This window comes from Delphinapterus leucas, chromosome 1 (genome assembly GCF_059928025.1).
Source record: "Delphinapterus leucas isolate spDelLeu-1000000601 "Yukka" chromosome 1, BTC_Dleu_Yukka2, whole genome shotgun sequence".
NCBI classification, from domain to species: Eukaryota; Metazoa; Chordata; class Mammalia; order Artiodactyla; family Monodontidae; genus Delphinapterus; species Delphinapterus leucas.
In genome coordinates, this window is record NC_143129.1 from 169,750,386 (window position 1) to 169,894,564 (window position 144,179).

At 44.8% G+C, this 144,179-nt stretch overlaps 2 protein-coding genes, 1 long non-coding RNA gene and 1 other non-coding gene across 11 annotated transcripts; 1 reads left to right on the plus strand and 3 right to left on the minus strand.

Annotated features, from left to right (window-relative positions):
• Positions 1–6,658: 6,658 nt before the first annotated feature.
• On the minus strand, positions 6,659–19,362 carry PIGV (phosphatidylinositol glycan anchor biosynthesis class V). Of its 2 annotated transcripts, none has more exons than XM_022551791.2 (4): positions 18,730–19,362; positions 16,455–16,589; positions 12,188–13,309; positions 6,659–10,689 (listed from the first exon to the last, which is right to left on the minus strand). In XM_022551791.2, the coding sequence occupies exons 2-4, from the start codon at positions 16,530–16,532 to the stop codon at positions 10,408–10,410; spliced, it is 1,482 nt and encodes a 493-aa protein (XP_022407499.1). In that variant the 5' UTR covers positions 16,533–16,589; positions 18,730–19,362; the 3' UTR covers positions 6,659–10,407. The 2 variants fall into 2 exon arrangements, with proteins under 2 accessions (XP_022407499.1, XP_022407500.1); XM_022551792.2 differs by having other exon boundaries at positions 10,486–10,637.
• A 7,176-nt stretch (positions 19,363–26,538) lies between these two features.
• ARID1A (AT-rich interaction domain 1A) lies at positions 26,539–96,407 on the minus strand. Of its 6 annotated transcripts, none has more exons than XM_089898416.1 (20): positions 95,212–96,405; positions 70,334–70,546; positions 68,580–69,032; positions 67,471–67,587; positions 44,459–44,699; positions 44,056–44,148; positions 43,340–43,507; positions 42,313–42,625; positions 40,567–40,712; positions 40,370–40,479; positions 38,978–39,187; positions 36,087–36,294; positions 34,465–34,597; positions 34,115–34,287; positions 33,649–33,799; positions 33,416–33,562; positions 33,235–33,331; positions 31,874–32,759; positions 31,378–31,508; positions 26,539–29,649 (listed from the first exon to the last, which is right to left on the minus strand). In XM_089898416.1, the coding sequence occupies exons 1-20, from the start codon at positions 96,349–96,351 to the stop codon at positions 27,919–27,921; spliced, it is 6,861 nt and encodes a 2,286-aa protein (XP_089754542.1). In that variant the 5' UTR covers positions 96,352–96,405; the 3' UTR covers positions 26,539–27,918. The 6 variants fall into 6 exon arrangements, with proteins under 6 accessions (XP_089754542.1, XP_089754541.1, XP_022407496.2 ...); XM_089898415.1 differs by having other exon boundaries at positions 34,115–34,290; XM_022551788.3 differs by having other exon boundaries at positions 44,056–44,145; positions 95,212–96,404.
• A 6,571-nt stretch (positions 96,408–102,978) lies between these two features.
• LOC111163435 (uncharacterized) lies at positions 102,979–109,985 on the minus strand. 2 transcript variants are annotated; one of them, XR_002641762.2, is made up of 3 exons: positions 109,198–109,985; positions 107,303–107,547; positions 102,979–104,569 (listed from the first exon to the last, which is right to left on the minus strand). It is a non-coding gene; the product is annotated as an uncharacterized LOC111163435 (long non-coding RNA). The 2 variants fall into 2 exon arrangements; XR_016388222.1 differs by having other exon boundaries at positions 107,315–107,547; positions 109,198–109,984.
• Positions 109,986–117,228: 7,243 nt separating this feature from the next.
• Positions 117,229–117,325, plus strand: LOC115803906 (small nucleolar RNA SNORA40). Its single transcript, XR_004024705.1, has one exon. It is a non-coding gene; the product is annotated as a small nucleolar RNA SNORA40 (small nucleolar RNA).
• Positions 117,326–144,179: the final 26,854 nt, after the last annotated feature.

Consider the following 144,179-nt stretch of genomic DNA (forward strand, 5'->3'; position numbering starts at 1 on the left):
GCGCGTGGGCTTTTTCTGGTTGCAGCGAGCGGGGGCTACTCTTCGTTGTGGTGCATGGGCTTCTCATTGCGGTGGCTTCTCTTGTTGCGGAGCATGGGCTCTAGGTGCACTGGCTTCAGTAGTTGTGGCTCGCGGGCTCTAGGCGCGCTGGCTCAGTAGTTGTGGCACACGGGCTTAGTTGCTCCACAGCATGTGGGATCTTCCCAGACCAGGGATCGAAACTGTGTCCCCTGCACTGGCAGGTGGATTCTTAAAAACTGAGCCACCAGGGAAGCCCCAGCCCCAGGGTTTTTCAGGAATTCTGGGTGTATTATTTTTCTGTTGCTGTGTAACAAATTACCACAAATTTAGTGACTTAAAACAACACACGTTATATCTCACAGGTTCCAGGTCAGGAGCACTGGGACTGCTTAGCTGAGCCCTTTGCTTAGTCTCAGAAGGCTGCAATCAAGATGTCAGCAAGGCTGCATGCTCATCTGGGGACTCAACTGGGGAAGAAAATACCTGCAAACCCACTCAGGCTTTGTGGGCAGAACTTATTTCCTTGTGACTGTCTGACTGAGGGCCTGGCTGTCACCCAGAGGCCTCCCTGAGGTTTCAGAGGCCATCTGCAGTTCCTTGAGATTACCACAGTTCCTTGCCACATGGGCTTCTACAACATGGCCTCTTACTTCATCAAGCCCACAAGGAGAATCTCTAGCCCCAGTCTGCTAACACAGAGTTTTACATAACGTAACATATATGTAATGGGAGTGGCAGCCCAATACCTTCACCATATTTTATAGGTTAGAAGAAAATCACAGGTCCCACTTGAACTCAAGAGGATCACACAAAAGTGTGAATACCAGCAGGCAGGAATCACTGAGTCTCACCTTAGGGTCTGTCCACCGCACTGGGGTTACTGGAAAACCTAAGGAAAAGTATAGGAAAAGAGAGAGCTGGAGACTAGGATAGGAGAGAGTAAGAAGTCAGAATACACGATGCAGAGGGGTAGAAAGACAGCAACAATGACCTCAAGGTTCTGTAATTTTTACCCATGACAGAGGCCACAGAACTATGCCCTTGGTGCCAAAGATTCTGGATTTGATGAGCCCCACCTTGGAATGAACCATATTGTGGACTTCCCCCCTCTTGCTCTTTGGCTGTGGAACAAATTCACAAAACTGGACATACTGGTTCAAATACAGATTCCTGTCCCACCTCAACTGGATCTTCTTGCAACCCTAATTCTTGCTCCTTGTCACTTTACAGAAACCAAAACTATCCTGCTTGACTGTTAGCGACCCTCCTCTCGACCTCATAATTTCTATTTGTATCAATCCTTTCCTCTCATCTTAAAGATGTGGGCCTCATCCTGTCCATGGCCAACCCTCCACTCATGTCCTATCTCTCTTCCTGTTCTCTGAGACTACAAATGCATCTCAATTCTCCTTTATCAATTAAAATGCAAAACTAAACTAAAAAACCAACAACAGAAACTGCTTTCCGTGTTGGCTACCTCCTCACTCTAGCTTCAGGTTTATCTTTTTCTCCCTCATTAGCCACTCTTATTAAAAAGTAGCTACCACTTCTCTGTCACTTAATCATTTCTTAACTTTTTACAACTCCCCTAAGAATTCTATCTTAAATGTCACTAGTGACCCATTTAGTGTGGCATACCCTACCCATTCTCACCAAAACCCACAGTTCCCAGCCTCTCTTACAGAGAGGTACTGAATCCTGGCTAATGGAGTATGAGTGGAAGTGACAGACTGTCCCATAAAACTCTCAAGTGCTGATCTCCGCTCTCCTTTCCATCTGCTGGCAGAATGGAGGAGACTCTGAGAACCTAGAAGAGAGTCAAACCACATGTCTCCATTCCAAGTTTTAGGGTCCCACTTCTTCTCAATCACAGTAAAGGCTTAGTCAGGCTGAATTCAACTGATGAAATTCTACAACATGCACCATATTTTTGTTTTATTTGTAGCAAATAAGGCTGGTGGCTACAAGAAATAAGAGATTATTTTATGGCTATCATGGAAGCTCTGTGACTCTCTGACCATGTCTTGAGCCGAGAGTTTAAAGACCCAAGCTTGGGACTTCCATGGCAGCCCAGTGGTTAAGATTTCGCCTTCCAATGCAAGGGGTGTGGGTTTGATCCCTGGTCAGGGAGCTAAGATCCCACATGCCTCGCAGCCAAAAAAACAAAACAAAACATAAAACAGAAGCAATATTGTAACAAATTCAATAAAGACTTAAAAAAATTGTCCACATCAAAAAAATCTAAAGACTGAAGCTTGTCATTTTCTTTCTGCAAGGACTCTGATGCACTCAGAAGAATTCTTCCCATACAAAGTCCCTGTAAGTCATCATCACTGCCATAACAGTCAGGTGCAACAACCACTTGGGCCCCCAAGGCACTTGCTTTTTAGTTGGCACTTCATCACAAATAACCACAGGTGATAATTTAATTAACCATGTTGCCACGGCATGCCGTGGATTAGCGGCATCACGTTTCTCATTGACAAGCAGCTTTAGCACATTCAAACCCAATGACACAACCGGACCAGTTCCCTAATCCCATCTTTTGAGGTCTGTTTCCTGGGACCCCTCCTAGCTCCAATTTCTGTGTCAGTCAGTGTCCCGCCAATGAGACAGAAACCACACCAGTCATTGGGGAAAATCTAACATAAAGAATGGTTAGAATGGTTAATTAGGTATAAAGTTGTTAACTAGATAACTAAAAGGATGAAAAGAAAACAGATACCATGAAGGCAGCAACAGCAGGAAGCATCTATAACTCCTAGGGCTAGGAGAACAAAGGAAAGAGTTTGGAATTACTAAAACTTAGAAGATGGGCCCTGGACTTCCCTGGCGGTCCAGTGGTTAAGACTCTGCTTCCACTGCAGGGGGTGCAGGTTTGATCCCTGGTTGGGGACCTAAGATCCCGCATGCTGTGTGGCGCAGCCAAAAAAAAAAAAGAAGAAGAAGAGGGGCCCTACAGAGCTGAAACTCAGACCTCTAAGTCTAGTGCTGGTGTCTGGTGTCTCTGAACCTAGAGGAGGGACCAACACTCCTGAGAAAGAGGTGCTATCCAGATGGTGCTGGTGTCTCTGACTGGGACACCATGAAGCTGAGTTTGTAACTTTTGGGAAAAACTGCAAAGTGGATTCAGCTGTTGCTATAGGAAGGCAATGCTGCTGCTGGGGTGAAGGAGCATTGCTAGGGTGACCTCACACGAACAGGAAGCAGAAGGAAGAAAGGAGTCCTTTCTTCCTCCTGTGACCTCACTATCGCCCTCTAGTGGCCCCTATTGGCAGAGCCCAAAGTAGAGTCAGCTAACAGCAGAAAAGTGATTTGCAGAGTCCCTGCTCCACTATCTCATAGTAGAAAGTAGAAGGGTGGATTTGGAGCTGAGACAATAACTTAATAACTAGCACAAGTGTCTTTATAAAGTATTAGAAGAAAGAGGTGAAATTAGGTGAAAATTAGCTGATTTTCAAGCAGAGGTGAAAGGGAAATGGAGAAAGTCCAAAAATGATGGGCCTTTCAGGGTCAGAAAAGATGACTGCTTCTTGACTACAAATTGTATAAGATCAAAAAATGTCTTGAACAACATGAGGTGAAAGATGTGATTACCTCTAAGGCAAATATCAGGTGAAAAGTGTGGCCTTTCCACTTACTTCATATGACTTCACTATTACGCTGGGAGTGAGGCAAGGGGGTGATGAGGATATAAATATATCAGCTTGAGAATTCTATCTAGGAAAGAACTTGAGTGTGGTTAGTGTCACATGGATCTGACTAGAAGCAAATAGAGCAGAAATCTGTTGTGTTAATTTTGTGTGTCAACTTGGCTAGGCCACAGTACACAGATATTTGGTCAAATAATCTAGATGTTTCTGTGAAGGTTTTTCTTCAGATGAGAGTAACATTTAAAACAGTAGACTTGAGTAAAAGCAGATTATCCTCCATAAATTGAGTGGGTCTCATCCAATCAGTTGAAGGTCTTAACAGAAAAAGGACTGACTTTCCCTGAGAAAGAGGTAATTCTGCTAGTAGACTGCCTTCAGACTCAAATTATAACATCAGCTCTTCCACTGGGTCTCCAGCTGCTGGCCTACCCAGCAGATTGTGGACTTGCCAGCCTCCACAATCATATGAGCCAATTCATTAAAATCTCTATGTATACAGATACATACATACATATAGATACAGATACACACACACGTACATCTAATTGGTTATGTTTCTCTGGAGAATTCTGACTTATATACCAAAAATATATATATATTTTTAAAGCTTGTGACTCATTACTTCTTTTTTTTTAATGTAATGTTTATTTTTTTTTTAAATAAATTTATTTATTTTTGGCTGCGTTGGGTCTCTGTTGCTGCACATGGGCTTTCTCTTGTTGCGGCAAGTGGGGGCTACTCTTTGTTGCAGTGTGTGGGCTTCTCATTGTGGTAGTTTCTCTTGTTGCACAGCTCGGACTCTAGGTGTGTGGGCTTCAGTAGATGTGGCACTCAGGCTCAGTAGTTGTGGCTCACAGGCTCTAGAGCACAGTCTCAGTACTTGTGGCGCACGGGCTTAGCTGCTCCGTGGCATGTGGGATCTTCCTGGTTCAGGGCTTGAACCCGTATCCCCTGCACTGACAGGTGGATTCTTAACCACTGCACCACCAGGGAAGTCCCTAATGTTTATTTTTTATTGGAGTAAAGTGCATTTACAATGTTGTCTCTTTTTTTAAAATATTTTTATTATTTATTTATTTGGTTGCGCCAGGTCTTAGTTGCAGCAGGGGAGCTCCTTAGTTGTGGCTCAAGGGTTCCTTAGTTGCAGTTTGCCAGCTCCTTAGTTGCGGCATGTGGGCTCCTTAGTTGCAGCACGTGGGATCCTTAGTTGTGGCATGCGAACTCTTAGTTGTGGCATGCCTGTGGGATCTAGTGCCCTGACCAGGGATCGAACCCGAGCCCTCTGCTTTGGGAGTGCGGAGTCTGAACCACTGTGCCAAGGGAAGTCCCTCCAAAAATTTTTTTTGTTTGTTTTTTTGTTTTTTGTTTGCTTGTTTGTTTGTTTTTTGCGGTACGCGGGCCTCTCACTGTTGTGGCTTCTCCCGTTGCGGAGCACAGGCTCTGGACGCGCAGGCTCAGCAGCCATGGCTCACGGGCCCAGCCGCTCTGCGGTATGTGGGATCTTCCCAGACCGGGGCATGAACCTGTGTCCCCTGCATCGGCAGGCGGACTCTCAACCACTGTGCCACCAGGGAAGCCCACCTCCAAAAATATTTTGAGGTAACTGTATTGCCAAAGAAATTATGAGCCCAAAAGAAAAAAGAAAAAAGCTTTGACTACCTAAATTTAATATGAAACCTCAAGGGAACCTGAATAGCCAAAACAGTTTTGTACAAGAAGAATAAAATTGGAGGTCTCATACCTCCTGTTTTCAAAACTTACTACAAATCTACAGTAATCAAAGCAGTGTGGTACTGGCATAAAGAAAGGCATATAGATCAATGGAATAGAATAGAGCGCCTAGAAATAAACCCTTGCATATACGGTCAAAAGATTCTGACAAGACCTCCAAGACCTTTCAATGAGGAAAGGACAGTGTTTTCAATAAATGGTGCTGGGAAAACTGGATATTCACATGTGTAAGAATGTTAGACCTGGCCTTCCCTGGTGGCACAGTGGTTAAGAATCCACCTGCCAGTGCGGGGGACATGGGTTCGAGCCCTGGTCCGGGAAGATCCCACATGCCGCGGAGCAACTAGGCCCGTGAGCCACAACTACTGAGCCTGCACTCTAGAGCCCGCGAGCCACAACTGCTGAGCCCATGTGCCACAACTACTGAAGCCCGCGCGCCTAGAGCCCACGCTCCGCAACAAGAGAAGCCACCGCAATGAGAAGCCCGCGCACCGTAGTGAACAGTAGCCCCTGCTTACCACAACTAGAGAAAGCCTGCGTGCAGCAATGAAGACCCAAAGCAGCCAAAAAAAAAAAAAAAAGGGCAAAGGGGGACTTCCCTGGCAGTCCAGTGGTTAAGATTCCGCGCTTCCACTGCAGGGGGCGCAGGTTCATCCCCGGCCAGGGAACTAAGATCCTGCATGCCACGTGGTGAGGCCAAAAAAAATAAATAAATAAAGGGCAAAGGATCTGAATAGACATTTCTCCAAAGGTATACAAATGGCCAATAAGCACTTTATAAAAAGATGCTCAACATCACTAATCATTAGGGAAATGCAGTGAGATCGTGCAGTGAGAACTACCGTGAGATACAACTTCACACCCACTAGGATGGCTAGTATTTTAAAAAAAGAGAAGAAGAAGGAAAGAAAAAGGAAAATAAGTGTTGGTGAGGATGTAGAGAAATTTGGATCCTCGTGCACTGCTACTGGGAATACAAAATGATGCAAATGCTGTGGAAAACAGTATAGCAGTTCCTAAAAAACAACAACAACATAGAATTAACATATGATCCAGCAATATACACTTCTGGGTATATACCCCAAAGAATTGAAAACAGGGACTCGAAGAGGTATTTGTACACCAATGTTCATGCAGCATTATTCGCAATAGCCAAAAGGTGGGGCTATCCAAGTATATCCCTCAACAGATGAATGGATAAACAAAATGTGGTATATACATACAGTGGAATATTATTCAGCCTTAAAGAGAAAGGCAATTAAAATTTTTTTTATTGAAGTACAGTTGGTTTACAATGTTGTGTACAGCAGATAATATTTGTTTCTGGTTTTTTAATGACAACGACGATAACAATGATGACAATGATAATGATAAAAAATAGCTACCATTCACTAAGTTCTTACTATGTGCTACGTGCTATGCTAGTGCTTTATCTAGTGCTTTATCTCATTTAATCTTCATAACTACTCTGTGTGGTAAGTGATGTCACCCCCATTTTAGAGATGAGAAAACAGGTTTAGAGAAGTTGAGTCACTTGCTCAAGGTTTTACAGGCCCTCCTTCTCTCTCTACATTTTTTCTTTTTGACAGTCTCATCCAATATCATGGCTGCTATAATTATCATGTCCGTGTGGATGGCTCCCTGACCCCTCTCCTTGTCTCCTGGTCCACATTTCCTGGCATATGAATGTGCTGATGGCATTGTAAACTCAACATGTCCAAAATGCAGCTATTCTTTTGTTAGTACTGTTCTAAACATTCTTCATTTAACTCACGTAACTCTGAGATAGATAATATTATTATTCATATCTATGAGGTAGTGTTACCCATGTTTTACAGATGAGTGAACAGAGGCCTAGAGATTCAGTATCTGGCTCACCTTTACACAGCTAGTGCACAGCGGAGCTGGGCTTGGGGCTGATTTCAATGCTTAGAGCACAATGACAATACCTCAGTTCCACTCAAACTGAGCTCTCCCTGTCCTGTTCTATTTCCTGCTTCCTATATTCATTCTCTGCCCTTAACTTCAAATCCTACTGTCCTTCAAAGTCCAACTCAAAGGCCATTCCCTACAAAGTCTTTTCAAGTATTCCAAGCTGGGAGGGATCTCCATCTTGTGTGAATTTACAGAGAACTTACTCTGTACCACACTTACCTTTTCCCAAGCATACAAGTAAAATTTTAATTCATCCTCACCATAAAAAGTTCAAGTAGAGAATATTGAGCAAGGAGTTAAAGTATCTCTTCATTCCCCAGAATTTATTAGTTTTTTCCTTGATTAACGTTCCTGTGTTTCTGCTAGAAACTCTATCAGGCAGCTATTTGAGGACAGGAAGCAGGGTGAGTCTTCTTTAGACCCCTAAAACAGGCAATACTAAACAATTGCTGAAAGAATCAATCAGTTGCAAATCCCATGAGCCTGCACACACTACATTTTTTGGAGGAGGGTGAGAGGGTCTGTTCAAGAAAAGTGATTTTTTTTTTCAGGGGGACTGGTAAAGCCATGTCAAACGCTCCCTCTCCTCCCACCTTCATTTAAGAACAAAAAAGCATCTACTTCTAGGTACATAAAGCGTCTGGTTTCTGTTTTAGCTGGGTCTCAGAAGGAAATGACTTTTCTCTGAAATTGTAGACGCCCAACCCAGCTGCAGCATTGTTAGACCTCAGGGTAAACAGGAAGCTTCCTGCCTTGGGCCCTTCACATCCCTCTCGAAGGCTATTAAAGACTGTTAATAGGATAGTAAAAGGACAGCTGCTGGCCATAAAATCAGCCCATTCCTTAGCTCCTTAGAGAACTAGATCCCTCCAAGGTCAGAGAGAAAACTGTGTCCATCTCCAGGTCACACCAGGTACGTCCACCTAGCTGCGGTCCTCACTTAACTCCTCTATGATCGGCTGTAACCAGAATGGTCTTTGCAAAATACCAGAGTGATTTAGTTCCTTGGTATTAGTTGAGAAATGAGAGGTTCGCATTTATAGGGTTTCCGGTCCTTGAAATCACTTGTTTCTGGGGGTGATGAGGTCTAGTAACGTTAAGCTGAGACTGCCAAAGCAGTGAAATCACCCCCTACCCTGCGGAGTTTGAGTCACCTCTTCCAGTAGGGAAACAATCAGTTCTGATTATCCCCCCCAAAAGAGGCAAAGAGGTCAATCCATGAGAGCAAACAATCTAGTACTCCTACCTCTGCAATAAAGAGCTGAATCAGGCCCTCAACGCTTCCTGCACACAGGGTGGAAGTCCCCAGATTTGCAGCTGTGGGTGAGGAGGGAGGGAACAGTTTCTGCCAACTGGAGGAACACTAGGGCAGGGGGGATCATCTTTTGCCAAGAAGGGCACTCGGGTGTCTTGGCAGAAGGCAGAGGGCTGTCCCGATCTGTGTGTACATTTTCAGAAGCATTTGACTCTGGACCAAATTCTCTCAGCCGTGCTAAAGCTGGGGCGATGGATGGGAAATGCTTATTGGCCAGGCTGACTAGGAGCTCCAATAGAGGGTGCTGGGGCTCAGCCAGGAGCTTCCCTTCAGCTGGCAAGTTTAACTTTCAGTCATGGTCAGAGGGAGCGTGTCAATCCATCTATTTCGAAGTTTCTGCTTGTTGGAATTTTTGGCTCAAACGGGGAAAGAGTGGTGATGATGCAGAGCCTCTTACCTGGCTCAAAGAACGAGAAAAAATAGCTCAGCAGGGGTCAAGATTTTACTACAATTATAGAGTCAAGCCCATTACCAAATGGGGGCCAGGAAGGTACCATTTCATTCAACCCTGGACTTACCTACAATTTGTCAATTCCTGCTGCTGTGTTGGCTCATCTGACCCTTACCTACCAATCAAGAAAGCACAGGCACTCGGGCAGGGCAGGAAAACCAGTCACTACTCACACATTGAACATTTAGTTGCCCCTGGGCAGGCTTACTTACACAGGACAGGGGAGCCTTATTTGCCAAGTGTCACTGCTCTTCCTCCTTCAGAGGAAACGTCACTGAAATTACTCCTCAGAGTGCTGAAAAGAGGAGAACTGGATATTTTTTCCAGTAGGATAATGTAATTTTCCCCTAGTTTCAGAAGAGGTAACTAAGGCTCTGAAAACTCTCCCAAGGTCACACAGCTGGTAAGTGGGGCTTTACTGAGAGGACCAGAATCCAGGCCTCCTGCCTCCTCATGCAATGTTCTTCTTACCATGACTTTTTTCCCCCAAGTAACTTGTATTAATTTTTTTTGCCTCAATTGACCTTTAATATCCAAATGAAGTGTGGATGCAGAGTATGTGGCAGGGTCTCAGCCCTTAATTTGTATTATTTTTTTAAAAGGGTAATTTATGGGAATTCACTGGTGGTCCAGCTCGGTGCTTTCACTGCTGTGGACCGGGTTTAATCCCTGGTCAGGGAACTAAGCTCCCGCAAGCCGTGCAGCCAGTAAAATAAAATAAAATAATTTAAAAAGTAAAAAGGTAATTAATTGCAGATATAATCAAAAGTTGTTTAATTTGCGTATCTTTGTAAGGTTTTTCATATAAATAAGTGAACAAGTCATGAAAAAAATAATCAGAAACAATGTCCCATTTAGAAAAGATGGTCCCATTGTACTTAGGCTACACTGTCCAGGCCTCCGCCATCACTGTGTGGACTATGACCAGCTTGTCAGCTACGGCCTTTGATGAAATTCACATTTAAATAATTTACATTTAAATTTACATGTGGGTAGGTGGTAAGTTTAAGACTATCTCTGCTATGGTTGATTGACAAGACAGATCCAGGTATGCTTTAGACCTGGAATAAGATTTCTTCATTTACAGAGAAAACAGTTACTACCCTAAAATCTGCCATAGCCAGGACCAGAAGGTGCTCTCTAGAGGCTCACACTTCTCCCATTCCTAACCAACCTTCAAGGAGAGAGAGGTTCTAACCGGCAGAGTAAGGGTTCCAGGGCAGCACAGGCAGCCCCAGCATGTATTTGTACTTTCAGACCCTGGTTAAGTCTGCTTCAAGCCTGTCCCCTAAGTCTCCAAGTCATGTCCAAGGTAGGAAGTTGCAATGCAGGAGTAGTCCCAGGAGCCAGTAAGTCAGGAAGTAGCCTAGAATGCATCGTGTGACCAGAGAACAAGTTTTCCAGTTGTACAAGAGTCCCATGATGGAGTTTCTGGGGACCTTTTGTCCTGGTGGGGAGTCCCCTGAAAGAGGCTTCCAAGGCACAGTCTCTAGGGATCTCAGCAGTGGTTCTTGATCCTGAAGCAAGTGAGCTGAAAACCAGTACACAATAGGAGTGGAGGAGCATAAAAACCTGGTGAGAACCTGGAAATCACAAGAGGGGGAGAACCCACACATTTACTGGAATGCCACTGCCTCAAATTGGATGAGCCTGGGACTTCCCTGCTGCTGGGTGAGCTATAGCTCTAAGACTACAAATGTATTACACTGGAAAAGATATTCATTCAGCAGAGCTTAGGATCTGCCTTATAAAGCTGTGCATGACGCCAGCCAGGAGACTGCAATGTTACAAATAAACATGGCTACACACTAATTACCACAATAATGGGCCAACTGATACTAAAAATTCTATGGGGGGGGTGCGGCTGGTCAGGGGACTTCCCTGGCAGTCCAGTGGTTAAGATTCCGTGCTTCCAACGCAGGGGGCGTGGATTCGATCCCTGGTTGGGCAACTAAGATCCCACGTGCCACGCAGCATGGCCAAAAAAAAAAAAAAAAAGTCTGTGGGTTCCACTTTTAGCCCAGGGCCAGGACTCTGATCCCCTGCCCCCTGAAACGGTTCCCTCATCCCACGGGGATGGCAAAGCAGAGAAAGGGGGCAGGGGATCCTATGGTTCAACACTGTCCTTCTAGGGAAGTTCAGAGCCAGGTCTCCAAGCGGCCCCCCCTCATCTATCCTTGAAACTCTAAGCTTCGCTGGCACTCACTCTACTAGCTCATCCAGCTACAAACACAGAGTGCTCCTTTCTATTTCCCCTGTGCCTCTTAGTCACATAGCTCAGAGAACTTTACAAACAGCCAATGTGCGCCTCCAAGAGGCAGAAACTGCTGAGGAGTGGCCAGCATGGAGACAAAAAGACTTCCTCAGGGTTTATGGTGGACCTGGGGCCACAACCAGGAACCAAAAAAAATCGAATGTATGATCAAACCCTTCCCATCCCTCTCTATCCTCCCCACCAACCGAACATTGCACAAGAGAGCCGCTATGAAAATGGAGCACCTGCCAGAGTTCAGAGTACCTCAGAAAGTCGACATTCAAGCAGACATTCTGGGTATAGTTGTATGTTAGGGGAAGGTCCCAGAGATACCCTCTGTGCTATTCCTATAACTCAGTCAGATCAGGTCCTTTCACAACTCTCGTTGTCTTCGCACATGCCCTTCCATTTGCCCAGAATGTTCTTCCTCTGCTTCTTAAATGGAATTCCTTCTTACTCTTCAGGACCCAGCCTAAATATGATGCCCTCCTCACCTCCTTCAGCCAGTTAGCTACTTTTTCCTCTGTGCTTCCACAATACTATACCTCAAAAATATCTCCAATTCCATCCCACCATACTATAATTTAAGCCGTTAAATGTCTGTCTCTCCATTTTGACCATAGGACCTACTAGGGCAGCAATCTTATTTATGTTCTAACCTCAGTGATCTGACCCAGGGACTCACACTAAAAACACCCCCAAATAGTTGTTGAATGAATAAATTGGGTACAAGTCACTCAAATGGGAGAAGTTAAAGGTCTTCCCTGTCCCCGACTGAGGGGTTTGGCCCGTGTTCCCACCTTTTCCCACCCAGGAGTCCACCTCACCTGAACATGCATGCACAGACCGCCAAACAGCAGCAGCGCTGCAGCGTGGACCAGGTACACGAACACCCGAGGACTGAGGAACCCAGGCTCAGGCTTCTCTGGGGTCTCTCTGTTCTTGCTCCTTCGCATCCCAAGTGTAAGGCAGAGCCAAGGATGAGTGGTCACATATGTCCAAGTTGCCCAGGCAACCAGTATAGCCACTGGTGCAGCCAGTAGAAAATTGGGCACCTGCTTGAGTTCATAGTATCTCAAAAAGCCAACATTCCAATAGATATCCTGGATGTAGCTGTATATTAGGGGAAGTTCCCAGGAGCACCAAGGCGGCTCATTTCCCTCTACGATTCGGTAGCCCTTGTCCACAGCTAACTGCAGCAAGGGCTTAGGAATGGGGTAGGCTGGGCCTGGCAGACAGAACTGGGTATAGGCGTAATATTGAAAGAGGGCAAAGGGAAGGCTAAGTGTGAACACTGACAGGAACACAGAGCCCATCAGCTTCAAGAGCTGTCTCAGAGGATTCCGCACCATGAGAGAAGAGAAAAAGCCTCGGCACTGAGAATGCACGAGGAAGCCAACGTTGACCAGCCCATTGGAGCGCACACCAGTGGCAAGGGCAAAGAGGAGTCCACTAGTCCAGCTTCGGCCCCTTTCCAGCTGCCCCAGGGCGCTGAATGTCAGGAGGGCAAACAAAGCTTCTGAGTAGCCAGCCGCCAGGAAGACATTGGCGGGGCTGAGGCAGAAGAGCAGCGCTCCATAAAAAGCCTGGCGGGGACAGCGCAAAACCAGACAGCCCAGGTCATGAAGCGCAAGTGCGGCCAGCACGGAGAACAAGGAATTGAGCGATGCTACTGAGATTAGCAGGCAACTCCGTAGGCTCAGTAACCCCCACAGGGGTCTCAGCAATTCAGTCCCCACCAACAGGACCAGGGGGAAACCGGGGAAGAAGGCAAAGTTGTGCTCATACAGGTAGCCATGCTCAGCAATGAACAGGAAGTGTTCAGCATCCCAGTGAGACAGGCCGCCCAGGAGACTTTCCACAAGTTGGTCCACAGAGCTGGAGGGGGCGAGGCGAGGAGGTGAGAAGGCTTCCGCATGATGGTCTGGGATGATGGCATTGAAGAGAGCCTGTGGGATGAAGGAGAACTAGGATTTTGGTTGAGCCAGTGGAAGCATTACCATTTAATAAAATGAGGAGGAACAGACATGTTGGGGAAGAATCACAAGTTAAGTTTGAGATGGACATTCCAGTGCAGAGGTCAACGAGACAATGAGATATATGGGTCTGAGGGTCAAGAGAGCAATCACGGCTAGAGATATAAATTTGGGAGTCATAAGTGTATGGATGATATTAAAAGGTGTGAGACTGAATGAGATCACCCAGGGAAGAAGTGCAGATAGAGAAAAGAAGAGATCTGAGGACTGGGCCTCAGACATGTCAACACTTAGAGGCTCGGAAGAGAGTGAGGATCTAGCAATAAAGGTAAATCAGGAAGGTCAGCGAGGTAGGGAGGAAACCAGGAGAGCATGGTGTCATAGAACCAAGTAAAGCAAAGGAGTGATCGGCTCTTAAATGCTGCTGATAGGTCAAGTAAGATGGGGACTGAAAACTGACCACTGGCTTTAGCAATGGGAATGTCATTGGTGACTTTGACAAGAGCTACTTCAGTGGAGTGGAGGAGAGAGAAGACTGCCTGGACTGGGTTCAGCAGAGAAGGGGAGAAGTGAGACAGTAGATACAGACAACTGTTTGGAGGAGTTTTCCTGTAAAGGGAAGCAGAGAAATGGGGTAGTAGGTGAATGACATTGTGGGGTCAAGAGAAGTCTTGTTTTTTTTTCCAAACGTGGGAGGTAAGTGTTTGTTTGCCAATGGGAATATCCAGTGGAAAGGAAACCACTGAGTATGCAGGCGAGAAAGGGAAGAATTGCTGGAGCAGGCAAAAGGGGATGGAATCTGCTTTGGAGGTGGAACTGGCCTTAGAGAGGAGACAGACAGTTCAGTAGTGAAGGCACAGAGGTGCAGATGTAGGTATGCTGATGGCTGTGGTGGAAGTATTCAGAAGGTTACTTCTTATTGCTTCTACTTTTCTGAATTTTCACTCAGGAAAACAAGCTGGGGAAAAGGTGCTAGAGACTTAAGAGGAAAATGTGTAAAATAAGTCATCTATGACCCTAGTTCTCAAAATAGGCTGTGCACTGGAATCGCCCAAGGAGTTTCAAAAATACTGATGCCTGGGTTTCCCTACTGCTACAACATTGATGACTTAACCAATATGGGGTACAGCCTGGCCGTTTAGATTGTTTTTAGCTCTCCCAGCTGATTCTGATGTGCAGAAAAGTTTGAGAGAATGGGTGAGCGACTGGACCAGGGAAATACACTAAGATTGCCAGGCAGCACTAAGGACTCACTTGGGTTAATGATATTGAATACAAAGAGACTAGTTAACACAGTTGTGTGCTTTTCTCTGGGCAGAGTAGACACAGAATTGAATTTAACCATGGCTGGGCTTTTGTCTTGTGATTAAGACATAGGGGGAAGGGAGCGAGTGAGTTGTACGTGTATGCATGGTGGACCATGGAATCTAAGCTGGGTAAGAAGTGGAGCTGAAGCCATGAGGTAGGTGAGGGACAGTGAAACCGTGGTAGAATCAATGGATAAGCCCTGAGGGAGTGGAAGAACCGTTAGAACTGGGGTAGTGGAGGGAGTGAACTGGGAAGATAGGAGATAGTGGTTAGATGTATCAGCTTTACTAATATTGAAACCACCAAGAAATATACAGTAGTGCTGGAAAGAGTAACAGTGAATCAGGAGCTAAAACCTTCAAGGAATGAGGAGGAATGAGTTGTCGCTAACAGAGATGACAGCAACAACAAAGGGTAACTGGGGTATAACCTGATGGCGTGAGCTTTAAAGCTGGAAGGGGGGGAGGGGAGGATAATGAAATAGCATTATTATTAAATGTCTTTTTGCCCCGTTAGATTTGGTCAGCTACTTAAGGGAAAAGAGATCGTGACTTTTTATACTCCCACCTAGCATAGTTCTTTGACCAGGGCAGGAACTTAATAAAATTTGGTGGTTGAGCGAACAGTATAGAGGAAACATACTTGTTTCCAAATCACCATCTGAATTAGAACCCAGCTGTCCCGGTACCCTATCCCAGATGCCGAATCACAGTATTGCTCCCTTAGTTCTGTCAATCATTCAGCTGATGCTGGTTCAAAGCCATCATCAAGTCAGTTTTCCAGCCTAGCAACAGGAGTATAACCTCATTTTTAAGGCTCTTTCCTTTTTCGGTCAGTTTCTTTATCAGGCCACTTCAAACAGTGAAAACAAGTGGGACAGGAGTGACAGTCACAGGTAACAGCCCTAGTCTCCAAGTTGAAGACACTTCTAACTAAACCTGGGACCCAGCAGAGGCTGTTATGCCTCATATAGTGGGGGAGGAGAGAAAAAAGGAGTTTTCCACAAAGGAACCACCGATGAGCCTCAGAGAGAACGTGCTTGTGATGAGAGGCACATATAATATGCTAATAGAACATCCCTAGGATGTTGACATACATTCAACAATAACAGATACTGAAGACCTACTAAGCACTGGGCACTGTGCTAGGCACCATACATAGTTCATATATACCTGAAATTTGATTAAAATATGTTATCAAGGGCAGCCTTGGAGGGGACAGGGAATTGCAAAATGCATTCTGCGGGTTGTGTGTGGGTGAGACAGCAAGGGGACACAGCTGGAGGAAGAGTAGGAGACACTGCTGACTAAACAAATATACACAGAGGGTCTCATTGCCACCTCTCTCCCACTCAACTGACTGATGCAACGCTCAGTCTCCTGGTCAGGGGACCCAGGGCAACGCTTTGAGCTGTCACACCCTAAACCAGAACACACCTGTTCTGGTTACAGAACATCATGGTCTGCTGGAAAGACCACTAGCCCAAGAGTAAGGAAACCTGGGGTCTGATTCTGGTCCTTCTCTAACTTGCCTTGTGACTTTAAGGAAGCCATTTATCCTTTCTGGGCCTCAGCTACTTCATGTGTAAAATAAGAGATTAATAGATCAAAATAAATAAATAAATAAATATAAAATAAGAGATTAATAGGTCATATCTAAGCTATGTGCTCTAGGTCTCTATAGTTCTAACCACATGGTTGGGTGGGGGGGGGGGCCCATCTGGGAAAGGGAAAGAAGATGAGGCCTATTCTTAATGTCTAGCCCAGTCATGTGGCAATGGCATGTTCAGGACAAAAGATCAGAGACTGACCTGCAGCACCAGAGTCAGGACACGGCAGCTGACTGCAAACCCCAGGACCTCTTTCCGGGATGTGTCCAGGGGCCACATCCTCTCACCACCAGGAATTCAGGGGGGCTGCTGCCAGGGCTGAACTCCCTCAGGCTTCTAAATGCCAAAACCCAAGGAGGAAATGTCACACATGGGCAGAAAGTAAATTCTTGAAAGCATTCTTCATGAAAACATCACCCCTGCTTCAGGACTACTATGGCAGACTTAACCACCTTACTTTCCAGATGAGGAAAAAGCATCTCAAGGGCAGATGGGACCTCTTGGTGTCACTCTGAAGCACTGTATTCTTGTAGGGGAAGTTCCACACAGATAGGCATGGAGCTGGAAAGCTAAGCTCACAGAAAACCTTTAAAAGCCTGTTGAGTGCCCCTATCCAGGAACTAAAGACCTGGGTTCAAGTCCTGACTTTGTCATTCATAAGTTCTCATTTTGTTCTTCTAAGCCTCAGTTCTCTGTGTATAAAATGAGATCGGGGGACTTTCCTGGTGCCACAGTGGTTAAGAATCCGCCTGCCAATGCAGAGGACACGGGTTCGAACCCTGGTCCGGGAAGATCCCACATGCCGCAGAGCAACTAAGCCCACGTGCCCTAACTACTGAGCCTGTGCTCTAGAGCCCGTGAGCCACAGCTACTGAGCCTGCGTGCCACAACAACTGAAGCCTGCGTGCCACAACTACTGAAGCCCATGCGCCTAGAGCCCGTGCTCTGCAACATGAGAAGCCACCGCAATGAGAAGCCCGCGCACCACAAAGAAGAGTAGCCCCTGCTCACAGCAACTAAAGCCCACGCACAGCAACTAAAGCCCACGCACAGCAACAAAGACCAATGCAACCAAATATAAATAAATAAATTTATAATAAATTAATTAATTAATTTAAAAAAATGAGATCGGACTATTTTGCCTGTCTCATGAAATTGTCACGATGGTGAAATGGACTGAAGTGTGAAGAGGTAGTACCAAATCTACATTGTGGTTGCCATTATTTAGTGTGTGCCCTTTCTCTGTTGCCCAGAATAATAAACTAGGTCCCAAACCAGAGTCCCAAAAGTGGGGCATAGAACTGAACTGGAAGACCATAATGACTACACACTCTAGTTAAGCTCTCTGATGTGTGTTCAGCTGGTCTGTTAAATTAAGTGGAGAAGGAAAAGAAAACCACCACTCAGCAGGACTTCAGCCAGCTCACATTGCTAAAACAAATTTAGGGGGACGACAGAGTCGACTACTAGGGATGGGGAAAACTGTTATTTCCCATCTCTTTGTTGGAATGGCAGCAATGCATAAACAACTGCAAAGCCATTCTGAGGGAAGGAATGCACTTTAAGGCTTTTTTTTTTTTTTTTTTTTTTTTTTTTTAACAATTCCTTGTGCTAAAAGAAGTAGCAATGGCTCCTACGGAACCAGTCGGAAATCAGAAGGAAGGGCAAGAGCATCAGAGGCAGCTCATCAACTTGGGGTGAAGAACTAACGCTAAAGGAAAAAATACTAGAACTGAGAAATTAACAGGGAGGCCTGGAAGACTTTTCTTCCTTCTCCTATCTGGCTAACACCTATCAAACCTTTAGGTTATCACTTGTTTCTGGAATTCTCTGACTCTCACTAGGCTATGTGATATGGTCTCATTACACTCTGCCTTGTCGTCTTTATTGCTATTGCTTATTTAGGTTGTTTATGAGGGCAGGGGCTTTTGTCTATCTTGCTCCCAACTATATCCCCAGGGCCTAGCACTACAAACAAGCATTTTAAGCCTGTGTTCTAATTGAGTGGAAGTAGTAAGCACTGGATATGGCTTCACCAGTTCATTGGCTCTGGATATAAAATCCCTGCTCCGAGTACTCCTCCCACCATATCTCATGTTGAGAGCAAAACGACAAAGTCACAGAAGCCACAGGAAAATACAATTTCTCCAGAAAACTGGCCATAAGCAACAGTTCTCTTTCCTCTCAGCACAAGGGGGCGCCTGTTGCTTACTCCGTCACCAGGAGGCCTGGAGGAAGGGAGGGGCCACAAACGCCACACCGGTTTGCTCATCAAAATTCAGTTCAAAGGCAAGCTTTTGAAATCCCCCCAACACTGCCAACATCTGACTCGCCGAATCGAGAGGAATCGTAGAAAGAAGCACAGCCGACCTTACACGGCCGCTGGTTCTCCATCCGAGGGTGAATTCACTTTTTCCCTTCCTTCATTTCCCACCCACATGCAGAAGAGTTGGGAAAAGAAAAGCACAGAACCCACCTCTGCCTCTTCACCAGGCTTCCATTCTTCCTTTCCTTTCTCCAGAGTCAAGCTCTAGACCCAGCGATCACAGACGACTTGTAGCCTACACTTAGTTTACAGGTAAACCATGTGAAAACAAAAATAAAGCCAGTGAACTCTCCCTCTCAGCTAATTGCGGGCTTCACTTCCCAACAACCCGTTTACGAAATCACAGGCCCTCTGAACTGGCAGGACACTTACAGAACAACTAGTTTTACTCTATTTTCCCGTGAGATAAATATGCCCCAGAGAGGTGAGTAATAAGACTCTCCAGAGTTTTTACGTCAGAGATCTCATTAGACCCTGTGTAATTACCATCGCCATTTTATGGATGTGGAAACTGAGGCTCACTGGGGTCAAGTGGCACTCTCAAGGCTATATTTAAGGAGAATTTTTTTTTTTTTTTTTTTTTTGTCTGAAACATCAATCTTTCCACCAGCCGTCACTCCTGCCAAAGGGGATGCGCTCTTTCAAAGCCAGAATTACAACCAGGGTCTCCCAACTCCCAGCCCAGGACTTGTCCAGTGACAGCGCATGCTCTTGCTGGCTATGCTTAGGGCAGGGAGGGCCCTATCTGAGCAGATAGGAAAACCTGTTGAATCGGAGCCCAGGACTCACATCCTGGGCTGTAAGACTAACGTCCTCGGGGGCGGGCGCGGGGTGGGTGGTGGTGTTCGGACCCAGGGTCCTCAGGACCAGAGGTCTTGCTGGCCGCCGCGAGGCAGGGGTCGCCTTCTGCCAGCCTAGGCGGGTCCGAAGCCCGTTCTCGCCCTTTCCTTTCGGACACAGTCCCAAGAGGGGACTGGGCATCTCCTCTCCCCAAAGGGGCCACGGCTCAGAGGTTACTCCCGAGGGGGCCGGCGAGGCCCGGCCCGGCCTAGGGCCGGAAGGCAGGGGAGGGCGGGAGGCTGTAACGGGAGAGGCGGCCCTGGGAGGCCGCTATGGCGGAGGGGCGGGGCTCCTCGCTTCTCGGCGGCCTCCGCCTCATTTCCCTCGGCCTCCGTTTGACAACTTCCCTCCCCCCAGAACTCCTAGGCTCCGAAGCTGGCGCCGGATCCCCAGCGCCCGCCGGTCTCTACCTCCCAGGCGGGGCCCGAACCACAGTTCCTCCATCCGGGGCCCCGAGCGGCCGCGCCTGCGTACTGGCTCCGCTGATGGCGGCCCCGCCCCGCTCCTGCCGGGACTCGGAGCTGCCCCGCCCCCCCGCCGCAGCGGCCATGTTGAGTCCGGGCGAGCGGGGAGTGGATGGCGTAAGCCGGATCCTCCGCTCTCCTCCGCCTTGGCACTTTCCCGCTTTGGTGACACCAGGGGTTCCTCAGCCCCTTCCCCCCGCCTTCAGTTAGTCCGCTTGGGGCTGCTGTCTCCGAGTCGGTGCTCTTGCCCCAGTTGCACCCCACAAACATCCACTGAGTTCCCGTGTGGGCCAAGGCCCTCGGAGTTGGGGGCTGCCCCGCGGCCTCTAAACGGAAGGCAGAGCCGCACTTTCCCTGCTGTCAGGCAACAACAGCTCAGTACAGGGCCTAGCACACAATAGCTGTTCTCTGAAGGGAAAGAAAAGCCTGCTTGGGGCTTCTGTGGCCAGGAGCGGGCCCCTGCGTCCTGGGCGTGAAGAAAGTGGGGGTTCCCCCCGACTTTCCCCTCTTCCGGCTGCTCGGGACCTTCGCTCCCGCTGTAGCCCGCAGCCCCACCTCCCGTGGCTGACGAGGGCGGTGAAGGAAACTTCAGAGAACGACCCCCAGGACTCTTTTCTCCTTCCTTACTCAAGCAGTTTCTCTTTCGTAGAAAGTGGGCCCAAAAAAGCAGAAGAAAGGAAGAAGCTAACTCAACAGAACTGTCTGTTCGGGAGGAGCGGCCAGTTGGGAACCCTGTAACGGAAACTGTTAGAACAGCTTTGCACCCTCCTTAAAGGAAATAGATAATAAATCCTTCTCCGCTGGTGGATTTCTCGTTTCTCAGGATTCCAAAGCCGCCTGTGGTTTCAGTTATCTGCCCTCCAAACGAAGCTAGGGTCTGGGTTAGCCTCTGGCCACAGCCCTGGCGGAGGGAGGGCTTTATCTTCCGCAACAGCTACTACTGTGGGTGGGAACAAAAGAGGTGGTTGCTCTCGCTCCAGGCGAAGACAGCGAATCCACAGCAGTTCTCTGGGGGCCAGGGACTGTGCCTTTTGATTCTTTATAGCTCATTTCAGGCCCTGGGACCTCAACTGCCCTCAGGTATTTGTTGTGTGTAAGGTGGATGAATCACGTTTTAGTTGTGGTGTGTTGAAGGAGAAGGGGGAAAATGGAGTTTAGAACCCCAGGTTTTTCGGTGACACACCCTTGTTCTCAGCTCCGGAGGGATGTGAGTGAATCGGCAGAGCCGTGGGGCACACTCGTGCCTGGGGCCTAAGGTTGTGGCTTGAATCTCTAGAAGTCTGTGAGGCTCCAAGCAGTACTGTGTTTGCAGAGACAAAACTGAGAAATGAACTATCCTTCCTTTGTGGATTCACAAGGGAAAAAGACATGCATTCTTTAGGTTCCCTCTGTTCACACCAAATTCCCTCAAAAATCTTTTTGTAAAAAGGACAGGGGTCTCTTCTGACACATCAGAATGTTTTTTAAAAGCTCAACTGTCACCCTTTAGAGGTAGAACTTTGTCCAGCTCTTCAGCCCTACTTTCTTGCAATCTCTCCTTCCTTTCCTTCTCTACTACCCACCCCCCTTCTCTTCCGCTCTGTTTCCTGTTTCATTTTCTGGCTGCTGCTCCAACTGGAAAACAAGGAAGCTGAATCTTGTGCTCTCAAAGCTCTGGCTTGTCAGAATGGAAGAGGACTAGGTGGGGTGGGAGGGGTTCTGGGCCTTCAAGGCTGTGAGTAAGTAGTGGAGGAGGCAGCTCTCTCCAGTCTGCTTTTAGAGTCTGCAGCTAAAATGGAGCCTGCATCTACACAGGGAGCCAGCTGAGCGGCCAGCACTGTGGGAGAGCTGGAGAGACAGGGACAGGGACGTATCCCAGGGCTCCCAAAAGATTCTACACTGCCCAAACACTTCCATAAAGAAGCAAATATGCCACACCACCAAGAAACGGTTTCATAATACAAATCCCGGACCAAATTAAACAACGTAAGCAGTGCATCGCTGTTTCTAGACTCCTAGAATGTAAGAGACAGCATTTCTGTTTCTGAACTTGCCTGGCTCTGCTCTTGCTGTTTCCCCTGTTTGAAATGCTTCACTGCCGACCACTCTTTGGCCAACGCACTATATTCAGGTCTCAGCTGAAACGTCACCTCCTTGGAGAAACTTTCTCTGTCTACCCAGCCACAACTGCCACTCTGTACTATCCCATCACTGTTCTGCTTTCATCATAGCACTTATTATCACCTGGTTGTCCTGTCCATGAATTTTCCTCATTTCATTGTCTGTTTTCCTCTTAGGGAATGGAAGCTCTATGAGAGCAGGGGCCTTGTTCACCAAAGTGTTACCAGCACTTAGAACAATGCCTTGCACATTGTGTGTACTCAGTAAGGAACTAGTGAATAAATCCGTTTGTTTAACCTGATACCTGCATTTTATGGATGAGGGAACTAAGGCTCGGGAAGAAGTGACTGGCCTGAAGTTACACAGCTAGGGGCAGAGGTGGGATTTGAATTCAGGTCTTCAGCCTCCCTGGCTGTTTTGTTTTGTTTTTTACCATCCCACAGTAGCTTTCTCAGGTTTACCTGTTTCCCTCTCTTCCTTTTTTTTTCCACACAACTAAGAGTCTTTACGGGCTATGCCGAGAATTCTACATAAGGCACACCAAGTCTTAACAGCTCCTACCTACTCTTTCCTCCATTAAATTACAGTTTTATCTTTTTGATTTGTTCAACGAAATAGCAGTGCCTACTATGTGACGGGGATGAGGCTGTAACCCTAAGCAAGACAGACACAGTCCTTGTCCTCATGGAGATGATAGTATCATCTACCTTATGGATTTTATAGTGCTTGGCACAAAGTGCTTGATAAACATGAGCTGTTAGGGGCTTCCCTGGTGGTCCAGTGGTTAAGAATCCGCCTTCCAAGGCAGGGGACACGGGTTGAATCCCTGATTGGGGAACTAAGATCCCACATGCCGTGGGGCAACTATGCCCACACGCCACAACTAGAGAGCCTGAGTGCCGCAACTACAGAGCCCACACACTCTGAAGCACGCACGCCACAGCTAGAGAGAAGCCCGTGCGCCGCAATGAAACATCCGACGTGCCATAACTAAGACCCGACGCAACCAAAAATAAATAAATAAATATTTTATTTTAAAAAAAGGTGCACTGTTACAACTCCCTGAACAAAAAGGGGAGCAAGTGATTTTCCCACTGAAGATGTGAAGGAAGTTTGGGAGTTCTCATGGAGCACTCACTTCCCTGGAGCAACCTGACGACTCATTTTTCTCTGTAGCTGCTTTGCTCTGCTGCCACATCTGGAGATGGCCTTGGCCATCTCTCAGTAACTCAGCTTCCAGACACCAAACTTTCCGTGGTCCTAATCTTAGGGGAATGACGGAGTAGCTGATCCTGATCTTGGCTTTGAGGCCAGGCCATTATGGGACAAAAGTGAGCACACTGGCCTCTGATTCTGTCACTGCCAGCTGTTAGCAGGCAGGGCTAATGCCTGTGATGACAGGCAGCTGTACCTTACCGAAACTTTATGCTACTTCTTTTCGTGCGGATTCTTTTCGTGGGCATTCGTTGGCAGTTTCCAAGGATGCTGGATGACACTTAAATCCATGCTGAAACTAGGGGTGGCACCTATCAGGTCTTGGACATTTACCAGAAGCATCCTTTTTGGCTCTGGCCATACATATCACTTGAGGATGCCCATCCAACCGGGGGACAAGGACCCCACCCTTCCTCCCAATTTCAGGAGCCAAAATGCTGATCATTTAAAGGCCACGGATACTAGGTGTTTTTCACCCTTTCTTCGGTGTTTGCCTTTCGGTAGTTAGAAAACCTTGACCCCACCGAGAGGCCCAGCGGGAAGGGCCTTAGCCACTTGGGGGTGGTAGTGGCCGCAAGGCAAAAGAGCCAATGAGGTTGAGAGTATTGTTTAGGCTGGACTTGGCTGCTCTCCAGCCTTGAAAGAAGGTTACGGTCACTTGCGGGGCTGGGGAGGGAGGAGCCTGGGAAAAGAACTACTTACTGGCCACACCCCTGGGTTCTCTACTGGCGAGGTTCTATTTACTTCTCAAAAGCAAATTACTCACAGCTCAGTGGCTAGCAGCCCTTTCGGCCTGCGCCTGCGGTAACTCCAGTCAGAAACTGGACACCAGGCTAGGCTCCTCCTGCATTGCAGGAGAGCAGATGAAAAGAACCCAGGAAACCAAACTCCTAGGCAATGCTCCACACACAGCCCAGAAATGCAGTTTCTTGACTAGAAATTGGAGTTTCAGAAGCCCAGAGCAAAAATAGCCAAGAGCAGTATTACTCACCAAAATATAGATATGAAAAGCTTGCCATTTCGTTTTTTCCAGAAGAGTCCTAGGAAGGCATCTTAGTTGACAAACGTTAGCCAATTGTCTCTATTTCCCCCTCTCTCAATGGAGAAGTATGAATTAGTCATTCCTGTCCCTGACCCAAATATTAACAACCACACTTAGTTTGATGAACACTTGACTGAAATTCCTGGGACAATTTTACCTCATGCTAAACACAGCAAAAAACGAATCTTGGCCTGCTGTGCTCCACAGCTGGGTCCAGTTACTCCTGGTTGTTCTCCAACCCAGGAAGGAGGTGGAGTGTGGTGCATTAGGAAGAACTCGGGCCTTGGAGTCAGGGGGACCTTTGTATGTGAACTCAAACAAGCTGCTTTCCTCAGCTGTAAAACGGGAGCCAGAATACTGACTTCACAGGCATGGGACTGTTGTGGAATTATTTGATGTACTATGTCTGGTACACAAGTAGGTACTCGATAGAAACCTTTTGTCTTGTTTTGCTTCTAAGTGTCCACAATAATAGCATTTTCTCTGTTACTGTTTCTGGATAGAGAAGCTATATATTGCAACATTAGCCCTATAAATGTAACTGCATCTGGCCAACATCTACCATTTCATTCAGCAGCTACTTAGTAAGTGGCTACTATGTGCCAGGCTGTTCTGTAGGACAGGGATACAGCAATGAACCAAATAAACCCCCTGCCCTCAGAGAACTTACATTAATTACAGTGGAAGACGGTAGGTAAGTACAATATACAGTAAGCCAGATGGTAAAAAGTGCTATAAAGAAAAATCAAGCAGAGAAGGGAAATGAGGCAGGGGAACAGATTGCTATCTTATTATTTTTTTTGGCCACACCACGCGGCATGCAGAGCTTCCCCAACCAGGGATCAGACCTGTGCCCCCTGCAGTGGAAGCACAGAGTCTCAACCACTGGACCACCAGGGAAGTCCCAGATTGCTATTTTAAATAAGGTGGCCAGGGAAAGATTCACTGAGCTGATATTTGAGCAAAGACCTGAAGGAGATGAGGACTTGAGCCATGCCGTTTTATCTGGTGATAACAGCTCTGTATGGTGGAACAAGCAATGGGGAAGAGAGAAGACCAAAGAGGTAACAGTAAGATAGATAACTGAGGGCCACTGTAGGTCATTACAAGGATCTGGACTTTTACTCAGAGTAAGGCTGAAGCACTGAAGGATTCTGACCTTAGGTTTTAAAGGGAGCATTCTGGTTGCTATGTTGAAAATAGGTTCAAACACCAGGCAAAGCAGAAGCAGGGAGGCCAGTTTGGAGGATATTTTGAGTTCAAGAAAGATATGATGGTGTCTTGAACTACAGCGGTAGTTAGCTGGACTGAGAATTATTTTTTGAAGAGAGCTAACAGACTGGATGTGGAAATGAAAGGAGTCAAGGATGTTTTTGGCCAAGCGATGGAGTTGCCATTTCCTGAGAAAACTATGGGAGAAGCAGGTTTCTAGGGGAAGACAGGGCATCTTAGGCATATTCATATTAAACTTTCAAGCAGAGATGTCAAGAAGGCAGCTGAGGGCTACCCTGGTGGCACAGTGGTTAGGGATCCGCCTGCCAATGCAGGGGACACGAATTCAAGCCCTGGTCCGGGAAGATCCCACATGCCATGGAGCAACTCAGCCCACACGCCACAACTACTGGGCCTGCACTCTAAAGCCCATGAGCCACAACTACTGAAGCCCGTGCGCCTACAGCCCATGCTCTGCAGCAAGAGAAGCCACCGCAATGAGAAGCCCGTGCACCACGATGAATAGTGGCCCCTGCTCGCCTCAACTAGGGAAAGCCCACGCACAGCAACAGACCCAACGCAGCCATAAATAAATAAATAAATAGACAGATAAATAGATTAAACATTTTTTTAAAAAGGCAGCTGAATGCTCTAATCTGGAATCAGGGAAGAGAGCTGGTCTGGAGAAATAAATGGTTAAGTTGGAGGCTGACTCCCGATAATGGTCTTTTAAAATATTTCTAAGAAAAACGGAGATCCTCCCTTTGCCAACTATTTGCAAAAGTTTTTTCCTAGAGTATCATCAATTTCTTTGGCTACTTAAACCCACTTTACTTCAAGAGGCTAACAAGCTTTTTATGCCTAGAACAACTTCTGCAGGTAAAATCATCTCTAGAGCTTTCTTAAAGTCAGACTTACACTGTGGAAGGTCAAGTGAATATGGTGCAGAAATGACAGGGTCCAGGATGCCACCATTTAGGGAGAGAGTATACCAAGGGGGACTCGCAAGGACAGGACCAGCTCCCCAACACCCCCAAAAGGGTCAAGATTTTAAACAGTTCAAAAATAAAAAGCTTCACAAACGTCTTACCAAGATTTAATGTACATTTATTCTTAACACGTGGAACATATAGTATAAAGATTTCATACTGAATAAATGATATTCATTAAGCCAAAAAAGGAAAAAAGGAGGAATTTACATCAAGTTTTAGCTACATTGTTTGAAATACAAATATGCAGATTTTATCACTGAAAAAATCTCAATTGTGTTTCTTCATCGGGAACTTCAACTGAACCTAGAACTTTTTCACACCTCGATTAGAAAGAAAACAAAACAAAACAAAAACCCAGAAAAAAATAAACTATAAGTTGATTGGCTGCTGAGACAGCAAGGACTTTTTACAGAGACCTGTACAGCATCGCACCAAGAGGGGCGATGTCTGGCAAGAGATTAAATAGCTGTGTCTCGCTTTGTGCAGGTCACCAACTTGTTAACTCGTCATACTATAAAGGGGTAGCTGGGAGGGGGTCCAAACTGTGGGGATCCAAGGGTATGTGCAATGTACAACGTCATATATATACACACGTGGCAGCGCAGCCGCTGCAGCTAAAGGTTAAAACCAGTTCTAAGAGGTGATCTCAGGGTTATTCATACAATCAAGGAGGAGAGAAAGAGGTCAGGGTGTTGTAGGTTCACACATGATACTTTGGGGGAAAAGCCTTTTTTTTTTTTTTTCTCCTCAACGTTTAACTAAAAACATTTTTAAAAACTACAGCTTGCTGCTGACCCAGCGTTTTCTCTTGTTTCCATGTGAGACATTATTATTACAGTATGTTTACAGTATCAGGTGTACAGTACAGTACATGAAAGGGTCTACACTCTACTGCACAGGCCTCTCCAGTGAACAGGGTTTGTCCACAACTGCGAACTTCTCGGTTCCTGCAAGATTGTGAATGTACAACAATAAACCATACACAGTTCAGCAGTCACCATTTTTGTCCTTCAGGGTTTTTTTTTTGTTTTTTTTTTCCTTTTTTTTTTTTGTTTTTTTTTTTTTTGTTTTTTTTTAACCATTAAAAACATTATGAAATGTGGCATCCCCTTGATGCAAGGACTGGGAAAGCCATTTTTATTTTTATTTTTTTTTTCCCCAAACTCACTGTAAACGACAGTAACTTTGGTTAAAATAAAAAAAGTCTTCTATGTAGGCAGAGCTTTGTCTTTTCAAATAGGGCAGGGTCCTGAGGGGAGTAAAGTGAGGACAGGGAATAGAAAGATCGGGAGGAAGAAGGGGCGAGAAGGAAGAGAAAAGAGAAATAGGAGAGACTTTTTTTTCCAAGGGAGAAGCTGGACAGCACAGGGTAAACTGGATTCTGAGGTGGTTTTGCATAAATAAAGGGCAACAGTCAGTTTCTAAGTTCTCCACACACGCACACGCACACAGGGAGGGAGGTGTCCCACGGCTGTCATGACTGGCCAATCAAAAACAGTACATCGCAAATGACTTGTGAAACCAATGAGTTCATCAACGGTGATACCGAGATGTCCAACAGCCGTGACTCATACAGCGTGAACTCCGAGTGGTTCTCGTCCACCTTGGCCAGGGCCAGCAGCGCACGGGCAGCCCGTCGCATCATGTCCACACTAGTTGGCTCAAAGGGCGGGTTCTGCATGTGGAGCAGGCTGGCCTGGCTCTGCTGGAACTGTGTGGCAGCAAGGCTATCCTCCAGGAAGCCCAGGAGGTTGCCGATGCTGCCTTTCTGCACTGCAATGGCACGGGCCGCCAGGCTGTCACCCTGTGCCAGGTTGGCTAGCAGTACCACAGCCATCTCCCGGCACACCGGGTTCTTTCGGTCACTGAGGAAGCGCACCATGGTGCTGTACAACTTCTCCAAGCGGCTGAAGGGGGGTGTGGCCAGGATCAGGTCCACATTGTTGTCCTGGATGCTGAGTTTGCTGAGGGTTTCCAAGACCAGTCTCTGTGGGGAGAGGACGGCGTTGGGGCCCAGGGTGGAGAAGGGGTCCTGGGCTTCAGCTGAAGGGCAGACTGCCCAGTGTAGGAGTCCATCCAGGACAGGCAGGCAAATGCTCTCGGGGTATGGGGAGAGGTCCAACTGCCCCGAAATGTTGGCGAGCGTGACCAAGGTGTTTTCCCGAAGCATCTCCAAGCAGTCCCACCACCACTCCACTTTGTTGCAGCTCACCCCTTGGTCCTGCTCCTCCTCCTTCTCGTAAGTCAGTGGCGCCTGCTTCCGTTCCGGGTGCTTGTGGTGCAGAAGGATCAGCTTGCCCAGGATCAGCAGCAGCCCCGGGTGCTTGGACATCTCAAAGTCGTTGCCTGGCACAAATGACAGACTTCGGATGGTATTGGAGACACAGACGCAGCGTTTGGCAAGGGAATCCTGCCAGTCCAGAAGGGTACACAGTGGGGTCTCATCTTTACTGTGGGGTTCATCCTCTAGGATCTTGATGTTCCGATGGCTCTGTGCTGGGCTGATGCCAAATGGAAACTTGCTGCTTTCCTTGGTGGCCTCTACACTCTTAGCTCCCTCCTCGGTCAGTGTGCTAGACCGGGTGGACAACATGTCATCCATAGTGGCTGTGATCCGTTTTTCTGGAGGGCCATCAGTCGGGGGGCCCTCCTGCTCTGTTGTCCCTGGTGTACCCTCTACTGCTGTGACATACTTCCGAGTGACTGGTGGGCAGGGTACATGAGGCCGGGAAGGCAGCAGCTCTGTTTTGCTCTCAAAGTGGGTCTGGATATGCTCAGTGGTGTCCCCCCCACCAATCCGCCAGTGCAGCAAGCCACTGTCGAACTCCTGCACGCGCCCAAGCTTATCTGAGCAGTCCACCACGAACGGGTCATGCTTTTGCACGAGCTTGACCGGAAGCCTGTCAAACTTGCTAATCAGCTTCTCCTCACGATGCTCTGAGGCGGCTTTGTCCTTGCCCGCAACGGCCATCTCCTCATCGTTTTCAATTACGTCCTCCTCTTCTTCCTCCTCTAGTTTGGGACCTAGAAGGTCTTCCTCCTCCACCCCCTCCATAGGAGCTGGGCTAGACGCTTTGCTGAATCTCCCAGGGTCCAGTAGTGTTCTCTGTCCTGGGTCACCCACCTCATACTCCTTTAAAATGCCAAAGATCTCAATCAGGCAACGTCGGAAATATTCCACAAGGAGCTCTAGCAACCCTGGGAGCTAGAAGAGAAAGAACAGGAAGTAAATTAAGGGAGAAAAGTGGGCTAAGAAGAGAATCCTTGACTTGAGAAGCCTGCCAAGGTCTTCTATCTAATCTCCCCTCTTCCCTTCTAGGTCAGATGTCTGTATCACTGGGAGAGTCAGAGTTCTCCTTTCCCAAAGGCTCTCCACAAAGCAAGTCATTTGAACTCTCCTCTGCTTAGCACAAAATTCTTCCTTCTGCCCAAACAATCTTCACACAAGCCTGCTTCAGCAGATGGACCACTGACCAACAACCCTGCACCTCACCTACCAGTGCCAACCACCTCTCAGCCTCACCTTTCTCAACCAATTTCTGCTTCTCTTCACCAGGCCCAGTTTCCTACCCGTTGGTCACTGCCATTGTCCCTCTTAGCACTCTCTACATTCCACTGCCAAGTGAAGCCCAAGGCTAGGCATGGTGGGATAACACCTTCCAACACAATGCAGGGTGGACAGATGTTCATTTGCTCTCTTCCCCAAGCTCCCCAACTTTTCCAGGAGGCTGGACCTCTGTGCATCATGTAACATAATGAGTGGGATGAGGCTTATACTCTCTAAACACTGTTCCAAGCTGGTGCTAGACAGACCCAAATTTCAGCTTAGATTCTGTACAGGCCATTTACTACTCCCAACAGAAAACATTAATCTCCAGTCAGATTAATCTCTGGCTGAAGAGTATAGCAGAAAGGAAAAAATAGGGCTTTATACTTAAAAAAAGATCCAGGTCTGAATTCTGGCTTTTCCAGGAACTCTCTGAGCTGTAGCTTTCCTATCTTTCCACTGAAAATGATGCACATTCCTAAACTTTACAGGGTTGTTCTAACGTCTAAATGGAATATGTCAAGTGCCTGGCTTATGGAAATTGCTCAATCAATATTTGTTCCTTTTCTTTCTCATGGGAAGCAGGCTTTGGATTCAGAAAGACTGCTAACAGCTGTGTGAACCTGGGCAAAGATAAGACTCTGAGCCTATTTACTCATCTCTAAGAGGCCACATCTGCCTCAGAAGGCTGCAGTGAGGATGACACAAAAGAAAATATGAAGTACCTAGCACAAAGTGAGGGCACAGTAAATGGGAACTATTAATAACGACGCCCCCCTAGTCAGCTCCTTAGCAGAGGGGCTGGCAGGTGCTGAGAACGATCAAAAGAAAGAGCAGGACAGTGCAGCAGAAAACTCTGCCCAGCTGAGAGAACGCCAGGTGCGTGCCTATGGAGAAAAGGTCTGGAAAACCACCTCTACATTAACTGCCCCCCCCCAGCCCCGCCCAGCAGCATGCACTTCTTTACCCTTCCCATTCTACACCTTAGGAAAAATGGGATCAAGAAAGACCTCTTCTATTCGGAGTGGATGAAGAAAGAAAGGGAAAATAAAGAAACTGCTCTACTCACTGACAGACAACAGGTTCTTCTTGGTAGTCTAAAAAATATGGTGTCCTCACCGACATCAACAGAATCTGCATTTCTTACCAATACCAACAAGTTTCTCCCTTTGAAGTCAATCCTGATTGACTAAATTACACAATTATCGTTCTCAGTATTCTAGGCCCACGGCTGGTGGCAAAGTACTGGCATAGAAGGTATCAGACAGCAAGTGAGAGAAAGGAGACCATGTTGGCCAGGGATGGCTTAATTCCCTGGTCACTTAGCATCATCTCCTTCAAGAAGATCCCAGGCCCTCCCAATCTTCCCCGGGCACCTGTACTCACCTGACTGAGGTTGAAAGTCATGATGCTGTTGTCATCATACAGCAGGATGTTAATGGTGTCTAACGCCCACGTGCTCTCTGCCAGCAGCCCAGACTTGAGGGACATCATTACCCGCCATGCCTCCGGAGTTCCTGAAATAAACCTCCACGTCGTCCATCCACCAAGCCCAGGTTGGCAGGAGGCACCCCCCACCCCAGAGCTGGCTCATCAGTCAGGCTACTCTGAAGAGAACACATGGTGAGAGGCAGTTCCAATCTGGGAGATGACACACATCTGCCCCTCATGGCTTCTAGGCTCTCTTAGGACATCACTGTGTGGCAATTCCTTTAGTAAAGCCTGACATCAGCTGATTTCTTCCTTACCCAAAGTTCTTTGGCTCTACTTTAGTCAACACCGGACCAGACTTTAATTCATCCAGAACATCAGGATGGAGAGAGAACAATGAACAAGATGTAAAGAGGCAGATTAAGCAACCCAATCAAGGAGGTCTCCTTACCGATGTCTTTCATCGTGAGCCGCCTCCTCTGCTTCAACACAGGCTGTGTGGCTTCAACAGAGCCAGGTGGGAAGGTGATGTCCCGCCGAATCATAGGGGGCTGCACAGGGGCAGGTGCTATGTGTGAGGCAGGTACTGGGGGACCTGCCTTCTGCATCTTCATCCCGGAGTGCAGGAATGGAGACTTGCTAGGAGAGGTGCGGTTCTCCATTGGCCGGGGCAGGGGAGCAGGGCTGGATACCTGAGGAATGTGATTCTGCATGCTTGGTGGGGGCTGGTAGTTGGATGGAGGGGGCCTTGTCATGGGGGGCACGGGGGCAGAAGGACCATATGGGGGCTGGCGTGTGCCATGGGAAGGCCATGGGCCTTCATGGTTGGCTCTCTGATCCGTGTGCAGCATTTCATCTGTTCGGTTCACACCATGATAGGCAGCACCTTGCGGGGCAGAGCCCGTGCTCTGCCTGTTGGCGTAACTGTAGGTCATGTCATTACGGCCCTGCCACATGGTGCCTTGCTGAGCAACCTCAGCCGATGCCTGTATGGGGCCGCCCATCATCTGTGGTGGCATGTTCTGTTGGGCACTGGAGCCAGGGGGTGCTGAGACACGGTCTCGGCCAAACTGGAATGGAAACTGGTTCTGGGGGCCGCCTGCTGGTCGGCGCTCAGTAGCAGCAGTGGCAGGATAGGCATTGCCATACTGGTTGTACACATCTTGCTGAGGGGAAGGCTGAGCAGCTTGTTGCTGGCTGGCAGGCTGGGGCTGGGCTGGGGGCAACTGCTGCTGCTGGGGCTGCCCCTGCCCCGTGCTGTATGGCACACTGTACATCTCCCCTTCGTGCCTCTTGGCAGGAGGGCCATATGTGCCATCCATCGGCCGCTTGTAATTCTAAGACGGGGACAAGCACAGGAAAGGTTAATACTCTGCACTCAGGGACACAAGACCCACAGCTGCCCAGATGCTACACCAGACACCTGCTGGGCTTACTTCTGCCCCTCTAGAAGAGAGGACACAGACTCCAAGGGAACAAAGGAATCACCTTTATGAGTTATCTTTTGAAGTTGTTTCTGAAAGCAAGAATCATTCTCTATTCCCTCTGGCTCTCCCTTGCTCTAAGTAGAAAAATGTGGAAAAGTTCAAAACTCAAAATAAGGCCTGTTTCTAACCCTTTTGGAGAACTAGAGACAGGACTAGACTCCAAACAGGGAAGAGACTGAGGGCCTGGCTCTTCAGACAGAAGCGGCCGTCGGGGTGGGAGAACACCACCAAAGAATCTGAAGTGGGCTTCACAGACTGCACAACTTAGCCTTCTAACTGGCTCTCGGGGGAACCTGTGTGTCAGCTCACCCGCTACCCTCCTCACCTGCTGCTGCTGCTGATACATCGTGGTCTGCTGGCTGGGGAAGGGGCTGCTGGAAGGGGTGCCTTGAGCGGAGAACTGATTGCCATAGGAATCATGTCTGCAGGAAGGAGAGAAACAGAGGATCAGGGTGGGAAGTGGGGAAGCCTGAGCCACAGTGGCACTGAGACCAGGCTTTACTTACCGTTGCTGCTGCGGCTGCGGCTGCGGCTGCGGCTGTGCGGGGTAACGGCTAGGAGAATACATCCCCGAGTCTGGGTTGGAAGGCATGAGATTCGGCTGTGGGGCTGCAGTGCCCATGTTTCCCTCGGGTCCTATTCCGGGCTCCGTCCTAAACAGAATTGGAGAAGCAGGTTGAGTCCATGATAGCTGTGGGGTGCTGGTGTGGGACAGGGGTGGGAGGTGGGGCGTGCTTACCTCACTCTGTCATAAGGACCTCCATAGGGATAGTGCTGTCGCGGTCCCATCGCCACATTTCCCAGCCCAGGGCCGGCAGCTCGACTGTAGGGGTCCCCCATCCCGCCGTTAGGGCCCTGACCTGAGGACATGAAGGGATCACTCCCCGGAGCTAAGAGCAAAAGGGAAGACGATGAGCAAACTGGTTCGTCAGTAGGCCTAGCAGCCTATACCTTGCCTGCCCCAAAGACCCAGACCCTCTTCAGAGCTCAGGTTTGTTCCAACTACCAGGTCTTTAACAGAGATCTAAAACGGCCCCAACCAACAAAGAAGACACACTTATAAAGGGATGACAAGGTGAGGCCAGGGAGAGGGAGACAAGAAGAGAGGATGGCTCGACAAGAAACCTTAAATCACTCTCAAGTCTACCCCCCCGCCCCCGCAATTCCCCGTCCTCAAGGAGGTAAGGCAAACAGCAGTTGGTCACCTTTCCTCATGCTGCCATAAGGATCCTTATTTGGCTCGTAGGACATGCGCCCCATCATGTCAGAGGTATTCATACTGGGCTGGTACCCAGGGTTTGGAGTCATGGAATTCCGCTTTTGGAATGTGGGGTCACTTCCATCAGGAAAGGCATCCTGGATCCCGACCGAATTGCTCCTACTCCAGAGTGAGGAAAGCCAATTAGACCCCAAATAAAGGAATTCCTCCAATAATGCAAGGCACATGGGAGTCACTGGTTGGACAGGCAGAGCAGGGACCGCCCTGGGCTGCACAGGAGCTCATGCACTTCTGTCCAGGATCCCCCAAACCACCTGTCCCTGCTCCAGGCCTTACCTCATGCCTGGCAAGGGGGGGATCTGGCTGTGTGGTGTGGATGCTGGAGTTGGTGGCTTCAGGTCTCCCCCTTCTGCCATGGAACTGCTGGTTGACTGAGGTGTCTGTGGCCCCTGCATTGACCCTGATCCCGCTGTGGACAGAGATGCAGGGTGAGCAGGAAAGTGTGTAACTCTCACAGCAACACACAAATGCCCTAGGATCTCTTTGAAGCAGATCATTATAAGGCTAGAGCTAGGGTTCTTTAAGACCTAAATAACCCTTCTCAAGAGTGGATCTGCAAGGCCAGTAATAAAGAAGGAAATCTGAGAGCGCTATTGCTTTTTGCGGCTGTTCACATTTGGAGACCAGGAGTGGTGTGGCGACGCCACCAACATGCTGGTGATTCCTTGAGTCTGTCAGCTTCCCTGACTACTTTTCTTTACTTCCCCCAAGGACCCTACCTAACCTATTACACATTGTTATGCTGGTACACAAGCTCCCAGTAAGAGGCCCTGGAATGCTAGATGGGGAGGTTCCATCTTGCCCCAAACCTGCAGAACACTGCAGGAGCCTAGGAACTCCTATTCTCAAGCATCTAACCCAGTGGCACTGTGCAGTTTCAAATGTTCCCTTAAGCTGGTGAGCACAGAACTACCCCCAGTTAACGCTTCCATTAGCTGCCATTCCCAGCAGCAGATACCCCACAGATTAGGCCTCCCCAGCCGATGAGTCATCTCAGGCACTCACTATACCCTCAGAGGTCAACACCAGGGCGCATGTGTTTACACCCACCTTCTAGGAGCCCTGGCCTTCTTCCCTCCCCATGCTTGTCCAGGCCCCATCCTCCTCTCAGAAAGCAGGGTGGGCAGAGGCACTCCCAGCAGACAGCTCCATTCATGTTCCCTCCCCACCCCCTCCTTCCCATTCATTACCATCTCAGCTCCCTGGGGAATTCAGGGCTCTAGTCTGAGCTGCATTCTAAGGCGCTGACATCAGTGAGCCAAAGCTCCCAGATGGCCCTGCCTCACTGCTATTTGTCAGATTTCCCGACTCCTTTGGTGTCCCTCCCACTCACTAGTTTACAAACATTTGGCAAGATGCCAGGTGCACAATGAAAATTAAACCTTAAGGGCTGCTGCAAACTATCTCCCAAGGGAGTCACCACTGCCCACTCTTTAGTCTGCCAACCTGTTAAGCTCCGTGGTAGGACAAGGCAAAGCACACATCCCTGGTGGCAGGCACTGGTGAATAAGGAACCTGGACCCTGAATGCTACCCCTTTTATTTTTTTCATTTTTTTTAAACATCTTTATTGGAGTATAATTGCTTTACAATGTTGTGTTAGTTTCTGCTGTATAACAAAGTGAATCAGCTATATGTATACGTATATCCCCATATCTCTTCCCTCCCACCCTCCCTCTCCCACCCTTCTAGGTGGTCACAAAGCACCGAGCTGATCTCCCTGTGCTATGCGGCTGCTTCCCACTAGCTATAGCTAGCTATTTTACATTTGGTAGTGTATATATGTCCGCGCCACTCTCTCACTTCGTCCCAGCTTACCCTTCCCACTCCCCGTGTCAAGTCCATTGAATGCTACCCTTGAAGGGTGAGCCTTGGTGAGGCTGCTCACCCAATCCTTACCAGGAGAGGGAGGCTGGATCTTGGGCTGGGACTTCTTGGAATCAGCAGCTGCAAAGATGTCTGGGGGAGGGTCTTCTCCCCGTTCGATCTTGCACTCAAAGGCATAGAGACATTGGATGTACTGCTTTTTCAAGGAGCTGGCAGCACTGCTTGAGGTGCCGACATTGAGGTTGGTCGCAAGTTCCCGCCATTTTTTGTTCTTGTTGACCTGTACAACCAACCAGAAGAGTTGGGGGTACATCTTCCATCTGGTCTTCCTGCCCACATACCCCAAACCCCATCAGGCTACCAGGTACTCATCTTGTGATATCACAGTTCTGTTAACCACAAAAGTGAACCTTGCTTGGTGGAGAGTCCACAATAAACATTAAATCCATGGCTTCCCTCTACCCTCAGCAGGTTTTATCCACAGATCACTGCAACTGTCAGACAGTGCTTATTCAAAATAGGGCAAACCTTACGCCACTATTGGAGAGAACGGAATTCAGAAGGTGTGGGCTTTGCTTTACACAAGTGTACTGCTGAGAAATGATGTGCAAATCACCATCAGATCCAAAGCATACTTTAAATGAACTGATAAAAACTAACACTTTATAAAATGGACACGTGTGGCAATATCAACGACCACGCTGCTTGACTTTTACTTTGTCAAACTGGGGGTTTTCATATCTGATTTTTTTTCTCAGTGTGGGGCTCCTTCCAAATTTGATACTCTGCGTCACTGCTCCCTGCATCTCAAGGACATATAACTACAAGCCCCTTTCCCTCAGCAGTCACTGTCTTGATTGTCCGGGAGATGCTTCAGACCCTATGACTCCTTTGCCCCTTCCCAGCGGCCGGCCTACAGTTCTGCCTCCTCTCAGCTTCAGCACACACTGATCAAGACCAGTCCCCCAGTCCCTACACTTGGTCTGTCTGCTTTAGCCAGGCAGGTCTCCTTCTTCACGTATTCCTTTTTTTGGCCGCTCTGCGCAGCATGCGGGATCTTAGTTCCCCAACCAGGGAAGGATCCCATGCCCCCTGCAGTGGAAGCGCGGAGTCTGAACCACTGGACCGCCAGGGAAGTCCCCTTCATGTATTCTTATGTTTATTCATCCACCATGTGATAAGCCTGTCTCTCAAGGCTAGAAACACTGGCTTTCCAGTCCCAATCCACAGGGAGTTCAATATGTTTTGATACCTGCTGGTCTGGTACCTGTGACACCAGAGAAGAGTGATAAGGAAGCAAAGAAAGGAACAACCTAGATGAACACTTCCTAGAGCAGGCAATATCTGAGCAGAGTCTTGAAGGTTGGAGGTGGCACTGGTAGGGTATACTCCAGACTCTTTCCCATCAGCATGCCAGCTGGGCCAGTCAACTGCCTCCCCCCTCCCCCCTCCCCCGCCCTCTACCTAAACCCTACTAATCCTTCAGAAAAGCTCAGGTCTCATCTTTTGCCTTCTTGGAGCCTTCACAAACTAACTCGTAACAGCACTCTTTCTCCTCTGAACTCTGTCTTTAGAGTTCAATCACATCACTGCATCTAAAAGGTTGGCAACCTTTTGCAAACTGGAAGACAGACCCAGGCTTTGGGATTCCCTCTATACCTCATTTTAGGTCCAGCGAACCCAGAAGCCCACACAATCAACAGTGTGCCAAACCTAACCCAATGCCCCCTTTCCCTTCAGGTAGAAGAGCCCTGACTACGAGAGCTCAATACCAGGGAGAATGGCAGGAATGAACCCAGGGTCACCTCAGAAGCCTGCTGTGGCTCGGCTTCCCACGCACGTTATGTGGTGGTGTGCACGTGTCTTGTTTTATTTTGTTTTCCTTTTGTGGGGGAGGGGAACAAAGCCTGAGGGAGAAGGAATTCATAACTGACTGTTGGTTGGCTTCATTCCAATCATTTTCTTTTCTGCTGGTGACAGCTGTTTTCTCTTCTGATTTAGAAGGTTTGGAATACACCCCTCCCCACGACGCCTCCCCCTGAGCTCAGCCACACACTCAGATCCAATAGCAGGCTCCTGGTATGATGACTACAGAACATACATAGGAGGAAAGTTTGCAAGGCACAGTGGGCTGTCTGCCAGCGTTGCCTCACCTGTTTGACTCCTGGGCTGAGTGTAAAACAAAGATATAAGTTATTAGGGCAGGCGCAAGGCTCAGGGTGGTGCTCAGTTCAGAGGTTTCCAGTGGAGATTAACCCAATCACTTAAGTCTCCCATACAGAGTGACTAAACACAATTTCCCACCTACTTCTTCCTTCATAAACGATTTCTATTTAATAGCTCCTGAAATCCCATCTCCACTGGGAAGCTTCCTAGAATGAAAGGATCAGCAACCACTCTGGCTTCCCTTGTACCATACTGTAGACCAATTTATGTGACAGAAATCTTGCTGAAAGCTCTGTTTGATTATCCCCAGCTTTCGACAGTCTTAACAGGATACACACTGTCCCTACATTACAAATAAGAAAAACGAGGGCTCAGAGTAGTTATATACCTCGATTAAGGTCACATATATCGTAAGTGGCTAGGAAAGAATTCAAAACCAGACCCATCTCTTTTTTTTTTTTTCCAGACCCATCCCTGAACCTTGCCCTTGTCTACTACTCCAAACTGCCTGCCATGGAATCAGAATGCCCACAGACTTGCCCGACTTTTGCAACCCAGGGGGACTCTGGACACATGGTAAGTTAATGCTAATACTTTACACTACCCACGGAGGTCTCAGCCTCCTCCCTTTGCCTTATCTTCTGGAAGGCCCGAGCTCCCTGGTCTGTCAGTATGTGACTCAGAGAGCAGCAGGAGAGGGTGATGTGCCTGTGGGATGCATGGCACCAGTGATGCCACTGAGTACCTAGAGAGAGGCTTGTTGAAACCACAGGGGAAGCCAAGTGCCAGGCACTCACCTGAGTCAATCCACCAATTTCCTTCACAGACACATAGAGGCGGTACAGGTCCAGAGGTTTCCTACCCACAGCAGGCAGATTTGTCATGCCCATGGCCTTCTCCTCCGTGAAGGCCAGATAACGGTCCACCCACATCTTCCTCTCAGGCTCACCACCCAGCTCATACAACTTGGTGATCTTCTCATTGGTTGTAGTAGAAGAACTGGATTTCTGAAAGGGGCAGGTCAAGATTCTTAGGAACTGGTCAGATTCAAAGCCTATGCTAGGGGTCTTAGAAATCCCTTGATTAGAGCAGTGGTAAAGCTTCTCATTCTGGGGTGGTCACTAACATCTGCACTGCCTTCACAAAAACCAAAAGGGAGATAGACGTTCCTATAAAGAAAGAAAGCTAACACTGCCTACGTGTTATGTATTGAGTGCTGTGCTAGAGGCCTTTACACATTAGGTATTATAAATTATCCTTCTCTTAAAAGATAAGGTAGCAGGCACAAGGAGGCCATGCCTGAGATCTCATAGCTTTTAAGTAGCAGGACTGAGAGTCAAACCCTTGTCCACCTGACATCAATGTCACTACTCCCATACTACTACCCAGGAGCCTGGACACACTTTTACAGACTGTTTCAGAGAACTCAAGAAACACAAAACATGACCTTGAGACAACTGACTAAAATGAAAGCCAACTCTTCCTCCTCTCAAGAAAGGAAGGGTCCTGCTTGAATGGCTTTGGATATCCTATCCAAGACATGAGGATGACTAAAAGGGTCTGGAAGCCAGAGGTGAACGTCCACAAGAGGTGGCAGTTATGATTTTGATTTCCCCTACTTTATAAGATAGGGAAAATGAGGTATGACAAAGGGCCGAAATAATTTAAATGACTTAAATACTGAGCAGGTCCCCAAAATGCCACACAGCCCAACCAATAGCACACTCAGGACCAATCTAAGAGAGGCCAAGGACCCAAAACCCCACCTGCCTCGTCTCCCACTTTATAGAACGTAGGGCACCAACCATTCCTGCTGTTCTGAGTAAGGTCCAGGAAGAGAAGAACTAGTCCCCCATGGCATACACCATCTATCAATGCATAAGGACAGGGGTCACAGTTTCAGAGAGAGCAGTGCAGAGAATTCTACTCTGCAGGTCTGGCATTTCCTCCACATCAGACAGCTGTGAGAACATGTTATTTACGTTAGGACCCCTTAGGCTAACTCAAACCCAATTCAGTGAACTATTATCCTGGGACCCTTCATGGTAAGAAGAGGCGACATCACCCTTTTCCAAGATTATCTAGTTGGTGTCATAAAAGGCTGGAATCTGATCACCCTCTCTTCTTTTTCCTTCCTATCACTGAAAGGATGGGACAGAAAGTTGAGGGGTCAAGATATAAATCATTACCTTGGATTTAGATTCCGTCTTGGGTGTCCCATCTGCCTTGTTGTTCATTTTGGTGGCTGGAGTTAACTTGACATCCCCAAGACCCATCATCTCTGGGCTGGCTGCCATCCCTATAAAAGAGAAAAAAGTCCAATAGGTTTGTGACATGAAGATGACTTTGGAAGAAATCCCTGGGGTGAACAATGACTAGGACTTACCTGCTGAATTGTTAGCCATGGTTCCACCCATCGGATATGGGGGTCCCTGAGGGTTGATCATGCCAGCCATACTATTAATCCCTTGTCCATAGGGAGGTCCAGTTCCCATTATGCCCCCTTGATTCATATTGGGGTAGCCTGGTGGCCTGAGGAAGAAAATGCAAAGTGTGAGAGAGAGACAAGAGTTAGAGACACTAAGTTTTCAGATTTGGACTTGAGCTAAATAGGGCTGTGTGAGCCAAGATCATCTAGTTAGGCTTACAAGGAAAAAGTTTATGGCTCCTGCAAACCACAACCATGCACAGAAATATTCTTATCTTCTACCACCCACAAACGGTTCTAAGAGGGTGCAAGCTCCCAAAAGGAACTCATAGCTCAATTTTAAAGGATACACTCCTTGAAGAATGGAGTCTTACGGTGCCTCTTAAATACTGCCTCCTTTTAAGGCATCTCCAAAGTCAAGCTGTGTTTCCATTTAAGGGCCCTCACTATGGCAAAAGGCCTAGATTAAATGCTCAATTTTATTACTCTAGCATGGCACCTGGAGGGGCTTTGCATTCTTTTTATTTTATTTTTAAAATTATACCTCAAAAAACCCTTATTTACTTATTTTTTGGCCGTGTTGCATGGTTTGCAGGATCTCAGTTCCCTGACCAAGGACTGAACCACGGCCACGGCGGTGAAAGCCCAGAATCCTAAACACTAGGCCACCAGGGAACCAAATCCACCTCTTTATAGTCAATCACCCTATTCTACCATGGTTCATCAACATCCCAGTAAGAGTCACTTTAAGAACTGTAGGCACCAACAATGGGGTACACAGACAGAGTCTTCAAAAACAGCAGAATCATAGTCACTGAAGTCAGTGGCCAAGGAAGAAGAGATGAATCTTGAAGTCACTAAATCAAATCACACGAGCCTTCTACACTTTTGCACCAGAGTCAAATACACAGGACCACACAGAAGAGTAGGAGAAATGGCAAACCACAACCTCACCACCCTCCATTTCTTACATCGTAGATCCAAATCATGTGAATCATTAAAAATCCTTTTGGAGGGCTGCCCTGGTGGCGCAGTGGTTAAGAATCTGCCTGCCAGTGCAGGGGGCATGGGTTCGAGCCCTGGTCCAGGAAGATCCCACATGCTGCGGAGCAACTAAGCCCGTGCACCACAACTACTGAGCCTGCACTCTAGAGCCTGCAAGCCACAACTACTGAGCCCACGTGCCACAACTACTGAAGCCTGCGCGCCTAGAGCCCGTGCTCCGCAACAAGAGAAGCCACCACAATGAGAAGCCTGGGCACCGCAACGAAGAGTAGTCCCCATTCGTCGCAAACAGAGAAAGCCCGCGTGCAGCAACAGAGAGCCAACGCAGCCAAAAATAAATAAACAAATAAATAAAATTGCATTTAAAAAAAAATCCTTTTGGAAACCAAGAAGCTAGACTGGCAGAAGACATAAACTCTGAAGACTTATTTTACTAATCAAAATAATGTATACTTTATAAAGTTCTTTACATATGATATCTGGTCATGTGAAATTTGATACCAATCTAAGATGCTTACAAATCAGCATTCCTGCTATATTTTTCACTGTAAAGAAACCTGGTTTTCTAAAGAGCTCTCAATAAAATGCATATTTACCAAGATAACATGATTTAGGTCCAGAAGTATCTCAACAACCTAAATGACTCTACAATGAGCTTCCTAGCACTGATACCCTCCCTCTTCACTTCCCAGGCCTTACCTGTTCTGGATAGAGTTGGCAGCAACGTGCATGGCGACAGCAGTTTCTTGAGTTTTCCGGTTCATGCCCCCTGGTGGGGGACACATCCCTGACCCAACCTGAGGTGGCATATTGGCCATGTTAGGGCCATAAGGCCGGTTGCCCATGGAGGCATGACTCATTCTCCCTGGAGGGAGTGTGCCATAAGGTGGGATGCCAGGCTGCCCATGCATCTGACCTCCAGCACCCATAGGGTTCATGCTTCCAGCCATGCCTGCGCTGGGGTAGTTAGCATTGGGCAAGGCATTATAGTTTGGCTGCCTGGGGTAGCCTCCTGGGAGGGGAAGGAGAGAAGATGCAGAGACTTGGTTAGTGACTCACTAGCAACTCACTAATAACACTCAACTCTAAAACTCCGAAGATAACAAACAATGGGAATTGTTCAATATTTGGTCCGGAAAGAGACCAATTTCATGGTCTCTTTAAACAACAACAACAACAAAACTTCATGGTCCATTTAAAAACAAAAAAAGTGGGGGGGGGGGGGCAGGAGTATTTAAAGGCAGGCCTCAGTCATCCCCTTATCTTAAGGACAGCACAGCACAGAGCAAGGCTGTCTGGCAGGCAAGGCTGGCTATGCTGCTATCCAGGCCCTTCAACTCCCAGAATTCTTTCCTTTCTACATACTCATCTTCCATGCTCTGTTTAAGAAATTCAGCTTTAGATCCACCCAGGGATGATTTTGAGCAAAGATCTACTCTAGTAGGACTAATTTACTCAAAAAAGTTTAATAACCAATAATTACCATTTACTAAGTGTCTGTGCTCAGTCTTGGGCTAAATACCTTATCCCCATTTTAGAGATGAAACAGAGACTCAGAGATATTCAGGGACTTTCCCATGATGGCAGTCCTGCCCTACTTTAGGGCCTGGCCTTGGTGGACTTAAGGCAAAGGACAGTTCTACTCTAATAACCCAGAGAGCAGCATATCAAACAAGGAACTCTTTTCTCGTCTCACCTCCATGTACTCCTACGGTAGTATACTCACCCTGTGGGCCGTACTGACTTCCCTGGGGACCATAGCTCCCCATGGAGTTCTGCTGGTAGGAGCCCATGCCTGTGTGCATCTGTCCTCCGGAAGGCTGACGTGGAGATAAGGCCGACCCGGGCTGGGGGGAACTGTACTGGGGCATCTGGGGATTCCTCTGCATGTAACCTATTTGTGGGTAGTGTCCATAAAGTTAGTACCTCAATACAATGGGAACAAACGCTCTCCCTTACCCTAGGACTTCACCATCTACGTTTTCTTTAGCAAATACTTGCGCGGGGGCTCTTATTTGCTGTATAAATTGTGTGCTCTTTTAGGCACACTCAAAAGTGACACAGCCATTAACCAGGGCATGCCAACTGTTTCTACTAAACGGAGGTTTGAAAAAACAAACAGCAATGACCCCCCCTCTCCCCCCAAAAAGAGGCAGGATTTAAAGGGTAAAGATTCAATGCTGAGTATTTAGTATTTGCTGACCAAATTAGGCACAATGTAGGGGGGAAATCCATCAAAACACATGACCAACAAAGGATGACTGTGGGGGAACATAATTCTGGAGACACCAAGATGGCCAAGCCCATCCTAACTTCACAACCTGCTGCTGAGATTGTCCTAAGCTTCGTGGTCATACAGTTCTCCAAAAGCTGTTGCACAGATAATCAATCAAAGGTCGGCCTCTGCCCTGCTCCCCCCTCCCTTGAAGCCCAGCCTCTCACCTCGATCTTGGGCAATGCTTGATTGGTTCATAGAAGGATGCATGATGCTGTCCGACTGGCCACTGGGTGGCCGAGGTGGCATCTGGTTGCCTGCTCCAGACAGAGAAAGAAGTAAGTCAATTATGACTAATTGGAACTAGAATTCCAATTAGAATTCTGCCGCAACTAGAATTCCATAGCCTGGAAATTCTAGCCAGAAGGTCAAGTTAGAACTGGAAATGGCTTCTGAGAAGGCCAAGAACCTCCCAGTATCCCATTCACAAAAGGATCCAGCAAAGGGGCTCCCATCTCCCTTCTTCAAATGCTGAAGGGAAACTCTCTGCCAGTGGAAGGCTGGGGCTCCCTAATATTGCTGGGGGCCAGTCCTCTTTCCCTTTCCCCAAAGGTCAGCACTCGTGGGTACCTGGCACTGCAGCAGGCGAGAGTGGTCCTGAGCGAGACTGAGCAACACTGGCAGGAGAGCCAACTGGGGACGGGGAGGGGCCTCGGATGCCAGGCAGGTGAGGGGAGGTATGGGGAGAAAAAGGAGACTGAGCTGGATTACTCTGCTCCCCTTGGCTGCTTGAAATCCCTGATGTGCTCACTCCAGGGCTCAGAGCTCCTTCTGTCCCCATGGGGAGATCGTCTATTGAACCAGACAGATCCTGGAACATACACACAAGGACATGGATTAGCAGTATTAGGCAGAAAGATTCTTTTTTCAACAATCCTACTACATGATCAACATTTTTCTTAAACAACCCGAAGTAAATATACTGCACACATTTATGCAGTCGTGATACTATAGCTTACATACAGCAAGCTCTCTATTAAGGGCCAGAGAGGAAATACTTTAGACTCTAAAGGCCACATAGTCTTTGTCACAACTATTCAACTCTGCCACCAGAGTGCAGAAGCAGTCACAGACAACACATAAACAAATGGATGTGACTGTGTTCTAACAAAACATCATTTATAAAAATAAGTAACTAGGGACTTCCCTGGTGGCGCAGTAGTTAAGAATCCGCCCGCCAATGCAGGGGACACGGGTTCGAGCCCTGGTCCGGGAAGATCCCACATGCCGCGGAGCAACTGAGCCCATGCGCCACAACTACTGAGCCTGCGCTCTAGAGCCCGCGAGCCACAACTACTGAGCCCGTGAGCCACAACTACTGAGCCCATGTGCCACAACTACTGAAGCCCGCGCGCCTAGAGCCCGTGCTCCGCAACAAGAGAAGCCACCGCAACGAGAAGCCCGCACACCGCGACGAGAGTAGCCCCCACGCGCAGCAACGAAGACCCAACAGAGCCATTAATTAATTAATTTTTAAAAGTAACTAGCCCACAAGCTATAGTTTGCTGGTCTATCTGGTCTATCTTCTGGTCTATCTACCAGAAGCACATGTAGTACTTTCATCTTCTTTCCCAGCCCCAACTTCTACAGTCGTAAGAGAGCAGCTCTTTCAGCGAGCCTTTAGTTCTTTTCCAACGGGGAAACTTAACAAAACACTGCCAGGACAGCATCAGGAGCTATAAGAAAATGTTAACAAGTTTGGGCAACATTCACAGATCCCCTCTCCATCAAATTATTATAACCTACATTTACCAAGAACTCACTCCAAGTTACCATACTTTAAAACATAAGGGGTAGGAGGTAAGAAAGGGATATATTGCACAGACAATTCTTTAACTGCCAAGAGGGTCTGGGACTACATTCCTAACACCTGGCCAACAACAGGGATGAACAAATGTTTGCCAACTGAACAAACCCAGTTTTTTTTCCCTAGTTTTAAGTTTTTCGATGAGAATTTGGTATTTATTTGGAGGTTGTGCTTGTCTTGAATTAATCGGTAAAGAGTTCACTCTAGGTCAGTAAACCCCAAGATTAGCAATCAGGAGCTCAATATGAAAAATATTTAAAAATAGCAAAAGGGACTTCCCTGGCAGTCCAGTGGTTAAGATTCCACACTTCCACTGCAGGGGGCGTGGGTTCAATCCCTGGTCAGGGAACTAAGATCCCCCATGCCGCGTGGCACACGAAAAAAATAAAAATATTCACCCCAGGAAATGCACCCCCAACCCACTCCCAGCCCCAAGTTCACTCTCTAGCAATACCATGGGCTCAACATCACGCATTAACTTCAGGCTGGGAACTAACTGTACCTTGAAGAAAGAATGAAAGCTTTCGGTACACGCTCAGGTCTGTGAAAACCCTAATACTCAAATAGTTAAGAAAAGAGTTCTCTTAAAGAGACACAGCTGAAGAGGAAGGAAATCCAAAATGGCCTGATTTGAGTCTATTCCTATTCCCACAACAAGCTCACCTTGGAGAGATCAGTTCAAGGTGATTCTGACCCTGGAGTCGGCCAGTAACATTGGAGATCAAAGAGCACCTCTTAGGCTCTCCCCTAAGTATCCAGGTTGGTTGGACCTTTGCAAACCAGTTGGTTACTTCCCTAGGCTGGGAGTATTTCTGCTGAGTTCTGTGGGAACAAAGCTTGCCTTGAAGGCAAGGCAAGTAGGTAGGTGTGCATTTGTGTCTGTGTTCAGCTCTCAGTGTTAGCTGAGAAGTCAGAAAGTGCTAGCTTTCCTACAAGAAGCAGACCCAGTACACCATAGCATGCTTTCGCAAACTGCAACTAGAATTAGTCCCAGCATGGAAGAGAACTCAAGAAGCCCTCCTCTAGGTAACACCAAAGGGCCTCTTTCGTCTCAAAGGATTAAAGTACCTGGAGCTATGAAGAGCCCTAGATTCATCCCAAGAGAGGAGGATTCCTTCCCCACGTTGAGGGCTAAGCTGTACCAGGGACACCTAGCTTCTGAACCAAGGAGAGTAAACTCAAAGAGGCAGCAAGATGACAAGAGGAGCCAACTGTGTAGGCCAGAAAAGGCCTTGAAAGCCACTTGTTAAGCCCTGGTTTATAACAGAAACCACAGCCCAATGCTCTGTTTTAGGGACCAGTAGCTTTCCTCAGCATTCCCTCCTACTGTCTCCATTCCTTACCAAACCACCAGCTTCTAATAATAAGAGCTACTTGCTTAGAGGAAAAAGAAATCAGCATACTTTGGAACAGAACAGGAATTGAAGGTCTATCCATAAGACAAGAACTCTTCAAATGGCCTTGAAAAATTAAATGTTTTAAACATTTCTGTCTTTGATTAAACAAGTAAAACATGAACATTCTCATGGTAAAAACAGCTGAGACAGTATAGGTAAACTTAAAAGTCCCCTTTGCTCTCTTTCTGCTGCCTTCAATAGAGGAATCCCTATTCCATCTGGTGTATATCCTTGGAGACCTTCTGAGGAACTGAGGAGGAAAAAAAAAAAAGAGGATGTTCAACATCACTAACCATCAGGAAAATGCAATTCAAAACCACAATAAGCCTCACGTCTGTTAGGATGGCTATTAACAAAAAGACGAAAAGAAACAAGTATTGGCAAGGATGTGGGAAAAAAGGGAACCCTCGCGCACTGCTGGTGGGAATATAAATTGGTGCAGCCACTATGGAAAACAGTATGGAGGTCCCTCAAAAAACAAAAAAAGGAACTACCACATGATTCAGCAATTCCACTTCTGGGTATTTATCCAAAGAAAACCAAAACACTAACTCGAAAAGATAGATGCACCCCCATGTTCACTGTAGCATTATTTACGATAGCCAAGGCATGAAAGCAACCTAAATGTCCAATGACAGATGAATGGATAAACAAAATGTGGTGTACACACACACACACACACACACACACACACACACACACAGGAATATTAGTATTCAGTCATAAAAAAGGATGAAATCTTGCCATTTGTGACAGCATGGATGAACCTTGAGTGCACTATGCTAAGTGAAATAAGTCAAACAGAGAAAGATAAGTACTGTATGATCTCACTTACATGTGGAATCTAAAACAAAACAGAACAAAAACCAAGCTCAGAGAAGACTGGTGGTGGCCAGAGGTGGTGGGGGAGAAATCAGAGAAGGGGGTTAAAAGGTACAAACTTCCTGTTATAAAATAAATAAGCCATGGGGGTGTAATGTACACAGTATGGCGACTAAAGTTAATAAAACTGTATATCCGAAATATTTAAAAAGTTCTCATCACAAGAAAAAATATTCTGTAACTATACAGGTGACGATGTTAACTAGACTCACTGTGTTACTCATTTCACAATATATACAAATACTGAATCGTTATACTGTACACCTGAAACTAATATAATATTGTACATCAAATATATATCAATAAAAAAATAAAAAGGAAAAAACCCCACCAACCCAACAACCGCTGCTATGGGGTCAGGGCGGGGCCTACAGATGCTCTTTCAGCCACACATCTGTTAAAAACCAGGCTCTCCACAGATACACAAGCAAACGTCCTAGCCCACCCTGAGGGATCCCAGGAGCCTGAAAAAAACCACTGGCAGCCCCTGGGGTTGGGCTCTCAGGACCCTGGAGGCACCTGTGGTGGCAATGTGGTGGCTTCCTTCACAGAGGCATTCTGAGGAGAGCTGTCAGTTTTGGTAAAGTGCCCTGAGCTTCGTAGAGGAAAAGTACTAAGTAAACCACTGTCAACAGCAGTCCACGTGGGCTGGGATGCCCGGGCACAGAGTAACCGTAGGGGAAGAATCAGCATTAATCTTCTTATCTCTCTCATTTGGTTGGTTTGAAGCCAGTCTCTCAAACTGTCATTTTCATCAGAGGGCAACGGGTCAGCATGGGGGGAGTTGATTTAAAAAGGTATTAAGAACCAGAATGTTAGCATAGGAAGGAACAGCTCATTGATATTAATACTAACAGTAACTATCATTTGAGCATCTACAATGTGTCAGGCATTTTATGGAGTTAATTTTCTACAATTCTTGGAAGCAGGTACCACCACCACTAACATGTTGAAAAGGAGCAAGCGGTTGCTCAGAGACGGGGTTACATGCCCAAGCCATCCAGCCAGTAAGTGGCAGAAATCAGACTTCGAACCCAGATCTGCTGAACCCCAAAGCCTATGTTCTTTCTCTTTCCACTACGCTGTGATACTATATAGACTGAGGAAAAAGCATCATAACCTTGAGTTAGGAGACCAAAGCCCAGCTCTTGGTACTTATCAGTTGTGACCTTGGGCAAGCTAGCAACAAGATGGGCTTCAGTTTTCTCATTTATACGACGAAAAAGACTGGACAAATCTGAGTCTGTGACAAATCTGAGTCTGGGGCATCTGCAAGAAACTCTACCGGCACCATATAGTCAGGGCCATATGGAAAATGCAATACCAGCAGCAATACCCTGAATGAGAGATACAACTAACTACACACAGCAGTATAAGATGTAAGACACACCCATCAATCTGAGTGGCTAATCACAGTAAATGTTTTTATTGGGAAATGAGAGGGAGTGGTAAAAGCAGAAGACTCCAAAAGAAGTCTCCCTCCTCTATCTACATGAACAGATATTGCTCTGAACTCCACGTCCTTTTATTGCGCAGGACACACCTCTGCTTTCTACCCTACAAAAAGCCAGTTTTTCAGGTCTTTTGTTCCACAAAAAGCCGGATGTCTGGTTGTTGAGTCAGACTTCAATGTGCCTAACAAGTTCGGCTTTCTACAGCACACGTATCACACAAAGTTCAATCAATCCAAGCCCCTATTCTCTCTCCCTGGTGGGGCGACCTTTAGCATTTCAGGACTCAGGTTCTCAGTTCTCCCAAAAGAGTCCACCTAACAGGTGTCTTCTAGGAGGACTGCTGAAAGAATTGTAGCAATGCCCTGTAAGTGGAAAGATCTCTTTTCCCGGGCTTGCATTCCTCCAAGCATAATCCTGCTGAGAGATAGGAGGTGAGGATCAGCCCACTCAGTGCCCTGCCAGTTCCAAGGAAGCAGCAGGGCCAGGGAGAATTTCCTCACGTGTTTCCAACGTGTTTCATGCATTTTATTGCTCATCTACCATGCAGATCAAAAGCGCTGGAGCAGGTCCAACTATTTCACACAGAATCTCACACTCCAGGCTGGCTACAGCCCCGAAAGCCTTCGTTTCTTCACTTGAAATACTGCCCAATGTTATTTTGGGATGTGACCTGATAGAGGAAGCCCATAGGGATTCCATGACGATAACTGTTCCAGCTGTGATTGGTTGCCCAGCCCCAGCGAGTGCCAGCATGGGTCTGTCAGGCTCTGCTGACAAACAGAACTCAGCAGCTAACACCTCTTCACACCACAACAAAACCATGCCCAAAATCACACAGTCCATACCTCCCTGGGTGTGTGTGTGGGGTGGGGTGGGGTTGGGGGGTGTTTGCAGTGCTCTCACAGGAAGAGCTACAAATTCTAACATGAACTGGCTGCCTGATTAAGTACACTTTCAAGCAGGAAGATACCAGATCAGGGTTACAGAAGGGTGGGGGGGGGGGGGTTAAACAATCTTCTGACAGAGACTCACAAGGATGACATCAGCTCATTTTGCTGAACAGATTAAGCAACATCAATAAGGAAGTCTAAAGAACAAGCTCATAGCAGCAATGCTCAGATTCAGGGTTTTCTCATAAATTTGGCTGAATCCTCGAGAAATAGAGCTTTTGTTAACCCCCAGATGGAGTCCTCATATTCTTTCAGTTGTGAAGAGCTTTTGCCAAGTTGTGCTGACTACTGGCAGGGAAACCATCCGCCCCAGGTAAATTCTACACACATACTTGCCCAGCCTAACAGATCCACGGTCCCTGTGGGAGGCTGCTCCCAGGCTGGAGAATGGGAGGAAATCCTGAAGAACACAGAAGAGGTTGGGAAACTTAACTTTGATGAAAGGCAGATGGTGGGAAAGGAGGCAATAGTTTTAACAAACTTCAAGGAAAAAGACAAACTTCATTACTTCAGAACTACTTAAGGCAAATAAATTTTGGGGAGAGCTGATTTTTCATAAAGCCTTCTTTAAGCAACATATTTGTCAAGGGTCAGGGGAGGAAGAGGCTACCTCTATCATACACTCACAAAAAAATATTCAGTACAATAATTCTCTCTTTTTTCTCCTCAGTCTTTGCTAAATGGAAAGATGGGCGATCTGACCCACCCAGGCTAGAAGGTACTCCAGAGTTACAGGACTGCTGCTCTGTTGTTCTAATATGTGGTCTTAGTCCAAGAGACTAAATGCCATCCCTCCCTTGAGAGCAGGCTAGCGGTAGCGGTGCTGGTGGAAATGCCAAGAACGAATCAACACACAGAAGAGGCTGCCTCTTACTTCCAAGTCAGGATTTAAGCAGGTGGTAAGGAAGGGGAAAGAAAAGACACAGAGGCTGGCAACTATCCTTGCAGCTTAGGACCAAGCACCATCTCCTGCCTGGACTACACTCACTGTGTGGAATAGAAGAAACTGCTCTGGGAAAGGCTGAGAGAACTCTTATTTCTTAACCCCCCACCCCAAGTTCCCAAAAACCCCTCACCAAACTCCCACTTCTCTTTTTCTACAAGCTTTTATTTTGGCGATAATGAATCATTTCTTCTTGGTACCCTCTGGCTGCCTGGTGGGAAATGCACAGTAGAGAAAGGTCAGACTTTTCTTGTCTCCAGAATGCTTTTCAGGGGCCCACTTCCAAGACGAAATCCCCTAAATATACTCAACAAATTTCATAAAGAAAGCTCTGGGAGACCAAATCTCCAAATTCAAAGGATGTTGGAAAGAGGAATAAAAGCCAAGTCCCTTCGTGTCTCCCCCTTTAAGGGACTCAGAACGGACACGAATACCTGACTATCATGTGTTCAACCCTAAGGTACGTGGCTGTCTCACATTGCACTCTCACAATCTTCTGAGGTAGGTACCATCCCCATTTTAACAAAGCAGCAAGAGGCTCAGCAGTTAAATGACTTACCCAAGGAGAGAATGCTATTAAACAGAAGAACTGGGTCTAAACCCATATTTTCGATTCCACAGCCTGCACTCTTTCCACCATAAGGTGGAAGTTTGCCACTATCAAAGGCTAGGCTCCACGCTCCAAACAAGGTGAGGCAACAACAGTCTGTCTCCAGACACACCGGGTGATTAGCTACATGACTCTAAGAGGCTAACCTCACTAGGTATCACTTAGTTCTTCTGCAGAAGGAAAGAATAAAACTAGATAATCCAACTCTACAAGTCTACAATGCTATGTGTTCCTCTCTTTCCTAGCCACTCTTCCTTATAAATCACTCTTCCTTTCATGGTTATTTCAAGTCAGCCCTGTCACCTATAACTCACTTAATTTAAACCTACTTTTTCTATACTAAAGGGTATAGTACTTTTCCTCTCCTCTGGGTCCTCAGAAGGATACTTAATGTACAGGGGTGAGGAGGGAGGAGAGAGTGACTTAGAATCTAGGGAGATAAGCAGGAAGTTAAGTCCCATGAAAGTAGGTGTCTGATCTCTCTCTGCAGGTACTCCTGGGCCCTAACCCTATTATCAAGCATAAGGGTGTGGCCCAGAGAGAGAAGTCAAAACACTCCTAGCCTCTAGTCAGCCTCATCTCGGATAATTTCACACTTTCTTCCTCACCCAGCCCTGCAGCCACTGTTGCAAACTGCAGGACAACTGGGTCTTGTTTAGAAGCCCCAACTCCCAAACTACTCCTTTCTGGGGCATGTGCCAAGCAAGCTTCAACCCCCTGCCCACAGCCGCGCGCCAACAATGGGGCAACAGAGCTCTCCTCTAACACAACAGGGTAGCCCATTTCCCAGCCACCAAAGAGAACTGGGTGGGAAGAACAGTTGCTTGAAGTTGCACTATAGGTGTATCAACTACAGACTAAAATTGTTTTCTGCCTTGGGATCTTCAAAGATGAGAACAGCTTTGTGGGGGCAAAGCCTCCACAATCACAGTATAACTACCCTGACCCCTCACGCTCGCTCCGCAGGCAGAGCCCAGAGTCCCTTCAAGGTCCTCTAGACCCAGTGTTCAGGACTGGTGGTACTGTGCTGAATCTGCCTTTTTCCTCATTAGCCTTAGGAGCTATATTCTCCTATGTTATTAGTGACCAGAAAAATGCCAGGCACACAAAAGACTATAAATGCTTGATAAATATTACTCAAAAGCATCCTCTTTAGACCCAATCTCTATTAGTCTCTTTCCTTTAATAGTCATTCCCCCACCCTAACCCTGCACACCTCCACTCCAGACCTCCACAATGAAGGAGGGACTCTTGGGTGTTGTCATCAAGGGAACTGACTCTCCTGCCTAAGACTGAGAAGGGCGATCCTGAAAGGGCCTCAGCCACTTGATAAGAGAGCTCTTGATAGAACTGCAGTGCAGGGAAGGAACGTCGGGCAAGGAGGCTGTCGGGAGGTGGGGCTCCGTATCACTGGAGAAATTTCAATCTAATTACAAAAAACAAGAACCTGCTGTTCTAATCCACCTCAGCAAAATCTCTTGACGTAGGTCTGACCCTTTGGGTGGAGGCTGAGGGCGCTGCTGAGGTAAAAAGTGGGGAGAAGAAAGAGTGCTGGGCGGCCGGCACTCCTGCGGTGGGCGCCCCTCCAAACAGCAGCTCGGCCACTGCAGCAGCCATTGATTTTCCAGGGGTCGATGCGCTGCTCCCACAGATCTGCTCGGCTAGGGGTTTAATCACATTGAGTGCTTCTGCTCAACATCTCCCCTGCACTTCCCCCTCCCCAAGCCAATAAAACAAACACCAAAATCACAATAAGAGTTGGCAACGGATAGATGGTGTTTCCCACAGCTGGCCCCTAAACCCAGAAAAACTGTAAGCACCAGCTCAAGGGAACCAAAGCTACCCGGGCAATCCACAAGCTGCAGGGGCAGACCCACAGGCCCCAGAGAACCTTTTAATCCATTGCCCAACATCCCCATGAGACCTTTCTAATAATTCAGATGTTTTACATAAAAAAATCCAAGTTCCCAACTTGTGAAAAGAATAGATCCTAGAACTCCCAGAGGTGCTGATCGATTGAAACCTTGCTTTCTAGTTTGTCACAGACCCCACCACGTCTGTGTAATACCCATGTTACCTACCTGACCAGCCTTCTGACACATACCCCTCCCCTGCCAAGGTTTCTTCTCACTTAGGCATTTCTCATTAGAGAATGTCTCATCTAGCCAGAAACCACCTCTTGGCCAAAAGTGTACAGAGTGTTGTAAGGGTCACTAGCTGCTAAGACTCAAATCTGAAAAAAAATGAAACTAGGTCAGAGCTGGGCCTGAGTTAGAGCAGTCAAGATCAGTGCATATTTATGGAATAGGGCTATTCTAATCCCAGCAGGAAATGAGCACTGTAAAGCTAGAGAAGACAAAGAAGTTAAGAACCCCCTACTTTCTCCAAGCTTGCATTCCCTGTCAAGAAGGCCAACCACACAGACCGTGTTCCACCATGATCATCAGCTTGGATCCTAGAACTTGAGTAAGGAGAACAGGAACAAGGGGAGAGGAAAAGACGGCAGAATTCTAGATCTGAGAAGTGTAAGGGGGAGGGGTACTGCCTTAGGCTTCACCTCATTTGGCTGCTCCTCAGAAATACAGCAACCAGAAAGCAAGGAGGACGTAATGTGCACAAGTAGGGAAGGTAAAGTTGGCACTGTGCTTAACACAGCGTAGACCAAGGTCTAGGGGGCTGGATGGCCTCCTTGGTTTGATATTTAAAGGCCTAAATTTATATTTGCCAGTGGTCTTCCCTACCATGACCTACGGGTCTAGATAAAATCCAAAGATTTGGGGGGGAGGGGGTGGAACAAAGAAATCTGAGAGTGGGGAATGGATAGAATCCTAAACCAGAAAAGACAGCCCTGAAGGCCTTTAAAACCAAAAAAACAACAACAACTCTGCAGACGGGGAAAGACATAGTCAAGTCCTAAAAGCAAAAGACGAGGAAGGAAAAGAACGAATATTCTTGATGACAGTTCCTCTGAATACAGATGCAGTGAATTTATTTGGAACTTGGTTTCTCTCCTACTTTCCCTCAAATATCAGGAAATTACCTTCACTCACCTCAGTAAACAACCGTCAATATTCCTCCCACAACAAAGATGGCCTTAAGGGACAGATTTGCTCTCAGTCTGAACCTTCAACCTCTAGTTCCCACCTTCAACAAGGCACAGCTTCTTAGTTCCCTTGGGGAAAGGTCAATGGGAAGCAAGCTAACAGCTTGGAGATGGAGCTCCGCCTCACAGCAATCAGAGATTACATCACAATACCAGCCAATTCCATGCTGACACCAGGGAGGAGAAATAGGTTCTGGCCATGGAAGTAGATGGAGCAAGAGATCAAGCACTGGCCCCCAAAGGGGCAGCACTAGATCACATACCAGTTTCATCACAACTTTCAGGTAGAACATCAAATATCTTAGAAATATGAGAAAAAGACAACAGAGCTGATTCCATGCTTGATTTATCAGGTATGTTAACATAGTTCACACCCATGGGCCCTCCTCTCTGGACCAAGATTCTCACTCTGGTGCAGGGGGGCCCTAGTGGTTTCTGTAAATATAGCATTTCTAGGAGGACTTTGTTCAGAAAGTCCAAGCTACCCCTCACCCACCTTCCCCAGGCAGACAAGAAACAGCTTCACAATCCCAAATCTAGGGGCTAGCTTTTGGATTTTGTTTGGTCTTCTTGGAGAAGGACAATGGCAGAACCGGGGCATGTACTTCACCAAGGTAGTCTCCCAGACAGCTCTGCAGGTTATAAAAGCACCAACAAGAGAGAAGGAGAAGGGGAGATAGATGGAGGAAAGCTACTGTCACCTAGGCAACTGAGTTCATCCATATGGTGACTCAGGAATTTCAAGAAATTCTAGTTTTTGAGGTTTCTTCCTTCCAGAGTAGATGCTTCCTACATCTTCCTATGGAGGAGACCCAAATCCAGAAGCTACAGTATCACTACCTTTGCCTAGAAGTCTCAACCCCACATCTCTCCATACCTCCTCCTTCCCTTTCCTCAAAGAGAAGAGAATATGGACGACAAAGTCTGTTTTCTTTTTTTCTTTAATTAATTAATGTATTTATTCTTTTTTTTTTTGGTTGCGTTGGGTCTTCATTGCTGTGCGCGGGCTTTCTCTAGTTGCGGCGAGCGGGGGCTACCTCTTTGTTGCGGTGTGCGGGCTTCTCATTGCGGTGGCTTCTCTTTGTTGCGGAGCACAGGCTCTAGGCACGCGGGCTCAGTAGTTGTGGCTCACGGGCTCTAGAGCACAGGGTCAGTAGTTGTGGCGCACGGGCTTAGTTGCTCCGCGGCACGTGGGATCTTCCCGGACCAGGGCTCGCACCCGTGCCCCTGCATTGGCAGGCAGATTCTTAACCACTGTGCCACCAGGGAAGCCCCCAAAGTCTGTTTTCTGAATATGGCACTCTTCCTTCCCTTAAAGGAGCTTTTTTACTCACCCTTCATAGGAGTTTGTCCTAATAGTAAAAGCAATGGGTTTTCACTATTAGGGAAGCCCATGTTCTCATTTACTGAATAACCTTGGGCAAGTCCTTTAACTTTCTTGGGTCTTGGATTCCTCATACATGTAAAGAGTGGGGTGAGGGGGGATGGTGGTGTTTGTGTTAAGTGTGGTGAATATTCTGTGGAGTAGCTCATGCTAACTTCATTCTACTCTTTTCCTAATTGCAGAGGTTAAAAAGCTAAAAACTACATTTCCCAGAATCCCTGCAGATGGGTTTTGGCTATAATTCAGGTTCTGCTAATTAGAAGCAGACTCAAGATTAGATCAAAGCATGGCAGTGATCATACGTCTGTCTCCTCCACTTGTTCCTACAGGAGCGTTTTGGTTTCATCTTCCGGTTAACTGGGGGCCGGTCTGTAGCAGCAGCTGCTGCTGCTTCTTGATTCCAGCTTACTGACCCCTAGAGAGCAGATTCAGAGCGCTCAGCCTGACAGGGACTCACAAGCAGGAGTTCCCTCGGTGGGTCAGATCTAGGTCTAGATCCCAATTCCTGGAGGATGAGCCTGGAGCATGCTCCCTCAATCCTCCTAACAATTTTTAAGTCCAATTCCCTATATTAAATACTTCTCTATTAAACATACCTAGGGTTTAGCATGGCCTAGGTTCAGTGTAGAAATCACTCTATCTGACACAGTGCTGTCAGATGATCCCAAGAGAGGAGTTGTGAAGGAAAAGAAGAGAATTATTCACAAAGCATATTCCCTGAGTCAGAGTCTTCTGGGGGAAAATGGGCAAGATGGGGAAGCCTAGAACTTTAAAATACATTTGCCCAAGACAACCTCCTTCACTTCTTCCTTTTTTACAACCTTCCTGTACTTTCTCCCTCCCACCCTAAGCTCTGAGGGGTGTTGAACTGCTCACATAAGTTGGAAGGTTGAGTCAGCACATGCTTTCCTTTCCATCCCTATATTCTCTGTAAGCTTTTACTCTGCCGAGATAGCATTACCTGCCCAAGCCCAAATAAGTATTCTCCGGGCTTGGGCTAGAAAGGGTACCAACTGTCTTCCTCAGCAGCAGGAAGTATGTTTTACATACTCCAGGTGGTAAAGAGCCAGGGCACAGCAGTCCTGACAGCCCTGCACTGCTAATAAGTGAAGATACATTTGGCCTACAAGACCCCAGTTTATCTTCTTATACCAATTTCTGGTTGAAGTAACGAACCACCAGCTTCCTGTAGCAGGACTGGGGACAAACTGAAAAACAAGGTCAAATCGAAGTGATATGCTTGGTGGGGATGGGGTACTTCCCACCAGTCCTCAGTAACGCTAACTGAGCCCAGGAGCCATAACACTAGACCTAAGGCTCAGTTAGTTTTCAGAATGAAGTTGTTCCGAAGAAAACAAAAGGTTCCAGCAAGAGGAATCTGTGTGAGACACACAGGCAGGAAGCAGAGCTGAGCCACCAGCAACTAGAATAGAAACAGGAAATGGGCCCAGGAACAAGCATACAGTAATCTGCTGCAAGCAGCACAGGCTCCAGCAGGCGCCAGGCAGTATCAGGGCCAAAGCAGCGTGACTAAGATGGAGAAGCAGATTGGCTAGTCCTACCAGAGAACCGGCGTTCTAGAGAAGGGACAGCTACTTGCACAGGGTACATGCTGCTCTGAGCAGTCTGGGCAGATATGTGAGAGGGGGTGGGGATTTCCTTTATGAGACTTTCTAAGAGCACCTGGATTACAATTCAAGGGGAGCAAGCATAGATACACAGTCAGATATAAAGAAAACAGGTCACCAACCTCAGAATGGCCCAGCTTCTCTGGGTACCAAAATTGCTAGTGACATTTCTGTTATCCCTTTAAAAATAAGCCATCGAAAACCTAGGCAAAAACCGTTGGTCCTGCCTCCTTTTACCATGAAATGTGATGAAAGGAAACACTAACAGTGTAAAATTAAAATCCTTCACAAACATTCCAGTTTTTTAAGCCTTTAGAGAATTTCTGTCATTCCGCCCCCCCGCCCCTCACCAATAAACCTAGACAACAAAAAGCTGGTCCCCAAGATCAGGTAGGTAGCAAGAACCTAGGGGCTAGTCAACAAAGGTTTACTAAGTATTTGCCTTAGTAAGACACAGGTATTAGACACAGGTATTAGACACAGGCCTGAGTACTCAAGCAGAAGTACCAGCATAATGCTACGTCAACATGAAGAAAATGGGAAGAAGTCCCAGAGAAGGTATTTCACAGCTAGGTTTTGAAGCCAAAGTAGAAGTTTGCTGGGCTTCCAAAAAAAAAAAAAAAAAAAAGGTTGGGGGTGGGGGGGAAGCAGAGATCACACGCACACCTTAAGCAAAAGGACAATGGCAGGAAGGACCACGGCTTGTGAGGAGCTTAAGGCACACGCGAGTGGCCAGAGATGAGGTTGCAGAGGTATGCTGGGAGCTGTAGATGGCCCCATAATAGTGTCTGGACTGTAGGCACAGGGAGTCAGGGCCCCCAGAGCACCCACAAAACAACTGGTTTACTAGACACAGTAAAATTTATTGTATTCCAAAGTCTCTGGCATGATATTTTATTTGAAAATATTACTCTCAGCTTTCAGGGTCTAACTCCTCCTTGCTTCAGAACCATAAGACACATGAATCACCTGGAGATCTTGTTAACAGTGTTGGATTCAATAAAGCTAGTGTGGGGCCCAAGAATCTGCATTTCTTGCAAGCTCCCAGGTGATATCTGTGCTGCTAGATAATGGACCACATTTTCCCCAGTACCAAGGATCTAACTGATTAAAGTTTTAGCATTAATCAAGACACTGCTTTAAAAAAAAGGCACAGGGACTTCCCTGGTGGCGCAGTGGTTAAGAATCCACCTGCCAATGCAGGGGACACTGGTCCTATCCCTGTTCCGGGAAGATCCCACATGCCACGGAGCAACTAAGCCCGTGAACCACAACTACTGAGCCTGCGCTCTAGAGCCCGTGAACCACAACTACTGAGCCTGCGTGCCTCAACTACTTGAAGCCCACGTGCCTAGAGCCCGTGCTCCCCAACAAGAGAAGCCACCGCAATGAGAAGCCTACACACCACAACGAAGAGCAGCCCCCGCTGGCCGCAGCTAGAGAAAGCCCGTGCATAGCAACGAAGACCCAACGCAGGCAAATAAATAAATAAATAAATATTTTTAAAAAATAGACTTAAAAAATTTTTTAAAAGGCACAGAGCAGGCTCCCATACAACACGAGGAAACCAAAGAACCACTCTTGTCAACTTTTCAGTTTGAGGTGATTCCCCAGTTGGTTAGTACCTCCAGCAGGCCTGACCTATAGATTTGGCCATCTTCCCTCTTCCACTCCTCCCTGTGCCTTCAGTTCACAACTCATCTATGCCTCCATCACAGGCAGGTCTGGGCAAAAATGGGAAATGGAAATACATTTATACTCTTCTTTTAGGACAATTCTAGTAAATGTTAAATGACAAAGGGTTCAGGCTTTTGGCTAAACATTAAGAGAGAATCAGATTGTCCATGACCTTCCTCTGCTGGGTGGGATGCTAAAGGAAATATTTCATCTAAAATATCAGAGAAAACTGGATTCAAATCCCAATTCCGAGCCTTAGTTTCTTCTTATGTAAAATAGAAGTGATTATTCAACTTAATACATTTCAATTCCTGCCTTTCCAGGAAGATTCGTTTTGGCTGTAGATCCTTTCCTGGCTTCACTCCTGCCCTCTAAGATTCAGATTCTACAAGAGTTCCCTCCCATTTCCTCTTTCCAGATCACTATAGCCCAAGCTCTCAAGATTTGAGAACATCACAGTAGTAAAGCATGAGTGCTAACAGCTACTTTGTTGTTAAGTAGAAATCTAAAGAAGGGCTTGGAAACCCAAGTGATACAACAATATCTTTAGATAATTTAACAGATATTAAAAATCCTACTCCTGGGCTTCCCTGGTGGCGCAGTAGTTGAGAGTCCGCCTGCCGATGCAGGGGACACGGGTTCGTGCCCCGGTCCGGGAGGATCCCGCATGCCGCGGAGCGGCTGGGCCCGGGAGCCATGGCCGCTGAGCCTGCGCATCCGGAGCCTGTGCTCTGCAACGGGAGAGGCCACAACAGTGAGAGGCCCGCGTATCGCAAAAAAAAAAAAAAAAATCCTACTCCAGTTCACCTCACTCCTGGCATCAACAACTTCCACTCCTATCTAACCAGAGCAAACAAATATGGTTGAGATCTTCAATGGCAGTGTCTGAGACATCTTCAGTCAAGGATATATAGTGTCCCTTTTAAGCTAACCCAGTGTCCCTGATTCCCTTCTCTCGCAACTCCTGAAAGATGTGCCTGTTTATACCTTCCTAATGTTCTGCCAGCAACGTCACCATTCTGTATCTATCTGCTTTATACACGTGTGGGTCTTGAGATGAAGCTAAGGAATTCAGGCCGATTCAGCTGCCTCCCTTTCCATGCCTTTCAAGGGTGCTCGTTACCCTTACACCTTTCCCTTGCTCATTTCCTTCCCTCCAGCCCTCAGAAATTAGGTCTTCTCCCTACCTCAGAAGTATTCCAGTAACCTGCTTCATGACAAATCTAACTTTATATTCCTTGAAAATACTTCAGATGCACACCATCTTTGTCCCTTCCTTGGCTTCCAGAAATATGGAAATGTGACACGATCCTGGTCCCCCTCCAATCTCTCCAGCTACGTGTTGGGTGCTTCTACTCAGTGACCACAGGCATTGTCCAGGGCTCCATCTGGCTCCTCTCTCCATGCTGCATGGTCTGGGTGGTTTAACTTCATTCCATGGTTTAACTATTAACCACTATGCAGACAACTCTCAAGTTCTATCCAGACTCAGCTCTTACCCAAGTTTCAGTCTCCTATCTCCAACTAGTAACTAAGCATTTGTTTTTCGATATCTCACTATATGGAACTTAACTTCTCCTCAGAAATGAGTTTTCCTATTAACCTTTCTATTTCCGTCAATGAGATCCCCCACCCCCGCCCCAACCCAGTATACAACATGGTTAAATTTTCCAGCCAGTAGAATGCACTTATTCTCAGTTCTATAGATTCTTTCCTGTGCATCTCACAACTAAGACTAGGTGGTTATGTAAATGAGACAGAGGGGTAGAACTCCACTGAACACCAGAACTATTTCAACAGTTTAACTTATCCCCTTGCTTGCAGACTATCCCCTTTTCAAACTATACTACACACCAATGGATCATCTTGTAAAACATTAATTTCATCATGTTATTGCCCTAATTACATATCTGCAGGCCTATGAGATAAGGTCCAAATGGCTCCCTTATCCTACCAGGGCTCCAGCCCCTGTGATCTAGCTTTCCATCCTGTTTGTTACTCCCCACCCTGGGAAGCCTGATCCTGACCAGCCCCTCTAAGTGTCATCCCACCCCCACCGAGCCTCTGCTCAGGCTGTACTTTCCTTTCCAACCACCCCAATACATCCATACCTAGTTCATTCTAACTAAACTTCTGCCATGATGTCTTCCCTCTACTATTTAGACATAAGTGGATCACTGAGTTCACCAAGGCCTGACAGCACTCACTGTAACATTCAGGCACACATTCTTCCATCTATTTTACTAATGAAACAGAGGAGGATCCTTGAGGGTTGCAACCATGTCATACTCAGACTCACCAACTTAAGAGCTCAGATTACCTCAGAAGTCATCAAAGTTCAACCCTTGTCTAATGCGTATTCTGCCTCCTATATGACAACCACAGCAAACAGGGTGCCAGGTTTTACAGGTAAGACAGGGAACTTACCTACTTTTCTTTTTCTTTTTAAAATATCCTCAATCCTCCAGATCACAAAGGAACTTGTATGTCACACTTGGGCTTAAACCTATAGACAACAAGTACCCAGAGGTTTTAGAACAATAGTGTTAACTTGCCAAGTTTGATTTTTTAAGATGATCACTCTGGTGATTATGTTGAGGACAGACTTGGAAGGAAAAGAAACAGGTCAGGACTCTGTAGCAAAACACCTGGTGAGAGATAATGGGGGCCTGAAAGAAAGGCAACGAGGAAGGACAAGGGATTTAAAAGCCATTTCTGAGGTAGACTAGGATTTGGTGAACAACTTATACAAGGGATCCAGCAATCAGTGCCACAGAGCTGAGAGCTCCCAGGGTGTGCTGGCAACGCAAGGGCTGCCCTAACCTCGGAATAAACTGCAGGGGGCACAGCTGCAGGCAGTCTGTCTCTCCCAAGGTCTCCCCTCCTTCATTTTCAACCCGCAGTCTTCCCTCCAGATCATCAAGAGTCAAACGACAGTGTAAGTCACCACCACTATTATTCAAGTTGCCACTGTGGCTTCCTAGTCTAGTCATTTTTTTCTTCCCTTTTCAAAGGACTACCAAAGCTCATTGTTATTCAAGTATAGTCTTTAGAACTACAGCACCACCTGAGAGCTTCTTAGAAATGCAAATGCTTGGGTCCTACCCCACAACTACTGAATCAGAATCTCTCTGGGTAGAGGTCAGTAATCTTGTTCTAATTGATCTCCAGATGATTCCTAATGCATGCTGAAGTTTGAGAAGCAGTGATATAGCTAACCTCTACCAGATCAAGGCTTTTAATCCTATATCCATTTTGCACCACTGAATGGAAACTCTATCCCAGGTACACTTTCAAGACTAACATGTACATTTACAAATGTGCTGCAGTAAGAAAAATTTGGGAAGCAGTCATTACTCCAAGGAAACCACATACACTTGAATGAATCACTTAAATAGAAGCTTTTCAAGATGCAACTCCAAGTCATTCTCAAAAATGACTATAATCAAAAGTCAGAAACCAATTTACAGATGACTCCCTTACAGATTTTGACCCAAAATAAAGAAAACTGAAGACTTAATGAAACACCTAGAGATCTGCTCACCCACCCCTTACAAGAACCTTCTTTCTTTCTTTTATTGTTTTTGGCTGCACCGTGTGGCATGCAGGATCTTACTTCCCCTGACCAGGGATTGAACCGTGCCCCCTGCAATGGAAGCACTGAGTCTTGACCACTGGACCGCCAGCAGGGAAGTCCCAAGAACCTTCTTAACATAAGGTGAAGTGGTAGCTATAAGATAATGACAAACCCCAACCCCATTTCTTCCTAAGGCCACTGTCAGGAAGCACAAATAAATTAATCTATCCTCTAAAATGAAGTTTGGGCATTCCCATATCAGTCTGTGATAACCGCTTTGCACTAGCAGTGAAAACAACAATCTGGTAATATGGTCACGCTGTCCCCTGTCAGCCATACACTTTTTGGATGATCAGTGAACCTGCTCAGGTTTATTTGTTCAATGAGTTGGAACCTACTATATGCCAGGCACTATGATGGCATTGAGCAAGACAAAGCAAGTCTACCCTCACTAAGCTTGGAATAAGTAACTGAAATTACCCTTGAGATAAGCACTGACAAGAAGCATGGGCACTAAGATGGTCTATTACAGTAAAGGAACCTGACATAGTTTGGACTAGTGGATCTCTACAGGGGCTGTAAATCAGCATCACCTAGGACAGCTTCTAAGCATACCAAAGCCCAAGCCTCACCCCATATCAAACAAATCAGAACTCTGTGAACCCTGGCCCTTGGTTTTAAAGATCATTTGCTTCCCAGGTAATTCTAACATGCAGCCAAGGTAGAGAACCACTGGTTTTGGGTATAATGCGATACGTGTTATGGGCACAGAGGTCAATAATACAATGCCTACCCTCCAAGAGCTTTCTGTCTAGTGGAAAAGACCCAACAACGTAGAAGTATCAGCAAAATACTCTAGCAAGACGGAGCAAAAAACCCTCAGATACAGGATAGTGCTTCTCTGGGCACAAGGGTAGGGAAGTGATCCCATTGGGCTATATAAGGTGCTTTTACCTGTTCCAGCAAGGTTTGGTTTCTAAAGATGGGTACTCAGGCAACTAATTATTTTTTATACCTTTTCATATATCTTAAATATTGCAGGCTTTTAAAATAATAAAATAAAAACTACCTTTAGGGACTTCGCTGGTGGCACAGTGCAGGGGGTCCAGATTCGATCCCTGGTCAGGGAACTAGATCTCACATGCATGCTGCAACTAAGAGTTCACCTGCCACAACGAAGGAGCCTGCCTGCCGCAACTAAGACCCAGCACAACCTAATTAATTAATTAATTTAAAAAACTGTCTTAAGTCAGTGAAGGCATCATAGAAGTTATTTACGCTGAGATTTTTTTTTTTTTTTGCCGTACGCGGGCCTCTCACTGTCGTGGCCTCTCCCGTTGTGGAGCACAGGCTCCAGACGCGCAGGCTCCGCGGCCATGGCTCACGGGCCCAGCTGCTCCGCGGCACATGGGATCCTCCCGGACCGGGGCACGAACCCGCGTCCCCTGCACTGGCAGGCGGACTCTCAACCACTGCGCCACCAGGGAAGCCCCTTAAGCTGAGTTTTGAAGCTTGATTAGGAAGGAGTTTTCTGAGGAAATGATCTTGAAGATGTAGTCTGAAATACGAACGGGAAAAGTTAGGAGGAAAAGTGTATTAGGCAAAGGGAAGATTGTGTGCAAGGGGCTGGAAGCAGAAAAGGCATGGGGCCTTACAGAAACTGAGAGGGCAGAGAGCAAAAAAGGATGAAGCAGAGGTTCTCAAAGTGCCATCCTTGGTCTAGCAGCATCAAGAATTTGTTAGAAATGCAAATTCTGAGACCTCACTCCAGACCTACTAAATCAGAAAGGGAGGGCGGGGAGGGGGGCGGAGAATAGCCTTTGTAATAAGGATTTTGGATTTTATTCTAAGATTAATGAAAAATAATTGAGAGGTTTTAATAGAGGGATAACATAATCAGGATAATAGTAGCTAAATGGTTTGGCATTAATAGCTGAGCAAAAACTCCTCAAAATCTAATTTTTGTAATAATCAGGATCAGAAACCATACTGAGCCTTTAAGTCAAGGGTCACAATCGTAATGCCTTTAGGGCTAAGCCAGAAAGGCGAATGATTGCAAAGAGGGATGTGGAACACTGATGGGGCTGCCCTCCAGTCAGCACAGCACCTGCTCTGGAGCCAAACAAACACGTGCTGAGTGGAGGGATTCACTGGCGAACTTAGGGCTCCCTTAACACACCTGCTGAAGAAAGGAGTGGGCCCCTCGCAGGGAATCCAGCCTTCTCCCTTCTTCAGATGTGACTATTTCCCCAGCCTGGCTAGGCAAATCTGGCATCAAACCAAAATTTCGAAGAGTAAACCACCTTTTGTTTCTTTGTCCAAGTAGCAGAGGGATAAAAAGCAATTCAACAAACAAGATGCCAATAACCCAGCCTGCTCACCTCTCACACAGAGTTTCTACTACAAAGCAAATGACCCATTTGTATGAATCTACAGTAGAAGCCTGAACTTGGGAATGCTCCTTGTGATAGGCTAACCCAGGGACAACCCTCTCCTGGGCCCAAGAGGCTACCAGTGTCTTCACTTCAGAAGGTCAAATCAAGCTCTTGGATTCAACAGTATAAGGCCCGCAACCCTCAAAAGACACACAACATGTTTGTGTGCTAGGTTTCTCAGGACTAAAAACTATCAAATACAGTCCAATCAAAAGGTCACTAGAAACAAGCAGAAACTTTTTGATGAGGAACAACTTACAGCACTGGTAGAAATCCACCGATTTGGATTCTTGCCACAATATTGTGTACCTCACCCAGATTTAGCTACAGACCATAGATGATGAGGGAGTGGTTACACAGTTCTGACTGAATCAGGTTAAAAAGCACATTCCAGTGAAGTTCAGGATGCAGAAAAGGATTGCAACAGGCATTAATGAGAAGGGAACAAAGAGTGATTGCCTTATTCAGACACTTCCTCCCCCAATTCCTCAGCTGAGAAAGTCAACAGTCTCCGAAGTCCCATCTGACAATAGCTATTCATCCTGGCCTGGGAAGCCTGAATTACAGGTGCTGAGGGACTCCACAGACCTTGCCCTACTAAGGTTATGGCTCAGAGATCTTCAAGGGAAGCCATGGAGGCTTCACGATGAAGTGAGTTCCCGCCTCCCACCTATTCCTTAAAGATCCCCAAACCATTTTCTCCAAAGTCAGAATAAATGAAGAGACAAGCTTCAAATCCAAGTAGAATCAAAATTTCAAAAGAATCTTATTTGTACCTGTGGCTGAATTTCCATTTCCTAAACTGAAGCCAGGTTTGTAATGGAAGGTTTGCTACCTGCAGTCTTACTAGATTTCAGAACATTCCATTTTATTCCTGTGCCCAGCCTAAGTGACTTGCCTACGTGTGCTGGCAGAGCTAAGACGAAAGGTCAATGTTCCCAGAACCAGCCTACTGTTTAATAGTCGGTGTTAACTGCCTTAGAGCGTCAAGTGTAGTCCCTCTAAGATGATGATGGTAACAGCTGACATTTATGGAGCACCTACAAGCACCAGTACTCTCTTTATATAAACTTATTTAATATTAACCTCTCCATGAAGTGGGTACTTAAGAGTTTCATTTTACGGATGCAAAAACTAAGGCACGGAGAGGTTAAGTGACTTGCTCAAGGCTCCAGAGTTAGCGGCAGAGTCAAAATGCAGACCCAGGAACTCTGAGTGTAGAGCCCAAGCTCTTAATCAGCAAACCACACTGTCTTTCTCAGGATACTGTCGGTCCATTCTATAAACACTAACCAAGCATCTGGGCACCAAAAACTCTACTAGACAAAAGCACCTATTCACACAAAACAACAACTAGAAAATCTGCTTTTACTCCGCCATGCTCAATGTGACAATCCATGCTGAATGCACCCCAGATCCTACCTCCTAGCTTACCGCTCAGACAAACACCTAAAAATTAAGCCCTCAAAAGTAAGATGAACAAACAAAAAAACTTTAAAACAGCGTTTAGAGCTCTAAACAGAGATCACACACATATTCCTCCCTGGGCAGGCAACCAAAACAGACATTCTATAAGGTCAGTCCATAAATTCCTATTCAGAATTTTGAGCCTGAATTCAAGGAATAGCTCATCATTCATTTAGCTCAATACCACCAAAACATCCAATCAGAAACTGGTCTTCTTTGCTTTTCTCTCTGCCCCCATCATCTTTTAGAGGGTGGCAGAAATACTCACAGGCAAGCTTGAAGGTCTTGACTGAAGACTCAGGTTCATATCTTCTTGCCCTCCCTTACTGGAGGTCATTGAGGGGGCTGAGGACGCCTGAGACCCAAATGAATCTTGAGATAACTCCTAAAACAAGAAAAACAAAAGCTGTGAGAGCTTGGTACTGATAAACCAGGCAAGCTTGCTTCATGATGAAAGGCCTATGGGGCTCTCTTCAACAGGGGAAGCTAGGTGTGAGAGACCGCCCAATCACACACAATATTACCCAAAGGCAGAAAAAAACAAGTTGTGGCTCTTAAGAATGTCAACAGTGGACATAAGACTCTCTGATGGCACTCTTGACCATTTATCACCACCCACAGAAAGCTGTTACTTGGGGATAAATGCTAAAGTCTAGCTAACTACAAGTTATATCTATCAAGGAATGAGACCACCTGATTCAAAAAACTCACGCTAGGACCTCTACATTAAAATGAGTACTGCTTCCTTTAAAGATATTTATTCCAACAATGCCATCAATGCACAAAATCTTTAATGGACCTGTCATCACTCAGTCATTCTCCTCTTTCTGCTCCTTAAAGAATAAAGCCCAAGTTGTTATTTAGACTTTATCACCTACCTTGTTCATAGACATGGCTACAGATGAATTTTAGCTATTTCCCAAAATCAAATCCACTCTCAAAAAAATAAGAGATTTGCTACCACTGAGACTATTCTAAAGAATGTGATGTCAGCTCTGACAGCAGTTTCAAATGAAGGGCTCCAAAATATTTTGAGCAATAGCAGAATGGAATGGCAGTTGGATGAATGTACAATACAGCCTCCCAAAGCGACTGTTTTAAAAAAGACCAAACTAACTTGGATGCTCAAGTTCTGAATTCTGAGTTAAAAAAAAGAAAAAAAAAAAAAAAATCAGTCCCATTATCTTTATTTCTTTTCTGCCTATGCAACTTTCCATTGCCCTATTTCATGAGGATGGAGAGCTACAGGTTTTTATGCAGTTATATCTTTATTAGTTTCAATTAGAGAACCAATTTTGTAAGGCAAAGTTCTCATGACACCAGCCCCCAAAGTCTGCGGTCACACGTAGGGAAGGGCATGAGGAAGGGGCCTCTTACCTGTGGTGGAGGGAAGCGCTGCTGAGAATAGGCAGTTTGCTGTGACTGCTGAGACTGGGGCTGAGGGTACGCAGCCTGCTGGGAAAGCGTCGAGGATGCTGGCTGCTGAGGTGGCGGCTGCTGGTAAGGAGACTGTGCCTGCGGCTGTGAGTAGGGGGGCTGGCTCTGGGGGTGCTGCTGGGTGGTGGACTGCTGGGTGGGGTACGGGGCTGGGGACTGCTGATGGGGGGGCTGGGATGGCTGCTGGGAATACGGAGGCTGAGAGGACTGGAGCTGCGGTGGCTGAGACTGAGGCTGCTGCTGATATGAAGGCTGGGCGTGAGGGGTCTGGGATGGTGGCTGCTGGGAGTAGGGCTGCTGCTGCTGCTGGGGGTGAGGGCTTTGCTGGTTGTAATATGGAGCCTGGCCCTGCTGACCATACCCGCTGGGGCCTGGCTGTCCATAAGGTGGAATCTGTAAAAGGAAAGGATACTTTTAGCACTGACCCTTCTGGATGAAGAAAGGTGATTATGTCAGAAGCCATGCCCTGAAGATGGGTATACGAAGCCGGCAAGCCAAGCCTCACATTTAGAAAGCCCAGGGTTTTTCTACCAACCCTGTTAAACTGAGCCAGGAAGGACAGCCAGGCTGGGTTCCTAGTTGGTTTGTTCTTAAGTGGATTACATTCATTCGCAGAAAATTTACACTATTTAATAAAAATCTGGTCAACTTACTAAGAGTTCAAGAACAGCTGTTTTCACCAATGAGTCTACTCTTTTTATCATGGCCTAGACTGTTTTTATAAGCGCTAGGAATCTGTATCCTAGCCACAACGAAGAGTCAAGAGCAGCCTGGCTCAGCCGACTGAAAACCTAGGGTTTAGTAAGCCAGATGGTATGCCAATCACTAAACTACCCTGGTTCTCTTTTTCATTTAGTCTTCATTCAAAAAGTATCTGACAGCCTACCTGCTTACTTGTTACCAGGCACTACTCTAGGCACCAGGGATATATCTGGCAAGGAGGGGGGAAAAAAAGACCAATAATATCCTTCCCAACTCTCCTCCATTTTCTCATTGAAAAAAAAAGTGATTTTATATAAGGGCATACTTTGCTTTCAAGTCTTAGAAGTAAAGTTACGTCTTATATTCTATCCCTCACCATTTTCAGTATGAATATCACTCACATATAAGTGGTAGAAAATGCTGTCAAAACAAAAAATGGCAATAAAAAGATGATGGTGCGGATGGTCAGATAAAAGGAGATGAGTAAAATCTTAGCATCTGCAATAGCACTGTTAGCATCTTTACTGCTCAATCTTCCCTTTTCCTGCTAATCCCAGTCCCTTCTAAACATTCACTTTAAACCAGACAGCTGTATGTTGAAGGCCTTGAGAACATGAAGGGCCTCTTCTCTCCCCGGGGCACATGGTATGAGCGGTTTTTCTTGGTAGCAGTGGATTGATTGGTGCTCAGCCACTGCCTTTTTCTTTCTTCCCACTTCCTTCAGAGATCGCCATTCAGTGGGTACAAGCAGGCCAGCCAGGTCAAAGAAGACAGATACGTATAGCAGGTGGCCAGGGAGCAGTTTTCCTTCAAGCACACATGCGATGGTGACCACAACCTTGGCCTTGTACATAGCACAGTGAAACTAACTGAGTCAGTTGGCCTATGTTCCTTTCAAGAGGTTTAGAAGCCAAAGACACATTCTGATTCTATAGCTGAAGACCAGATCTTGGACAGCAACAAGGATTGAGGTAATCGGAGTCAACATCTACCTGCTGTGCATAAGAGAGGCCGCCCATGGTACTCTGCGCTCGGCCCTGCATGGTCATCGGGTACCGCTGCGGGGTCTGGGACCCATATGGCTGCCCTGGGTACCCATGTCCTTGCTGCGGTCCTGATGGAGGTCCCTGTTGTTGCGAGTATGGGTTAGTCCCGCCATATGGCTGAGGTCTCATCTTGCCCATCTGATCCATTGGACTGGATGGCTACAAAATAAAGAGCAATTCATTAACCTGAAGCTTTGATGTCCTCTAGCCAATATGAACACAAACCTTGGCATACAGGTCTGTATACCACAAAGGAAAACAGTTACTATGAAATAAAGTAATGGTATAGACCCAATAACCCTTGAGCAAGTCATTTAACCTTCCTCAGAACCTTGATTTTGTCATATGTAAAATGGAAACACCACCGGTTTGTGAAAGCATCTTCTAAGCTATATACTACTTTATAAGTGTGGTACTACTTGAGATCCAAGGAACGGGCCAGGTGTGGAGCAATGAATACACGTACTCTATGGTACAGAAAAATGAGAACAAAGGCCCTTCAGTTGGGAGGGGATGGTGCGGCTATACTCTGCCATGATGCTGTTCAATAACACCAGAACTGATGCTTTAATACTGTGGTAGGGAATTCAAATACACAAGCCTCTAGATGTTTTTATTCTTTAAACAGTGGAAACTTATTTCCTTGCACATCCAGAGCCCATTTGTGCTATGGCACGAGGACTTAAATTTATGCTTTCTTCCAACTGGGTTATCACAGCTAAGTTACAGTTGTTGAGGGAATTGTGACCCTGAATTTATTTAGAGCCTTGTGCAACTCAACTGAAAAGTTCACCTCCTTTAATATTCAAGAGCTTGAGGGTGTAAGGCAGGTAGAGATTATGTCTCTCTAAAGAACAAGATGCAGAGGTACCAATAATGGAACCTCAAAGCTCATAGGTATTTGGCTACAAACATAACTTCCAGCTCTTTGTGGTGCAACAGGATCAGTCAACTCATTCACTTTCTGACATAATTTTATCTTACTGGAGCTACGTAGAACAGAGGCCCAGCACACTTTCCCCTCCCAGAGATGCCTACCTATATCTATTCGTGGTGAGAAGGGAAGGAGTATCTCTAAGCACTTAAATAGATACACCCAAGTTGCCAAGTAGGGCTGCACCTGACGTAAAACTTGAAAACTGAATCTTAAATTAAATTGGGGATGGGGAGTAGGTATTAAGGAATTCAGTGGTTCTCAAACTTCAGAATGCATCAGAATCACCCGGAGGGCTTGTTAAAACGCACACTGCTGGGACCCATCCCCAGGGTACGATTCTGTAGGTTGAGGGGTGGGCCTAAGATATGCATTTATAGCAGTTCCCAGGTGATACTGATGCTGCTGGTCCAGGGACCACCATACTTTAAGAACCACTGGCCTAGATTACACCTAGGCTCCCTTCTGGTTCTATTATTCTATAATTAATAAATTATTCTAATATTTTTTTTTTGCAGCACACTACCTAAGTGTTTTATAATAATGAAGAAGTCAAGCTGTCATGAGGAAAATGGATAAGATAAAAAGCCACAGAGACTATTCTTCTAAATACTAACCGAAAAAAAGCAGAAACGAAGTTCTCTTTTAGGCTGCAGCTGAAATCTCACCTTAAAAGGTTAACACTGAAACCTCCCAAGTTTCCAAACTACGAGAATCATAGTAAAACCGTGTCCCAAATCACTACTACATGTCAATATTATTAAAGTGCTATTTCCAACAATCATAACTAAACAATTTTTGCCCAGACCTGCCTCTGTATCAGAAGCTCCAATAACATTCCCGATCATAACTTTGGAGCCACGTGGATTCTTTTGGGCCTGTTTAGGAAGTTCAAATTCAACAACCAAACTAGTGAGTAATAAATAGCATGTGGTTTTCCCCAGATACACCTGGCAATGGAGCCAAAACATCACCATTCTCTCCTACAAAGAGCTCAGGGGCTTACACAGCCACATCATGCCGCAAATAACAAGGAGATCCTCATCTTATCCTAGACTGCAGCTGCTGTCCATGTGGCCCCCAGGTGAAGAGACTACATTTGCTGAACAGAGACCAGCCCACTCTGGGTATCTCTGTCAGTCTAGATCTCCTCAACACACAAGGGGCAGTCATTACCATGGTTACTACGGAGCTTCTAGAGCAGGAGCTATTAACCACAGCTACCGATCAGATGTGAGAAGCTGCACAAATGCCTGGGCCTCTCCCTAGAGATTCCAATTTAGCGAGTCTAGAAAGGCTTGGGCTCCCTCCCCCTAAACCCCTTAAGATCCTTGGATGATTCGTGTGGGGGTGGGGGGCGGGCAATGCATGGCTTGTGGGATCTTAGTTCTTAGTTCCCCAACCAGGGATTGAACCCAGGCCACGGCAGTGAAAGCGCCAAGTCCTAACCACTGGACTGCCAGGAAGTTCCCTAGTTCTAATATATATTACTAGCTGAGAACCAGTGATCTAGAGAAACACTGCCCCATAAAATTTTCTGTGTTGTGTGACTATTAAGTACTTGAAATATGCCTCGTGTGATTGAGGAACTGAATTCTTTTTATATACTTTAAATTCAAATAACCACATGTAGCTGGTGGTTATATTGGATTGCACAGTTCTAGAGCAATACTCACAAATCATTTTCACCTCTCCCTGCTCAACAACAGCCCCAAACTTCCTACCTACTACATCATGTACAGTATCAAATAGAAAGAGCAAAGAAAGTAATAAATCGACAGACTTGGGTTCAAATCCTAACTCTTGTCACTGACCTTGAGCACATCAATTCTTTAACTAAAATGCACATAACTGGGGCTTCCTAGGTGACGCAGTGGTTAAGAATCCACCTGCCAATGCAGGGGACACGGGTTCGAGCCCTGGTCCAGGAAGATCCCACATGCTGCGGAGCAACTAAGCCCGTGCGTCACAACTACTGAGCCTGTGCTCTAGAGCCCATGTACCACAACTACTGAAGCCCGCGCGCCTAGAGCCCGTGCTCCGCAACAAGAGAAGCCTGCGCACCGCGACGAAGAGTAGCTCCCACTCACCGCAACCAGAGAAGGCCCACGTGCACCATCAAAGACCCAACACAGCCAAAAAACATAAAATGCACATAACACACTTCACACAGTGCCTGGTACTTAAACACCCAATGAATAGTAGCTATTATCAATAATGATAAATAGTGCTTCTGCCTGGCTCTAAAATGTGCCACATGCTCCAGTTCTCCGCATTTTTCAGCCTCATGCCAGACTTCCCACATGTCCAGCTCTACGCAATAGTACCCTGCCATGCCCTCCTGTCCACAATGGCTTCCACCAGCAGAAACCCAACCCTTCAACATGAAGCCACTTCCCACTTCTTTAGCACATTCTGTTCTTTCACACTTCTAAATGTCCTATTGTAAAATCAGTCAGAATCATAGGTTTAGCACTTAGTTGTCCAGCTAACTGACTGCATCTCTCGAGACTAAGTTCTCAGGAATCGGAGATCAGGTATTTTATCTTCAAAGTCCCCCGAAAGACCCCAAGTGCAGAACTAGGGCTCAGGAACTTCACTGTGCCAGGCTGCCCTACTTTAAGAAGTGGGTAGGGGATACTATGGGAAGAAAGCCTAGATTAAACCACCTAGCCAAAGGGCCAGGGACACCCCTAAACCCTAAACCAGGTTATGACTTTGAGGGCAGAAAAAAATGGGGACTGAACTGAAAAAGCAAAGGGGAGGGTAGAACAAACAGTCAAGGAAGAATGAGCACACCTCTGAGGAGACTCTTAAGTGCCATCCTTAAGTGCCTCTCTCCTATAACCAGAGAGGTCTTCAAACCACACAGGCATCCACAAACACACTGCTTAAAAACAAAAGGCTAAAGGCAAGTTACTCCCCCCTACCCACCACCCCCGCCCCATGTCTCACATCAGGGTGCCTGCACTCCCAATAGAGGACAGCTACTAAAGGGTTCAAGGATTCTTCCATTACTTTAGAAATTCCTTGCAGACTAAAAATAAACGCAAGTTCAAAGAATTCTTATTCTAAAAAATGAAATTAAGACATTTCCCTTTCCTGCACATCAGATTTCTGACCCCTTCCCTTCACTAAAGGGTTATAATAAACGGAATACACAGCTTAGCAACCAAAATATATTCAGTTCAACCAGATTACTCTGGTCTCATGTCAAAGGTAAACACCTGCTCATATCAGAGGGGGAGGTAGGCAGGGACTGAACTCACACTTCTGACATTTAAAACCGTTGTGAAAGATCTGTGATTTGCAGTTATAGATGAAACGTCATCTTCCAATCTTTCATAACAGAGAAGGGGCCTTCAATCTTCACTAATCAGTTTTTTTGGAAAGTAGCAATTTCAGCCGAGAAAAATCCCTACTACATACAAGATAGAAAAACCAGTATCAGCAGTCTGCAGGCACCAAGGAAGAGGCAGAGGATGGGAAACACCAAAGAGCCAGAGATTCCTCTCTGGGAAAGACAGAGAGGAAATCCCTTCAATGGGAAACCACAGGAGTAGATTACTGTGATTACACTTCAAAAGCAAAGGCTCTGCCACAAAGACACATAATTGAGAGGAAAATGCTGCCCCCTTGATCAGGGAAGTCGGGCCCCCTGCTATATACTCTCCTGCATTCATAAAAAATAAAAATAAAAAAGAGGAAAAGAGCCATAAGAAAACCCCCATCTCTATTCACCACTTATCTCTTTCCAGATCACTGGACGTGTTACAAACTGCCTGCCAAATGAAATGCATCAAAAGTTGCAGTTTCCCTAGGCATCAAAGGCAAGGATGCCTAGCAGGCTGGTCCCTTTGAATATATTCAGAACAAACAGCTTACAGACTAACCACTTGCACAGAGATCCCCTGCTCTAAGCAAATGGAATTAAAAGCCCCTCCAGATCAGAGGGCTAATGGAATCCCTTACAACTTCTTATTGCACCAAGGAAAGCCATAACGACCTAAGGGGTTGCTGAGATATAACACACTGGACTTCAAATTCTCCAACTTCTGATCACAACTGATTGAGAAGAGAGCAGAGAAGGCGGGGCCAGGGACTCCAACTTCAAAGTGAGAGATACTGTTCACCAAAATGCACCACACCACATGCAGTGGCACCAGGAAAGAGAAACTTCTTAATTTTCTTGAAATAAAAGTCCAACTGAGGAAAGTTCCAGGCTTCAGTCCCAATCCAAAGATGCAGAAAGGAAGTGACCGTGTAGCAAACCAAAGGAGCCAGATTTGGTACCCAAGGACCAGCAAGAACATGACTGGAGAGAGATGGACCGGGCTGCCAAAAATGTGTCCATCAGAAAGCAGAAGTCTTGACTACCACTTGTCCTGTCACCCTAAATGCCAACTAGTTGAGGCTAGTAGAAACCTAGAATATTATTTCTTACTCACTGCGCTTTCAATTTATTCCTGGCCAGATTTGTTGTATGACTTTTAATAACAACAATAAAAAAAAGCATCCCTGGCTCTTTAACCAAAAGAACCACCTAATTGATTCCCACAGTAATTAACCTGCATTTTACCTCAGAGAGCGGTAGTTAAGGAAGTCGGCACTGCTATTTATAACTCATCTCAAATTGAGGGCAGACTGCCTAAAATCTAACACATCCCAGCTGTACTCCTGTTTGAACTGGGGCCAAGGGAATTTTTTAAAGCAATCTTGGCACCGAATGAATGACACCAACAGTCTGAGAGCTCGAGCGGTTGTGTTGCGGTGACGTAGCACTGGAGGTGGAATGGGAGGGGCCCGTGTACTGTGATCCCTCTCGTGCTCGCCTGCTGCTCGTTGAGTCCCAGTACAGTAAGCTGGGAACCGCCCACTGAGAGCCAAACACAGGAAAAGGCTTTTCCTGTGGAACGCCTTGAAGTGAGAAACACATGGCTAATCTGCATAAACGCGAAGCCACACCACCCCTGCCAGGAAGGTTAGTGCTCGTAATCTCTGGCCATGAAGCTGGCTGCCTGGGAGGACTTGGACTGGCGCCTGATAACCCAGAAAGAGCCGAAAGAACAGATGGGTAAGGACCCCGGCAGAAAACAGCCCCAGGTCACGTGACTCGCCACATGGCCCCGCCAGCACAAACTATTGTCTGGCTGTGGAGCTCCCATACAAAGGCACCCAGCCTTGGCTTCCTGTGATTACAGGGACAGGCGGCAGCTGTTGATCCAGTTTCCCTATGGGACGCTCCCCTACTGAGGAGCATTCCAGGCAGGGATAAATACAAAAGTTAAGGCCTCTCCCAACCAACGTGCTCTCAGCTTCCCGCAAGCTCCACGTGGCCCCACACTCAGATCTGAGGAAGGACAGAGTAGATTCCATAGAGAGAACCACCCTTTGCACCCCGATACACGTGAGCTGACCAGCATAACTCATTCTCACAGTGCCCCCCTCCCCAGCCACACAGACATCTGTATCCTCGTCCTGTTTTTTTCTCACTCCTCCAGTACACTTCATGGCTTTGAAGACTGGTCTAGGGGCCCAACCCCAATCAAGGAAAAACTGCCCAGAAACCTGCATTTAGTTCTATCCCCAGACCCTGCCTCCTAAAATAAGGAGATTCCTTCCCTTCATTTTGTTTTGCATTTAAACAGTCATGTGCCCACTGTTTATGTGACCCAGGATAACAAGAGATTCTTCACTTCCTATTTGACCTCACCGGAGACATCACTGATTTCCTGAAGCTATACTGATGATAAGAAAATAAAAATCTCTCATCAGATATACCAACACCTGACCCAGGAGATCAACCCACTCAGCCTATGTTTCTTATCATTCATAACCTGAGAATCACACCCCATTTTTCTACTTCACAAGAGACTGAAAACAATTCTTTCATTTTAGTTCTAGTTCATTCCAGTTCTCAACAAGCTGGCCATATGCCTATGGTGAGAGAGGAATTACCAACAACTAGTTTACAACTACCACCTGAAAGAGACAGTTTTTTAAAAAATTCTTTCAACGTTCCGTAAGTGTCCAAGTTGAATATAAATAAAAAAACCCAAAGTCAATTAAAAGTTCTATCTACCCCATTCTGTTTACAGAAACGGTTCTTGAAGATCAGGGCACATTCCCCTTTGCAGCCTTAAGTAAGAGCCCATTTCAAAGACATGACCTGAAGCATCAAGCTGACGGAACTCCTAGGAGGGGCTGCAACCTGACAACAGACTCAGGACCTTCCAACCCACACTGTCTCTAATGTGATAGAGAACAAGACAAGATGCCTGGCTCTCTCCCTGGCTCAGAGGTATTTAGGCTACTGTGCTCCATCTTTCCAGACCAGAAAATCAGAAAAACACTCACTAAGGGTAGAAAAAAGAGACCAAAGGGCGAAAAGTCACTGAATCTTCCACAAAACTCAAACAAATTATGAGAGCCAACCGTAATAACCACCTCGCAGCTGTCCCCCAGAAGAGGCGTGACAGAAAAACCACAACCAGGTGGCTGGCATTTCTTTATTTCTTCGCTGGGTCCTGAAAGAGCTCTTCAAATAAAGCAAGTAGAGCATTAAAGTAATAAATTCCCCAACAAATGATAAAGTTCTTCTCATCCAGAGCACTTTCATTAGCCACCTTTCAAAGAGAAAGTGCTCTTCCAAAAATGATGATCCCTTTTTCGGAAGACCAAACTTAGCTAACCAATTTCTCCCAATTTCCAATGAATTACAAAAGCCTCTAAGAAAGACACATACTTTCTTGAGAAAGAATTCTTCAGGTACTACTTAAAACCCAGGTATATAATATATAAAACAGTAAGGCCCCAAGACAATGATTAAACAAGAATGAAATGCCATTTGATAAAATTAAACATCCCCTTGTTTACAACTTTTTAATCTCAAGAGTAAGACAGCATTACAACACGGTGAAAAGAGTACACTAGACTAAGAGAATGCCTGAGTTTCAATCCCAGTTCTCTGATCAACTGGGGAGAGAGGGGTAGGCACTAATCAGGCTGTACCTAACCTCTTCAGCTACACACTTGAATCCCGCCCTCTAGATTCTGAATCAGCAGCTCTGGGATGGGGCCAGGAATCTCCTCAGGCAATTCTCATGTCCAGTCTGGGAGCATTTGGGCTGCATGGCCTCCCTCCAAATCTCCTCCCATCTCCAGCACAGAATGACCCTAGAACTCAGATGCACTTTCAGCTTCCTTAGCCAACCTATGGTCTGAAGAGGGCAGTGCCTGGCCAATAGAGAAAAACTAGGAACGGACCTCAGATTCCCAAATAAGCAGCATTCTCAAAGCCAAGATTTCCCAAATTCTTATACTTAATCCCCAACTGCCTTGTTCACCTGACCACCTATTACTAACAATACTATATGCTTTACTTATTTACCTTGTTCACCGTCTGTATCCTAGATTAGAACATAAACTCCGGGAAGGTAGACATCCGTGTGTAAAACAAACTTTCCTACTTTAAAAGAGGAAAAGAAAGGGGACTGTGAAAGAGAAAGTGGAATTCTAGAGGTCTTGGCAATTCCTAACCTCTTTCATGCTGAGAGGAAACGCTTTGGTTCAACACAGTAAGTCCTAAGAGCTCTGCCTCCACAATGCCTTCAACTTCTCTGTCCCTCAGTTTCTACATCAACAGAATAGAGACGGCAGTAGTAGCACCCTCAGGGTTGAATAAGTTAATACATTAAAACGAAACAAAACATTGTTCTTCAAACCAGCTGGACATGCTCCAGCCTCAGAGTCTTTGTATTCACTGATCTCTCCACCTGGAATACTCTTTCTTCTCTCAGGTATTAGTATAGCTCTCTCACATCAAATATCACTTCATTTTGGCCTCCCCTGGTGTACCCATTTAAGATTTCAATCCTGCACACTTCTTATAGTTGATCCCTGATTAACTTTGCTCCTGAGCACATATCACTAAGCATACTATATACTAAAGTTTACTTATTTATCTTGTTTAAAGTCTATATCCTAGACTAGTATAAGCTACAAGGCTAGAATACAAGGTATGTGTCTGTGTTTGATTGCTATAACCTCCAGCACCCAAAATGTTAGCTATTATCATCCTACACAAGTCCCAAATTTCTAAGCAATAAAGCTTAGAAACCAGACCCAGGTCTGGTCCCACACACTCAAGACCAGAAACCCAAAGTGGTCAACTAGAAGTTAACTAACAATCAAATAAATTACTTCCCTCTCTCCATACTCAATAGGAGAAAAAGCAGAATGGAGCTGAAAGCAGTTTCAAAATACCTACTTAAAAAACAAGAATACTACAGGACTTCCCTGGTGGTGCAGTGGTTAAGAATCCGCCTGCCGGGCTTCCCTGGTGGCGCAGTGGTTGAGAGTCCGCCTGCCAATGCAGGGGACACGGGTTCGTGCCCCGGTCCGGGAAGATCCCACATGCCGAGGAGCGGCTAGGCCCGTGAGCCATGGCCGCTGAGCCTGCGCGTCCGGAGCCTGTGCTCCGCAACGGGAGAAGCCACAACAGTGAGAGGCCCGCGTACCGCAAAAAAGAAAAAAAAAAGAATTCACCTGCCAATGCAGGGGACATGGGTTCGAGCCCTGATCCAGGAAGATCCCACATGCCGCAGAGCAACTAAGCCTGTGTGCCACAACTACTGAGCCCACGTGCCTAGAGCCTGTGCTCTGCAACAAAGAGAAGCCACCGCAATAAGACGACTTCGGTGCACTGCAACGAAGAGTAGCCCCCATGTACAGCAACGAAGACCCAATGCAGCCAAAAATAAATATTTTTTAAAAATAAAGAAAATTTAAACACAAACACACACAAGTTAGACACCAAAAGGGTTGACCAGTCCAGTTCTCAAGCTCTACCTACTTTCAGTCTGTTCTCCCAAAGGAATTTGTTCAATAGCTCCTTCCAAGAATCCTGACAGTAAAGCCCAACGGTTTTCAACCAGGGCAATACTAGCCCCTGAGAAGTGTTTGGAAACCAATGTATGAAAGTGCCTTTTAGGTTATCACAGCGATTCTGTGGTATTACCGGCATTTGTTACCTGGGGAGCAGGATGCCAAATGTCCTGCAATGCATCTCCACACAAAGAAGAGCCTCACTGAGAAATAATGGACTCTAGCCCATTACAAGTCCAGTCTGAGATGGAGAATTTCCTGTAACAATTGACCCTGGAGCAGTGATGGGAAAGGGAATCAGAACTGACTGGTACCTATCCCAAGAGCTCAACAGTACAAAGTCACCCACTAGCCAAGGTAATCATAAATAAAAATTTACTTTATGAAATAGTTGGAAAATAATTTACTGAAGGCGGTACTTCCCCAGTGCATTAATACAATTATAATTATATAGTTATTTGTGATTATTTATTTATATCTTTCCCTACTAGAAAGTACTCCATGGCATTATGAACCCTGTTGCCTGATACACTGTAGAAGCTCCTTAAGTAGCTGTTACATTACTGTAAGCAACTGCCAGTGGTAGGTAGGTACTCACAGGTTTTTCAAAAGAAGTTTTGCCACAAGATTTCTTACACTGGCAAGTCCCAACTATTGTATGCTTTAAATTAGACAATATTTCAGTAACAGGACCGGACAATTAAGTGAGCTAAAAAAAAAGTTCTTATCCTGAAAATTCTTGAGAAATGGGGCATATGATCAAAGTCCAAGAAAACCTGATGGTATACAAGGAAAACAGGTTGGTATACTGCCTTCCAGTATATGCTTAATAATTAAAAACTTAACAATATACAGACCTGACTACCCACACGAGGTGTTATGGGTTGACATCAGAAAAAAGTATTTCCTCCCACAAACCATCCTTTGGTGCTTCTACTAGGGAAAGGACCTTATTGTGGATGGACCGCAGCCCAACTGAGTAGGTTAAGAATGAAGCACTAAGTAGGTTTAGACATTTTCTTCCCTACCTATTTGTCATTTATCAGGAATTGATATGGTACACTTAAGGGATACATGGAGAGGCAAGGGGCACATAGCCTTTCAAACAGAGCTTTACCCAGGAGAGTATATATCAACTTTTCAGTAAAGACAACACTTCTAAATCACACCTAGTTCTTTTGACCTAGTTTCTAAAATACTACTCCCTCTTCCATATGTTAAATTGCTTTACAGATAACTGCTCAAAAATAGACAAAAAAGGCAAAGGCAAAACCTGCTTCTAGCCAAAAAACTTGAAGGCCTCCTTGCCTTCTCCTTTAAAAAGCTCTCTTTTCCCCCGTTCCTTTTACTTTATCTGTAACTCCAAACTTGGTCTGGCATGGGTCATATAAAAAGGTTCTAAATTTCTCTAAGTGCACAGTTTTACATTCTGCCCAAGTTTTTCCTTCTATACTAAAAAAGGTATCTGTGACATCACTTAGCTGTAGGAACTTGATTCACATGCAGTAGGGGAATCTGTTTGCCATCATGCTTTGATTGTAATCAATCCAATCAAGTACTATATTTTGATAAAGACACTGAGAAGCAGCAGCCATGGCACTTTCATTAATTCCTAGGGCTGCCCTGGACCACTTTCCAAAAATGCCAGCCTTTCCCTTGGTCCCCCTATGTCCACTATAACAGGCACAATAAAATAAGTTAAAGAACGGCCAAGGGCACAGCCTACCTTATTAAGATTATAGATGCTTCCAAATCCTCAGGCTTTTTTAAGGTCAGCAGTTCCCTGAATGAAAAGCCATAGAGTACTATAGATTCTCCTATTCTTTTCAGAGCTCCAAAAGTACATTGGTACTGACCTCCCCTCCTCTACACCACTGTCCACACAAATGTGTACTGAAGACCCTGGCTTCATCATTTATACGAGAAATGCATGAGACTAGACCAAAGTTACCAGCTGTCTTTCCTGCTATCTGTGGCCAGTATAATCAAATTGGGATGAATACTTGGCACGCTAAGCTATGGAAATCTAGCTAATATTTATCCGTACCACCCCCCAAGTCTGTTTTGGCTCATACACTCTTTTGAGATTGCTGTGTTCACTCACCCAGACACATTTACCAAAGGGAAATTCTGTGTGCCTTGAATAAGGCAATCTCAATCTCATTTTATTTTAACCCAAAATACCATAATGAGACCACATATTGGTCACTTGAGGTTTTATGTAGGGGTTTTAAAGAAGCCAATTCAAAGCTGCACTGGGAAAGCAGAAGATTCAAATCACAGACTAGAAAGAAAAACAAGAACGTTACAAATCTGTCTTAGACCAACAGAACCCCCAAAACAGATTAAGGAGGGCTAAGAAAGTCTCCAGACCAAAGGCAATAAGGTGAGAAAAGAGAAGAGGGAGAGATCATCTAGGAAACTTCTGTTTCTTAGTTTATTAGACAAAGACACGTCCTGCCTCTAGTTAGCCAGGCCATTCCAACAGAGGTAAGCAGATACCAGGAATCTTCACTGAAACGATGTTGATCTGAAAGTGGTATAAATTGCCTCTCCGGTTCTCTTAAGACATTTTGTCAGCTCTGGTGTGTTAAAGCTACTGAAGTCTCCATGTGCTTTGCATTCTACTAACAGAGTTAGAAACCAAAAGAAAGAATGAAAAAGGAAAAGAACAAGAACAGAGAGAAAATAAAGCTGAATGGCAGAGGGATGATAAAGTGAGTCTAGAACACAAAAACACACACACGGAACATATGACTACCAGAGTATTGTCTGTACAAATATCAAATCACAGATCAAACTGTCAGCATACTGCCTCCTGGAAGCCTCTGCCTTCATCGCAGCCAGGTCACAGTGATCACAGCTTCCCTTCTCAGGCAGGAGGGAAAAGAGGTCTGGTACAGGAAACATGTTTTTAATGGGAAGGATTCAGAAACCACATCAGGTTTTCAGAAAGCCCCCATGAACTGGTTCTCCACTTGGTCTTTGCATTATTAATGTTTATTATCTGACCATTTCTGTAACTTCCATCTCTGTGCCAAGCACAATCCTTATTAAGTCATACAACTAGGGACAGGTTTTGGCTCAAATGTCCATTCCTCAAAGAGACCTCATCCACTTCAGAGATGGGGCAACTTGTCAGGAGTCTTCTTAGAGGGTTTATTTACTAGGACTTCACAACAAGGGACACAAGGAAAGGAATCACAGCAAAACTCAAGGTGGCCACTGGGGCACTGAGGGGTGGAGGATGAGAGACAGAGGGAAGTCATTAAGAATGGTCTACTCAGAGACCACCAAATTCCCAGATCAGCTGGCCATCAACGAGCAGAAAGGATATCATGGCATTTAATTAAGGTTTCAAATACTAGCCTCTGAGGAGCATTTTCAAGAACGACTTTTTTGGGCAGTTTTATCAACTGGTCATACTTGGAGGCCACCACCCTAAAATGAGCTTTTCCACCTTCATCAAACCAGAACCATCCTCATGCTACGCCACCAAAGAGCTAAAAGAGAAACGGAGGGCAGGGAGTCCCCAGGCCCTACAAACAAACAGAGTGTGTCATTACTGTATAGAAGCTCCATCTCAAAAGTATTTTCTTTCTTCTCCCCCAACCCCTAGCACTTTTAACCTTTTCTCCAACCAATAACACACTTTCAACATCATGGGAAGGGCAGATACATCTGAAACATTAGCCTTTGGTATAATTTGGAAGAAGCCCCTCAGGTATTTCAGATATATTCTGTAGCCTAGCTGAGCATAAATCCAGTAGTTCTCAAACTTGAGTGTGCATTATAGTGGCCTGGAGGTCTTGTTAAAACATACTGCCAGAGTTTTGGATTCAGTACCTCTGGATGAGTATCTGCATTTCTAAACAGGGCCCAGGTAAAAATGCTATGGGCCCAGGTAAAAACTATGGGATAGCTTTTAATTCAGCACAGACTAATGCTGTCTGTCTTTAACCATTCAATTCTATCCCCCTCTCAAGCAGGGGCCTCTACCAACTAGGAGCTGTGTTCGAATTTTATTGGATAACAAGTAATACTTACATATATGTTATTTAACGTTTACTACAGCTGCAAGTAGATATTTTTCCTTATCATACAGTTGAGGATACAGATTCAGAGAAGTGACCTGCCTCAAGTCACACAGCCTAAGGGAACTTTAAACCTCGCTTTTAGAGCTGACTCTGACATGAAACTGTGTGAGGCACTTAACCTTTACGTGTTCACTTCCCTGAAGTGGAAAATTAAGACAATAATCCTCATCTCTCCAGTGAGTACTCCAAGTTCTAGAAAGTAAAATCACTCTGCAAATATTTTCATAATGCAAGTTACTCTCATTTAGGTCAAAGTGAAGGGCTCTATCTTTGAGCCTGAATCCTACCTCTATCCCCACTCTCAAAGAGAAAAGGGCCTAAGCACCAAATCCTGCCAATTCTTACCATCGGGATCATACAGACATTCATCAAAAACCTAAATAAAATTCTAAATGGAAGAGATGGATGGGACAGAAATCTAGGCATAATGTCAAACTGTAACTAAAGGCTTTTCAGTCTTTCACCCCATTTAAGAGTTCTAGGGACTTCCTTCGTGGTCCAGTGGCTAAGAATCTGAGCTCCCAATGCAGGGGGCCCAGGTTCCATCCCTGGTCGGGGAACTAGATCCCACATGCACACTGCAACTAAAGGTCTCGCATGCCGCAATGAAGACCTGGCACAGCCTAAATAACTAAATAGTTTTTTTAAAAAAAGAGTTCTAGATTAGTGCAAAAAATAATGTCCCGACAAGGTCTAGTGCTTGAATAATTTATTTTGGAGAAGCAAACTTAGTATTTTATGATGTTACACAGCTCTGGAGAATCAGACAAACCTTGATTCAAACCTAAACTCTACCTTTTACTAGTTTTTTGTCCTAGGGCGAATTTCTCATTCTTACTCTACTTCCTCATCTGTAAAGTGGGAGGAATAACTCTAGAACCCACCTCTCATGATTGTGAAGATTAAATAAAGAAATTCATGGAGAGACCCAAGCATAGTGCTTGGCACATAGCAAGTACTCAACTACATGGTTAATTATCATTAATATTCACCCCCAACACACCATCACTTGAAAACAGGGAACTCAGTGAGGTCCCTGGCCTACCCCTGGCCCAGGACAAAGTTGTGGACAAACTACCTACAGAATTGATCCCCAAATCCTTATTAATATCTTTGGCAGCCCAGATTCCTAAACAGGTAAAAAGTTAGAAGTCTGGAAACGAAAGGCAGGTTATCCGAATGTGAATCAAGAGTTTCACACTCCTAAACTAATGCCATGAAACTCCATCACCTTCCAACCAGAACAGAATCTTGTCCAAAAGGCAAGAGAGAAAGCCATCTGTGTTCACCAGAAAAGATGTAGTAACAAAGAGCAACCAATTCCCAGCATTCTGCTCAGGTGATTTGTTCTCTAAGAACAACAGAAAGCTGTAATAAGGTCTACCCAAGAGAGAGGGGAAATCACTGGGCAAGAAGAGCCCAAAGACATATCTGTTTCCTCTTAAAGGAAGCACCCAGCACGATGTAGCCTTTAATCCTCTACCACGTGGCTGAACTCACACTCTTCTTAAAGTCAAAGTACACCAGGCACCAGTCAGTTGAGAATAAACAGCTGGACCCAGATGCACTCATGCAAGTTGTGACCTCAAGGAAAACAGGAGGCAAAATAAAGACACTAAGCACACAGCAAATGGGTTTTCAAATATCACACCAATCCCTAAACTCCCCTGCTGCCGTCATGCTGGTGCTAGATCTTGAGGGGGGAGTTCCTTTTAACAGAGACATCTATAAACAAGCAAGCTGAAAGCTAACAAGTTTAAGAGGGAAAAGCATACAAAAATCTTGGCTGCTGGTGATGAGCCACAAAAAAATCATGAACGTGCCAGTGCCAAGGGAGGAGGAAGTCTAATACCTAACATTGCAGACTTACGAACCCAGAAGCAATGAAGCCATAAGGAAGCCCAAATGCAAAAGAGAAAAAAAAAAGCACATGGCACATTTCCTCTTCATATTCAAGCAGCACTCTGGGCCTGCAGAGCGCATAGCCCAGTGCCCAAAGCCCCTTAGTATTTCATACCAACATTAACTTCCTGGAGGACGACAAAAATCTGTCCTGGATTACTGAGTGATTTCTAATATGTACCATAACCAACACTAAGTCAACATTTTAGGGATCAAATTTCCTACTCTGCAGCATGTTGGAATGCATTCTTGGCATTAGACTTCTTCCCACTGCAGTCCACCCTTAGAAAATGCAGAAGCCACTGGGAAATACAGACTCAACCTGTCCCAAGACCATCTTCTAGTATGCACAAATGACTAACAAAAATAAAAGTTCACTCAGATGTCCCTTCAAATTCAATAAATACTAATGCCATCCATTTAAACAGGGGGAAGAGCAAGTTCAGGGAAGAATACTCAAGGCAGTTAAGTCAACATTCACCCCAACTTGGATTCTTAAAACCTGAACTGACTAAGGAGTTCATCTCAAGCCCCTACACACTTGCTGGAACCACTGTGCCCAATTCTGAGTTACTGGAAACTCACTTTCGCAAAATGCCAGAATGGCAAGGTAAAGATGGTGGAAGAGATATTTCCAAACTAGAATCTGTATTCAAGACTCCATATCTTTATACTGGAACAGTGTAACCTACCCTCCTCTTCCAGGTGGAAGCACTGTAGTAGCCTGGTACTGGACCCTCCATGCATCTTCAGTTGTTAAGCATCCACTTACCATTTGAAAAGTTCCAGAAATCACATGGGATCCAATCACACATGGACTAGCAGGTAAAGAGAAACCAAAATCACTACATTTCAGAGGCTCCCATAAGGAATGAGCATGTGTTTGCAGCATTTATGAGCTTCTTGGCCACAGCCAACCTAATCAAAAACAATATTAAAGACCATTTCTGTGAACAGATGGGCAAACTGCATATGTGCAGGCTTACCCACCCAACAACCCTCAATATAAGGTCTGATCCAAGCAACTCAGCTTGAGCACAGCTCCCAAACCTTCAGAAACAGCAGCAGCCTGAGTCCAGACAGGTACCTCATGGCTCCTGTTTTAAGAAAGGTCAATTAACTTTGCCGAAAAAGAAAAAACTCAGGCTCTCTAACCAAAGTTGAACGACTATCACTGTAGAGTTGTCCAGGGCACACAACTCTGAAGGTGACACAACCTTCCAAACCCAAAATTACTACAAAAGAGCCTCTGAACTAGCCAAGAACTTGGCAGGTTGTACTAAAGGCCCCACATAACCACAGGAACCACTAAGACCCTGAAACCACTCTCTTTCATGGAACTGGTTACAGTCCAAATTCTCAAAGTCACCAGAATGAGACAACTACAGGTCTGGGGATGGATGTGTAACTTGAATTCTATAAAGCCCATGAAACTCAGAGTAGCATTATGAAAAAGCAAATTAATATTTTAACTTTCCCCTTCTTGGACATTTAACTTCACAAATCACTGCCTCTGGAAAGCTGTCCCAGGTTTACTCTGCCCAAATGTGATTGCTCCTTATTCTCAGATTCCTTCAGCCCATACACTTATAGTTTGGTCTGTATCCATTTGTAAAACCCTGCTTTGCAAGTTTTCCAAATGTGTACACGTAAGCATGCTTCCCAAGAAAACGAAATTCCTCTGAAGCAGATACTGCCTCTATCTTTTAAGTCCCTCCCTAGTATCTAGTAGGTATGTTCACAAAGAGCTACATCCCACCCCCATTTGAATCTCCAGAGCCCCCTGAGCTAGAAATCATGCTCTCAGCAACAAGCCTGAAGTTCTAATACCCTCCCTACCACCATACTGGGGAAAGGCCTGGGCAATCAATGTCAGCGTCAACCCAAGTTTTTGTATCTTGTTTTAAAACAAGCTGATAGCCTTTGGTAAGTTAGCTGAACCTAACTAAAAATTATGGTCAGGGCCATAATTACATTCATACTCCCTACTACTATGCTGAGTCAAAAAGGCACTTCCAGGACTCTGGCCTAAAAAACACTTCTTGTGAAGAACAATGGTGTCAGAGTCAGTGGATTACGTTTAAAAAGAGACTTTGAGAAAGTAAATCCGGTCATCTCACAAGGCTACCAAGGGAGAGTACGATAGGCAGACAGATAAAACACTTCTAAAATACCTCCTCCTCCATAAAAAGAATGTTTCACCAGAAGAACCAGAAACGTTTTTAATCCTAAAATGGCAATTTTAAAAACAAAGATTGAATCTACTCACATAACCCTTCAGGCAGGACTTAGCGAGTCCGCAAACACTGTAATGACCCAGGAACCTGGGGCATTAATTTTAACATAAAAATAAGTGATGGGGCTTCCCTGGTGGCGCAGTGGTTGAGAGTCCGCCTGCCGATGCAGGGGACACGGGTTCATGCCCCGGTCCGGGAGGATCCCGCATGCCGCGGAGCGGCTGGGTCCGTGAGCCCGGAGCCTGGGCTCCGCAGCGGGAGAGGCCACAGCGGTGTGAGAGGCCCGCGTACCGCAAACAAAAACAAAAACAAACAAACAAAAAATAAGTGATGCACAGGAGTCCAGTAAAAGTTACATAAATTAAACCCAGCCCGGGCTTCCCTGGTGGCGCAGTGGTTAAAAAGCACCTGCCAATGCAGGAGGGGACACGGATTCGAGCCCTGGTCCAGGAAGATCCCACTAAGCCTGGTGCAACTAAGCCCGTGAGCCACAACTACTGAGCCCACGTGCCACAACTACTGAAGCCCGTGCGCCTAGAGCCCGTGCTCCCTAACAAGAGAAGCCACCACAGTGAGGAGCCCGCGCACCACAATGAAGAGTAGCCCCCTCTCACCACAACTAGAGAAAGCCCGCACGCAGCAACGGAGACCCAATGCAGCCAAAAATAAATTAATTAATTAAGTAAAAAAATTAAACCTGGCCCTTGGAGGAGTGGGCTTATAATCCTGCGAGCCAAAGCAGAACAGAGGCTGAGGACAGCACTGAAGTACTAGTATCTTTTTTTTCCTTTTTGGTATTCCAAAAATGCAAACCCAACCCTAAAAACATCTCACCAAACTACAGAAACGTTCTGAAAGAACAATGCTTTAAATTTAAAACTCACAGTCTCATAAAGCAAGCTTTAGGAGCACACTTAGTTCACTAACTGAAACTTAGGACCTTCTTTCCAAACTTCTGTTTATTTTCACTCTGAAACTGCAACCGATTTTAAACAGGGCTCCACGTGCCCTGAACTCAGCATGGAGCCAGAACCAGGGAGGTTTCTCTTCCAGGGCATCATCTTTTCACTTCAAACCTCTTTTAGGTCATTTCTTCTCATCTCCATGCTCTCCATCCCCACCTCTACCCCCCAGCATTACCCTCTCTTCCCTACCCCCAAGTCTTTTTCTCCAATGTTATTTTATTCCACCACGTGAGAAGAAACTAGCATTATCTTTGCTTGAAAACTGTTTATTAATTTCCCTGTCAAACATTCTATAGAGCCGTTTACATCTTACTATAGAAACCTCCTGGGTACATATTGACAGCTCAGCAAGTATTTACACAAAGCTCTGAAACACTTGGCTCCTTCAGAGAGAAGAAGCTGCTGTGTCAAGCAAAGAATTATCAAACACCTTTCCCTCTACCTTTTTCCCTCTTTCATAAAGGGAAGCTTCCTTCTAGCACACCTCTAAGATGCCTAAATTACACTTTTTAACTACTAAACCAGGAGGAGAAAAATTGGAAATTCTGGTATACTGGAGAACAGCCGAAAGAACAGCATTTCCAGGACCAACTGCAAACCACACAACATAGTTTTAAAAAAACAACAGGGGTATGAGAAATGGCAATACACCTATGAAGCTGACCCTGAGACGCTTAGCTTTTCCTGTTCCTGTTCCAGTCTCAGGAACTTTTGCTCCTCTCTCAGCAAAACTTACAGGGCAAGTTCAGGCACTCAGATTACAACCAACTGCCCAAACCAGACCTAGACCTGCCCAAACACCAGAAGAGTCTGGAGAGCTTAATACTACCTCCCCCCACCTTCCTATCCACCCCCCACCAAAGAAACAGTGTTAATGCTGAATTTATGAATATCCACTCCTCACCCCCTCCCTAATCTAGCCAAAATCCCCTCATGGAGATTCTGAAGGAACTATTTTTCAAGTCTTGCTCTAATGAAGTCTAATTTTTCAATTACTGTTTAGTGTATTAATACCACCAGCCAGGTGGAATGACTAATGACAACCAGATTAACAGTCTCAAAGCAAAACAATCTGGTAGGGCTTTTTCTGTGAAGGGCCACAGACCACAGTGGCACCCAACTATTTAGAGCTTGTTCCTGTAAGTCCTCAAGAGAAAACAGACTTGAGTTCCTTGAGCCCAGGGAAAGAAAGATGGTCTCAGGATCCCTGTTGAAAAAGGTACAGGAAGAAGCTGCCCTCCTAACAAGCCAGGTATGGAAGCACAGACAGATGTGTAGCATCAGAGAAGGTTATGCAGTTCACCAGCTTCGCTTTACCAGTGAAGAGAAAATGAAACAGAGAAGGCAAATGCCCTGCCCAAAGTCACACAGCTTAATCCAGAGCTGCATGTGGAACCAAAGCTCCTCTTCCTTCTGAGTCCTGCACTCTTTACTGCTCACTACTATACCACACACAACTCGATGCACATCAGTAATGATAATGACCTATCTAAACAGGGAAAAACCCAGAAATGAAAGCCAAGGGAATCAGGACTCCATTTCAGAGACCAAGGTATCATCCCATCTCACTGGCAGGAAAGAACTATTTAGTGCCAATTCATTTTGAATGCCATATTTTAGCCATATTTGCATGCTTCAGTTGCTTCTAGAATTTTGGGATTTGACGCCAATCAATACAAACTTTTGGGGGATGGGAATGGGAAAAGACCCTGACCATTACTTTGTTAGCTTATTTCCACGTTTTAAAAAAGGTTCACTGGGACTTCCCTGGGGCGCAGTGGTTAAGAATCCGCCTGCCGATGCAGGAGACATAGCTTCAATCCCTGGTCCAGGAAGATCCCACATGCCATGGGGCAACTAAGCCTGTGAGCCAGAACTACCGAGCCTGCGCTCTAGAGCCCGCGTGCTGCAACTACTGAAGCCCGAGCACCTAGAGCGTGTGCTCCACAGCAAGAGAAGCCACCGAAATGAGAAGCCCACACACCACAAGGAAGTGCAGCCCCTGCTTGCCGCAACTAGAGAAAGCCCGTACGCAGACCAACGCAGCCATAAATATATACACACATACGTACATACACACAATAAGGTTCGCTAACTTTGCAAAAGGGTGACTGTAGACTTCACACCCTACAGGAGTCAATCTAACATATGAATATTTAATGCAATCCAAATCATCTTGTTACAGCAGGTGCCACTTGTCATGGTTACTCTGTGCCACACACAAGGGAAGGAACCTTAAAAAATCCCCACAGGGACCAATACAAAGAAGCCAGCCTTGGTCCTGACTGCTTTCTCTCTTCTCTCACCATCATCCCAACCTTCATCAGCCCAGTTCTCTCATGGAAAGCAGAGAAACATGAAGCCCTCACAACTAAGTGCCGTCTCAGTGTGGTTTTCCTGATCCCTCCTACTTGAGAGAGCTCCAAGAGTCCTGTGTTTCAGCCAGCCCAGAATTTCTGCCAGTAGGCATTCCCATAAGCCCAGGATTCCTGTATTTGTTTCCCAGGAGTCGGAAATATCATTTGATATTTCCATAGCAGGAACTAACAGCCAAGCTTCTACAATCAAATCCACCTTGATCCTGGACTACATATTCTATTGGATTTTTTACTTTGATGAGCATAGTCTACCAGCTCAAGGTACTGCAGCTAAAAAAAAAAAAGCTTTACACGAGGTTCAAGAACATAGGTGACTGAAAAGTATTTCATCAGTAGCAGGATTCAACACCTTGAGATACAATACTACTTATGGAAAGGCATAAAGGAAAAGTTTGTTTGATGGGATCCAACCAGCTCCTGTGAAAAAGACAGAGCCACAATACACACACATACCTAATCTTTATTCCATAAATATTCAGAGTCAAATGAACATTACCACCCTAGCTGTATTAATCAAGTCCCTGCAAAAAACTTTTTTTTTCAACATCTTTATTAGAGTATAATTGCTTTACAATGGTGTGTTAGTTTCTGCCTTATAACAAAGTGAAACACTTGCAAAAAACTCTTAATTCAAGACTGAGTTAGGGAAAGAAGAGAACAAACCAAGATCTTATTATTTAAGAATGCTTAAGAATAGGGCATCGTGGTCTGACAAGTAGTTTAACCTTAAGTAGCAAAAAGGAATTCAGAACGAAATCTACCCACCTACAACCTTCATCTAGATGACACACCTGAAGCAACCCAAAAAACTGGAAGTTGCACTGTCTCTTCTACAAGTGAATGGTCACCAGCCCATGCTCTGGGTCTCAGGAGAACAGGCAACTGAACTGAAATCCTACAGGAATCTATGTTGTGTGAAGTGCTAGGCCTGTTAATGTTAAAAGGGAATAAGAAAATTTGCACAAAGGCAGCACAGACAAGCTTCCAAACAGGGACTGTATCTACTTTCCTACCATTTATCCAGCACAGAACATAGTGCCTAGTACATAGAAAGTGCTCAAATATTTAATGACTGAAAAACAGAAATTACTATACGGCAAAAATTGGTTTTACCAAAAAAAAAGAATTTGCTTGAATATCCCCAAGCTGAAAGAATTCAAATTAATTTTTGTTTTTAAATGAGCCTTGACTTACCCCAAATTATTTCATCTAATGGTTTAAGAATAGTAAATTTCTTAGCCTCCTTTCCGCCTCACCCCCAAAAGGGAAAAAATGAGGGAAAAAAGATAAACTATAGAATGACCCAGAGAGAAGATGTTCTAAGACAAAATTTCTCCTCCAGACACTAGGAATCTAATTTAAAATTCCCCTATTTCTTGCCCAGATGTAGAACATCATGGAAGACACGGAGTCAAGGCACAGACCTCTAAACCTGCTACCTGACATAAATATTTTCAAAATTCCCAGCTCAACGTAAGAGTAGAAAAGCAGTTCTAAGATGGGGAGGGAATACATCTAATTAGGCCGCCGAAGTGAACAAAATGTGACCAAAATCTCATAGGACAAAGGTACAACTGGGTACTGCTGGGAGAGGGGCAGACATGAAGGAAGACTTTTTTCTGCTTTGAAAAGATAGATGACTCCAAAGAATACCCAATATTCCTGGCCAAAGCACTGAAGACAGAACATGATGAAGAGGAAGGGCAAAATAAAACAGATTACATAAAAACACACCTAAAAGTTGTAATTTCTAAGCAAGTCTTAAGTATCATTGTAGGTCATATCTTTGTTATCTTGGAAGACAGAAATAAATGGAACTTAAAATGCAAAGAAAAAAACTGGTTGACCTCTATTTCAAAGCTATAAAATAAATGATGACAAAATAGAAAACTAGGCTTTTTGATATTTCCAGGAACAAATGATAAATTTCACCAAGCCAAGCCTTTAAGAAACAGCCCCTCTCAAGATCAAAAAAGATGTCCTTCCCTTTAAATTGATCTGCTCTCCCCAAGTTCAATTAACAAAAGAAAGTGTTAACATGTAAACAAATAATGAAGCCAGCCTTCTTTACAACAGAACACCTAAATATGAAATTCTCTTTCAGAAAGCTTTCAGTTCTCAAAGTTTTTTCCTACCCCCTCTGATAAAGATCCCACATTTGCCACTCAATAAAAAGGTCAGTAAAATAATATCAGTTCTGCAAAGCGAACAGGGTCAAAATTACTCAAGACAAACGCATCTTCAGAGCCATCAAAGAAGTCATTTATACCATCAGGAAAGTCACAAAACCAAAACAAACAGCAAACCCATTGTATAGAAAAACTCAGCTACTGTTCTGACAACACAGAATCTATTTCAGTCTGCATAAAACATAACAAGCAAAATAAATCCAAGGTACAAGCAAAATGCCACTGCCTCCTCTTTTGTTTCGGGCACAATGTAACAAGGGCAGCCTGTCTGGGACTCTGCTCCTGCTGATACAGTATTGCTGCTTAAACCTCCCTCCTCAAGGTCACAGCCAATTTCAGCTCTGGAATAAAAGGCAGATAGTGGCAGCGATGGTTTGGGTTATCACTGGTAGAAAAGCAGAGTGTAAAAGTTTATGAGCTCATCAGGATTGTTGTACCATTACATCAGAGGCAATTATAAATGGCCAAGAGCAGGAGATGGGGAGCCAATCAGATCACAGATAGGATGTCAACCTAAGACCAACTGTCTCCTGGCTTTGACAGAAGGATTTTACCTCCATAATTCAAATCCCAAACCAAAGCAATCTGCACTTACTACTCCAATCACTCAGCTGTTTACCAGCACTTCCAGGGAGAAGCCCAGGCCACAGGGCCGACGGAGACTAAGACAGGAGACGGCCCGGGCTGCCCTGGGTGGACCGCAGCCGGCCTCTAGCTGCTCCCAAGCAGGCCCCTGCCCTCCCTCGAGGTCCCCCCGAGCCCGAGGGGCCCCTCCTTGAAAACACAGATGGGGACCGGCCTAGAAAAAGGTGGGCGGTGGGGGGAGGAGCAGAGAGGAGCGGCAGGTGAACAAATAACTGTTCACTCAACTCCAGACCTCCTAGCACTGCCTATACCCCTAACCTGACCCCCCAGCACCCCGTCACCCCGGGCCGGGCCCTTTCCCGCACACTCTGCTTCGCACCCCCTGGGAGACTCCCAGAGCTGGAAGGCACCAGGGTAGACGGAGAAGGGGAGCAGACACCTCAGGGAAAGCCCCACACAAAGGCTGAAGGAGGAAAAGAGAGTAAGGCAGACAGGCAGCCATTTTAAGAGGGAAGAGCGAGACAATGGCAGCTCCCCAGTAGTGGGGGCCCCGGACTGGGGGTAGCCCACGGCTGTGGCCTGCTCCCCGCCGCCGCCCCCCCACTCCCAGGACCCCGCTCGCCCCAGGCCCCTCCCCACTCAGCTGTGTACCTGCGGGGTCCGGGCGAGCGGCTGACCCCCGCCGCCGCTGCTCCCGGGGCTCATGGGCGCGTGGTGGCTCCTTTGTTGGGCTCCTCCCGAGGCGGCCGCCGCCGCCGCCGCCGCCGCAGCAGCAGCCCCCCAGCACTGCGAGGCCATGTCCGCCGGGCCCTTGCCAGCGCCCCCGTCCTGGGGCCCGCCGCCGTAGTCGCCCCCGGGGTAGCCCTGGTAGCCCCGGGCCGAGCTGGGCGACGTGAGCAGTTGGTTGAGGGTGGGGGTGGCGGTGGGCTGGGGGGTTCCCCCTCCGGCCGCTGTGGGGCCGCCTCCCCCCATGGCCCCGAAGCGCTGCTGAGCGAAGGACGAAGACGACGAGGAGGCGGAGGCGCTGGAGGAGGGAGGCGGCTTGGAGCCGGCGGCCGCCGCCGCGCCGGACCCCGGAGTGCCACCTCTCGGGGAGCTCAGCGCGTAGGCCTGGGGGGGCGGGGGGTAGGCGCTGCGGTTGGGGTAGTAGGAGTTGTACTGGTGGTTGGGGAAGCCGTGGTCGTGCGAGTTCTGCTGGGGCCCCGCGTAGGGCTCCAGGCCCCCGCCGCCGCCGCCGCTCTGCAGCGCTGCCAGGCCAGGGCTTTGTTGTCCGCCATGTTGTTGGTGGAAGACGGCGGCCGCCGCGGCGGCGACGGCAGACGGGCTCCGGCCGTAGGGTTGCCCGAAGCCGTAGGCTGGGGGCGGCAAGGCGGCCGCGGCTGAGTGAGGAGGCGCCCCCACCCCGTCGCTGCTGCCGCCACCACCGCCGCCGGGCGGCTCCGTGAGGTTATTGTTCAGGGCGGGCCTAGGGCCCGCGTTCCCGTTCGAGTTCTTCAGGTCCGGCTCCACGCCGGGCCCGCCACCGCCGCCGGCTCCGCCGCCGCCGCCGCCACCCCCATTGCTCTCAGCCCCGTCCTGCAGCTCTTTTCCCAGTGGCTGCGGCGGCCCCACGGCGGGGCCCTCGCTTTCCTGCCCGGCGGCTGCCTTCATTTCCCCGCGCTCGGCCGCTACCGCCGCCGCCTCGCCCCCCGCCTCCTCCCGCTGCTGCTGCTCCGCTTTCTTCAGCTCCGAGGGCGGCGGCGGCGGGTTGCCCAGGCTGCTGGCGGCGGCGGGGGCGACCTGCGCGGCCATGATCCCCGCTGTCTCGTCCGCGGAGAGACCCGGCCCTGTCTTCGTCTTCTTTCCCCCTCCCACCCCGCCCCGGGGCCGAATCCCCCGGGCTGCCCTCCCCACTCGCCCGGGCGGGCCTCGCGGGGCTCCGCTGCTGCGCTGCGCTCGCTCGCTCCTCTCCCCCCCGCCCCGCCGGCTCAGGCTCCGGGCTGGCGGCGGCGGAGGAGGAGGAGGCGGCGGCGGCCGAGGCGCCGGCGGCTCAGCTGCTCCCGGCTCTGTAGGCTCGGGACCCGGCTCTCCCGGCTCATTCCCCCCAAGCCCTTGCCTGGGAATGAGGGGGGCGGTGGAGGCTCCGCTCCCCAGGGCCTGGCCCCGCTGTGACTCTCCGCTTTCTGCTGCCGGAGAAAGGAGGAGGGAGGGAGGGAGGGAGGCAGGCGAGGGGGAGGGGGCGGGGAGGGAGGGAGGGAGGGAGGGAGGGAGCGGGGGGAGGGGGACCCGGGACGGGCGGGCTGGAGGGCGCGCGGCAGCAGCCCAGGCGCCGGGATGTAGAGTCGGAGCGTAGGCCGGGCCGGGCGCCCTGCCTCCCCTCCCCGGCCGCGGCGCGGGCTGAGGTTGCTGCGCGGCAGCGGGCGGGCGAGCGGGCGGGCGGCCGGACTGAGCGGCTAGAGCGCCCCACTCTCCTCCGAGTCCCCCTCACTCCGACACGAGGCTCAGCACTGCCATTTTACCCAGCGCCGTCGCGGCCGCCTGGCAAACCCGGAGCGGAGCGCGGAGCGGGCGCAGGCCGTGGAATGGACTCGCTCCCGTCCCTTCACAAAGGAGGAGGGGAGAGAACCAGCCGCGGCGGCGGCAGGCCCTCTGCCGCTTTCGCTCGGCAGCGCCGCCGCCGAAGGCTTCGGGGAAAACCCGGCCCGGAGCTCGCGCCTCTCCGGAGCCTGCGCCGCCTCCCTCCTGGCGTTCCTACCCAGGTCGGTCCCCTCCAGGCCGCGCGTAGGGGAGCGGGCAACCGTGAAGTTTACTTGGGGCTGAAAAATTGGCCTGAGCCCGAGACCGCGGCCGCCTCGGCCCAGGCCTGACCCCCTGGCAGCGGGCCTGGTCTCTTGGCTGCTACTTAGCACCTCTACAGCACTTTTCTTCTTCAAAACCTTTTACAAACCCGCTCCAAAGAACCAGCTGAGCCTTACAGTTTATCCCCTTTGCAAGCTGCATGGAATGACAGATCATTGTTTTAGACTTTCCGTTTTCCCACTCCTCTGCCCTCATTAGCCAGTCCTCACAAGGCCCTGGGGGCATGAGGTCTATTATCTCCATTTTATAGAATCAAGACAGAGTGTAGGGGACTGCCCTGTCACTTAAAGTCAGAGCAGAGGAGGGTGGCTTTAAAAAGCAGCAGAGTCCCCACAGCTGCCCCTAACTACTTAGCATTAAAAACAAACAAAAAACAGTGGTCACGGGCTTCCCTGGTGGCACAGTGGTTAAGAATCCGCCTGCCAATGCAGGGGACACAGGTTTGAGCCCTGACCGGGCAAGATCCCACATCCGCGGAGCAACTACACCCGTGAGCCACAACTACTGAAGCCCGCGTGCCTAGAACCCGTGCTCCACAACAGGAGAAGCCACAGCAATGAGAAGCCCGCGCACCGCAACAAAGAGTAGACCCCACTCACGGCAACTAGAGAAAGCCCGTGCACAGCGACGAAGACCCAATGCAGACAAAAATTTTTAATTAATTAGTTAAAAAAAAAAACAGTTGTCAAGTTGTGCCATATTCAACAATGTGATCAGAACATCAGAATGGGTTTGAGATCAAAGCTGGTCATCTCAACACTGACTTAAAATAGTCACCACTGAAGCTACTTTGAGGGCATATGACAGCCTTCTAGCGGGAGAACACAAGCCCCACCTTTGCGCACGATGACCAAGAGCCCCAGTCTCCAAAGACAGTACCTGTAAAACTGTAAACAGATCACAGAAGAGGCTTCAGGGACTGGAGGAACCTAAGTGTTCAAAGAAACCACTGCAGAAGAGGGATGACCAAATGGAGGAAACTATTTTCGCCTTAAAGAGAGAAAAGGTGCAGTCTAAGAGGTCACTTAGAAAACAGATGCAACCCAAATTTGTTTTCTGTCCTACACTGTAAAGAATCGTCAAAGTTTACCATTACATTCTAAGAGATGCTGATTGAGCTGCAGGCATACATAGAAAATTCTAGATCCACAGGCCCCACCGAACCCCAGCAGCAGCCTTTTCCTCCTCTGGCTGACTTGGAATGCTCTGACATGACAGGCTACAAAAGCCAGAGGGGATTCCAGCTCCTCACCAAGCCCAAGGCTGCCTTGGGAGAGGCCAAGCCAGCTAGTCACTAGACACCAGGGCCTTTTTCCCCCTTAGATTCTGTAAATGGAGACTTCATGGCCACAGAACCATTACCTTAGAACTTCCAGATTCTGTAGGCCCCTGGAGTTTTGGCCATGCCACTGGTCACTGTGAATAATTCCGAAAACCTGAACTCATTCTTAACCCCCAAGAAAACCTAAGAGCATCTTACACTAAAAAAGCAAAAACTTCTACTGGTGTTTTCTTTCCCCCCAAGCCAAGAACCAAACCGGCCTACCAGGATCTGACTGACTGGAATGGACCAGTGCCCTCCTTTCACTCACAGTCCTCAGGGGCAACAACTCGCCCGGTGCATTAGGTCCTAGAAACCAGATTATAGGCTGCCTCTTAAATGGAGCTTGGCTATTTAATCAACTGCCTCTGAGCTGGCAAACAGTCCTGAGTCCTGCACACAAATGAGGAATTTTTTACATGCAATTACCCTGCCATTTCCCTCAGAGGTGGAGTATAATGAGAAACCTGGAGCCCAGTGAAAATCTGGAAGCCAGAATGAATTTGTCTCCAGAGGAAGCCCTTATCCCCTTTCTTCAATGGCTGTGAAATTTGGAAAGTGCCAAAATCCCTATCCGACACGTGGGCAGGCTGTTTTGAAAACAGCCACCATTTTTGTCCAGCAATAAAGTGCGCAAAAAATCTCTCCACCTGGGTTGGAGGAGGTAGTAATGTCGGATTTCTCCGTTCCCACTTTTTTTTTTTTAATCTCAAATCCTTTAGGGTCCTCTTCCACCCCTACCCTTAGAGCCCCACATCACTATCCCGAGTTGACGGGAACTTTCTTAGAAACTGGCCCATCAGCTTTCCCTAGGGGTAATGGCTGCGGGAAAGGGGGGGAGGGGAGGAACAGGGCACGTGGCTGGCCCGAGCTCCGAGACCCGGGTTTCGGGCTGTGGGTCCTCCCGCTGGTGGAGTTTTCTCCCCCACGGCCCCTGCCTTTTAACCCCACACCTAGGCAGCTCAGGAATCCCGGCGCCGATTGGAGAACTAGGACTAGGACAGCGCTACCCGCACGAAAGCTCCTTTGCCACCAACAGCCTGATGGCAAATATGGACTGTATCGTTGACATGGAAACCGGACTAAAGTCTCGCTCGCTCCGTCACAAGAGAGTTCTTATCGCCGTCCCCTACCGCACGGCACCTGGCAAACGTGGACTGGATCTCCGGCCCGGAGGATCAGGCGGAGTTTTCTGCGCGCAGCATTAACTCCCGCGGCTGCCGCAGCCAAGGAAGGGGGCAGGGCTGCCAGGACAAACCGACTGAAAATGGCAGAAAATGTGCTCTCATTTTATCTGGCTACACAGTGTGCATGGATTGGGCCCGAGAATAAGGGAACAGCCTATTAAAATCCACGCAGTCAACTGCAAAATGTGGAACCGAGGCCTGGAGGGTTTGCTAAGAGAGGGAAACGTTTGCAGGGAGGACAGCCCTTCCTCTCTGGCAATTGGCTTCCCAAGTGTCCGAAATACAAAATTCAACAAACAAACAAAAGATCGGGCCCGGCTCCTTCCTTTCCCCACTCTTTTTGAAGGAAGACGTTTAAGCCCACGGACCCAAGTGAAGGTTTGCCTCGGTTCTGAACTAAGGCGCGGCGAAATAGGTGGAGCGCCGGCTTGTAGCCTCACACGCGTCCCCGCCGCGCCGAAGCGAGCAGATACCCAGCGGAGCTCTCCCGAGTGCGAACTGGAGCTGCGAGTTTGAGCAAAAGGGCAACTATGTCAGTTGACGGAAGCCAGAAGCAGAGCTCAAAGCCTGGCGTGGATTTCCGTCTGGAGCTGTCTGTTTCTTAAAGTTTGTAACTCCGTGTTCTGAAACAGCCCCAGCGGAGGCTTTGAGAGCAGTGTGAAAGTCTAGCAGTACCATCTGACAGCGAGCTGCAAAACTTTGGACTGCATATTAAGCGAGGAAAGTGGATTGAAGCAAGAGTCAAGGCAATTCATTACATTACCGGCTTCCAGGCGGGAGCTGTAAGATACGAACTGGATCGCCACGGAGAAAAATGGAATGGAGTCCGAATGGCGCTCAACAGCCCTGGTAAAATTGCGCTTGCCCAGCACCTAGAATTCCAAAGGAGCAACCCCAGAGGTATCAGGCATGGTGGGCGCTCAACAACTCCTTGTCTAGATCCTTCTTCCATTCATCTCAGAGTTTTAAAATAAACAATTTGAAGGAATTTACATTTCAGAATAATAAGGAACACATTTTGAGAAATGTTAATTTCTGAATGAGGCTTTTTTTTTTTTCACCAGAAGAGTAGCTCTGGAAAAAAAACCCTTAGGTATAAGTCAACTTGCTTTTTTTGTACCAATATAAAATAAGAATTACCCTCACCATCACCTACCCCAAAACTGAAATCTACAATAAAAGTAAATAAATAAAGGTCCAGGCTAGTTTGGTTTGTGGTGGGTTTCAAACAAAGCAAGCACCCAGAGTCAATCTAACATGACGGAAAAAGCACAAGCTCTCTCACACTCTAATATATACATTTTCCTTAACCACTTATCTCATTGGTGAGCTTGTTGACGATTCTTTCGTAGAAGATAGAGTAAAACTATTAATAATATTTTATAGACAAACAAACCAACCCAAACTGGAGTTTTATAAAACCACTGGGCAGATCAGGAATTTGGGCATTTCTGCTGAGCCTCACTGAAGGTTTGTGTTCACCAACTGACACAAAAATAGTGCAGATATGAAAAACCTACTTACAAAGAAGCTTGAAAGCCACTTTACAGTCCATCAGAAGAGACACCACAATTTTGTGTTTGGTACTTATTACACAAAGCTGTTTTTAGATTTGGAGAGCTAAACACTAACAACACTACCAAGGAAAGTTAAGGTCACCAATCTTAATATTGAAGGTATTGCTCAGGAACAGTAAAAGTCTGTTTTCTTTGACTTCCCATATTAAACCAATCCAGGCTGCATTTGTTCTGCTTTATTCTTTAAAACCAATCTAGAAAATTTCACACATGTAAAATGATTGTAGGGGAAATTTTTGAAAGTTGAGAGTAGAGAAGAAAATCAGAAGGAAAATCAAATATTCTAGGTGGGTATTTCTTTCAGCCCTGATTGCATAGAGCTTTCTTACACTGCCATTTTACTGAGATAGGAAAAAAAAGTCAGAGAGTGGGGAAGTTTCTCATAGTAACTCTGGAACGGATCTGGAATGGAGTCTTTTGCTCCAACACAAGTCTGTAGAAGAGAGGTGGAAAGAGAAGGAAAAACCCAGTGAGCACTGACAAAATGGAGGGAGGTAGGCATGCAGTCCTGTGAAACAGGATAGGAGCCTAAAACAGCAAGTGTGCAACACAGCCGCCTCAAGAGAATACTCCAGCATGATCATCCCAGGCTTTTTATGTAAGCATCAAGGAAAATCCGAGGGAACTTATTAAGCATAAGGCAGGAAGTGAATGGCCCTTAAGGGAAAGCATTCTGACTAGCTTTAATAGAGTGTAAATCTGTCTATCCCTACTGAAAAACGGCTTCTTCCAAAGATAAAAGTGGACCAAATGAAAATGTCTGCTGCGAGGTACTGTAGTAGTAGTGGTGCGGTACTCCAGTGAAATGCAGAACTTACCAATGACACCAAGGGAAAGCTGCCAGGAAAAATTACAGTGGGTTTTGGCACTTTTCCAAATTATCACTTTCTGCCCTGAAATTTAACAACACTGAAACTGGATTCAGAACCTACCAGAGTGGCTGGGGGTGGGGACCAGCAGTTTGGTTCTAATTGGCCTACCCTTCCAAAGAGACTACTGGAGGCTTGGGTATAAGTGTGTTGTTCTTCCAGTCTTACTGTGGAGGGAGAGAACAGGAGACAAAGGTGAAATAACCTAACACATTTCATCAAGCCTACCCAACAGGCCATTTAAAAACAGCACTGAGGGCTTCCCTGGTGGCACAGTGGTTGAGAGTCCGCCTGCCGATGCGGGGGACACGGGTTCGTGCCCCGGTCCGGCAAGATCCCACATGCTGCGGAGCGGCGGGGCCCGTGAGCCATGGCCGCTGAGCCTGTACATCGGAGCCTGTGCTCCGCAACAGGAGAGGCCACAACAGTGAGAGGCCCGCGTACCGCAAAAAAAATAAATAAATAAAAACAGCACTGAAACACACACACACACACACACACATTCCTCTCCACCACGGTGTGTTTTCACTAATAGAGTCCATCTACAAACTATGTTCAAACAAAAGAATACACAATATCACACAACATTAGGTACTATTTTTGCCCCAAACACCAAGATCAGGATATAGAATACACATTTTTTAATGCGGTCCCTTTTGACCTCAGAACAAAGTCCAAGAGCCCATTTAAGTATTTTTTTTCCCATAACCGTCAATCACGGTTACTTAAAAATATGGCACTCTGTCCAGAAAAGCCTGGAGTTCATGGCTCATGTTGTTCCACTTTAGCCCAGCTAAAGTTGGAAGTCCAAAGTATCTAGAAAAGAAGGATTCTAGTTGACTCTGTACATAATCTGGTTTTTTATGAACTAGCAGCCAGTGTTTCCAAGATGCAATCATAGGAGAATTGAGATACTACATAACCTTCATAAGATATTCTCTGGGAAGATGCTTAGAAGTAAGGAGGTCGCAACCTGATTGGCTACTGAGGACTTTTGTAACCCATTATTAGCACAATTGGTAACTATTACAGAGAGTTTAGGCAGAAACTGTTTTATAAACTTAACCAAGGGCGCTCAGTCTCCACGTTGAATATCCACCTTTCATGATGAAGAAACTTATGCACCTGCCCTTCTTCAGCAATCCTTGAGTTGCATGTGCTGTTCTAACCCAATTTCCACCAAAATGAGTCTTCTACTTAGGCTCAGTACTCCTGTGAGCATGTTATTCTTTCAACTAGAAATTAATAGTATGACTATTGCCAATAAGATCAGTCCAAAGCCATATTTATAAACTTCATTAAGAAACTTGTTCCTTGCTCTAACTATCAACTGGAATACTTATTAATGCTATCCTTGGCAGTAGACATTTCTAAAGTCCCACAATAAAATTCATAGGAGAGGCCCGCGTACCGCAAAAAAAAAAAAAAAAAATTCATAGGAGAGCCCTGCAGTAGCAATAGTGCTAGGAGTAAATACAGGAGCAAACAGAAGCAGTCATGCTGAGCCATAACCATTCACTGACATCACCTTTTGACTGCCAGTGAGTGATTCATATCCTCAGTGATCTGCTAATTGAAGATTAATTAAATTTAGTAAATTCTTCACCACTGCACACATTGTACTATCTAACCTAGTCTTTCCCTCACCCCTACCTGCTCCCCCACCCCACCCCACACCTCTGACATCATGTTTTGGTGTGTGATGCCAAAATATGAGAAATGCTTAACAGGAACAATACAAGAAACATTTTCTTTTTTATTTTTAATTTATTTATCTATTTTTGGCTGCGTTGGGTCTTCGTCGCCGTGTGCGGGCTTTCTCTGGTTGCTGCGAGTGGGGACTACTCTTCGTTGCAGTGCGCGGGCTTCTCATTGCAGTGGCTTCTCTTGTTGTGGAGCACGGGCTCTAGGCGTGTGGGCTTCAGTAGTTATGGCTCATGGGCTCTAGAACGCAGGCTCAGTAGTTGTGGTGCACAGGCTTAGCTGCTCCACAGCATGTGGGATCTTCCCGGACCAGGGATCGAACCCATGTCCCCTGAATTGTCAGGCCATTCTTAACCACTGCGCCACCAGGGAAGCCCTCTATTTTATTTAAAGTTTTTACTTCTAGGGAATTCCCTGGTGGTCCAGTGGTTAAGACTCTATGCTTCCACTGCAGGGGGCAAAGGTTTGGTCCCTGGTCGGGGAGCTAAGATCCTTCATGCTGCAAGGTGTGGCCTAAATAAATAAATAAATAAAGTTTTTAGTTCTATACTTTCAACCGCAGAACACACACACACACACCCGTGTGTGTATATATATATATATATATATATACATATTTATATATATATAATATATATATATTTTTTAAAGGGATGAAAAATGCTGGACAGGACTAGGGTTATACCAAACATATTCTACACTGTCATTTTCCAAACTACATAAAACAGAACAAAAACATGGAGAAGAAGGAATTTACAGGAATGAAGTACTACAAAGACATTGAAAACTCTGTTAGAGATGTTCTTCTTGGGAGTGATTGGGGGTGGAGGATGAAGAAACAGAAGACAAGAGTTAAAGGAGGATAACCTACCTAATATTCAAGGCAAAGAGCCTACAATTTGATAGTATCTCAATATTTGAGACAAAGGTCCAGGCTTTCATTCTAAGTCAAGACTTCCAAAAGGCTATATCCATTTATAGACTGTAATGATCAAGATTTCAGACTTACAAAATCTAATCATATGGACTATGTATGCTCTGAAGCATCAGAGCAGAGGTTCTCCATGAGTCAAATGACTGTCCTTTCACTGTGATGCTTTGAAACCAGTCTAGAAGTTTCCACTTTTTGATTTTGGATGTCAATCCTCTCATTCAGTTTACTGTAAATGGAAGGTTCTCTGACAATTACCCTGCTGTGATGTACAACATTGTAATATACACTACTTTTGTACCTCCTATAAAGTACAGTGTAGGATGATGTCTAACGAACAGGAAAGATAGGCCTTTTTCCTTCAGAATTGATAAGTTCCTAACTCACAGGGCAAGATCCCTCATTTTCCAAGAAAGTTGATGAATAAAGAGGAAAGAGGAACAGGGAAAAACTTAAGACATGGCAATTCCCATTCTATGGGACCTTAAAGAGATTTTGGTGAGTACAAAGAAAATAATGGATGTTAAAAGTACTTGAGGGCTTCCCTGGTGGTGGTGCAGTGGTTGGGAATCCGCCTGCCGGTGCAGGGGACACAGGTTCAAGTCCTGGTCCGGGAAGATCCCACATGCTGCGGAACAACTGAGCCCGTGCGCCACAACTACTGAGCCTGCGCTCTGGAGCCTGCGAGCCACAACTACTGAGCCTGTGTGCTGCAGCTAATGAAGCCCACAAGCCTGGAGCCCATGCTCCGCAACAAGAGAAGCCACCGCAGTGAGAAGCCCACAGTGAGAAGCCCGTGCACCACAATGAAGAGTGGCCCCCACTCGCCGCAACCAGAGAGAGCCTGCACGCAGCAACGAAGACCCAATGCAGCCAAAAATAAATAAATAAAATTTAAATAAATAAATAAATAAAAGTACTTTGAGATCAGTGGCCTAATTATCAAAGATATTATTATTAATATTACTAATGCTCTTACACTCAGGTTATATTTTAGTCATTTTCCCCCCTTGGGGAGAATAGAATTAAGATAACTTCTTTCCTCCTGTTCATCTTCTCCTACTCTCTTCCTGTTTGTGTCACATAGGCTCTCATGATGGGTAATTGTACTTGGACTAAATGGCACAGAAATGTCCACAAGTCACAATCTATGCCACACTGGCTGCTCTCTAAGCTCAGGCTTCTGTACATAACAGTGCTCATGCCAGGGATTCCTGCATAGACTAGAACCCAGTCCTCCTAAGGCAGCTATGTGGAATTATGAGATATTTGTTTTACCTATTTGGCTGACTCTGGGTTTAGAATGGTCTTTGGTCTTTATAACAAGAGAAACAATTGTCCACCAAAATGAATGGCTAAGATGCACCAAATGAAATAATGTCCTTAATTGGTCGGATAAGAAAGGAAAGAACAAGCCGACTTAGAGTCCACTTCATTGCAACTCTTCACCAGAATCCTGGTGCTAGATGAGGAAACAGGATACAGCCTTCCAACATTTTGATCCTTGCTGTTGAAGAGAAGAATTGGATCTTTAAGATCAGTGTTCAGGGGGTTTTTCAAAATTAGTGACCTGGGAAGTCCCCAGCTAGCAGCTAGCACTTCCTCACTCCATGAACACGTGACTGTCCCTTTCAGGGGGCTGGTGTTTCCAGTCCAGCCTTTCTGAGGCCCTCATGCAGTAGTGACACAAAACAGAGCAGTTAACAGAAGAAATCCTAAATATTCAAAGCTGCACTGAAGACATAGAACCTCTTGTTTTCTTCTTCAAATTTCAAAATATGTCTTCAACACAATTCTCCATAAAACAACATTTTTGATTTGTTTTTGCATCTCTAAAACCAGTTTTCTATTACAGTGTTTACAAAAGTTAGAGTGATGTTTACCTTAAATTCTAAACATTTACCAGCTGACAGCATTAGAGTCTTCTATAATTTAAAAAACAAATAGAGAAGAAAACAAGTTCTTAAGTCTCGATACTGCTTAGGCCTTCATGTAGCTAATGCTCAGTACACAGTGATAGAAAGGTGTTGGCAAGGGGTTAGATTTACAAAAGTGTTAAAAAAAATTTTTTTAAACGCAAGAATGATTTAACAAGAAGGAAGAAATGAATTTCACTAATGCTGTATGCCAGGAACTTGCCAGTGACAATTAGTATTGCTACATATTCTTCCAGAAACTAGGAAAATCAAGGAGATAAAGTCAGCCTAAAAGTCGAAAGACTATAAAAACAAAAGGAAGCAAATACATTGGGCAGCCCCTTGCAAGCCTACAACATTCAGACTGTAGCCCAAGAATAACATGGAGGAACAAGGCACCTGGGTGCTTGCCTAATACTGTAGTTCATGGGCCTCCCAGGTCAGAGCACCACAAGAAGGAAGAAGCAGCAGTCCTCACTCTAGTCCAAGCTGTGTGCCTGTGATGTCTTGTCATTTGTGGCAGGAATTCCTCTTCCATGGGGAGCTATTGAGGAGCAGCTCTGTTCCAAAACAGGGTTTTCCGAATTGCCTCTCTCTGTAGGCTTCCCTGAGGGCCAGGCATTAGAAGAACTTGCCTGCCATACCTGTAAAGGAAAAGGAAAATAGCAGAGGCCCTAAAGTGAAATTGAGTAACTCAGTTTGAAAATTTTTTTAAACAAAAATAAGTCATTGATGTTGAATTATTCCAGCTTAACACTAGAGAATCAGGAAGACCAAAATTCCTTATTAAACATCCTGAACGGGCTTCCCTGGTGGTGCAGTGGTTGAGAATCCGCCTGCCGATGCAGAGGACACGCGTTCGCGTACCGGTCCGGGAGGATCCCACATGCTGCAGAGCAGCTGGGCCCGTGAGCCATGGCCTCTGGGCCTGCGAGTCCAGAACCTGTGCTCCGCAATGGGAGAGGCAACAACAGTGAGAGGCCTGCGTACCATAAAAAAAAAAAATCCTGAACTTTTTCTTTGAATCTCTTAATAAAAGAACAAACCCTCCCACAAAAAAGAAAGCAACCATCTACATATTAAAAATTATATTCCGTATGGATTTTACTAGAGCTCCAAACAACACCTTCTTTAGGCAGATAAAGAAAAATAATCTTTGAGAAGCATCTCCCACACAACCAAAATTTCAAGATTTAGGAGGTTTTAAAGAAAATATGGAGTGATGCGAGATCCAGAGAAGGAAATGTGGTAGCTCTCCCACCTCACACAAATATGATGACAATAATAGTAGTTATCTCAAGAGTGAGTATAATGTGTGTGCCATAGTCTCCAGCACTCCCAAAAATCCGCTGAGATAGGTATTAGTATCTCCATTCTATACACAAAGAAACTGAAACTCAGATAGTCCAAGGCCATGACATTGGTTAATGATAGAGCCAGGATTCAAACCCAGTTCTCTTACAGTTCCAAATCCTGAACTTTTCAATAAAAATGGATAATAAATACCATAATGTTAGTAATGTACTTTTTCAAGATACCTGTATTAACTGTTGTTAGAAGCATCATATATATGTTATGCCACTAGCAAGTCAAAATAAAAATATTTACTTGGCATTTTAACTTCAGTACAGAGCTGACATAATACTAATCTCAATCAAAGAACAAATATAATTTCAATGAGTCTCTTAGAGTCTCTCTATTCAAAGTGTAATTCTAGGACCAGCAGCTTCAAGATCACCTAGGAGCTTCTTAGAAATGCACAGTCTTAGGCTCCACTTCAGACCTTCTGAAACAGATTCTGCATTTTGACAAGATCCACAGGTGATCTGTATGCAAATTAAAGTTTAAGAGGCACTGGCTTAGAAATGGGTGATTCCAGGAAAAGGCATGCCTCTCATCCCTATTGAAACCATAGGTATTCAAAGGACCAGGGAGGGAGAGAAGGGTTAAGAATGCACTCACGTTATAACCTTTCCTCTCTGGTTTTAATTAAATATTCATTTTTTAAAAAGTAACAGGTTTATTGAGGTTTCATTACAATTTATCCATTAAAGTGCAAAATTCAATGGTTTTTAGCTTATTCAGAGTTGTGCAACCATCACCACAATCAACTTTAGAACATTTCATCAACCTAAAGAGAAACCCTTTAGCAGTCACCCCCTCTTTGTCCCCAGTCTCAAGCCCTAGGCAATCACTCACCTACGTTCTGTCTCTATAGATTTGCCTGTGCTGGACATTTCACGTAAGCAGAATTGTACAGTACACATCTTTTGTGATTGGCTTCTTTCACTTACCATGTTTTCAAGATTCATCCATGTTGTTCATCAGTCCGTCTTAATCCTTCCTCATAAGTGGCAGTTATTCTTTTAACAGACGTATGGGTGCCAGGCAATGTGACCTCATCACGCATTCCTCCTAGTGGAGCTCCTGGTGCCACTGCTCCCCCAGGAGAAGCCTTTTTCCTTCCATCACTTACTACCCTAATAAGGAGGTCTTTAACAGAGTTCCCCTTTTCCATCTTTTCCCTGGGACTTAGCAGCTCAAGTACAGCTGGCCCTTGGCCAAGTTTCTCTCCACAACACCTGCAGGCACTACCAGTGCTGCCACCTTATGCCCATTTCTTGAAGTAGTGGACACTGGGTCAGGCACTGTCTTCCTCCCCGAGAGCCCCGCTCTTTGCTGTTTCCACAGGACTCAAGGTTGTGACTCATGACAGAGTGTGACCAGGAGAGGTCGAGGGTGTGCCATGTGGCAACGCATGCCTGGCACCTCCAAACAACCAAAAGGTGGAGAAAGAGGCAAATGCAAATGCACTTGGGGCTAAAGGGGGCATGTTTTGCAATCTCTCTTCCTGATTCTTGGCTGTTTCTTCAGCTCCCATTTCTCTTCCTCTCCAGTTCACTTTCATTTCCCTACATTACTCTTCACAGAACAGGGAACCTAAACATCTTTTCCTGTTCATTTCTACCTGGATTGTTTTCTCTTGCCACTTCCAGCAGCATAACAGTTGAGTACTTAGACATTTGGGTATGCTAAGTTACTTCTGTAAAAAAGAGAGTCGGTCTAAACATTCTGCCCTACTGAACAGCAAAACAAGGAAAACGGTGTTCTGTTCTCTAAAATCATGATGTTCTTCTTTAATAAATGAAGCTGGGGGCTTCCCTGGTGGCGCAGTGGTTGAGAGTCCACCTGCCGATGCAGGGGACAAGGGTTCGTGCCCTGGTCCAGGAAGATCCCACATGCCGCGGAGCGGCTGGGCCCGTGAGCCATGGCCGCTGAGCCTGCGCGTCCAGAGCCTGTGCTCTGCAACAGGAGAGGCCACAACAGTGAGAGGCCCACATACCGCAAAAAAAAAATGTTTTTTAATAAATAAATGAAGCTGCCCAAAGCCAAATTTCTGTTATGAAACATAAATGATCAGTCCCAAAGAAAAACTAGCATGGTAACAAAATCATTTTCCCTAGATGCCTGTGTCTGGATTTGGGACCTTGTCTGAGTTCATTTGGGGGCATATAGCTCCATTATAGATTGTTGTACACTGCGCTGTACTCCTTGAGTAGCTTATATATCCCCAGGTCATGCCCTTATGCCTGGGAAATGCTTTCCAAATTAAGGCTCCAGTTACCTCAAGTTCTCATTGCCACTCTATCATGTTCATTTAGGAAATGGTTGAATACTACTACATGCCAGCCCTGTGCTGTACGCTGTACATAAGACAGACAAGGTTCAGCTCTCATGGGGTTTTGCCCTGGAAGGGATGGGAGGGAAGGTATATAATGGTAGCCTGCAGCCCTAACGAACCTGTCATGTGCTTGGTGGATTCTCTCAGTGTGTCTTGAAGAGTCCTGCTCTTCCTGAGTGAATCAGGCAAGAAAGACCCTGCTGTCTTGGACAGTAAGGAAGAAAAGCAGATAGATTCATGTGTTCCTGGCTGGTAGTCTTGCAGAACTTTCTGCTTTCAACTTACTTTGACCTTGAGTAACAAATAACCCCCTAAGAGCCACAGAGGTATCTCAAAAGGTGAGAACTATAGCATTAATGGACTTCAAGATATTATTGAATTCTTAAACAATAGCCTATATGTGTTAGGAATTGCTTAGAAATTGTTCTTATATATAATCTTTGTTAATTTATATAGTTTCATATTATTCAACAGTATAAATAATTTACATTGTGGGTTTGTTCATATGATCATCCTTTAATCCTTGGGAAGTCAGAACAAGGTGCTACATACCTTTCTTATTTTCTACTCATTTTCTCTTCCACAGGTCTGGGCATACCAATGGGAACTTGTTACACTTTTATGGTTAGTCAGCTTGTAGAGGAATGCATTATTTATTCTCTCTTGCTTGGGGGTCAAAGCAACCAACCAGATCTAAAGACACATTTAGAAGACTTGTCAACATAAACAGGTATTTATTCTGACTTTGCTATTATAATTTAGAAAATCTTCATTTATCTAACACCTTTGAAGAACGTGAAAATTCTGAATTAGTTTTCTAATTAATTTAAACTAATCCCCTTAAGTATAAGATGTTTAAAAATCTGCCTTTAATGAAATATTTTAGGGACTTCCCTAGTGGTCCAATGGTTAAGACTCCATGCTTCCAATGCAGGGAACATGGGTTTGATCCCTGGTCAGGGAAATAGGATTCCAGATGCCGCGCAGCGCAGTCCCCCCCCCCAAAAAAATTTATTTTAAATAAAATTGATCCCTGCCTTCTTGAAACATATAGCAAATATACTTTAAGCTCTTCTTATTTTCTCGGTCATTGTTAGCATTAAGAAATAGAGTGCAAAGTAATGCATTTTGGGAAATATTAAAATATACTAGGGACTTGCCTGGTGGAGCAGTGGTTAAGAATCAGCCTGCCAATGCAGGGGACATGAGTTCGAGCCCTGGTCCAGGAAGATCCCACATGCCGGGGAGCAACTAAGCCCGTGTGCCACAACTACTGAGCCTGCGCTCTAGAGCCCACGTGCCGCAACTACCGAAGCCCGCGCGCCTAGAGCCCGTGCTCCGCAACAAGAGAAGCCACCGCAATGAGAAGCCTGCGCACCACAACGAAGAGTAGCCCCCGCTCAATGCAAGTAGAGAAAGCCCGCGCGCAGCAACAAAGACCCAATGCAGCCAAAAATAAATTTAAAAATAAAGTTTTAAATAAAATAAATAAATAAATATAGAGTGTCCACTATACGCCAGGTGTACATATTTTCTTTCCTATACCTTGAACAGTGCTGTGAAATATATAACAACCTTACTTTACACCTATGGAAAACTGAAGCTAATAGATATTAAAGGAACTTAACTGGGTCACAGGAGTGTTAAGTTTAAGAGCTGATATTCAAATCCAACCCTTAATCAAGAGTCTGTATTCTGACTAATAAGAGCCTCCTGTATAAAAATAAAATAAAATAAAATTCAAAAATTCAAAAAAAAAAGGAGTCTGTACTCTTTTTTTCTTTTTTAAAATGAGAAAACAGAAGTTTATTTCTCAAATAACAGTCTGGAAGATGCTGAGCAGCAGGCAGCTCTGCTGCACCTGGTCAATCAGAGACTTGGGTTCCTTTCATATTGTTGCTTTGCCCTCTCTTAGGATTTCACCTCAATTGCATGGTCAAAACTCAGTCACATGCACACCTGGTCCAGCTTGCTCTGGAATGGCGGAGGTCAGACTGGAGTGGGTAAGGGACCCTTCAAGTCCTGTGTATTGAGGGAAAGGAGAGATAGGGAATCTGGGTGCCCCTGGGTAAATAAGGAGGGTTAAGGACTAGGGTTGCCCATCTCTCCACCTCCACTCACCTCCCTCTCTCTGGTTCCCAGACCTAGAAAGCTACTCTCAGATTCTGCATCCTTTCTATTAAGACAGGTTGTCTTCCTTATACTGTTGCTAAGAGGTAATAATAGAGTAATCAGCATGTATTCAGCAGGGTAATTGAGGCCAACTTGACCATGGACCTACTGGTAATAAATGTAACCAACCAGCTGTGTTTGTAATTGTCAGTTATCATTAGAAGATAAAATGGAAGTGGTTCTTCCCAGTTGCTAGAATCTCCCTCTGAGGGAGGGGTCAGGAGACTTGGACTAGCCCAGCTGAGACCAAAGGCCAACTTGTTTAAAGGCCAGGGTTGGGTTTCATAAGAGCAGATCTAAAGCCACCTGATGGGGGACTCCCCTGGTGGTCCACTGGGTAAGACTCCTGGCTCCCAATGCAGGGGGGGCGGGTTTGAACCCTAGTCGGGGAACTAGATCCTGCTAGGCAGTTAGGGATATGAACACCCCATCCAGAGTGCAAAAGCAAATGTTGAACTGATACAGTACAACGTTGAGACTTTGGTGAGAACAAGTACAAGTGTAGTTCAATAAGAGGAAATCTTAGGCAATTTCCTAAAACAACTGTTATTGAAAGATAGGTAGAGGGGTCAACCTTGCTTAAAGGGGACAATATCTTCTGTGATGATACTAAGAGATGATTTGAATCGTAGGAGCCATTTACAAGCTTTGTCAGTCAGTCAGTGGCATAGTCCATAATGAATGAATGACAATGAGAACCGTGCTTTTCTGAGCTCTTTTTTAATATTTACAGCAACTTTTAAAGTCTTTAATTCTTTAATTTTTCTTCCTTTTTTCCCTTTAATTGTGACAAACACCAATTCTAGTGCCTCAATTAATTCATGGTCTTTCTTCCATTTTCTGTTTCTGCTTTAGGTTAGTTTTATGCTATAATTAGCTATCTATCAATATATATCTATATCTACTGTATTAGAGTTTCTGCCCGAACTGCTTCTACCCAGTTGGCTATGCCATTCCATGATTCTCTGACCAACTCCATCCTTGGGTGGGTTTTTTTTTACTACATTGGGTTCTTCTGAAAAGTCTGATTTCAGCAAGCTCGCATTTGAAGATTCATACATGCGGTAGTCAGCCTCCAAGATGGCCTTCGATGGTCCTTACCTCCTGCTATCCATGTCCCCTCTCATGCTGATAGGGATGACCTCTGGAACCAGTAGGGTAGTGTGGAAATAAAGATATACGATTGCTTTTTTAAAAAAATATTAATTAATTAATTAATTAACTTATTTGGCTGCACCGGGTCTTAGTTGTGGCATGGGGGATCTTCGTTGCCACGTGTGGGGTCTTCGTTGCGCATGAGGAATCTTTAGTTGTGGCTTGCGAACTCTTAGTTGCAGCATGTGGGATCTAGTTCCCTAACCAGGGATCAAACCCTGGCGCCCTGCATTGGGAGTGCAGAGTCTTAACCATTGGACCACCAGGGAAGTCCCAGGTATACGATTTCTGAGGCAATTCATAAAAGACTTGTGGCTTCTGCGTTACTCTCTCAGATCACTCTTTCTAGAGGAAACTAGTGGCTATGCCTTGAAGACAAGCAACCCTATAAAGTAGTCCATGAGGCAAAGAACTGAGGCCTCCTGCCAACAGCCAGGTGAATAAGCCATCTTGGAATTGGCTCTTTCTGCCTCAGTTAAGTCTCAGATGACTGCAGTCCCGACCGACACTTTGACTACAAAACTCATGAAAAGTCTCAGAACCACAACACTTAGACATTCCTGAACTCCTGACCCGTAGAAACTATATGGAATAATAAATGTTTATTGTTGTCTGAAGCTTCTAATTTTGGAAATTATTTGTTATATAGCAATAGATAACATACAATATGCTTGGTGGCTTTCCTTCTTTTTAAAAAAATATTTATTTATTTGGCTGTGCCAGGTCTTAGTTGCAGCATGCGGGATCTTTAGTTTTGGCATGTGGGATCTAGTTCCCTAACCAGGTACCAAACCTGGGCCCCCTGCGTTGCAAGCATGAAGTCTTAGCCGCTGGACCACCAGGGAAGTCCCGTTAGTGGCTTTCCTTCTATCTAAATTCCTTGTAGTTTTGCAGGACACCTTGAACTTCTCTTCTTAGCTTTGAAAATATCGAATTCTACATTTTAAAATGTCTGTTTATCTCCTTCATTGGGGCAGAGACCACATGTAATTTTTCATCAAGCACAACTCCCAGCATACAGAAGGCATTAAAATATGTTTTAGTAAATATCTAATAACAAACAAAATAAGGAATCCTAAACCCAAGAATGATTTGTTCCCAACATTTTGTATCCCTAAAATATATTATAGTGGTCTTTCCCAAAATCATTTTTCTCATAATATTAAAACAGTTATGTGCCTCTATTGTAGCATTATCACACATAGTAATAGTTGGCAGTCTGTGAGCTCCATGAGGGCAAGGAGCTTAGCTTACTGCCTTTGTATTTACAGCATTTGCAAGTGCCCGCCACAAGGGTGTTCAATAAATGCTATTGAGTGATAAATTAAGAGAAGTGATCGGGGACTTCCCTGGTGGCGCAGTGGTTAAGAATCCGCCTGCCATTGCAGGGGACACGGGTTCGAGCCCTGGTCCGGGAAGATCCCACATGCCGCGGAGCAACTAAGCCCGTGCACCACAACTACTGAGCCTGTGCTCTAGAGCCCGCAAGCCACAACTACTGAGCCCATGCGCTACAACTACTGAAGCCCGCGCACCTAGAGCCTGTGCTTCACAATGAGAGAAGCCACCGCAATGAGAAGCCTGTGCATCTCAACGAAGAGTAGCCCCCGCTCGCCGCAACTAGAGAAAACCCGCGCGCAGCAACGAAAACCCAACACTGCCAAAACTAAATAAATAATAAAATAAGTAAATTTTTTAAAACTTTTTTTAAAAAAAGAGGTGATCAATCTGTGGAATGACTAAAGATGGACTTCCCATGATACTATTCAAGATTTGAAGGCATGCCATCTCACTCAATATTGCAGTTTTGGGGATTCTTTGCTTTGTTGTGGAATCATCAGTTATACTGAATTTTTTCAAAAGCCTTATTTTAAAAAAAAAGCCTTCTATTAATGCCCCTTGACCAAACCAAATTTAAGTAAGAGAATCTATTCAGAGAGACAGTAAATCAGAGAAAGGATAATATCTTCTGGTCCAAATGCTGCTCCAATTTGGCAGATGGCGAACACAGGAAATACACATTCCATAAGACATGTGGATACATAGACTAATCAATTCATGCTCATGCTGAACCAGCAAATCCAAGGATACTAGGCACAGATTCTGCAATTAGAAGGGTCCCCTTGAGAGAGATTGCCATTCAAAATACTAGAAAGTCCAAGCGATAACCGAGGAGTTGGATGATTCATGATACATGGAATAGTAAAGCCCAGAGGAAAATGCCTTGAAACTGTATAGTATTTACAGTAATACTCGTAAACAGCTATGGGTGCAAATACCATTATTACGGTGTCGACAAGTCAGCAGACACTTTTTAAACTAATTTTTATTTTATGTTACTGTGGAAATTTACAGTAGAACTGTTAAAGTCATTCTCAGTGGAAAAAGTACATCTAGGGCTTCCCTGGTGGCGCAGTGGTTAACAATCCGTCTGCCATTGCAGAGGACACGGATTCGAGCCCTGGTCCGGGAAGATCCCACATGCCGCAGAGAAACTAAGCCTGTGCGCCACAACTACTGAGCCCGCGTGCCACAACTACTGAAGCCCGTGTGCCTAGAGCCCGTGCTCCGCAACAAGAGAAGCCACGGCAATGAGAAGAGCACCACAACGAAGAGCAGCCCCTGCTCGCCTCCACTAGAGAAAGCCCACGCACAGCAATGAAGACCCAACATAGCCAAATAAATAAATAAAATAAATTGATTAATTAAAAAAAAAGAAAGCCATTAAGAAAAGTTAAAAAAAAAAAAGTACATCTAACGTATCATGTTAGGGACTTCCCTGGGGGTCCAGTAGCTAAGACTCCGTGCTCCCAACACAGGGGGCCTGGGTTCGATCTCTGGTCAGGGATCTAGATCCTGCATGTCACAACTAAGAGTTCGCAAGCCGCAACTAAAGATTCCACATGCCGTAACAAAGATCCCGCACGCCGCAACAAAGATCCCGCCCACCACAACTAAGACCCAGCGCAGCCAAATAAATATTAAGAAAGAAAGAAAGAAAAATAAAGTATCATGTTATACTAGAACATATCAAACATGATTTGTCCTGACTGCAACCACAGCTGCTTATACAAATTATATAATAAGTATACTCACTAATTAAAACTAGCAAGAGTATCAGTTGATTTAGGGATGATTGAGAGTTGAAACAGTTAATTTTCTTCTGTTACTTACAGTTCCTATTGCAATGACTACTAATATAACTTATTCATACTAATGTATCCATGTAGACTTCTCATCAAAATAATGAGGTCATGTTTTTTCACTAGTGGTCTTCCTTACTATTGATGACCTTCTCATCCCATATACAAAGAATTGCCATAAAGCAATAACAAAAACAAATCTATGATCCTCTTTTACAACCCAGAACTCATTGTTCAGTATGAGTTTTGATACAGATAAGAAGGAACATGATACCTAAGAGAGTCAAGTGATGGGGGTGTATTGATAAACATAAAGATTGCTTCCAGGACTATAGAGCTGATAATTTCCCTCATATCTTAAGCTTTTAAATTATCAGCTGTATTGATTTAGTACTCTAATTTTAACGTTGACATGAAACAAAGATGGCTTCTTTTTTTAGGCTTTTATCTTGAACACAGTGTCTGGATAATTTTAAAAGGTATTGGCATATCCCAATGATCTGTACTGTTCTAGGGTGTGATGGCTTAGGAGTGAATATGATTTGAACCTAATATATTTTTAGAGGGTGTCAAATTCAGAACCAGGCAGATCCATCTCCTGACCCTAAACATGGTCCTAAAGTAAATCGCTTGAGGAAATTGGATCCCAAAGATTACAGGTGGGGAATTTTGAAGTGTGTCCATATTTCATTGGAGATCAAAGAAGCCTAACTAAAAGAATTGTGGGCTGACTCACATGATAACTTCTTTTTGAAAGGGCTATTTTATCTTGAAGATTATGAGTTTGGAGGAACTAAGGTGATTAGCAGTGGAAAGAATCAGAACGTGTGAAATTCCTTAAAATTTTATTGACTTAAATAACTGTGTTACACATAATAATAAAAAAACCCTTTACACTTAAAAAAAAATCTATATTATATTGCCAAAGTATAATGACCAGCATGAAACACAGATCTTGTTTAAAAAAAAAAAAAAAAAGCAAAGGTAACATTTAAGCTGGTACTCCCGTATTCAAACATTTTTGTTTAGATCATACAGTATTTAGCCAAAAAGAGGAGGCCATAGTAATGCCAGCAATGGATCACACAACTTTGAAGAGGATCTCTCAGCAAAGTCAAAGGAGCTGCCATTGTACACATGGTGTTTAATGAAACATAAAAGCACAATGTTCTGGCACTGGGCTATGTTTACACGGTGTTGATATAAAAACCATCTCAGCTCCAATTATGGCTTGCTCACCAAGAGTCTTTCATTGCAATGGTCATGAGGGAAGGAATTTTGTTAGCTGATAAAGCTGACAAAGCTGTTAATTAACTGTTCCTAAGAGGTAGGAACCATGAAAGCCTAAATTTTAACTTTCACAGAAGTAGCCAATTTGATAATATCCCAACTTAATATATCTAATTTCATTATATAGTCTCAAACTACAATGGCAATCGTTCATTCATATATTTTTTAAAAGCCTATAATTTACCTGGCACTATTTTAGGTATTAGGGAAACAGAGGTGAACAAAGTGGACAAAAGTCTCTACCCTTAAAAATTTACATTTTATTGATGGGAGCTAGACAGTAAAAAATAATTAAAATATAGGTATAATACGCCGGATGATTTACTGGAGAAAAATAAAGCAGGAAAGGGGGAAAGAGAATGCTAGGGTTAGACAGGGTTGCAACTTTAAATAGGATAGAGAGGAAATACCTCAGTGAGATATACCTGAAACTGGAGTGTGTTAGTCAACTCAGGCTGCCATAACGAAATACCATAGGCTGGGTGGCTTAAACAATAGACATTCATTTTCTCAGAGTTCTGGAGGCTGGAAATCAGAGATCAGGTAGTCAGCATGGTCCAGTTCTGAGGAGAGCTCTTCCTGGCTTCCAGAGGTAGGCTTCTTGTTCTTCGTGCACATGGAGACAGAGGAGAGAGAGAAGGAGGTGGGGAGAGGGAGGGAGAGAGCTCTCAGGTATCTCTTCTCACAGGGACATTAATCCTGTTAGATCAGGTCCTACCTTCATGACCTCATTCAACCTTAATTACCTTCAATAAGGCCCTATCTCCAAATAGTTATATTGGGAGTTAGAGCTTCAACATATAAATGGGGGTGGGTGGGTGGGAACAAAACAATTCAGTCCATAGCAGATCATTAGTAATACATATATCTGGGGGAAGAATGTTTTAGGCAGAGAGTTTGGGCCAGAGATATAACCTAGGGAGTTGTCAGCATATAGATGATATTTGAAGCCCTCAGGCTGGATGAAATCACCACTAGAGTAAAAGTAGAGAAGGGAAACAAAGCCAAGGGCTGAATCCTAGACTGAAAGGAGCAACCAGTGAGTAAGTTAGGAGAAAACTAAGAAGGTGTAGTGTCCTGGAAGCCTAGTGGATAAAGCATAGAATTTCAAGAAGGAGGAGGTAAGAGCTCTGTCAAATAAAAATGAAGGCTGGGCTTCCCTGGTGCCGCAGTGGTTGAGAGTCCGCCTGCCCATGCAGGGGACACGGGTTCGTGTCCCGGTTGGGGAGGATCCCACATGCCGCGGAGCGGCTGGGCCCGTGAGCCACGGCCACTGAGCCTGTGCGTCTGGAGCCTGTGCTCCGCAACGGGAGAGGCCACAACAGTGAGAGGCCCGCATACCGCAAAAAAATAAAAATAAAAAAAAAAGAGAACGAAGGCTGAGTCTTGACCATTGGATTAACAACATGGAGGTCACAGGTGACCATACCAAGAGCAATTTTGGTGGAGTGGTAAGGGCAAAAGCCTGGCTGGAGTCGGTTCAAGAGAGACTGAGAGAGGGACTTCCCTGTTTGGCCCAGAGGTTAAGACTCCATGCTCCCAATGCAGGGGGCACATGCTCGATCCCTGGGCAGGGAACAAAGATCCCACATGCTGCATGGCGCGGCCAAAAAAAAAAAAAAAAAAAGAGAGAGACTGAGAGGAGAGGAATTCAAAACATTGAGTAGACAAGCAACAAAAGAAAAAAATAGATAAATTGGACTATATCACAATTAAAAATCTTTTGCTACAAATGATACCATCAAGAAATGAAAAGACAACCTACCATATGGGAGAAAAATTTTTACAAATCTGATAAGAGACTTGTATCCAGAATATATATTTTTAAAATTTTGTAACTCAACAATATAAAACCAAATGATCCATTTTTTTCAAATGGGCAAAGGAGTTGAATAAACATTTCTCCCAGGAAGATATGTAAATGGTCAGTAAGGACATAAAAAGGAGATCAGTATCATTAGCCATTAAAGAATTGCAAATCAAAGCCACAATGAGATACCACTTCATACCCACTAGGATGCCTATAATAAAAAAGACAGATAATGTTGGTGAGTTTGCAGAGAAATTGGAACTCTCATTTATTGCAGGTAGGAATATAAAATGGCCCAGCATTTTGGAAAATAGTTTGGCAGTTCCTCAAAAAGTTAAATATAGGATTACTCTATGACCTAGCAATTCCACTTCCAGATATATATCCAAGAGAAATAAAAATATATGTCCACACAAAAACTCGTATGCAAAAAGATGTACATGAATGTTCACAGCAGCATTATTCATAATAGCCCAAAAGTGGAAACAATCCAAATGTTCATCAACTGATGAGATCAATGAAAGTGGTATATTCAAACAATGGAATTATTATTGAGCAAACAAAAGGACTCAAGTAGTGATACATGCTACAACTTGGATGAACTTCAAAACATTGTGCTAAATGCAAGGATCCAGTTAAAAAAGATCGTGTAGTATAATTCCTTTATATGAAAAGTCCAGAATAGGCAAGTCCATAAAGACAAAAAGATTAGTGTTTGTGTAGGGTTTTATAGGATAGGAGTGATTAATGGATGGGGGGTTCTTTTTGAAATTATGAAAATATTCCAAAATTGATTGTTGTTGCACAGCTCTGTGAATATGTTAAAATCATTAAATTGTACATTTTAAATGAGTATATTTTGCAGTATGTGAATTACATCCCCATGAAGATGTGGTAGGTTTTTTTTTTTTTAATTGCATAGTGATGACTTCAGGAACAGAGAAATAAAACTCTAGTAGATACTTAGCATCACCATTTGGGATCCAGTTCTAAGTGTATCTAACTCCAAAGACTGTGTGTTCTTAACCACTCTGCTATACTGCAGATAACCTAAGGGTTATTTCCTTAGGTTAGATTCCCAGAAGCAGAATTAATTACTGAGACAAAGGATCTGAACAATTTATTGTAAGGGCTGAAGGAGTCCATGCAGCCATCTGGGCTTGCCAGGTACATGGACCCCTTCTAGGCAAAGTGATCCAAATTGTTCTTTCCTGAGCAGTTGTATGACTCAAACAACCTGCTCTGAATGAAATAAACCCGGCTATCACAGCTGATTAACCAGTGGCTAAGACACAAGCCAAAGGCAACTACATACAGGCTAGTCAACTTCCACTGAGGCAGAAGCAGTAGCTTAGAAGCTTAGTAGCTTAGTTCAAAAGCAGCACTTGGGACTTCCCTGGTGGTCCAGTGGTTAAGAATCCACGCGGGCTCAATCCCTGGTAGGGGAACTAAGGTCCCACATGCCTCGGGGCAATTAAGCCCTCAAGCCACAACTACAGAGCCCGCTTGCCACAACTAGAGAGAAGCCCAGACGCCACAACGAAAGATCCCACATGCCGCAACTAAGACCCAATGCAGCCAAATAAATAAATAAATAAATAAATATTAAAAACAAACAAAGAAAAGCAGCACTCAATACTGAGTAATGGTAAATCAACCCAATCAAATTATCTCTGTAGGGATGTGCCAGGTGAACAAAGAGAAGGCAAATAACTCAAGCCCAAGGTGTTAAACTTTTAGCAGCTGTGTGCTAAGTATAGAAAATGAATTTTGTGGAGAGTTTTCAGTTGTTGTCCAAAGAGTAAGCCCAAACACCTCTTGAAGAGAATCTTACCCCACTAGGAACCCATGCAAAGCACATTGATACCAAGTTAATTTTACTAATATAATTATATGAAGCATTTTCTAAGGATAAAGGAGTTTTCAAAGGGAAACAAAGTCATTCCATCAGATTGAATCATTATATCAATAAGAATTTTAAATAATCTTTTGTTCCAAGGTGGGGAAAATGAACATAAGCTAGAACGTCTAATCCAACAAGGCCTCTAAACCTTCTATATCTTCATCTGTCCTCAAACCTTAACACCCCTTTCTGCCCTGCACTCAGCTAATAAGTTTGCCTTTATGCCACTCTCTCACCACCAAATCCACCAACCTATCTGCATCAGCACGCATATTCTCTGTTTTCTCTCCCATGACAGAGGGAGGAGTATCCCTGTTCTTATTGAAGGCCAATTATCCCATTTAGGCTTTGTATCCCATTCCCTCTAGCCTAATCATAGACTTTGCTCCTAAAATTTTCCTTAATAGCTCCTGCATCATCAATTCCTCCCTTTCTACTGAAAACATGCAAACATGCTCTAGTATCTCCTACCCCAATACTTTAAAAACTCTCCTGGGAAATTTTTAAAAAAACAACAACAAAAAACTTTTGGAGTAGGGACAGTTTTCAAAGTATGACACAAAACTCAGAAAAATTCAACTATGTAAAACTTTTTAAATTTCTGCAGAGAAAAATCAACATAAAGTGAAAAGACATATTTGCAATTCATATCACAAAGTGAAGCCTAATGTGCCTGATATATTAAAAGCTCCTACAAATCATAAGAAAAAGACCAATAACCCGTTAGAAAGAGGAACAAAAGGTAAGAAGAGACAATTCAAAGAAAAAGAAATACAAATAGCTTTTAAACTTTTGAGAATACATTCAACCTCACTGGAAGTAAAAGAAATAAATGAAAATTTAAAATACACCAAGAGGGGGACTTCCCTAGTGGTGTAGTAGTTAAGAATCCACCTGCCAATGCAGGGGACACAGGTTCAAGCCCTGGTCCAGGAAGATCCCACATGCCGCGGAGCAACTAAGCCCGAGTGCCACAACTACTGATCCCGGGCGCCTAGAGCCTCTGCTCTGCAACAAGAGATGCCACCACAATGAGAAGCCCGTGAACTGCAACAAAGAGTAGCCCCCACTCGCTGCAACTAGAGAAAGCCCAAGCACAGCAACGAAGACCCAACGCAGCCATAAGTAAATAAATAAATAAATTTATATTAAAAAAAAAATACACCAAGAGGGGGACTTCCCTGGTGGCGCAGTGGTTAAGAACCAGGACACGGGTTCGAGCCCTGGTCCAGGAAGATCCCACATGCCACAGAGCAACTAAGCCCATGCGCCACAACTACTGAGCCTGCGCTCTAGAGCCCATGAGCCACAACTACTGAAGCCCACGTGCCTAGAGCCCATGCTCCACAACAAGAGAAGCCACCACAATGAGAAGCCTGTTCACCTCAACGAAGAGTAGCCCCCACTCGCCGCAACTAGAGAAAGCCCATGCACAGCACCGAAGACCCAACGCAGCCAAAAAAAAACACCAGGAAACCATTTTTCACTTACTAGATTGGCAAACATTAAAAAAAAATTAATAACATGATATGGGGAAACAGGTTTTCTCATCATTGCTGGTGGGAGAGATATTGGTACAAATTATATTGACGCATTCTGGAACCATATCTATCAAACTCACAAATGTACTTACCCTTTGACTTAACAATTAATAATTTTACCCTACAGATATGTTGCCACACATGTGAAAAGACTTATGTATAAAATTATTAATTGCAGCTTTGTTTGTAATAGCAAAAGATTGAAAACAACCTAATATTCATCAATAGGAATCACTAGGGGGTTGAATAAATAAATTATGGTATAACAACACAATGTAACCATCAATAAACTGGAAGACCTCCTTGTATACCTATACGGAACAATCTCCAAAATATGTTGATAGTAGAAAAGTAGGGGGCAGAAACAGTGTGTACAATGAGCTACCATTTGTGTATTTGTTTAAAAGGAGGGAAAGTGGAAGAATATATATATATTTGCTTGTACATACACAGAGTATTTCCAGAAGGATTCTTAAGAGACTGGAAACATTGGAATGAGGGAGGAAAACACTGTGACTGGGGGAAAGTTGTGGGAGTGAGACTTTTCACTATATACCCTTTTGTACCTTTACAATTTTGTACCATGTAATGTAACCTATTCAGAATTTGCTTCTATTAAAAAAAAATTTTAAAAGTTTTCCCTGACCTACATCCCCTCCCAACTATCACCCTAATTCTTTACAGAACCACTCAAAGTTTTTGTCTATATTTGCTGTCTCTACTTTCTCATCTTTATTCTCTCTTCAATCCATTCAAACCTAGGTTTTGTCCCAACAATTCTACTGAAACTGCCTTCTTCAGGGCATTATAACCTCCATCTCTGATGGAGGCTAAGACCTTCATCTTAGCCTCTCAACAGTATTCAACACTGTTGACTACTCCCTGCTTGAAGTAATTTCTATTTATCTATTTATTTTTATTTATTTTTAAATTTATTTATTTATTTTTAATTTGGCTATGCCGGGTCTTAGTTGCAGCACGCGGGATCTTCATTGCCACGTGTGGGGTCTTCCTTGTGGCATGTGGGATCTTTCTTTTATTTTATTTTTTTTGGTTTTGCTGTGTATAGGGTTTTTTTTTAAAACATCTTTATTGGAGTATAATTGCTTTACAATGTTGTGTTAGTTTCTGCTGTGTAACAAAGTGGATCAGCCATATGCATACATATATCCCCATATCCCCTCCCTCTTGCGTCTCCCTCCCACCCTCCCTATCCCACCGCTCTAGATGGTCACAAAGCACTGAGCTGATCTCCCTGTGCTATGCAGCTGCTTCCCACTAGCTACCACTAGCTATCTATTTTACATTTGGTAGTGTATATATATGTCAGTGCTACCCTCTCACTTTGTCCCAGCTTACCCTACCCCCTCCCTGTGTCCTCAAGTCCATTCTCTATGTCTGTGTCTTTATTCCCGTCCTGCCCCCAGGTTCGTCAGAACCATTTTTTTTTTTTTTTAGATTCCATATATATGTATTAGCATACAGTATTTGTTTTTCTCTTTCTGACTTATTTCACTCTGGATGACAGTCTCTAAGTCCATCCACCTCACTACAAATAACTCAGTTTCGTTTCTTTTTATGGCGGAGTAATATTCCATTGTATATATGTGCCACGTCTTCTTTATCCATTCATCTGTCGATGGACACCTAGGTTGCTTCCATGTCCTGGCTATTGTAAATAGTGCTGCAATGAACATTGTGGTACATGCGGGATCTTTAGTTGAGGCACGCAGGATCTTTTTTAGTTGGGGCACGTGTAATCTTTAGTTGCTGAAGTAATTTCTTTTCTTGGCTTCTAGGACACTTCTTTCTCCTAGTTTTCTTCTTGCTTCCTTGGCCACCCCTCAGTCATCTTGGTGGGATCCTCCTCTTCCTCTATCTAATTTCTAAAGATTGGTTCTCTCTTTGGCTCTTCTCTTTCTTTTTTTGAATTTTATTTAATTTATTTTTTTATACAGCAGGTTCTTATTAGTTATCCATTTTATACATATTAGTGTATCCATGTCAATCCCTATCTCCCAATTCATACCCCCACCACTTTCCCCCCTTAGTGTCCATCCGTTCTCTTTGGGTCTTTTCTACTCCATCTACAGTCTGCCCTAAGTGATCCCATCCAGTCCAATAGCTTTAAATACTACTATTGACCACCTAATTTATAATCCAGTCTCGCCTGTCTACCTGAGCTCCCAGGTTCATATATTAAGTATACACTTGAAAATTCACTGTGATGTCTAGTAGACATCTCAAACTTAACATATGGGAATTCCCTGCTGCTCCAGTTGTTAGGACTCGGTGCTTTCACTGCTGGGGCTGGGTTCGATCCAATATTGCAAGTTGCATGGTGTGGCCAAAAAAAAATAGGACTTTACTCCCTCAAATCTCTGTCTACTCAGTCTCCTCCAGCTCAGTAAAAGCCCCTTGTGGATATTCACAGTTACTCAGATCCAAAACCTAGAATCATCTTTGATTCCTCTTTCCCTGATACCTATATCCAATCATCAATAAGTTCTTTCAGTTTTACCTTTAAAACATAACCCCAATTCATTCACTTCTTATGTCTACAGCTTCCTAGCCTGAGGCACCATCATCTTCCTAGTGTGTTACTCATCTTTTTGCTACTATTGGTAATTTAACATTTCTACCTCCTCAAATACAGCATGAGCCTCTCAAAAGTAGGAACCACATCTTAGTTATTTTTGTATTCTGTTATAATGCAGTGCTTGGTACATTATAGCTGCTTAATAAACGTTTGTTGAATGAATAAATAGATGACTGGAGGAAGTAATGAGTGAATGGTGACAAGTAAACCATGACTCAGGTAACTAACAACACCCACATCTAGTGCCTCCTGTCATTTCCTTGCAGTTCTTTGCTGGAAAGGCCACATCTTTATAAAATTTCATATAGTAGGCATCCATTAGGCTTTCTGTCCAGCATCATATTTTCTGTGAACTGCTTTCCCCACCTCCACAGCACTAAATTCACCTTATAATGGCAGTGGGCCCTTGGTACCATTTTGTGCGATGTTTATACACCAAAAGACACCATAAACTAAATCAAATGGAAGAAAAACCACTGTAGACAAAAGGCTAATACTATTAGTGTAAAGAGAACTCATATAAACTAATAACAAAATGATAAACAACCCAGCAGGAAAAATGCTGGGCAAAGAATAAGAACAGGCAATTTATTAAAGATGAAATAAAAACGTCAAAAAACAAAACAGGGCTTCCCTGGTGGCGCAGTGGTTGAGAGTCCGCCTGCCGATGCAGGGGACACGGGTTCGTGCCCCGGTCCGGGAAGATCCCACATGCCGCGGAGCGGCTAGGCCCGTGAGCCACGGCCGCTGAGCCTGCGCGTCCGGAGCCTGTGCTCCGCAACGGGAGAGGCCGCAACAGTGAGAGGCCCGTGTACAGCAAAAAACAAAACAAAACAAAACAATTCTATTCCATTGGTCATGCTTTTCTTTATGAAAAATAGACTTTTAATATACCATTTTTAACTCCTCAGATTGGCAATATTTCAAAACATTGACAACATTCAGTACTGGAAAGAATATGGGGGGATGAGAACTCTCATACATTGCTGGGGGAAATGATAAGTGCTATGACCATTTGGGAAAGTAATGTGGCAGTATCTTTTAAAATGTAGTATACCCTTTTTTGTTTTTTGGCTACACCGTGTGGCATGCGGGATCTTAGCTCCCCAATCAGGGATCGAACCTGTGCTCCCTGCATTGGGAGTGCAGAGTCTTAACCACTGGACTGCCAGGAAAGTCCCTAAAATGTAACATATCCTTTTAATGCAGTATATGGGATCTTTTCTATAGAAATAAAAATACCAGTACATAAGCATACGTGTACAAAGATATTTATTGTGGCATCATTTGTAGTGGGAAAAGGCTGAATTGGAAAATAGCCAGGTAGCTTTCTCTCCATTCATCTTTCTTCCCTGGGATCACATGTTTTCTCATCTCTCTTTCTCTCTGTATTTCTTCCTGGTCTTACAGATGGACCAACAAGGTCACCAGACTTGAATCTCTGATCCTACAAATTTCAGTGCTCACCATGTCTCAGTCTAGAGTTTCTATTTTGTTCATTTACAAAGCTGCTATTTGTATTTTAATGTCACTTTTTATAGTTTCCAGTTCTCTGCCAAATTTTTCAAGTTTAGCTTTTATCTCCTGGAACATAGTAAACAGTTATTTTATAGTCTGTGTCCAGTCATTGTAACATCAGAGTCCCTGTGGGTCTGTTTCTATTATCTGTTATTTCTCTCCTTCCTCATGGTATCTTGTCTCCTTATGTGCCTGGTTATCTTTGTGCTGGACACTGTATTTGAAAAAAAAAAAAAAATTGGGAATTCCCTGGAAGTCCAGTGGTTAGGACTCCATGCTTCCACTGCAGGGGGCATGCAGGGGCATAGGTTTTCTCCTACGATCCCACATGCCACATGGCAAAAAAAAAAAAATCATATAAATAGTTTGATGCCAACAATGATGATACTTTCCTCCAAAGAGGATTTTTATTTGCTCTTGCCACTAGCAATTAGGGACAGTTTAATACAAGTTCAGGCTTTTAGATTTTTCTGGGCCACTTAAGAAGATATGAAGTCAGCCTGCAGTCTGTATGAGGGTTAGTTAACTTCCAGTGCTCCCTTATACCTACAGTGCAGTGTTTTAAAGTCCTGAGCCAAAGCACAGGGTGGTATATTAGGGTTACCACCTTTTATGGCTCCTAGACTCCAAATTTTGTTCCCATAAACTCTCGAGACTGCCAAAAGTACACTTTAACTTCCCAGTCACTTCTGAATCAGTAAATGTCTCCAGACAAAAGCAGCATGAGTGCCAGGCTCATCACTCCAAATTCCTTACCTATTGAGAATTTTGGCCGAGTAATTCCTCACTGTCTTGTTATTTTATGAGATGTTTCTAGAAGATGCTTTTTAGGTTTCATCCAGGTTGTTTAGCTGCCTTCAGTAGGAGGGTTGACTTGAATTATGTAGTCTACCTTTACTAACAGTGAAAGTCTATTCAGTTTACCTTATTCCTGCAAGAGAAAATTTCATTAGTTCCAGTCAAGGGCTGATTCCTGGTGATGTGGCCAAGGGTATAGGGTCATTCAATATACAGAGTACTCAATATATATTAGCCTTGGGAAGGGCAGATTCCTAAGAAGAGGAAGTGAGCATAGGAGAAATGATTGGCACCTCTAATATACCTAATTACTTGCTGTTGTCTAAATATACTCTCCGATGTCATATTCCTGTACTTTTTCATATGCTATCTCCTCAGCCAGCATTTCAACCCCTCCTGTTCACTAGACAAACTACCATTTCTTTTCAAGTATTAATACCTCATCTCAAAAACAAGCAAACAAACAAATAAACAAAAAGGCAAAGACAGACATCCCTTCCTCTGTATGCTCTTTGTAATGTGCAAAACTTTTTCATAACAATTTTTCTATCCTTCAGGATAGGAATTATTTTTTCACCTATGTGACCTGACATTGTATCAGGCACATTCAACAAATATTTGTTTAATAAATGAATGACTGTGAGTAAAGAACAACTCTTTCTAAGTTCCCTCAGATCTTACATTCCATGATTCTATAAAATTCCAACTCCAAAAAATAACTTACTTCAGTGGTTTGTCATTCACAGGACCTTAACACTTACAAAGCCCTTTTTCTCCTTTCTTCTAAGAATACAGGTATGTTTTGAGAAAGAGTAGATAATGATATCATTTTAGGGATTCCCCTGGTGTTCCAGTGCTTAAGAGTCCACCTTCCAATGCAGGGAACATGGGTTCGACCCCTGGTCGGGGAACTGGGATCCCACATGCCGGGGGGCAACTGGGCCTGTGCGCCACAACCGGAGAGCCCTCACACCACAACTAGAGAGAAGCCCGCATCCCGCAATGAAGATTCCGCGTGCTGCAACTAAGACCCAAAGCAGCCAAAAAACAAAAAGAAAAGAAATCATTTTAGAGGCAATTTCTTAACTACTTTTACCCTACTAGATTTGGTTCTCTAGATTCTTAATCTTTTTCCTTATTTTCATGCCTGAATGACAAGGCTTCAAACTCATTAGCTGGCTTTATGACTAATTCACACGTTACCCAATTCCCTCTCCATTCCCACAAAATCCTATTTTTTTTCCTTCCATATTTTCATCCATTCTCCCTTCTAACATTTCATTCCTTCTTCCATACAAGGACCATTCACCATCACACTACTGGTCAAATGCAGCAAAAGAAACACACAACGTTATATCTACACAATTCTGTAACTTCTATGAAAATCAGAGAATAAGGAATCAAAGCAATTACTAACAAATTTAGAGCATTCCTCAGGGACCTGTATCAACCAGTTCTAACAATTGCACTCCAAGGGAGAAGTGGCAAAATGTTTGTGAGTACTAAGAAGCCACCTTTTGAAGTTTTTGGTTTGTTGGTTTGTTTGTTTGTTTTGCCACACATTGTGGCATGGAGAACTTCCCCACCCAGGGATCGAACCCACACCCCCTGCAGTGGAAGCGTGGAGTCATAACCACTTGACCACCAGGGAAGCCCCTGAACATATTTTCGAGAAAGATAAGGAGAGCAGTGTGACCAAACAGCCCACCCATTAGCAATCACCTTCACCAGGACAAGGAAAACAGAAATCATCTGTTCAACCATACTCCCCAAAAAGAAGAGACTAGGAAGAAAACAGACAGAAAACTAATAGTAGCTCTTTGAGGAGGAACAAAATCAGAGGTTGACATATGACCAATTGTACAAAGCAGGAAGGATGCAAGAAAACAATACCATTAAGAAGTTGCTTTGGGGACTTCCCTGGTGGCGCATTGGTTAAGAATCCGCCTGCCAGTGCAGGGGACACGGGTTCAAGCCCTGGTTCGGGAAGATCCCACATGCCTTGGAGCAACTAAGCCCATGTGCCACAACTACTGAGCCTGCGCTCTAGAGCCCACGAGCCACAACTACTGAGCCCGCGTGCCGCAACTACTGAAGCCTGCGCGCCTAGAGCCCGTGCTCCACAACAAGAAAAGCCACGGCAATGAGAAGCCCACGCACCACAACAGAGTAGCCCCCACTCGCCGCAACTAGAGGAAGCCCGTGCACAGCAACAAAGACCCAATGCAGCCAGAAATAAAAAAATAAAATAAATAATTTTTTTTAAAAAGCCATAAAGTAAATTATGAGGACAATTGGGAAAATTTAAATACGGATCATATATTAGGTAATCTGTGTATCTGTGTTAAATTTCTTGAGGATGACAATTTTATTGTGGTTGTGTAGGTGTATTGGAAAGAATGGTAGCCCCCAGAAAGATATACCCATGTCCTAATCCCCAGAACCTTTGAATGTTATTTGGAAAAAGGGTCTTTGTAGATGTAGGGTCTTGAGGGTCTTGAGATGAGGAGATCATCCTGGGTTATCTGTGTGGTCACTAAATCCAATGAGAAGGATTCCTATAAGAGATGCACAGAGGATACAGACAAGAAAAAGAGGTAATGTCACCACAGGAGCAGAGACTGGAGTGATGTGGCCACAAGTCAAGGAATACCAGCAGCCACCAGAAGCTGGACGAGGCAAAGAGGATTCTCCTGTAGAGTCTCCAGAAGGAATGTGGCTCTGCAAACACTGTGATTTTCGAATTCTGGCCTCCAGGGCTTCCCTGGTGGCGCAGTGGTTGAGAGTCCGCCTGCCGATGCAGGGGACGCGGGTTCGTGCCCTGGTCCGGGAAGATCCCACATGCCGCGGAGTGGCTAGGCCTGTGAGCCATGGCCGCTGAGCTTGCGCGTCTGGAGCCTGTGCTCCGCAACGGGAGAGGCCGCGACGGTGAGAGGCCCGCGTACCGCGAAAAAAAAAGAAGACAAAAGAATTCTGGCCTCCAGAACTGAGAAATAATACATTTCTGTTGTTTTAAGTCACCAAGCTTGTCATAATTTGTTACGGCAGCCACAGGAAACTAAAACAGTAGAGAATGTATTTTTTCTTAAGCAATGTATGCTAAAATATTTAGCATATTTAAGAAATGCCATGATGTCTACAACTTGTAACTTACTTTTGAAAGGATCATAAAATAATATTTTTAAATTATGTATGTATATATTTTTAAGATATATATACACACACATGTAGTAAATAAGACAAAATATTAATGTTATCAATTGATAAATGGATGTTGTACTATTTTTTTTTTTTTTGGCTCCGTTGGGTCTTCGTTGCTGCACATGGTCTTTCTCTAGTTGTGGCAAGTGGGGGCTACTCTTCGTTGCGGTGCACGGGCTTCTCATTGGGGTGGCTTCTGATGTGGTGGAGCACAGGCTCTAGATGCACAGCTTTCAGTAGTTGTGGCACACGGGCTCAGTTGTTGTGGCTCACGGTCTTAGTTGCTCTGTGGCATGTGGGATCTTCCCGGACCAGGGCTCGAACCCACGCTCCTGCATTGGCAGGCAGATTCTTAACCACTGCACCACCAGGGAGGTCCCCTGTTGTACTATTCTTTCCATTTTTATGTAGAATTGAAATTTGTAAAAAAAAAACAAAAAAAAACACAGAAGTTTGGAAAAAATAATAAAAGAGTACTTCTCTAGCTAAGTAAGAAAAAAAAAAGAGATTTACTGGCCATGGGGCTGTCAGTTCTTAAAAGCAGCATCCACAGGTAGAAGGACAGTTATTTCAGAAAGCTTCTTGGAAATCTCAAATCAAAACCAGCAAAATCTGCTGCCTTATACCCTCCACCGAACCCTCAAGATGGAAGGGCTATGGAAACTATCTAATGCTTCTGAATGGCAGAGCTAAGCAGGCTCCATATCGTACTTATAAACTGGGGTGACGAGGAAAAGGTAGAGTGGCCAGTTTAAGTAAAACGAGAAAGAACTTGGAAAATGAATTTGTTTCTCATCTTCCCTTTCTTCAGATTCATGATATGAAGAAATAATTCCACCTGCACATATGGGTTCCTCCACATCCTGCCTTTATGATGCTAAGTACAGAGACTGTTAACTTGAATGGTGCTAACATGATTAAAGTCCTCTGAGGAGGAAACAAACCCAGGGTAATTGTTTTTTAAAATAATGTAAATATTATAAGCAGTAATCAGACAAAACAAATTCAGAGACCCAGTTAAACTCTTTGCTCTCAAAGGTGAAATTTAATGAGAGCAATTTTTACAAGTAAATCAGGAAAATAAATACTGTGGAAATGAGGAGAACATGGACTAACCAGCTCAAGTCTGTAATGGTATATGACCAAACGGTACCTGTACAAGTGACAGATCACAAAATAAACTAACAAAAGTGAAAATAATCTTTGAATATAATATACTTTTTAGTTGCAAAGATGTTGATCTGCACTCATGCTAATTGAGTGCATTACTAATTTAAGGAGAGAACTAAGCAACTGTCTTTCTGGAGCTTAAAGAGAAAAATATTATCAATTATTTCAATTTAATTTTCCACTCATTCATTCAAATATTTTTTGAGCACCTGCTATGTGTGAGGCACTGGGGTTGGTGACGGGTGGTTGTTGAAAATACAAAGCAGAAAACGAGCACAAAGCTACTTTCTGTCTCTATGGTTTTGCTTATTCTGGACATTTCATATAAATGGAATCATGCAACATGTAGCCTTTTGTGACTGGCTTCTTACACTTAGCATAATGTTTTCAGGTTTTATCCCTGTTGTAGCAAGTACCGGTACTTCATTCTTTTTTTATTTCTGAATAGTATTCCACTGTATGGATATACACATTTTGTTTATCCATTCATTACCTGACAGATACTTAGGTTGTTTCCACTTTTTGGCTATTATGAATATTGATACTATGAACATTCGTGTACAAGTTTTTGTGTGAACAAAGTTAATACAGAATGATTAATTAATGTACTAATTATGTATTCATTAATACAGAAGTAATGGAATGTGGTAAGCATCATGTAGTGGATTTTTATTGGTTTTGGCTGCCCAGCATCTATTCCTCCTTCCGCTTAGAAACAGTACCCATATTCTCTTACGTATGATCACAAAAGGAAGCTTCCAAGGAAGCTGACTTCACACCCAAAACCAGGATAGACCCTACTTGGCTTAAGCAGAGCACATCCTATCTCCATGGACATTGATTAGTTCAGTGATGGACAAGTGATCTTTTTTTTAAAATAAATTTATTCATTTATTTTATTTATTATTTTTGGCTGCTTTGGGTCTTTTTTTTTTTTTTTTTTTTTTGCTTTGGGTCTTTGTTGCTGTGTGCAGGTTTTCTCTAGTTGCAGCGAGCAGGGGCTACTCTTCCTTGCGGTGCTCACGGCCTTCTCATTGCAGTGGCTTCTCTTGTTGCGGAGCACGGGCTCTAGGCGTGCAGGCTTCAGTAGTTGTGGCACATGGGCTTAGTTGCTCCCCAGTGTGTGGGATCTTCCTGTACCAGGGCTCGAACCCGTGTCCCCTGCATTGGCAGGTGGATTCTTAAACACTGAGCCACCAGGGAAGCCCCTGGACAAGTGATCTTAATTCAGGACAATGGGATATGAAAAGACCTTTGCTGGGGCTTCTGGAAAAGATGCTTCCTTGTTATTCTGAAATAGCTTCCTTGAGAGATGTTCTCTTCCCACTAGAGATGAGGGAAGCACATGCAGCCCTCCTAGAAACTGCTACAGCCATACTGAGATCATGAAGGAGGAAACTTTAGAAAATCAAATATTTTAGAATATGAAATGGAAAGAAACCAGGTCTTTAGTAGTATCATTGAGCCTTAACACTGAGGACCAAACTTTGAGTTTTCAGTTGATAACTAGTAAATTCCCTTAATTAAGTTTGAGATGAGTTTTCTGTTGCTAACAATCAGAAGATTACATAATAATATGAACAGGAACTAAATTTTTATAGCACTTATATAGTGTAACTTCAAGCTGTGTGAATTCAGTGGTGGACACATTGGCTACTGCCTGTGGGAGTCGTGAAAGGCTTCATGTGGAATGTAACATTTGAATTACAACTTGCAATTAACAAAGTATTTACTGAGTACAATGGGCTAAACAAAGTTAAGCAGATTTCTTTTACTGCAGATGTTCTCAGAGACTTTAACATTCATTCATAATTATTCATAACATGAATCACAAATATCTCCAAGAGAAGGATATAATATACAGTGTTTACTAAATTTATTTCACCCGGAACACCTAGTAATATTTCAAGGAATTGGCCGGCTTGGGAAACACTGGTATGTTTAATGTGTTAATAGATGGCTAGAAGTGAAGAACAAGAGCACCTTGGCCACCTTTTTAGGAAATTTTTATGAAAATGAGGGCATTTGAAATAAGTTTTAAGAGACTGGTAAGTCCTGACCAAGTAGAATGGATTTAGGTAGCTTCTTTTTTTATTTTATTAATTTATTTTTATTTATTCATTTTTGGCTGCATTGGGTCTTTGTTGCTGTGAGCAGGCTTTCTCTAGTTGCAGCGAGTGGGGGCTACTCTTCGTTGTGGTGGGGGATTCTCATTGCAGTGGCTTCTCTTGTTGTGGAACACGGGGCTCTAGGTGCGTGGGCTTCAGTAGTTGTAGCACACGGGCTCAGTAGTTGTGGTTCGCGGGCTCCAGAGCTCAGGCTCAGTAGCTCCACGGCACGTGGGATCTTCCCGGACCAGGGCTCGAACCCGTGTCCCCTGCATTGGCAGACGGATTCTTAACCACTGTGCCACCAGGGAAGCCCCTAGGTAGCTTCTTGACTAAGTCAAGTTCATCAGCAAAGCTCTTTAGTCAAGAAGAAATCTGAAAGGTTAGCCAACGGTGACTTACTTTAAAATTTATCAGTAACACTCTTCTTTTCTGAGTCCTGCAGCAAATTCAACAAATAAAAGATAATAACTATTACTAAAAAAAAAAAAGCTAAAGTGAAAATTTTTTTAATGTATTGGCCACTATATTTATAGGAAATACTTGCAGAACACAGGCATGAGTAACAAGCAACTGATTCTTTTATATTTGATAAGGGACCTGGTAATGCGTTTGTCACATTCAGCTTCACTATATAATTGTGAATGTACCCTGAAATAAATACTACATCTTTTCAGCTCTGCTATCCAACAGGAACAATTGATAGTTGGAGAAAACTCTGCAAGTTCGTAGGGATAAAATTAGAGAATTAGGGTTGTTACTTTATTAAGACAATCATTAAGTTTCTAAAACTCACAATTTTGTTTAACATCTTTACTGCAGTATAATTGCTTTACAATGGTGTGTTAGTTTCTGCTTTATAACAAAGTGCATCAGTTATACATATACATATATCCCCATATCTCCTCCCTCTTGCGTCTCCCTCTCACCCTCCCTATCCCACCCCTCTAGGTGGACACAAAGCACCGAGCTGATCTCCCTGTGCTATGCGGCTGCTTCCCACTAGCTATCGGTTTTACATTTGGTAGTGTATATATGTCCATGCCACTCTCTCACTTCATCCAGCTTACCCTTCCCCCTCCCCGTGTCCTCAAGTCCATTCTCTACGTCTGCGTCTTTATTCCTGTCCTGCCCCTAGGTTCTTCAGAACCTTTTTTTTTTTTTTTAGATTTCATATATATGTGTTAGCATACAGTATTTGTTTTTCTCTTCTGACTTACTTCACTCTGTGTGACAGACTCTAGGTTCATCCACCTCACTACAAATAATTCAGTTTCGTTTCTTTTTATGGCTGAGTAATATTCCATTGTATATATGTGCCACACTTCTTTATCCATTCATCTGTCGATGGACACTTAGGTTGCTTCCATGTCCTGACTATTGTAAATAGAGCTGCAATGAACATTGTGGTACATGACTCTTTTTGAATTACGGTTTTCTCAGGGTATATGCCTCTCACAATTATTGACGGTAACTCCATTAATTCCAGATGAAGAGGTCTTTCTCTTCCACATTTTTCCAAATCACGTCTACGAATAGCATGCCAATTAAAGCTTGAAAGGAAAAGAGAGCATTAATATATATCCATCCTTTATTTTCCAAAGAAAATTGTACAATTTTTGGCTTCCCTGGTGACACAGTGGTTAAGAATCTGCCTGCCAATGCAGGGGACACAGGTTTGTGCCCTGGTCTGGGAAGATCCCACATGCTGCGGAGCAACTAAGCCCATGCCCCACAACTACTGAGCCTGTGCTCTAGAGCCCACAAGCCACAACTACTGAAGACTGCACGCCTAAAGCCCATGCTCCACAACAAGAGAAGCTACTGCAATGAGAAGCCCATGTACTGCGCGAAGAGTAGCAACTAGAGAAAGCCCGCATGCAGCAATGAAGACCCAACGCAGCCAAAAATAAAAGAAATTAAAGAAAAAATTGTACAATTTTGCCATAAATTGTTTTCAACAAAGGCTTAGTTTACACATAAAAAGATGGTAGGGAGGTGAGCACGGGGGTGGGTTGGGGGGTGGGAATAAAGAGATTAACTAATAAAAAAAACCCAAAGACTATTTCTGGAAAAGCTACATGGCAGAGGAAAGAAAATATAAACATTGACCTTTCTCTTTAAGAGTAAAGCTTCCACTGACTTTTTACATCCATCAGTCAGTGCTTATCCAAACTCCAGGCTGAAGTATTATCTCATATAAGGCTCACCTACCAATAGAAGGCCAATTTGTCCCAAAGTAGGTAAAGCACCCAAAACCAAATTTCTGGGCTGCAAGATGCAAATGCTGACTAAACAAGGTGTTTACAGGGTACTTCTTATCAACAGCTAAGTCTTTAAAGGTAGAGAAGGGACTTCCCCTGGTGGTCCAGTGGGTAAGACTCCGTGCTCCCAGTGCAGGGGGCCTGGGTTCAATCCCTGGTCCAGGAACTAGATCCTGCATGCATGCCGCAACTAAGAAGCCCACATGCCACAACTAAAAGATCCCGCATGCCACAACGAAGATCCCATGTGCTGCAACTAAGACCTGGAACAGCCTAAATAAATAAATAAATATTTTAAAAATAATAATAATAAAATAAAGGTAGAGAAAACCTGAGATACTCCTCAATGTACCAGATTCACACACCAAACATTCACTCTGAAGTTTTTCTACTTATTGGCTGAGTCTCTAGCTGAACTGTCTTAAAAATACATAAGTTGTAAAAAAAGCAAATGCCTCTGCTCTGCCCTTTAAAAATTGTTACAGTATTCCTAGGACCCAAAGACTTGTCCATTACCCTAAAATCTTCTGCTTCCCTCATACTAAATACTTTTTTCTTGATATTTTACTCTGCTCCCCTGAACATGAATCCCAAAGGTCTTTTCAAATAAACAATTCAGTATTTTAGGAATAAAGATAGGGTATATTTTCAGCAGAATCAAAGATAATTCAAACTCTACTTTGTGAGGTTTAACAAAACATCACTCATTCATTAAAAAAAAAATTCTAATTCCGATTCCTTTCCATTGTTTCCATTGGGCTATGGTAGTTTTTATTGTAAGGACAGATATTATCAATCACTATTTTTTCTTAAATTATTTTCAAAATATTCTGTAAGTATAAAATAATACACGGGCTTCCCTGGTGGTGAAGTGGTTAAGAATCCACCTGCCAATGCAGGGGACATGGGTTTGAGCCCTGGTCCAGGAAGATCCCACATGCCGCGGAGCAACTAAGTCCGTGCGCCACAACTACTGAGCCTGTGCTCTAGAGCCCGCGTGCCACAACTACTGAGCCCATGTGCCACAACTACGGAAGCCCGCACGCCTAGAGCCCGTGCTCTGCAACAAAGAGAAGCCACCACAAGGAGAAGCCCGCACACTGCAAGGTAGAGTAGCCCCTGCTCACCGCAACTAGAGAAAGCCTGTGCACAGCAACGAGGACCCAACGCAGCTAAAAATAAATAAATTTATTTCATCAATGGCAAAGATGGAAAGAGAAAGAGAGAGAGTGCACAAGCTAAAGTTGCTCTTGAATGGTAAAAAGGCAAAAATGAGGAAATAAAGGAGATCCAGGTGACTGACTGACATGAGAACTAAGAAAAAGATAAGGGGAAGAAAGAGACAGTGAGATTGAAAGATAGACCCAAGTCCATAAATTGGGCTGTAGAAAATATAAGGGAGAACATGGATACTGAGATAGAAAGACCACTATCCTGGGAGTCAGGATATTGCATTCATGCCACATCTCTGAGATATCAGCTTTATGATGTTAACCTCTGTTTCCTCATCTGAAGTATAAGGAGACTGGACAAGCTGCTTCTGGTATTCCATCTCTAACTTTCTATGAATTGCTGGATGGATCCCAGGTGGCAGAAGCTAATATAAGCCAAGATGGAAATTTGGAGTAATTTGAAGCCTAGAAAGAATCTCACAGAGAGTGACAGGACAGAGGAACAGCCAGGGTAGGAAAAGAAAGTGAGAAGTTGAAGATTCAAGAGCAGATACCACATGAACTATCTCCATTTTTCTACCAATTCCATAAGAGAAGAGAAAACACATCACTACCTAATAATATGCTTACTGCTATCAGGTTGAGCCATATGAAATTGTTGACATTTAATTGTTATTTAATATTTTCCATTATCTCACTTGGAGACAAGGCATCCTCCCACTGATGACAATTAGCTGATTTACACTGATTTACATGGAAAATGATAGATCTGATTTCTTAATTTTTTGATAAAGCTGATTTACTCAGTAACTAGTAAAACTAGTAAATGGCCCCCACCATCTATAATTGTGGTTAGATTAATCTCCATATTTTAAGACTATAATTCTGAAATGCTATGTTCCCTTTTTTTTTTTGGCATATTATGTCTTAATTTTCCACCAATTAAGGAAACTGAGTCATAGAACCACAGAAATGAAAACACACAATTTTATTTAGAATAGATAATATTGAAGAGACCTTGATATGGAGTGGCCTATGGAAAGAAGTTTAAACAATAATACATCATCACTCTATGGGGGACAGTGTACAAATAATACCATATAAAAGAAGCTGACCATGTACAGAAAAAGACTGGCGATAAGAAAGATGTTAAACCTACAAGAAGAAAGAGATATTCCAACAGTACAGCTCAAAAATTTCAGACTGATCCTTGCCTAATCATGAAGGAACTGAAAGAAGCATTTAGTTATGTTAGTCTGGTTCTCTAGCAGAAGGAACTAGCTCTAAGGAACCAAAAAACTAAAAAGAGAAGTAAAAAAGGGGTGGCTCAACCTTTTCCATCCAAACAGAAACACCAAACAATTCAGTTGGTGTTGTAAAAAGAGGACTGACATCTGGACATCTGAGTTTTGGCCCTAACTCTGTCACTAACTTTTTGTGTGACCTTGAGCAGTCTTCACCTTCCCAAATCTCAATTTTCACCTCTTCAAAGTGAGAGGGTGGAACAAATGATCTAAAGCAATGTAATTTCAAACTTACAGAAAAATGTCAAGAGTAGCAGAAGGAACTCCCCTAAGTCCTTTATCCAAATTTTAAAATTATTTACATTTTTTCCATTTACTTTATTATTCCCTCTTTACATATAGACTTATATGTGTTTTTTCCTAAACCATCTGAGACTTAGAGACATCATACACTTTTTAACCCTAAATATTTCAGTGTGTTATTTATTAAGAACAAGGCCATTCTCTTATGTAACCACAGTGTGTGTGTGTGTGTGTGCGTGTGCATGTGTGTGTGCCTGTGTGTATATACAAATTAGGACATTTAACATTGATACAATATTATTGTCTAACTTACAGTCTATATTAAATTGTGTAAATTATCCTAAAAACATTATGTAGAGATATACTTTTTCCTAGTTCAGGATCAAATCTAAGGTCACACATTGCATTTATTTGTCATGTCTCTTTTGTCTCTTTTAATCTGGATCAATTCCTCAGGCTTTCTTTTTTTTCCTGACCTTGACATTTTGGAAGAGTACAGGCTAGTTATTTTGTAAAATGGCCCTCCATTTGGGTTCGTCTGACATTTCCTCATGATTAGATTCAGTTTGTGCATTTTTGGCAGGATTATCACTGAAGTAATGTTTGGTCCTCAGTGCTTTTTTTTACAGCTCTGCTTTTTATTTACTTGTTGATTTATCGATGCATAGAATTGATTAGCTTTTATTCATGTTACCAAGAGTTCTTTTCTTTACAAAAATTATCTGTCTTCTCTTTTTTTTAACATCTTTATTGGAGTATAATTGCTTTACAATGGTGTGTTCGTTTCTGCTTTATAACAAAGTGAATCATCTATACATATACATTTATCCCCGTATCTCTTCCCTCTTATGTCTCTCTCCCTCCCTCCCACCCTCCCTATCCCACCCCTCTAGGTGGTCACAAAGCACCGAGCTGATCTCCCTGTGCTATGCGGCTGCTTCCCACTAGCTATCGGTTTTACATTTGGTAGTGTATGTGGTCCATGCCACTCTCTCACTTTGTCCCAGCTTACCCTTCCCCCTTCCCATGTCCTCAAGTCCATTCTCTAGCAGGTCTGCGTCTTTATTCCCGTCCTGCCCCTAGGTTCTTCATGACCTTTTTTTTTTTTTTTAGATTCCATATATGTGCGTTAGCATATGGTATTTTTCTCTTTCTGACTTAACTTCACTCTGTATGACAGTCTCTAGGTCCATCCACCTCACTACAAATAACTCAGTTTCGTTTCTTTTTATGGCTGAGTAATATTCCACTGTATATATGTGTCACATCTTTATCCACTCATCTGTCGATGGACACTTAGGTTGCTTCCATGTCCTGGCTATTGTAAATAGAGCTGCAATGAACATTGTGGTACATGACTCTTTTTGAATTATGGTTTTCTCAAGTAATATGCCCAGTAGTGGGATTGCTGGGTCATATGGTAGTTCTAATTTTAGTTTTTTAAGGAACCTCCATACTGTTCTCCATAGTGGCTGTATCAGTTTACATTCCCACCAACAGTGCAAGAGGGTTCCCTTTTCTCCACACCCTCTTCAGCATTTATTGTTTGTAGATTTAAAAATATATATATTTTATTTATTTATTTATTTATTTATGGCTGCATTGGGTCTTCGTTGCTGTGCGCAGGCTTTCTCTAGTTGCAATGAGTGGGGGCTACTCTTGTTGTGGTGCACAGGCTTCTCATTGTGGTGGCTTCTCTTGTTGCAGAGCACAGGCTCTAGGCGCGCAGGCTTCAGTAGTTGTGGCTCGCAGGCTCTAGAGCGCAGGCTCAGTAGTTGTGGCACACGGGCTTAGTTGCTCCACGGAATGTGGGATCTTCCTGGACCAGGGCTCGAACCCAGGTCCCCTGCATTGGCAGGCAGATTCTTAACCACTGCACCACCAGGGAAACCCTGTTTGTAGATTTTTTGGTGATGGCCATTCTGACTGGTGTAAGATGATATCTCATTGTAGTTTTGATTTGCATTTCTCTAATGATTAACGATGTTGACCATTCTTTCATGTTTTTGTTGGCAATCTGTATACCTTCTTTGGAGAAATGTCTATTTAGGTCTTCTTCCCATTTTTGGATTGGTTGTTTGTTTTTTTGATATTGAGCTGCATGAGCTCCTTGTAAATTTTGGAGATTAATCCTTTGTCAGTTGCTTCATATGCAAACATTTTCTCTCATTCTGAGGGTTGTCTTTTTGTCTTGTTTATGGTTTCCTTTGCTGTGCAAAAGCTTTTAAGTTTCATTAGGTCCCATTTATTTTTGTTTTTATTTCCATTTCTCTAGGAGGTGGGTCAAAAAGGATCTTGCTGTGATTTATGTCAGAGTGTTCTGCCTACGTTTTCCTCTAAGAGGTTTATAGTGTCTGGCCTTACATTTATGTCTTTAATCAATTTGGAGTTTATTTTTGTGTATGGTGTTAGGGAGTGTTCTAATTTCATTATTTTACATGTAGCTGTCCAGTTTTCCCAGCACCACTTATTGAAAAGGCTGTCCTTTCTCCATTGTATATCTTCCCTCCTTTATCAAAGATAAGGTGACCATATGTGCGTGGGTTTATCTCTGGCTTTCTATCCTGTTCCACTGATCTATATTTCTGTTTTTGTGCCAGTACCATACTGTCTTGATTACTGTAGCTTTGTAGTATAGTCTGAAGTCTGGGAGCCTGATTCCTCCAGCTCCGTTTTTCTTTCTCAAGATTGCTTTGGCTATTTGGGGTCTTTTGTGTTTCCATACAAATTGTGCAATTTTTTGTTCTAGTTCTGTGAAAAATGCCATTAGCAGTTTGATAGGGATTGCATTGAATCTGTAGGTTGCTTTGGGTAGTATAGTCATTTTCACAATATTGATTCTTCCAATCCAAGAACATGGTATATCTCTCCATCTATTTGTATCATCTTTAATTTCTTTCATCAGTGTGTTATAGTTTTCTGCATATGGGTCTTTTGTCTCCTTAGGTAGGTTTATTCCTAGTTATTTTATTCTTTTTGTTGCAATGGTAAATGGGAGTGTTTCCTTAATTTCTCTTTCGGATTTTTCATCATTAGTGTAAAGGAATGCAAGAGATGTCTGTGCATTAATTTTGTATCCTGCTACTTTACCAAATGCATTGATTAACTCTAGTAGTTTTCTGGTAGCATCTTTAGGATTCCTCAGTGCTTTTTATTAAGAGGTACATGCAGTCAGTTTGTCCCAGTATCAGTGATGTAGGCTTGATGACTTGGTTAAAGTGGTGTGATGAGGTTCCTCCAGTATTGCTTTGTAACTATTAAATAATTTATGGAGAGATACTTGGCCATGTAAATATCCTGCTCCTCATCAAACTTTCACCCACTAGTTTTAGCATCCATGAATGAGTTTCTTACTCCATCATCCCATCTGTATTTATTAGTTGTCATCCTCCTGAAAGGAAACACTTTCACTTTTCCTATATTTATGTAATGATTCATTTACTTATTTATAATGACTCATTTACTTATTCATTTACTTATTTACAACAGGGATTCTTATTTTATTCAGTGGTTTATAACCCATTACTAATTGTATTTATTTTGATTAAAGCAGAGGTTCTTAATCTTTCTTTGTATCATGGATCCCTTTAACAGTGTGGAGAAACCTATAGACCTTTTGTCAGAATAATGTTTTTAAATGCATAGGATATTACATTGGTTTACAGAGGAAACCTAATATACTGAAATAGTTATCAAAAAATTTTAAATGTATGATACATTAATAAATGTATTTCTGGGACTTCCCTGGTGGCACAGTGGTTAAGAATCCGCCTGCCAATGCAGGGGACACGGGTTCGAGCCCTGGTCTGGGAAGATCCTACATGCGCAGAGCAACTAAGTCCATGCACCACAACTACTGAGACTGCATTCTAGAGCCCACAAGCCATAACTACTGAGCCCACGTGTCACCACTACTGAAGCCTGCGCACCTAGAGCCCGTGCTCCGCAACAAGAGAAGCCACAGCAGTGAGAAGCCCATGCACGGCAACAAAGAGTAGCCCCCGCTCACTGCAGCTAGAGAAAGCCTGCGTGCGGCAATGAAGACTCAACACAGCCATAAATAAATAAATAAATAAATAAAATGTATTTCTTTTTTTAAAAAACTAATTTATTTATTTTTGGCTACACTGGCTCTTCATTGCTGTGCGCAGGCTTTCTCTAGTTGTGGCAAGCGGGGGCTACCCTTCGTTGCAGTGCACGGGC

Coding starts and splice junctions, on each gene's coding strand:
- PIGV (XM_022551791.2), bottom strand. CDS start 16,532: ATGTGGCCCCTGGACACATCCCGGAAAGAGGTCCTGGGGTTTGCAGTC. Junction 13,310..16,454: donor TCCTGACTCTGGTGCTGCAG/GTCAGTCTCTGA, acceptor TTCATCCCACAG/GCTCTCTTCAATGCCATCAT. Junction 10,690..12,187: donor GTCTGTGCATGCATGTTCAG/GTGAGGTGGACT, acceptor TGTGATTTCCAG/GTTCTCACCAGGTTTTTATG.
- ARID1A (XM_089898415.1), bottom strand. CDS start 96,351: ATGGCCGCGCAGGTCGCCCCCGCCGCCGCCAGCAGCCTGGGCAACCCG. Junction 67,588..68,579: donor AGCGCTTCCCTCCACCACAG/GTAAGAGGCCCC, acceptor TTCTTGTTTTAG/GAGTTATCTCAAGATTCATT. Junction 43,508..44,055: donor AAGCATTGCCCAAGATCGAG/GTGAGAGGCTGG, acceptor ACCCACAAATAG/GTTACATGCAGAGGAATCCC.